Below are 144179 nucleotides of genomic sequence, written 5' to 3'. Positions count from 1 at the left end.
CCTCCTTTGTTTCCCCTTCCCATCCCTTATGAGCACATTTCTTATCAAGCATTTTTGCCTCCTCCTTTGTTTGCCCTTCCCGTCCCTTCCCATCTCCCCACCCCCACCCCCCCTCACCCCCCACGCCTGCCCCTGCCCGACCAAAGTTGTAAAGTTCGTTTTTCAACATAACGACTTGTACATCTCATTGTTTCAATGGGTCCACCTGTATCCCTATTTAAACGGTTGTTTTTGCCCTTCCCTACCACAAATTATACCAACATCAAATCAATGAAAGCAGGGGTTATACTGTGGAGGAGAGACATACATAGTAACAAAGAAATCATCTTATAAATATGTTAGAAACAATTGCAAGTAAGAAAAAAAAAAACATTTGAATGCTTATCTTGGGATTCATTTCACCTAACATCAACTTATCTGACCTTGTCTCAGACATGTACTAGTTATTGCAAATAAGGGAAACCATGGGACATACATTGATATGGCAATAAAACAAGATTGATTTATATTACAACAAAGCGAGATGAGTTTTCAGGGACTGAGGTAAGATTGGTTAGGCTGGTCAAATTTACTAGGTAATCTGAATTCCCTAATTAGCATTGTGGAAGGTTGACATCTACTCTTGCACACAGACTGGAAGGTATGAATACGATGTTGTTTAATGATTACTTTTTAAAGGAAATCTTTCTGGATTCATAGAAAACACGCTTTAAGGTGTAAATATGGCCAGAGCTGGGGGAAGATTTATATCTCAATGGAGAAGACAGAGAATATCCCACTGGAAGTAATCTGAAGTTAGTGCTGGAAGAATAACATCATTATTCTATTGTCAAGAGGAATCTATTTAAAATATTATCAATTTTAGGGGAAATGAGAGTTTGATGTATTTCAACAAAAATACATATCTATTCTTAATTTTAAATGCCTAGAATATTCATTGTAAAAGTAGAAAGCAAAAGAAAACAAGACAACAAAAATTTACTAAAAAACAAAGTTTCATAATAAAAGAAAACCACAAATCTAACAAAAAAGAAAAAAGAATTCTGCAATAAACACATAGCCAAATATGTGAGAACATTTTCCAATATGTGACCATGTTGCAAATTTAGTCATTTTCTTCAATGATTGGCAAATAATGGTAATGAAGCTCCATATAAGACCAGATAGCTATGCATCTAACAAAGATTCCTGCCTTACAATTAAAATTAAAATTTCACACAAACTAATTTTGGGATCTTAAATCTGAACCTATTGCTGTGTTAACAAACTACAAAGCCATTCAAAGATCACTCTTATTTGCCAAAATAATTTTCATTCAATATGAACAGATGGTCTCTCATTTAGATAAATGGTACTTTAAAACAAAAGACTCCTTTCTGTACTTTGTAGAGGACATATATTCTATTACTATTTTTCAAGAGAATCTGATATTAGATAAATAATAAAACTGTTTGCAATGAAATTTATCATCAATACAGAGGATTTCTTATGGACCAGATTTTCATTGATAGTCTTAGGTATCAAAATATATTTGAATATTTTCTAGATGAAATGTATTCTTAGTTGCATTGACATTCCAAATTTTATTGAATATTATTGAATTATAGAGATTTACAATGAAATTACAAGACAAAGACATATATTGCTGCTATTTTATTTTGTAAATAGCTCTATAGTACTTTATTATTCAATGCTCTATATTTTTTAAAAAATGCTAGTAATCATTTAGTAGAGGAGGAGGCAAAGAAAATAAGATTCTCTCAAGAAGTTTAAATGTTGCTTTTTAACTTAAAAAAAAACTGAAGTGTTAGCATGTGGACAGTTGCACAAACCTGCTAATCATTTTTAATTTCTGTCACCATCATCATCATCTCCATCATGTATCATATCATAATCATTGTATGTGAACCTTGAAGCAAAACCTAACAAGATAAAAACACTTCCGTTAGCTACAAATTCTCCTTCAATTACTAAGTTGTTTCCCTGCTCCTCTTGGTCAATTTAAGAGCTTTCACTCTCTGTTTCTTGTCTGTCCATTAACCTTTGCTAAAATCCTCTACAGAAACTACTCCCGTTAAAAGCATCAAACACATACTTTCATGCTGCCAAACACTTTATTACATCATCAATTTCCCCATCTCTGTAAGTGGTACCATCTTCCAAAAAAGCCATCTAATTGCTTAAACCAAGAAGTTGTGGTTATTACTTAGCTCTCTTTTCTCATTTCTCTATAAATAATGCTCAAGGGAGTTGTGCTTCTATCTAATTCTCTTCATTGCCACTAATTACCTTTCATGAGTCTGTCCATATTTTCTTGATTACTGCAGTTTTCTTTCGTTACTTGTCCCTTTCTGATCCTTTTCTACCTGAGGTACATAATCATTGTTCAAAGGATGGTATCATTCTATGTATTTTTTTCAATGATTTTTCATTATACATTGATTAAAATGGGAACACATTTAAATGACCCTTTTTGTTAGAGTGTCTTTTTATCTTCACATGCTCAACTTCAGCATTGTTGCCTGTTTAGTTTTAGCTGGTCTTGTTAACATTCATTCTCCTAAGCATAGCTACTGCCTCTCTGTCTGTAGGACATTTATACACAAAGAGTTTCCTTCTTTGTAAATTATTTCCTAAGATTTTATCTCCATCTTTCAAGAATCTGTTCCACAGTTATGCCTTCAGAAATATTTTATTTCTTTTCTCATTCTTTAATTCCCCTTTTCAATTTTTGTTTCTTAAACTTATGATTGACTTATTCATATTTTGTATCTCAAATTGTAACTAAATTTTTGCTGACTTTACTTTTCATGTTTGTAATGCTTACTGAAATTACTTACCTCACTTGGAAATGTCCTGTGTTCTACATAGGTTTCAGAGTCTATAAATAAAAGAAAATTAAATTATATTTTTAAGTAAGACAACATTTAATTTACACTTTCTAGTGACATAGTGATGGAAAAATGTAGTTTGAGGTATAGGAGACATGCATGTAATGTTACTGCATTTAAATGACCACAAGTAAGGCCAGACTAAAGCTACCAGCACAACCAGGTTTATCACAGCTTTATTTACCATAGCTAAGACATGGAATCAACCCGGATGTACTTCACTAGATGAATAGGTTAAAAAATGTGGTATATGTACACAATGGAATTCAGTACTTCCATCTGAAAGAATGACATTGCCCTATTTGTAAGAAAATGGAAAATAATTGGAAAAAAAATTGTGTTAAGCAAAGCCAGCCAGACCCAAACAAACACATGCTGCATGGTTTCCCTCATTTGTAATAACTAGAATATATCTAGGATATTCTTAGCAGAGGATCACAATAGCTAAATGCATATGACCATATGAAATGATGGTTATCAAAATGAACTCCAAGAATTGAAAGCAAGAGGCAGTTATTTTTCTTTCTTTTTTTCTCTTTAACTTTGGTTTATTTTCTGTTGTCGCTCTTTTTGATTTTTATGCCTTTTGTCTTGTACATAAGAGAAGGGGAATGAAAGGGGAATCACAAAAAGGTGGGACAAAGGGTGAACCAATGTCAAGTGATACTCACTTGACACTATGATGGAAATGAATTTTACAATTTGAGGCAGAGAGGAGTTGGGGAAAAGGAGCAGGAAAAATGGATAGGATAACACAGTTCAAAATGAAATGTACTCATTATCTTACTTATGTAACTGTAACCCCTCTGAATATCACCTTTACAATAATGTTTAAAGTAATTTTGCTATCTTATAAGATTCTAGTATGAGACTGGAATATAATAATGTTCTATATAAGGCTAGAATATAAAGCTCTATATTCTATATAAATTTATTTTTCATAATTAATTTGTAAGATTCTAAAGTAAAAACTTTCTATTTCTCCATAAGAAAAAGGTTTTGTAAATTCCCTCTGACGTGTGTGTGTGTGTATGTGTGTGTGTGTGTGCACGTGTGTGCGCGTGTCTTCTGGTCCTAGTGCTAGAACTTAGGACCCAGGCTAGAAGGCTTTATTTTAGATTTCATTTCTTAGTGTTTGGTATCATGAAACATGATATTTTAAACGGAAATGGATTTCTTTCAGACATATATAGTAAAAACACATCTAGAATTCTATGACAATTTTTATGATAAAAATCACTTGAAAAGATTATGCATTCTTTGTACCAATAGGTTCTTCAATAAAATATACTCAGCATAAGATAAGGGGAGAAATTCAAGGTACCAAGACCCTATAAGCTCCTGTATGTTTTATATGAAACTTTGTCATGATTCCATATCCACTGAATTTTCATGTGAGTTTGTAAGGAATGTGATATACATAAAGTGTATGGCTGGAAAATTTTCTGTATTACAAGTTAGACATTGTCAAGTGTTCTTTTCCTATGAGCAATCAGGTAATAAATAATAGAACTTAGAAAAAGATGCCTGCATTCTGAGTCCCCATGTGCAACAACAGCCCCTACCACTCTCAGGAACTATTAATGCTAAGAACGTTCAGTTCCCTTTCAAGTATTGGTTAATTTAGATCTTTCTGCTTCACAACCATTCAGAGATTAATTTCTACTACCTGTATTATTTAGCTAGCCATTTTCAGGAGGAAATTTGAATATAATTTGCATAAATTCTTACAAACTTACATTTACTGCTTAAAAATGAGAAGAAAAATACCATATATAAATGCCTTTGTATTTCATCTTATATTTATCAATCGTTAGTATTACCAAACACATTAGTTTTACGAATGAATAAAAGACTGAGTACATTTTTGATTAGGTATTATTTTTCTGCTCTAATTATTGTTTTCATTGTATCTTCTAGAATTTATGTTGAATGTATTAACTTTTATTAACTTAGGTTGAATGTATTAACTTTTTTGAATCTATTAACTTTTATGTAATCCTTTGGGTTTACTTGTCAAGTGACATATTTTTACCCATATCTTGTTTCCATGATGCCTAGAAGCAAAATTGACGGTCCTTTTTATTTTTTTCCACTGTGACCAGCAGCTGATGAAACACTTTAATAGAAGAAAAGGCTTTATTTTGCCTCATAATTGTACTCCAAGTTCTACTGGATCTATTGCTTTGGTCTTGGCAATTTTATATATATAACTGGTGATAAAGTGCAAGATATTATTATCTTTGCAAGGGCACACTACAATAAAAACAAAATGCTGTGGAATCTAAAGAGAAGTAATATCACATAACACTCTAAGCAACATTTAGATATTTACATGGAAAATGATGGCCTTGTCATAGGCTGCTGAGAGAGCAGCGAGTCCTGACAAATGGCCACATGTGAGGTTATGAGCGTATGGTGCTAATAATCTTACAAAGTTCAAAAATGTTCAAGAATATTATCAAATTGGGATGTGGTAAAATTAGTTTTCTCTTTTTGGATCTTCTCAGCCTTCCAAATTCTAGCCACTGGGGGGAAAAATAAAGTATGCTAAGATGTCTGTCTAATGTGATTTTGAAGTCAAAATGAGATTTTAGAAGCTTGAAAATAAAATTAGCAAGTAAAATAAGTGCATATCTAATGGAACTCTAGAGACCTAATAGTCCATAATGGAATAAGATGCTAATTGGTTTTCCTTGAATATTTTATGCTTTTATGTCTATTTTCAGTGTCCTATTAGAATCAGGCAATTTTGTTTTCATTTTTTGGGTTATTTCTACTCAGTAGTGTAGCAGTAGGAATAAACTCATTATTTTATTAGTTTGCACAAAAAATAACACCAGACCTTTTTCTGGAATGTGTGAAACTACCTGTTATTGTCCTCTCTCTCTCTGTCTCTGTCTCTGTCTCTGTCTGTCTCTCTCTCCCTTGCTCTCTCTAGCTCTCTCTTGCTCTCTCTCCCTCCCTACTTCTTTCTCTCTCTCTCTGTCTCTCGCTCTTTCCCTCTCTCTTTCAAGTTCATGTAGTAACTTAAAGTGCAAAAGTTGATTTGAAGAATTTTATTGGTCTTATTTCATCCAATTTTAGTGGTATTGACATGAAACATTGACGATGTTTAATGAGATAGAGTTTAATTATGATCACAGGAGCCTATTCTAAACTGTCTTCCCTCCTGCTGCTTACATCTGAGGACCTTGGCATTGAAGTTACTGCTGATGTGGAAGCATCAGCATTGAGTCTTCGCAACTGGATCAAAACTAGACCTATCAGTATCTGCACAAACACAAGAGAACTGAGAAAATAAATGCAACAAATCACCAGGTAGCTAGAAATAACATGAGTGCATTTTTGGGGGAACAAAATACAGACATTTCCTTTCTAATAATATTTTTAGGAAGAGTGAAAATTCTTAATATCATATTTATTTTTTGTAGTGTATATAGAACCAATACCATTTTGTATGTCTACTAGAAAATATTCAACATAAACAAAGTTTATATAAACATCAAAAATGCAAAAATATTGAACATAACAAACATTAAAATTAATTGTATGCTATAGAATCTGTCTCTTAAAAGGGCTGAGATTAATAATTAGAGACACTAGAGGAAAGTTTTAAACTGAGTTTAGAGTATAGGAACATTTTTTTGTACCAGGTTAATAGAAATCAGATCAGGAAAAATACTAATGCTTTGGAAGACAAATATATTCATGTATCTAAAGATCTAATTCTATTAAAGTTCCCCTTGTCGATTCCAATTAAAGTAAGATGTCTCAGTTCTATGCCACTACTTTATTAGTCTTATTTCAATCTATACTTCAAAATGAGAACATCTCTAACATTCCGTTAAGACATTATTTACACAAGTGTTATAAATGCAGGTTATGGAAATTTTGGTAGAATGTAATGGGAATACTGTGTTCATGGACATTTTGCATGACACTAATTAGTGCTTATTTCTGCAAGAAATAAAACAAATAATTTCTATTCAGCTAATTTTATTTTACAGATGGAAGTCATAACAGTCTTTAATATTTCTAAAAATGACAATAGTAAGCCAATTCTAAAAATAATGGTATCACAAACTCCATCTGCTAGAATCCTCTGTGAAACTGTAGTATCCATACTTTGTATTATAACTAAGTACATGTTAAATAACAAAATTTTATTGCTTTCCATAAAGAAACTATATTAATTGTCATGGCTATAGCTTCTTTAAGTGTAACCAATGCAACATTCTTTTGAAAAAACAGTACAGTGACCCATAAAAATGCTAACTATAATACATTTTGCATGACAGCATACTTTTAACAGAACTGTTCTGCCCATAAAAGTCTAAGCTTTTTGAAGTTTTGACCCAGTTTTGCTATTAAATATATTGTATTTCATGGAGAACATTCTTTGTAATGTTCAGTCAGCTTTTGACACAATAGTTCTTTGTAACAAACCATCCCAGACCATAATGGTTTGTATTGAAAGAATTTACTTTTCATTCTTATTCTCTGAAGCTCCTTTAGAGTACCTCTACTAAGGCTGTAATTTAAGCTAGGGTCCAGGTACCTGACACAAAGAAAGAGACGTAAGACATTTTCACATGTACTCAGATTTAGAAAGTCCAAGTTTCATAAAATGTGTACCTTCCATGCCAGGTCAGAGGAGTACAGCAGTGTGAGCCTAACTTCAGCTTTATTTAAGTTCTCTGTAGCATTCCAACATTCATTACTTTAGGTAATGAGAATATTTGCCTGTTGAGTGGAAAATTATACTATCAAGAAAATAAATTCTTGAGGAGAGAAACCTGGTGGTTTATTGAACAATTATACACTTTATTACAGTCCTACCTCTTATTCGCGAATATATACTCTTGTTTCCTGCTTCTACAATTCATATGCACATTTTGTCTTACTAAATGTCACATATATTTATAGCTGTAAGCTAGAATTCCACAACTTGGTTAAATTTTGTTTCTTCTTTGTTTGAACCCTGTGAATGAAAAAAGGTGCACTCACACATTGGATTAGCTGAATACAAGCTGAAAATTCAGTATTTGAGAGTAAAAAACTTTGAGTCACACAGAAAGAACTTGGTGGTCTATAACAATTCAGAAGTAGCACTAGATGAGCATTTCCATTTTTATTTTCGCTTCGTGCAGTTGATGTAAGGATGTAGGCTTCTTTTTAAAAACTTTTAAATTATAAAAATACATTTTTATTGTTCAAAGGGGTTACAGTCATATGAATAAGGTAATGAGTATATTTCCTATCAAGCACTGTTACCCCCACCATTGTTTTTCCCTTACCATCCTTTCCTTCTCCACCTGCCAACCAACTCTTGCCACCGCCCAAACCTGAAGTTGTAAAGTTCTTTTCCAACATAGTGTCTTGTACATCTCATTGCTTCAATGGGTCAACTGGTATCCTTATTGCAAATTTTTGTTATTTCCCTTCCCCTCCCCATATTAGAAAAAATGTATATACAAGATCCAGGACACTGGACTCAAATACAGTGAAAACAGGGGTCATACCATGGGGGAAGAACATACAAAAGAAAAAAAAAATCAAAACACATTGTGTAAGTACATTAAAAACAACAGCAACCAAAATAAAACTTCTTGTGTCCCTATCTTGGGATTCATTTTGCTTAGTATCAGGTTATATGGTCATATGTACATAGCTTTTGATCTTTTCTGCTTGTCCTAGACATATATTAGTTATTGCAGATAAGAGAAACCATGGGATCTATGTTTCTTTGAGGCTGGCTTACTTCACTTAAATATAATTTTTTTCCAAGTCTTTCCATTTCCTAACAAACATGGTGGTGTCATTCTTTCTGATGAAGGCACAGAATTCCAGTGTGTGTGTGTGTGTGTGTGTGTGTGTGTGTGTGTGTCCCATTTTCTTTATCCATTCAACTACTAAGGGGTATCTGGGTTGGTTCCATATCTTAGCTATGGTGAATAATGCTGTGATAAACATAGATGTTCTGGTGGTAAACATAGTTGTTCTGGTAGCTTTAGTATGGTCTTGTGATCATTTGGGATCTTGTTTTAGGGTTTAGAACCAAATCAGTGATTCAATATTATCTACAGTTTGAAGATCTACTTGCTCTCTTGTTCTATGATTATAAAGAAAGCAGTTGAAGAGTGTGTTCTCTTCTGGTAACAGAACTTTTCAGTCTAGTCACTCCCAGTGTGTGTGTGTGTGTGTGTGTGTGTGTGTGTGTATGTTGATATATATATATATATATATATATATATATATATATATATATATATATATATATATATATATTTGTTTTTGGTAATAGGAATCAAAACCAGGATCTTACACTTTCTAGGTAAGTGCTTATCTGCTTTGAGGAAGGGAAGGGGAATCACAGAAACGGTGGAACTAAGTGTGAATCAATGCAACAGTGAAACTCACTGGATGCTATGTTGAAAATGAACTTTACAACTTAGGGGAGGGAAGTTCTGGGGGAGGGAAAGTAGGAGAAAATAAGGGAGGAAGTAACACTGTTGGAAAAGAAATGCACTCATTATCTTACTTATGTAACTGTAACCCCTCTGTACATCACCTTTACAAAAAGTTTAGAAAATATTGGTGGTATGTACAATTTGGTTTCTGATCTAAAATAGTTGCTTTTATTGTGGGGATGAGTGCTTTCATTAGTACCTGTCTCAAGCAGCATGGCCAAATCTACATATGACTGATAAATGCAGTTTAAAGGACACAACCAAACTTTTTAAAATGGAGATCCTCTCCTCTCCCTGTCCCCTCCATCTCTCCCTATCCTCAAGACTTCAGATATTTTAGGTAATAAAAGTATTATAAAGCATAATACAACCCATTTTCACCACCTGGATCCTCTTACATGTCTTTGATTTTATCTTAGTCATAAACATCTTTCTCATGATAGCATGTTGTGGTTGTGTTTGATCTTTCCCTAGAGGCTGCTTTTTAATGGCCATATCTTTGATATGGTTAGAAACAATTTTAATCTCATTTAAGTCTCATTTTCCTCCACTCTTTCTCATTTTTTTTTTTTGTGTGTGAAGGAGATGTACTGAGGGGTTACAGTAGCATAAGTAAGGAAATGAGTACATTCCTTGTCAAACTTTTTACTCCTTCCTTCATTTTTCTCTTACGTTCCCTTCCCCCTAATCCTCCCCCAAGTTGTTCAAATCATTTCCAATGTACTGTCTTCTTTATATCTCTGTTGCATTGGTTCCTCTCCCCATTGTCTTTGTCTCACCATTCTGTTGTTCCGCTTGCCTTCCCCAATTCAAATAAATGTATATACCATTCTACGGTACTAAAAGTAAGTACAGTGACAACAGGGGATATACCATAGGGAAAAGAACATATAAAAGAAACAAAAAAATCACATAGAACATTAAAAACAACAGCAACAAAGAAAAACCTCTTGTGTCCATTTTTTAGAGTTCATTTCATATAGCATTACCTTATATAATCATATGTACATAGCTTTAGCATACTTCCTTATTTCCTCTTCAGAGAAGTCTCTTTTTAAAAGTCTTTATGCCACTCATTAATGGGGCAGTTGTTTCTTTGAGGATTTGTTTTTGGGGGATTTAATTTTTTGAGTTCCAGGTATATTTTAGATATGAGACCATTGTCTGTTGTATGGCTAGTGAAGATCTCCCAGCCCATGGGCTGTTGATATTGCTAGCTATGCCCTTTGCCATGCAGAAGCTCAGTAGCTTCATGCATTCCCATTTGTCCAACCTTTCTTTGATTTGTTGTGTTTCTGTGTCTCTATTAAGAAAATTTTGGCCTGTGTCAAGGAGCCTTAGAGTTTCTCCTGAATAGGAGAATGTTTTCAGGGTGTCTGCTTTGACTTCGAGGTCTTTGATCCATTTGAAGTTGATTCTGGTACAGGGTGATATATAAGGAACTAATTTTAGTTTTCTACAGATATTTAACCAATTTTGCCAGCACTATTTCCTTGGCTCCCTTATCAAATATTAGGTGGCTATACAACTGTGGGTTCATTACTGGTCTGTTCTTGTACCAGTACCAAGCTGTTATGATTACTATGGCTTTGTAATAGAGTTTGAAGTCCTCCAGTACTGTTCATTCTGCTAAGGATGGTTTTTGCTTTTAGGAGACTTTTGTTGTTCCATATGAATTTTTGGATTGCTTCTTCTATTTCATTAAAGAATGAGGTTGGGCTATTGATGGGTATTGTATTGAATTTGTAGATAACTTTTGACAGTATTGCCATTTTCATGATGTTAATCCTCCCAGTCGGGGAGCATGGGAGGTTTTTCCACTTCCTTAGTTCTGTTTTAATTTCCTTTTTCAGATTTTAAACGTTTTAATCGTAGAATTCTTTCACTTCTTTGGTTAAATTAATTCGTAGGTATTTTTTTTTGGAGAGGCTTTTACAAAGGCAGTTGTTTTCCTGATTTCAGCCATGCTCTTCTCATTATTAACATACAGAAAAACCATTGAGTTTTTAGGGTTAATTTTATATCCTGCTACATTGCCAAAGTTTTGGATCAGCTCACATATCATGGGAGTGGATTTTATAGGGTTCTTTAAATACAAGATTACAACATTCGCAAAGAGGGAGAATTTTACTTCATCTTTCCCTACTTAATCTTTCTCATTTCTTTTTTTATAAGGAAAATACTGGAAAGAGGGTTACAATTACATGAGCAAGGTAATGAGTAATTTCTTATGAAACGTTGTTGCTGCCTCTTTTGTTTTTCCCCTACCATCCTTTCCTGCCCATTTCCACAACTAAGCTCCTCCCCCACCCACACACACACACACACACACACACACACACACCCAAATTGTAAAGTTCGTTTTTCGACATAGAGTCTTGCATGTCTCATTGCTTTAATGGGTCAATTTGTATCTCTATTTAAACAATATTTTCCCTTCTGCTCTCGGAATTATACCAATATCAAAAACAGTGAAAACAGAGGTTATACTGTGGGAGAGGTACATACAAAGCAACAAAAAAATCATGTGGTGCCTTACAAATAGGTTAGAAACAATAGTGAGAAAAAAAAAACACTTATCTTCCGGTTCATTTCACTTAATATCAACTTATCTGACCTTTTCTGCTAGTCTAAGACATATACTAATTATTACAAATAAGAGAAATCATAGGACCTATGTTTCTTTGGGCCTGGCTTACTACACTTAATATGATGTTTTCCAAGCCTTTCCAGTTCATAACAAATGAGACAATGTCATTATTTCTGATGGAGGCATAGAATTCCATTGTGTATGTATACCACATTTTCTCAATCCATTCATCAGGACCAATGGAATAGAATTGCAAACCCAGAAATAAACCCACAAGCCTATACCCACCTAATCTTTGATAAGGGAGCTAAAAAAATAGAATGGATGAAAGACAGCCTCTTCAGTAAATGGTGCTGGAAAAACTGATTAATCACTTGTAGAAAACTAAAGCTAGATCCTTATATATCACCCTGCACCAGAATCAACTCCAAATGGATCAAAGACCTCGAAGTCAAACCAGACACTCTGAAAACATTACAGGATGGAATAGGAGAAACCCTTGGTCTATTTGGCACAGGCTGAAGTTTTCTTAATAGAGACCCAGAAACACAACAAATCAAAGCAAGGTTGGACAAATGGGATTGCATGAAACCGTAGAGCTTCTGCATGGCAAAGGACAAAGCTAGCAAGATCAATAGAAAGAGAAAGCCCACAGATTGGGGAAGTGGCCTTGTAGCTCAAGTGGTAGAGCGCTTGCCTTGAGCTGAAGAGCTGAGGGATAGCACCCAAGCCCAGAGTTCAAGCCCCACAACCGACAAAAAAAAAAAAAAGAAAAAAAGAAAGCCCACAGATTGGGAGAAGATCTTCACTAACCATACAAAGGACAAGTATCTCATATCTAAAATATACCTGGAATTCAAAAAATTAAATCCTCCAACAACAAATCCCCAAAGAACCAACTACCCAATAAATAAGTGGGCTAAAGACTTAGAGAGAAACTTCTCTGAAGAGGAAATAAGAATGGCCAATAAACACATGAAGAAATGCTCAACCTCTCTAGCTATAAAAGAAATGCAAATCAAAACAACACTGAGAGGGGCTGGGAAGTTGGCTCAGTGGTAGAGCGCTTTCCTTGCATGCATGAGGCCCTGGGTTCGATTCCTCAGAACCACATAAACAAAAAGTAAAAAAAGCCAGAAGTGGCGCTGTGGCTCAAGTGGTAGAGTACTAGCCATGAGCTGAAGAGCTGAGTAACAGCGCCCAGGCCCAGAGTTCAGGCCCCACGACCGGACTCCCCCCCCAAAAAAAAGCAACACTGAGCTACCACCTCACCCCAGTTAGAATGGCTGCAATCAAGAACTCTAATGACAACAGATACTGGAGGGAATGCGGACAGAAGGGAACCCTACTCATTGTTGGTGGGAGTATAAAGTTGTTCAACCACTTTGGAAAGTAATATGGAAGTTCCTCAAAAGACTCCACATAGAGCTCCCCTATGACCCAGCAATCCCACTTTTGGGCATTTATCCAAATGATCACAAACAAGACCATACTAAAGCTACCAGCACAACTATATTTATTGCAACATTATTTACCATAACTAAGATATGGAACCAACCCAGATGCCCCTCGGTAGATGAACAGATCAAGAAAATGTGGTATATATACACAATGGAATTTTATGGCTGCATCAGAAAGAATAGCATTGCCCCATTTGTTAGGAAATGGAGAGACTTGGAAAAAATTATATTAAATGAAGTAAGCCAGGCCCAAAGAACATAGGTCCCATGGTTTCCCTTATTTGCAATAACTAGTATATGTCTGAGACGAGCAGAAAAGGTCAGATAAGTTGATGTTAAGCAAAATGAACCCCAAGATAAGGACTCAAGTGGTTTTTCTTTCTTGCTATTTTTTCTAATATATTTATAAGGTGATTTTTTTGTTGCTTTTTATGTCCCTCCTCTATGGTATAACCCCTGTTTTCACTGTTTTTGATGATATAATTTGGGGAGGGGAAGGGAAAAAACAAATTGTTTACATAGGGATACAGGTGGACCCATTGCAACACTGAAATATTCAACGTGCTATGTCCAAACAAACTCTGGCGGGGAGAGGAGTGTAGTCGTGGATATGGGAGGGCAGGGATGGTAAGGGGAAAACAAAAGGAGGAGGCAACAATGCTTGATAAGAAATGTACTCATTAGCTTGATCATATAATTGTCATCCCTCTGTATGGTGTTTTCACAATAAAAACACATTAATAAAAAAAGGAAATGCAAATCAAAACAACATTGAGATACCACCTCACACCAGTTAGAATGTCTATAATCAACAACTCTAATAACAACAGATGCTAGAGGGGATGCGGACAGAAGGGAACCTTACTGCATTGTTGGTGGGAGTGTAAACTTGTTCAACAACTTTGGAATGTATTATAGAAGTTCCTCAAGAGACTCCACATAGAGCTCCCCTATGACCCAGCAATCCCACTTTTGGGCATTTACCCAAATGATCACAAACAAGACAATATTTATTGCAGCATTATTTACCATAGCTAAGATATGGAACCAACCCAGATGCCCCTCAGTAGATGAATGAATCTTTCTCATTTCTGTGCACAAAGAGGCTACTTCATTCTGAGTTCCCTTCTAGTTGTCGTTGTATTTTAGCATAAGCACCCTTCTTCCTTTAAGCTTATTTGATGAAAATAAAAATACAGAGGTGTATCAGATACATAGGTAAATTATTCCAACTTAATGAAATGCCCGCTTTCATTTTCATAATAGCTTTCATTTTCATTTTGTTTAACTTATTCTATCTGACTAGAGTCTCCTTTGGAAAAGAGGAAATTGGTCACCTTAGGTTATTAGTGAAGTTTTAAACAGTAAGTAGGTTACAGAAGTTACTATAATCTAAAAGTATATCTAATCCATGTAAATGCGTGTAAGTTTTTTTTTAAATGTTGTTCAGAATCATACTTTGTCAAACCTTAATTTTTTTTAATATTGAACCACTGTCTAATGATTGCTTTGTATTGGAATGCCACCACTTGTAATTTCACACATAAAGATGAAATGTTGATATATTAACTAGCCTGAGTGAATTTTAGCCAAGTGATATTTTGCTGTGAAATGGTCAACAATCCGATGTGTAAGTGGGAAAAAATAGGCAGAGGTGAGTTCTAACTAAGCAATTTGTCAAAAACTAACACACTCAGGAAAATAAGTACTTGTAAGAAGCACTTACTTTTCTACAATGGAATGGATACGGATGAGAGCCTAGAAATATAATTGTATCATGTTGGTCATGACTCTGCTAATAAACCAAATTTTAAATATTTTATGGTGATCTATATCTATTTTCTATAAATTCTTCAGTCAATTTATATGAACATATCACTTTCGACTGGATTTTTAGTAAAAAAGTAAAAATAAAATAAAAAACTCCTAACAGAGGTGTTTATAATGATTCAATGTGTTTGACTTAGTTATTTCTCATACGAAGAAGCATTGTGTCTGATACTCAAGAACAGGGAGATCTCAGGAGTCTATATTTCCTAAATCTTTACCATATAACCTTTCCCTTCCTATAGAAATGAAGTAACGGTAGTTGGAATAATGTAACATCTCTAATATCTATGGCTTTCATAAGGTAAAATCTAAGTTTCCATTCTTCCAAAGTCTTATGTACTACCTTAAATATAACAAGGCATGGGTAGGCAAAGCAGTTCATGAATATCATCCTAGTGTTTCTGAGAGAGGCAGAAGGATCAGGATTTTAAGGCAAGCTTGACGCAAATGACATGACCCCATCTCAAAAGCAAAACAAAGTTGCTTGCCAGTGACTCACATCTGTAATTATTTCTCATCAGAAGGCTGAAAGCTAGGTGATGGTGGTTTAAGGCAAGCTCAGGTAGACAAGTGTTCTAGACTCCATCTCTAAAATAAGTAGCAAAAAGCCAGACAGAACATGTGAGCCAAGTAATATGCTGTTAGCAAAGCAAATAGCCTATGCAAGCTCCAAACCCTGAGATCAAATCTAAAAGAGCCCAAATGAAACTAAAACAAAACAATACCTAATTTTTTCGGGGGGGGGGGGGGTCCGGTTGTGAGGCCTGAACTCTGGGCCTGGACGCTGTCCCTCAGCTCTTCAGAAGCTCAAGGCTATCGCTCTACCACTTGAGCCACAGTGCCACTTCTGGCTTTTTTTCTTTTGGCTTATGTGGTGCTGAGGAATCGAACCCACGGCCTCATGCATGCAAGGCAAGCGCTCTACCACTGAGCCACCTTCCCAGCCCAACAATACCTAATTTTATTCTCAATTAAATATTTGAGTTCTTTAAAGTATTAGATTTAGTTATTTGACTTCTTAGGTCATTATTTTATCCTAGGATCTAGAAAAACTAAAATGTTCGAGAAATAGTAATATTGTGAATATTATGGTTCCAATAAAGTCTTGTTTTTCTTCTTTATCGTAATATTAATGGTTGCCTATGCATAGTTTAAAGCGTAAGGACACTAGTAATGTGTACAATCATTTACATATATATTTATATGTCTGGATTTTTGAAATTATTTCTGAGAGAGAGGCGGAGAGAGACAAAAGGGGAAGAGAGAGAGAGACAGAAAGATGATTTTGTGTTCTCTTTAAGTAGTTGTAGAAAGAGGTTTCAATTTGGCATGTCAGTTTGTGTGTCATCATCAATGGCACCCTTTCGTCATTCTTCCCCACGTTTCTGAACCACGCCCGTCCAATCAGCTTACCTAGTTCCATTTCACATATGTATATTGAATAGTATAACTACATTTGCTTAACTTCTGAGAAGGATTTTGATCTTTAAAATTTTGAAATGAACTTCTATCTGTCTTCTAATTTATTTCAAAAAATTAAAACATAAGCATTCAGTCAGAACAGTTGTTAATTATTAATACCAAAAGCTGAATAGTAATTAACATTTTTAAAGATGTTTGCATATATTTCATATATGTGTTTATGTACCCGTGTGAGTACCTAAATGAAAAGTTCTCTTTGCAATCAATGGCAAATAACAAGGAGCAATAGTGAAGATACATCATTTTATCACTCTATCAAATTGCAAAAATTCCATGGGTTCCCAGAAATGTACTACACTGCTAAATACTTAGGTTTCTTATATGATTTTTTTCAATCATAGATGATTTTTCAATAACATGCAAATTAAATATGGTGGTAAAAGAAAATCCATATTTGGTTTATTTAATGTATCTTCAAACTATGCTTTGAAAGTACTAAAATGCATTCTTTGTCAATTAGCAGCAATCTGTACAGTGACTTATTTGTCAAGAGTTAATTAGGAAAAGTATGGGACACCGATGGACAAATATATGACATGCATCCACATTTACCAGGAGAAAGCTTCACCTCTTTATTTGTTTTTAGAGTGACCCAGGTGCCAAGAAACCCATGTTTTCCATCCCCTTGACCTTCTAACTAAAAGAGGACAGAGGAGCACCAGAGTCTGGTACTACCAGAAAGAGAAAAGCCTTAGTTCCCTGATACCCTCAGGGACAGAGCCACCGTAGAGTCCATTTCTCATACCAGTCTCCATTATTAACTTTAGATGCACAGGTTAATATCATATAGGAAGCATTTTGTAGCTTCTTCTGATCAACATGTTTCGTATTTTACTCTAGATACTACTATTTTTCTGGTTGATATTTTTCTCAATGCTCTACAAAAACACATGCCATTCATGCACTACATTTTTTATTTTTAAAAATTATCTTCTTGATTTAGACTGTAAATGCCACTAATATATATTTTGCACCATTTTATATATATGCATATACATATGATGAAATGAGATGTTTTCAGGTAGTAAGATCAGTGAACCTAGCAGTTTACCTGAGACTGTCCAATCCCAACATTCTTGCAAAAGTGATACTCTCTTCTGTGGGCAGTTATCTTCTTTTCTACTCTGTGATTTATCCCACTGTTTAGGTAAGGACTAGGAAGTTACAACTACTGAGAGGTCAGCTCAATATACTGCTATCTACTGCTCTTTTTATATGTTGTGACGTTCTACTCTGATATGATTGAGAAACTTTAGTGGAATTCAAAAAGTGATTTTTCCTCTGAAAACATTTGGAGTCACTCATGGTGGTAGTGATAACGTGAGTTATTGATATGTCATAATTTTGACATAATTTCAAAGAAATACTCTAGTTTCCCTCATTTCTTCTTCATACTCGCCAACTTTAAGTCCAAGTTATATCAATTTTCATTTGAAATGAAAGGACTATTGTGTTGTCATAATGAACTCTGCAAATGAATTCAGAATAATTGTTTAAAACCTTCAGTTTACTCCATTCTTGATTAATGTTTTAGCAATAAACAAGATTGGTATTTTCTTAACATATTCTTAATATTCCTTTAATATCTCTACTTAATTCATAAATAGAACTGTATATTTGTCCCTAGATTTTTTTTACAAGTGCTTTGTTATTTGCCCAATTAAATAAATGTTTTCAAAACTAATATAAAATACCGACATTTCCTTTCAACATACAAGAAAGAGAAGGCACATTAGAGATCACTTTGCAATAACTGTAACAAAATCATGTCATTGTGATTACCTACCAACAATGCTTGCTTGTTCTTGTATTCCTTTGCCTTTCCTTTGCTGTATTCTTTTGTTTTATTTCTCTATTTCCTCCATTTTGTGTCATGCTCATTTTCAACCATTTTGCTTTGGCATTACTAACAAACTTACTCTCATTTTCCTCCCACATCCAGGCTGTTCTTTTAACACATTTCAAAATTCTGTTATTTCTTCCTGTCCCTGGCCTTATAAAGCTGTCATTTCCTCTCTGTTCCTGAAGCCAAAAACCTCATCCTAATATTTTTATCTGCTGCAAAATGTTCTCTTCTCTGTACAATTTATTCTATGGTCAAACCACATGAATTAGCAAGGTTCCTGTTTTCTGTTTAAGGTGATTATACGTTTTACATTAAATTACTTCTGACTAAATGATGTTGAATTTATTCTTACTTAACCTGTATTTTCCTCTTTCAGAGGGTACAAATAGACCCTTCTACTATCCATTTTGTTTTTCTATATGGTAGGTTTCGTTTGTTTATGGTTGTTTACATCCGTATCTGTAGGACAGTCTCAAGATTTATACTTTTGAATCCATCTGGATAGACCATGATATGCTGTGATTATTGGTAAGCCCTGAATGTTAGCAGTTTTCAAAGAATGGAAAATTTTTCATCAGTATGAATGTCAGGATGAGGAGTGCTTGAGTAATAGAGTTTAGTGGTTTCATTTCTTTAGATCTGAGACTGACAGAGCAGAATGCAATTAGAACATTGAAAGTTTGTGACACAGGGACAAAGGAACTCTATGGTGGCACTTTCACTATGTGTTTGGAACTGATAAAGGTCACTTCTGTTCCTATATACTGAAACTAAGTCACATGGCAATGCTCAAGTTCAAAGTGTACTGCGATAGACTTCCCCCAGGTTCATTGAAAGGAAGAACACTAAACGACTTGGCCAATAACAATGTAATCTTCCACACTTTCACAGTGCCTGCCACCACCACCAAAATTTCTGTGTGTTTTGATGTTGAAAATTTTGTTGACCTGAAACATGAAAGGTATAATCTATCATCATCCCTCTGAAATGAAATTGTCAATTTCAAGCAAGGCTGTAACAGACAGGCTATAAGTCTGAGTAGCAGAGTTAGGGCAAAATATATCTTGTGCATGAGTTCCAGGACAGTTGGAGAAGATGAGAGGAAGCAACTAGTGCACCTTTTGTGTTGGTGTATAAACAGCATTATTGTCAGTCATCCATGATTCAAGTGTAAGTATGTCAGTGATTGGATCTGAAAAATTAAGACAATTAATAAGTAACTGCATTAGATGGCAGTATGTCATTGTGGAGAAAATGTTGACTAACATAGTCAACTGCTGACTGACAAGACCTGTCACTGAAGTGCAAGGCAGAAAGTTGAACCGATGAAATTCAAAGAATTCCTGCTATTGATAACTGAATTTTAACTCTATTAAGATGAAATTTCTTCTTCTAACTAAATACATAACTATATTTCTAATTGATCTTCATTCTATGAAGCTTTTTCAAAATCCATATGATCGTTTCAGATAAATTTTAAATTTAGTGTAGTATATATTTTTTAATTATTTTTTCTTGGAATATATTAAATTGTATATGGTAAGGGGATTTCTACATGATGTTTTCACACATGTATATAATGTGTTTTGATCATTACAGATTAATTGAATATGGAAGTTGATTTTTAAAGTTCAAAGCTTAGTGAGTTATAATAATTTCAATTTCTATGTTGATGCTAAATCACAGTATCAATGGATCACGATGTGTAACAATGAGAGGTGATCCCCAAAATCAATCTGGATTTATAATTAATCCCGAAATATTTCTTCAGTATTAGCAGCTATTTTTATATGCTCAAATTACTTGTAGAGAATTTTGTACAACACTTGTCAATTGTCCCGTATTTTAAATCTATTGTATTAGGGATCTTGGTAGGACTGTACTTATCAGTTTACTGTATTACAACATTCCTTTTCAGAGAAAGCTTGGGAGATATCTACATGAAATTCATCTTTCTGAGACTTTTCGTGTGTTCTATGAAATTCTACAAACTAGAAACAGAAACATATCCATTGCCTATTTTACCTGAAGTACTTACTAACATCTTAAATTGCTGTGGACTCTTAAAAACAGTTTCTTCCTTTTTCCAAAATAAATTGCTCAGTATCTCTCATGCTTTCTAATGTGGAAAAAAATATAGCTTCTCTAATAATCTGATCAAATTCCTCAGGACTCTTTTCATGCACTCCACAAATTATGAATGGCTCTGTGCTTTATATCAGGCAGAACAAATTATGATTGACCATTGAATCATCAAATGCAGTTCTTACTCTCCTGAAGCTTATAGTCATGGGGAGACATAAATGGTAACATGATGTGATGTATAATGCAGGGTACACTATCTGCAATGTGTATACCTGGAATACCAGCCCCATTGGTAAATGCTACACCAGGGAAATTCAATTTAACCTGTGCTTGAGATTTCTACAATCACATTTTTTTAAGCTACATCAGCATTGTGTGCAGCATCAAAGTTATGGCAAATTATTGAGCAAGTAACAACCAATTTTCAGTTTTTTTATTTGCTTTTATTTACAGAACTTTTAAAAACTACTTTTGTGTTTATTTTTTTTGGTGTTAGGGATCAAATTTTTTTTTAAAAGGGACCTTGTGTTTATTTGTCATATTGCGTTACCACTGAGCTACTTGCTTACTAGTAGAGAATGTTCTGTGAAGTCTTGTTTCTATTTTTATTTTTCTCCTCTGCAATGCAGAGGAGGGTCCTAGAAACTCATACCTTCTAGTAAATACTCTACTATTGAGCTAACTACTTGTTTCAGAACATTTAAGTTATTTCTTCCATTTCATTGGTTGCTACAACATAAACAAATAAACATGACCTCCAACCCCCCCCCCCCCCCCACCTCCTCCACACAAAATAACTGGTATGAACCCTGGCAGGTATTGATGAGTCTGCATATATTTGAATGGAATTATTCAGATACAGTTTTTTTTCAGATAGAATTTTGATGTCAAATTTTACACTCACCTGTGATGGATTGTTGAAAGTGGATGAGATGGCACTATATAAATTGACCTGAGATATTTCTGGAAGGTATCAGGTTAGATCACCAGAGAAAATTTCCGTTTGTACCTCATTGCTAAAGTTGAACAATAAACTATAGTGAGATGACATACTGTTTTTGTTGTGTTTTTTTATTCAGCAAAGTAAAATAAGTAAAAGCCTCTTTTTTATTCTTTGTACAATGTGGTAATCATAGAATGCTGAAGAAAGGTCTAAGGTAGGAATGTATTGAACTAGATAGAATGTAGCAATTTAAGGAGAGCTGCTGCTGTTGCTCTGTAAAAATGAAAGAGAGGATTGAAACTTAAGACATTAAGAGGGAAAAGAAATTGGATTCTCAAGATTAATTTTTTAAAGGACCTAAAGTGTTCGTTCTACTTTTTGCTCTCTCTTTTAAAGAAAAGTTATATAAAAGTTGTAATGTGGTTAAACAAAATGTAATCTGCAAATTCATAATAAATAAAGGGGAAAACAAATATCTTGCTTATGGAATTGTGTACAGCCAAGAACAGTTACAAACAGTTTCCTTGGACTAAAGGTATTGCTCAGCTGGTATATGACAATGAGGCAAGCAACTTGCGTACACACAGGTCCAGAGTTCAAGCTTCAGTACTAGCAAAATAAATGAAATAAATATAAATAATAGTTTCCATGCAAATGTTTTCTAGATTGTAGTTTCAGGTAAAAGAAATTATGAACTGAATATTTTAAAAAAATATCATGATGTTAATTTGTATTAATGGATAATGCTTGAATTAGATCAATTTTCTAACTTTAGATTTTATATATATATATATATATATATATATATATATATATATATATATATATCTGCCAATAAATTGTTGGTGGCAGTGTAAACTTGTTCAACCACTTTGGAACTTCCTGAAAAGACTCCACATAGAGCTCCCCAATGACCCAGCAATCCCACTTTTGGGCATTTACCCAAATGATCACAAACAAGACCATACCAAAGCTACCGGCATAACAATATTTATCACAGCATTATTCACCATAGCTAAGATATGGAACCAACCCAGATGCCCTTAAGTAGCTGAATGGATCAAGAAAATGTGATATATTCTATGCGTCCATCGGAAACTATGACATCGCCCAATTTGTTAGGAAATGGAAAGACCTGGAAAGAGTTATACTAAGTGAAGTAAGCCAGGCCCAAAGAAACATAGGTCCCACGGTTTCCCTTATTTGCAATAACTAATGTATGTCTAGGACAAGCAAAAAATGTTAAAAGCTATTTACATATGACCATATAAGATGATGTCAAGTGAAATGAATCGCAAGACCGGGACATAGGTGTTTTTTTTTTCTTTATTGCTATTGTTTTTAATGTACGTACAATGCACTATTTGATTCTCTTGTTTCTTTTATATGTTCTTCCCCCGTGGTATAACCCACGTTTTCACTGTATCTGATTCCAGTGTCCTGCATCTTGTGTATGCGTTTTTCTAATTTGGGGAGGGGAAGGGCCAACAAAATGCTTAAATTATGATACAGGTTGACTCATTGTAACAATGAGTTGTACAAAACACTATGTTGAAAACGAACTTTACAATTTCTGGAGGGAGGGTTGAGTAGGAGGTGGGGAGGGAAGGGTTGGTAGGAGAAAAACAAAGCAGGAGGCAACAATGCTTGATAGGAAATATTCTCATTTATCCTACTCATGTAACAGTAACCTCTCTGTTCAGTATTTTTACAATAAAATATATATGGAAAAATATTTGTCAATAGGACCCATATACAGTCGAATGAATATTTGATTTTTTTATTGTCTAGAATAAAGGTAGACATAAGCAGGTAAAACAGAGTGAAATATCTATACAAAATCAGTTTCATCCACCCTGGCTTCCTGCTCAAGCCCTCTGAACTTCAGTAAAATGTTTTTCCTTGGTTGTCTCTATGTTTCTCGAATAAGCAGACAAGTCAATATATCATCGACTTCAGTTTGTGCACCCCTAACGGGGGCTACAGTGGCTTACAAGCCAATTTTTAAAATGCTTACAGCTTTGCTTTCTTCAACAATCCTCTTGCTCAGAATGCTCTATGCTGTCTGGACCTGTCTTGCAATTGATCCTGGATTTGGGACTGACAACTGTGAACTAGCAGGAAAATGATGTGGCAAGAGTTGCCATGCCGGGAGAAAATTAGAAAAAAAAAAAAGAAGTGTGTTTGGGCAGGTTAGAGTTCATGGCTCACATCCAAACAAGAACACAGATTCTTATTGCCTGGGATCCTTTAGGCTACATGGGTTTTGAAAGGCAGTATATATGGCAATAAAATATGATGTAGAATCCATTCTGAAATACTATAGAAGATTGAATAGCTCCTGATAATATATCCCCTAATCAAATACATTAATATTTCTGCACTGAAAAGATGTAATAGACTCACAAAAAGCAATATGAAGTAATTATACACTGTAATGGAAGTTTAGGTTGTGTTTATAAAAATGAAACAGTTTTTTTTTAATATTAGATTTTTAGAGCTTATATTTTGTTACTGCATTGAAGATAATATTAGCCTGTATTTACAACATATTTGATGTGAATTGAATATCTTCCCAGTAACCTATTAGTCTTGGCAAAGTGTTCAAAAGAGTGAGTTGAGTGAATCCAGGTTTTTGTGGATTTGTCTGCAATAATAAGGTTAGAAATCAAGTCATCTTCCCACTTTGTTTCTTCCCTATGGGCTGGTGCTCTACCATTTGAGCCATGGCTGTAAATAAGACTTTTTGTTGGGATATTTTAAAAATAAGGCTCTCTCAGATTTGTCTGTGCAGGCCAACTTTGAATCAAGATTCACAAGTCTCATGTTTCCTAGAAGATTATAATAAATTTACTTCTCAAATCATTAATGAATATTTATTATGATCACTGAAATTTATTATATGCTAATGTGAATATCAAATTCAAGTCTTGATCCCAGTTTCCAGCACTCCATAAGTTTCTAGTGAGAAATATATGATGAATGCCTGGAGGAAACTTCAGTAAGTTAAAAACACAATACATTTCTCACATGGACATTTCATTAACAAAATACTGTGAGTATAATTGGAATGAATGAATGTTTTCTGAAAAAAATGACATTATTATACAAGATTTATTATGGCTGATACTTTCCACATTTATTACAGAAAAACAAAACAATGGCAATCCCTATACTCTTACACTGTAAAATACTTTTAACAGCAAAAAAAAAAAATCATGCCACATCATTATTACTTAACCAAGGAGTTCATGGAAGGAAGTAAATAATATGTGTTAAGAAAAAGATTCTTTGGGATATGTTGAAAGATGGGAAAGGCTGTTATAAGAAGAGAAACAAGGTAGTTTATCTTTTTTATTTTTATTTTATTGTCAAGGTGAAGTAAAGAGAGATTACAGTTACACAAGTAAAGTAGTGATTACATTTCTTGTCTAACTTGTTACCTTCTTCCTCAGTTTTGATAATGGGGAATGTGGTTTGAAATCAGGGCCTGTTGCTTCCTAAACTGGAACTCTTTTTTTTTTTTTTTTTTTTTTTTTGTGGGGCCTGAAATCTGGGCCTGGCGCTGTCCCTCACCTCTTCAGCTCAAGGCTAGCACATTACCACTGGAACCAAAGCACCACTTCTGGCTTTTTCTTTTTGCTTATGTGGTGCTGAGGCATCAAACCCAGGGCCTCATGCATACAAGGCAAGCACTCTACCACTGTGCCACCTTCCCAGCCCCTGGAATTCTTTTAACACTTAACTACCTCCACCCTAATTTTTGCTGACTTTTCAAAAAGAGTCTTCATTTCCTGCTTTGACACATGCCTGTCCATGACCTATGTTAGGCTTAACCACAGTTAGGGTAAAGTGCATGCTGCCACACCCAGCTCTTCCTTCAGAAAGTGTCTCAAGTTTTTTTGGCCCAGCTAGCCCCTTCAACATCTGGCCACCCTAGCTGCTCCTCTCTTTTGTTTTTATCTTCACAAGAACATTTTCTTTCATAGTGTACATGTTTCTGCGTATTTGTATAGCATTGTTCCTATGCTAGAATGAGTTTTCCTTTCCTGTTTTCTTTTTCGCATTAAATTAAATGTTTTTCTAACATGACTTTAACTTAAATTGGTTATATTTTTAAATGATGTTACATTCCAGATAATGAGAGTTATAGCTTCAAATGCACCCTCCCCCATTCTCTCTCTCTCTTTCTTTCTCTCATATGGGATAGGGAAAGGAGACACAATATGATCCACAGCTGGTTATAAACACTTAAGTAAATTTAATTTGGTGTTAGTTCATTCTAAAATAATTACAAACTAAGAGTAAACAAAAGGTGATAGATCTTGTTAAGGGTACAATAGTAAACAAGAAAAATAAGAAAAGTATTCTTACATTTGGAAGAACAACTGATATTTAGAACTGAACCTAGAAGGCAGCCATTTATCTCGGGGTATTGGAATTAAAATTCTAAGGATCTCTCTCTCTCTTAAGATGTAATCTAAAGAAATTGGAGAAATCTGTTTTATTTTTACCCATAGGCTTCATTCCAGCTTAATCTGGCCAAAAAAATAATAATATGTAATTGCATTGCATAGTCAAAAGAAATAGAAGAAAAATAAGGGGAAAGAATATCTGGAAAGAAATAGAGCAATAAGATCTAGACAAACACATTAGGAGTCAACATACTATTGTGTGGTGGCAGATGTCAGGTTAGAAATTTTGCAGAAATGTGAAAAAAGAATTAAAGAAAGATAAAAGAGAACAGAGAACTTGGTCATTATGAAGTGGTCATTAAGCTTTATTAGATAATTCCTCATGAAGTAAGAAATACAGAACGGGCCTTATAGAACAGGAGGATGTGCATGCTGTAGCTATTAAAAAAAAACCCAGAAGATTCTACTAATGATGATGGTAAAGTGAACTGTAATGGGCAGTAGGAAGTGTGTGTGTGTGTGTGTGTGTGTGTGTGTGTGTGTGTGTGTGTGTGCATGTGTATGTAAAGAAGACAATTGTACAACAATTTCTACTATTCATTAGTTTATTTGCTCTCCTTTCCTTGAGAGCATTAGAAAAAAAAAGTCAGTGTTTGTTTAAGCGAGGTTAAAAGTTTGTTAAGAAGGACTTGCTTCCCTTACAACTGCATGATGCAGTCACCCTTTACCCTAATAATTTCTCGTAACTGTAATACATACTCAAAATGTATACAGGCAGATAATATTATCAGCTAGATGAAACCATTGGAATTTCTCAAAAAAGTGCCCTAAACTTTTAATATTATTTTTCCTAGATAAACTGGTAAAATACCTGAATAAATGTAACTTTGTATAAAATATAAAATAAGCATTGAAAAAAAATCTAATCAGTATAGAAAAACTAATATGAGGATGTAGTTTAGCTAATGACTATATTTGCATTAACAATATGTTGTTTTCAAAAAATTAATTTTATTTTTTATTAATAAGATTTTATTGTGAAAATATAGTACAGAGGGGTAACAATTACATGAGCAAAGTAATGAGTACATTTCTTATCAAGCATTGTTGCCTCCTCCTTTGTTCCCCCTTACCATCCTTTCCCTACCATCCCCTCCCCAACCACCAAAGTTGTAAAGTTTGTTTTGACATACAATCTTGCACATTTCATTGTTGCAATAGGTCTACCTGTATCCCTATTTAAACAATTTATTTTTTCCCTTCCCCTCCCCAAATTATACCAACATCAAAAACAGTGAAATCCGGGGTTATACCAAGGGGGAGGGACATACAAAGCAACAACAAAATCACCTTATAAATATGTTAGAAACAATAGCAAGAAAGAAAAATCACTTGAGTCCTTATCTTGGGGTTCATTTTGCCTAACATCAACTTATCTGACCATTTCTGCTTGTCTCAGACATATACTAGTTACTGCAAATAAGAGAAACCGTGGGACCTATTTTTCTTTGGGTCTGGCTTACTTCACTTAATATAATTTTTTCCAAGTCTTTCCATTTCCTAACAAATGGGGCAATGCCATTCTTTCTGATGGAGCCATAGAATTCCATTGTGTATATATGCCACATTTTCATGATCCATCTATCTACTGAGGGGCATCTGGATTGGTTCCATATCTTAGCTATGGTAAATAATGCTGCAATAAACATAGTTGTTCTAGTAGCTTTAGTATGGTCTTGTTTGTGATCATTTGGGTAAATGCCCAAAAGTGGGATTGCTGGGTCATAGGGGAGCTCTATGTGGAATCTTTTGAGGAACCTCCATACAACTTTCCAAAGTGGTTGAACAAGTTTACACTCCCACCAACAATGCAGTAAGGTTCCCTTCTGTCCACATCCCCTCCAGCATCTGTTGTTATTAGAGCTCTTAATTATATTATATTCTAATTCTATTCTAACTGGGTAAGGTGTTATTTCAGTGTTGTTTTTATTTGCATTTCTTTTAAGGCTAGAGAGGTTGAGCATTTATTTCTTCATGTGTCTATTGGCTATCCTTCCTTCCTGTTCAGAGAAGTTTCTCTGTAAGTCTTTGGGCTACTTATTTATTGGACAGTTGTTTCTTTGAGGATTTGTTTTTTGAGATCCAGGTATATTTTAGATATGAGACCCTTGTCCGTTGTATGGCTAGTGATGATCTTCTCCCAATCGTGGGCTTTCTATTGATTTTGAATCAACTCTTTCTGCTATAAAATGTTATTTAATTTAGATGGGATGCAGATATTTATGTAATTGAACTTTAAAGCATAGCAAATACTGAAGGCTAAGATGCAACCTAATGTCTTTTTTGTTTTAGACATCCCTAACTAAATTTAGTAGAATGTGTCAGGAAGACAAACCTGCATTAGTTTCCATACTCCTTTGTAACTTTTGTGTTGTCAGTTGTCGTGGAAAAGGCAGTGCTTGCTAGGAGTTTTTAAATAGTCTATGGGTATTTCATTTGTGAGAAGATTCACGTTTGGCTACAGCATAAATAAATAAAGGAACCTTGTGTGTTTGTAAGCATATTGAGAACTAATTTAGTAAATATCATTAGTTTTAGATTAAGCATACTTTGTTTTCTACCATCACTTGGAGTCTTTATCACATATCAGTGCTTTCTCAGAATGTTCTGTTATTTCCTAATTATGGCTGAGATCAGATTTTCAAGCTCATCACCAGTAGTTGTGTTGCTCCTTATACATCACACTGTAGTCTTCCAGGAATTAGATTTTGTTGGAAATAAAAGGAAGAGAAAGCATTTTTCTCATTTATTTATTTTTTCTCCCACATGCACATTTTACTAGAGAAATGAATTCCAATATTTTTCTGTGGAAGTATGGGTTTTAATTATTTTCCTAGGGACTGACAACTCCAACTTCCCAAGTGATAAGTTAATGTGTAATGCCTGATTATATATTACATTTCATTCTATGCAACTAGAAGACACTTGTGTGAAATTTATTCCCCTCGAAACAGACCACTGAAGTGTTTTTCAATACACTGCTAATTCAGTGCACAACATGTTCCTCAATATCCAGAAATAGGTAACAAAATATCAAGCATTATGTAATTTAACTATGCTGAATATTTTAATAATCCTAAATACATCACAGCTGGTAAAAGCACTTGCTGAAATATTATCATTTTTATATTCATAATAAACTCGAGAGCTGTGTATTTCTCCTTCTATTTTACAAATGGAGACCCTGCATCTGTACAGTGTTTTCTTTGACTGAATTGTCCCCTTGGCTGGTAAGTTGGCAGAGTGGATATTTTATGTTTACCTTCTGACAACATGTCTCAGGCTTGTTCCTATAACACAACTTTCTCCAATTCCAGACATATAAAGATATTTACATCTCTTCCAAGAGAAAGAAAAAAAAATCTCCATCGAAGATATTAAATTAGCAGCTTTCACTGTATAATCTTGGAAAACCTCAGTAGAAATACTTCCACGTGTTTAAAATTTGTATTTTTAAATAAGATGGTGGTTTAAAGAAAATAAAATACATGTGTCCAAGTAGGATACAGATTATATTTTACTATGAAAAAGATGATTGTTGGTTAGCAGAACAAGGATTTCTCTAGCAGTGCAGCAGACGTTTTCTTTCTAGTGGCATACTTGAGTGGGTGGTGAGTATTTCAGATCAGAACATTGAATTCTTGTGAAGAGATAAAGAATACATAATGGATGGATTTAGGATTTTTTTCTTTCTTTTACTTTGTGCTTGACCATCACACAGGCTTTTAGAACTAAATGCCAACTCTTCTCCTAAAAGGGAAGAGAAATGGTAGGTAAACATTGGCCACAGATTACCTCTACCAAAGAACATTTCTTTCTGTTTTCTTTTCCTTGATGAATAATCAGATTGTCATTCAATTACATTTTCTCTCTGCTGAGCATAAATAAAAAGCTTGCTTGGTTACCACTGAATACATTTTTCAAGTGCTAAGGAGATATTTCTTCTCTTGAATTTTACTTACAGGGAAATGTACGGAAGATTCTGAGAACACTAACTATGGAATTAAGAAGAGGTTACATTTTACACAAGAAGATATGGGCAATGAATAAGTCAAGAATAATAGATTATTTATATTCCCAAATGAGAAACACACAATAAAACAAAAATTCACTTTTAGATTAGTGTTTGAGCAAATTAGACATACAATTTTTAAACATAGATATCCCTATCCTCAAGATATTATGGCAGTATTTTAATTCAGTTCTAGATATTTGATATGTCTTCTTGTCAGAAAAAAAATACTTGAGGGAGAGGTGCTAGAAAAAGTCTGTGTTCAGTATTTGGTAAATGTCATCCAACTACTAGAACTGTCATTTTTAACTCAATATTCATTTCCAAATTTTGTAGAAGGGATTAGAAATGTAGTAGATTTATGAAAGAGAATATGGAAAAGGATTTGTCAGAGTTCTTTCCACTATTGTTTTCCTTTGATTTCTCTGATGGTAAAGATTTTCTCTTAATTCAGCACCAGCTCATGGAATTTCAAGGGATTTGAGAAGATACAGATGAGGAGACACAGGAGACAATGCTAACATGTTCTCTCCAGCAAATGCTTTCTTAGCTAACCATCCTGGCTTACTTTGTGTTGCTATTAGAAAGACATATACTGAGAAGTGTTTTGTGACCATATGTCTCCTCCTAAATAGTTCAGTCAAGGTACAACACAAACTCAGACATTTGTCAGGAAAAGTTAACAGGCTACAGTGTGACATGGCCGTTGTTCTCTTGTCTTCACACTTGGACATAGACTTGAATTCACACAGTTGTCTCCTTTATTTGTTCAAAACAAACTGAGAAAAGAGAATCAGCAAAACTTAAAATTAGCATTGAAAATATAGAGCAGATTGTTGGAAACTTTAAAACATTTTAAATGCCAAAAACATATTTGGAAATGAATAATACAGATGATATTTTAGAAAACATATTTTCCATTAATGTAAGTGAAATATACTACCATTAACTGAATCTGTTGCCAAAAACAAAAACAAAAAAAAACCCACAAAATTTTAGCAGTAAAATCTAGACAGGTGCCATGGCTCATGCCTGTGATCCTAGCTACTCAAGAGACTGAGATCTGAGGATCACAGTTCAAAGCCAGCCAATGCAGGAACGTTGGTCAGACTGTCTCCAATTAACCACCAGAAAGCTGGAAGTGGCCCTGTGGTTCAAGTGGTAGAGTGTTAGTCTTGTGCTAAAGACTCAGAGAAAGCACCCAGGTTCAGAGTTCAAAACCTACAACTGACAAAAAAAAATCAGCAAACAAATCTAGCTCCCATAATTTGTGCAGGCTTGAATCATTATTGCAAGAAATGCCATCTGGCCATCCCTGTAATCTCATCCATTGGCACCCTATCTCAAAAATAAGTGGTGGTATGGCATGGTAAACCATTCCTGTAGCTACAACTGTGTGGAACTTGAAAACTTTATAATTCCAAGTTAGTTTGGACAAAAAATTAGCAGGACCCATTTAAAGAAATGCACAAGGTCTGTGCCTGTGATCTCAGCAATACTGCGTGTAAGTAACAGGATGTACTTCTGAGGCTAGATATTTAAAATTATGAATTTTATGCTTTGTTTATCTTGTGTTGTTGTTGGTGGTAGTGATGCTTGGTTTTCTTTAGCTGTTTTTCTTTTGAGGGAGGTACAGTAAGGTCGGAAGGAAAGGTGAACAAATGCATTCAGGTATTCATTACATGCTATGTGCAAAAGTAATTCATGAGCAGGAGGAAATACAAATTAGGGGGATGTAAAATGAGGGATGAATTTGTCCAAAAAAAAATTGTACTCTTTACCTGATTTATGAAATGCTGATTACTCTCTATAACAACTTAATAATAACAATAAACTTATATTGAACAGAAAAGTAACCAACATAAAGAGAAAAAAACACAAATAAGAGCATTCCTAAAAAATAACTAAAGTAAACATGATTGGACTACTGGCTCGAGTTTTAAGGATCTACCTTGTAAACCTCAGGATTTGAGTTCGAACCAAAGTCCTACCAAATCAAACAAGCAGAAATGTTCAAAAGATATGTACATATGACCATATAAGATGATGCTAAGCTAAATGAACCCCAATATAGGGACCTAAGAGGATTTATCTTTCTTGCTGTTCTTTTTAATGTACTTATACTGTACTATGTGGGTTTTTTGTTTCTTTTGTATGTTCTTCCCCCATGGTGTAACCCCTGTTTTCACTGTATTTGATTCTGGTGCCCTGCATCTTGTATATGCATTTTTCTAATTTGGGGAGGGGAAGGGAAATAGCAAAATGCTGAAACAAGGATACAGGTTGATCCATTGTAACAATGAGATGTACAAGACACGAGCTTAACAACTTCAGGGGGAGGCAGGTAGGAGTTGGGGAGGTGGGAAGGAAGGGATGCTAGTGGAAAAACGAAGGAGGTGGTAACAATGCTTGATAGAAGTGTACTCATTACTGTAACCCCACTGTACAGTATCTTTACAATAAAATATATATTAAAAATAAATATAATTACCTTATCAGAGAGAAAGAAGAAGAAAAAGAAATTCTAGCATATTTTAAGAAATCTATGTAACCTCACTAAGAAAGCAGAATCAAAAGAGTACCATAAAATAAAATGATAGATCATACTCATGTTTAATCAAAAATGTCAAAAGAATGAACATACTATTACAAAATTTAACTCTGTTCCTCTTTGTATAGCTAATCATCTATCTATCATCTGTTTATCCAATTATTAAAAATTTAAAAAATTTAACATATATATTTAGTTTATTCGAGAAATATAAAAAGCTTTAGATTCAGGTACTTTATGTGTACATGTATGTGTATATATACACATCTACATATATATGTATGCAAACACACATTTTAGCAAAAAGTAAGATAATGTCAATCTTGACGCTAAAATACTTGATAGAAATTTATTATCACAAGAAAATCAGAAATCATCGCTCCTCAAATCAGTAACTGAACTTCATTTAATCCTATAGAAGTATATTTTAAGGGACTATATGAAATATTAAATTCATGTTGGAACTACAAACTTAGGGCAAATGTTTAGGTGTTATTCACATTATGAAGTCCAAGTGTTCAGAATATATACACAGAGGACCATTGACTAAGCTGATTGTCAGGATGCTTAGCATTTATTTATTAACTATCTGTCTTAATCTATATAGGACTGTCCAATCCTTTAACTTGCAGGCAAGCTACATTGTGGAAGAGCAGCAGAACTGCAGACATCTTGAAGATTAATTGGCATGTGAATATTTAAGATAATAGCCAAAATTCGTTTCTGTATCCAATTGAATCCTTGGAAAAGAAAGGTCAGTGCCCCCTCATACCTTTTGTTTTCTTTTTAACTGTAAAAATGATGTACAGAGGGATTACGGTTCCATAAGTCAGGTTTTGAGTAGATTTCTTTTCTAATAGTGTCACCTCTTCTCTCATTTTCTGCCAGTTTTTTTTCCCTCTTAATCCCCCTTCCCGCCAAGTTGTATAATTCATTTTCAACACAGTTCCTAGTAAGTTTCACTGCTTACCAAGTTCACCCATTGTCCCAAAGAAGCACAGGTTGTATGGTTGTCCTCATTTACAATAATTAGAATGTGCCTACAAATCTACAAGTAAACCCAATAGATAATAAAAGACAAAAATTACCATTGGACATGAGAAATTAAACAGGACTCTAAACATTCACACAGGGAGGTCAAAGGAGGATATTCTTTATTTTACTTTATTGTCAAGGTGATGTACAGAGAGGTTACAGTTATATAAGTAAGATAGTAAGTACATTTCTTGCCTAACTTGTTACCCCTTCCCTCATTTTTCTGCCTCTTTCCTCCATATTGTCTTGTGAGTATCGCTGTTGCATTGGTTCCCCCTTTGCCCTTTGCCTCACCATTTTGTTGTCCCCTTCTCTTCCCTAGTTCAGATAAATATATATACAATTCCCAAGGTAGCAAAATTTAACGCAGTGACGGGGTAAAACATAAGAGGGAAAAACACAAGAGAAAAAAAAATCATGTGGTACATTGAGAAAAACAACAAAGAAAAACCTCTTGTATCCATGTCTGGGAGCTCATTTAGCTTAGCATCATCTTATATAGTCATATGTACATAGCTATTGAGCTATTCTGCTCATCTGTTAAGATTATCCTAGCTGTGTACTAATCATTGCAAATAATGGAGACCATGTGACCTTCTTAGGAGAGGATCACAAGGGTTCAATAACTATGTGCATATAATCACACTCTTTTTTCAGAAATATTTCTGATTGTGGCTGTTCATGTACAGGACAGATAAGGATATGTGTCCTCTCTCACAGTAATCAACACCCATTATTTTTCAACTGTCTGTCAAGCTAGTGAGTGACACAGTACATAAATAACTCCTTAAAAAGTTACAGCTCTAGATTTGAATGGGTGGAGACTTATTTCTCTCATGGAATTTCTGAGATTTAAAACTTCCTAGTTTGTCAAATCGTTTAAATAGGGATACAGGTGGACCCATTGCAACAATGAGATGTACAAGTTGTTATGTCAAAAACAAACTTTACAACTTTGGTGGGGGGGAGGAGAAGGAGAGGGGAAGGATTGGGGGGGGGCGGATGGGAAGGGATGAGAAGGGGAAACAAAGGAGGAGGCTACAATGCTTGATAAGAAATGTACTCATTATCTTGCCCATGTAATTGTAACCCCTCAGTACAGTATTTTCACAATAAAAAAAAAAAAAAAACCAAAAAACAAAAAAAACTTCCTAGTTTGTAACGATTGGGTTAGCTTCCAAATTTTCTTCATATAAGAAGAGATTTTACATAGTAGAATATGGAAAGATAATTCTTTTTGTTATCCAGTAAGTACTTCATGAACAAATAAAACTAAGAAAAGATAAAGATAAGGATAATATTTAATTACCTGTGATCTTGTCAAGCTAAAGGTCTGATATTGAAGTGCAAAATTGGATATTTTCTAGATTTTATGAGCCTTATAGTGAAAAATATCCATAAAATACATTATATGCTCACATTCAGTTACTTACCAGAGAGTTAAATAATCTGTAAATTGATTAAATAAACAAATCTAGTTCAAATTGCAATTCTATATAAGCATATCAGTGAGACAGCTTTTAGTAACATCCCATTTTTTTATAAGTAAATTATATACCATGTTCTTTTTCTTTAACTGAAGCCTATTATCTTTAAAGAGACTTAAGCTTTGGATATTATTAGAAACTGTGCATTGAACTTATATAATGTATTCAGGTTTTGTAGGTTTTTAAAAAATATGATCTTATTTTTAGTTTCTTGGGGTAAATTAGAATATCAATCAAGTATATTTCTCTTTTACCTCTCACAAGGCTCCGATAAAAACCTTTAGCTCATGTGGAAATTGATCAAAAAACAGGAATATTTTACTTTATTTGCTCAGTGCTGAGATTATGTTTTAAAAATTATATTCTGTCTCAGTTTTAGAGGATGTTAGCTCTGCTCCAGCATCAATCATGTTCTAGTTCTGTCCTCTTGTCTACCTGATCTATATGTGAAGAAGAAAACCTTGCACTTGTTTCTGTGCTGCAATTCATTGATCTTGCACTTCATCAAAATTGGCTGTGCAAATTTTTTTTTATTGAACCCCTTAGTCATTTCCTGCCTGCATCATTAGAAGAAATTACCAAGGTCATTTGATATTCTAGGCTTATAATTTAGAAACAAATTTAAGACACATTCCAATCTTACAGAATATGAAAATTGATAAGTTAACTTAACACCCCTCAATACCAAAGTTCCATAATATGTGGTATCTTCAAATTCTTTTATGTGGTGGTGGTGCTTAATCTCAGATTATGGTTTGACACTGAAAAGCATGAAGTAATTAATTGGAAAATTTTATATTTTTGTATACTGGTGGTATACTTAAGGGGAATAAGAGGAAAATATCCTATACGCCCACTAACATATACTAGCAACCTCACTGACAAAGAGGAGAGAGTTAGTATTTCTCTCATTGGACTGAAATCATATTCAGATATATATGTCTCTATCTCCTGGTGATGGCACATGATAAAGAGTGGTTTTGTACATGGATACATAGTTTTTTGGTCATTAAAAAATCTAATTCCCTAAGATTTCAGGAAAAGCATGTGATTTTCTTTTTGAGGGCAATTTTTAGAGCCAGGGCTTGGAATGCCTTCAGTACCCTGGACTATTCAGTGCCTTTATGTCTCCAATCCAGCCTGCTACTACTGTAGCTCACATCATGTTATTCTGGAATATACATTTCAGATTTGTTTATAAAGTAATGGCATGTGTGTGAGTGATACATTTCAGAAAATATATCCATGATTCAACGGAATATACTTGAAAAAAGATGCATCCAATGGTAGAGAAAGGACTTTTTAAAATCAATATTAAGAATTGAACTAAAGATTTCCCAAGCAGAAAACTGCCAAATAAAACACTCTAGTAGTAACATTGTGACAAATAATTAAGTTCCAAGGATAAAAAGAAATATATTTCCATGTAAAGAGGATAAGTTGAATTATTCAAGTTAATATTTAAATTTATTTCAAAACTGATATGGTCATAAAAAATTTTCATAAGAACATTGATCATGACATCATTGTTTTCAACTGAAAAGATGAAATTTAGCATTTGTATGCAAACACCTTATAAATAATTTAACCCATTGTTCTGGATAAAAAGAAAGAGAAGACTTCAAAGGAAGTTAAATCATCAGGAAGTTCTTGAAATTGTAGGTTCAAAATAATTTTAGAAAATGGTCTGAATTTAGATAACATGTATGAATTATAAGCCTAAGTAAAATTTTATGGTAGCTTGCTACCAGGTCTCTCCAGTGTAATAAAAACCAACTTCATGGTATGCATTAAATAACCGTCAAAAAGGTAGAAAATATAGAGTGCTTAAAAAAAACATTAAAATAAGTATAAAGTGTTCAACTTGAAAAATGAGCTAGGAAATATGACAAAAAGATATAAACTCAACCATACTAAAAAAATAACTATAAACCAGGCCTGGTTTGCCCATGCCTGTAATCCCAGCTCCTCAGAAGACTTAGAACTGGAGAATCCTTGTTCAAAGCCAAATATTTGGGCAGAAATACCTGCTCAACTCCCCATTTCTAATTAACAAGCAAAATTCTGGACTGGAGGTGTGGCTTAGGTGGTAGTGCATCAGCCGTGAGCATGAAAGATGAGCAAGGACATGAGGCCTTGACTGCAAGCACCAGTATTTGCACAAAAATATGAATCTGTAAGTGGAAATATAGTCATTAACTCAATAAGACAGTGACAAGAGATATTACCTGAAGGAGAATAAATGAATTGGAAGGAATGTGAAGACCCTGAGGTAAAGGATATTTACTTGGTTTATACTTTTCATCAATATGAAGGCAAATTTATAGTAAAGGTTTAGAACACTTCTAAAATGTGTTTCTATCAAAGTAGCCTTTATTATCAACACCATTTCAAAACTGTATGTCTGACAAATTTGAGTAGTGTGGTGGTGGCCACAAACAGTAGAGCGTAAAGGAAACTGAGATTGTCTACCTTGAAGTCACTATCAGTGAGCTAGAAATAATAGAATGCTATGAAAAAGACTTTTAAAATGGGATGAATTCGAAGTAAAAAAAAGAGCTAGAAAATGCAAGAAAAATATAAGCCCAGTTATATTAAGAAATTCTAAATGAACATGTACTCTTTGTACATACGTACATATGTACATGCCAATGTGTTTTCAGTGTTGTCATAACTTTGAGAGTTCTCTAAAGTTATTCCCTCTGTATGGAGTAACTCACCACAAAGAAAAAAACAGGAAACAGGAATTTGCGACTCAAAATATCAGGTGCCCAATATGATGCCAAGCAAGTCCTACTATTTCAGTACATTTCCTGCTTCCAGGTTCTCCTCAGAACAGAGGCTTAACTTATGAAGGGTAAAGTGTGATATGAATCCCATAAATATGATACAGAACTGTAGGGAAGCTATGAAGTTGGTATGTTTCAAGAAAAAAAAAAGAGGATTTGTATCTTGGTAGCAGTGTCCTAAACATTAGAGTTTATGGAATACAGACAAAGATATAAAACAAGCAATATTTTTATGCAAAAAGGATCTATAAAATAATGGCAAATCCGGGCGTTGGTGGCTCATGTCTGTAATCCTAGCTACTCAGAAGGCTGGATCTGAGGATGGCGGTTCAAAGCCAGCCCGGACAGGAAAGTCCATGAGACTCTTATCTCCAATTAGCCGCCAGAAAATCAGAAGTGGCTCTGTGACTCAAGTGGTAGAATGCTCACTTTGAGATGAAGAGCTCAAGGACACGACCCAGGCCCAGAGTTCAAACCCCATGACAGACAAATAAATATAAACAAACAAACAAACAAACAAATAGATAAATAATGGCCACAATTGTGAACTTTAGAGCCTTGATAGTACTATAAGAGGAAAAGTGGAGGTGTAAGGTTGAGATAATATCGAGACAGTTTGAAATATAGAGCGGAGCTTTGAAGAAGAGTGTGAAAATAGAGAATAATAATTGAACATTAACTACAGCAGAAAAAAATTAGCATAGCATATCTATCTAAAGCTTAGAAAAATAAGAATAAAATTGGCAACAAATACAAGAATTGATGTACTCTCTGATGAGTTAAAAGGAACATGACTGTATCGTTGTAGATCATTTTCCTTATCCTCAGGTATGCAGCACTAAACATAAGCTATCACCAGTAAGTGAAGAACAGAAATGAAGGGTCACATTTCTCTTCCTGGTCTTGTTCCTTTTCCTTTCCCTTCATGTAATATGACCGTATAAGATGATGCTAAGTAAAATGAACCCCAAGATATGGAAAACTAGAGGTTTTTCTTTGTTGTTGTTTTTAATGTATTATGTGAAGTTATTTATTTTTTCTTGTGCTTTTTCTTCTTTTTATCCTTCTATGGCTTATCCCTTGTTGTCACTCTATCTGATTTTCATACCCTGTGTATTGTGTATAAATTTATCTGAATTAGGGTGGGGATGGGGAACAACAAAATGATGAGACAAAGGACAAGGGGTGAACCAATGCAACAGCGATACTCCCAATGCAACATGCTGGGAATGAACTTCACAGTATGAAGGGGGGATATCATGGGAGAGGGAAACTGGGATAAAAATGAGGGAGGGGGGTAACAATGTTCAACAAGAAATGTACTCACTACCTTATGTATGTAACTGCAACCCCTATGTACATCACCTTGACAGTAAAATTAATTTTTTTACAAAAAGTAGAGTTGCAACCCCCACAGAGCTAGGAACAAAACCACCAAGGAGATGAAGGAACATAAAATGGGATTAAAAACAGTTCCCTGTAACAATCGATCAATCAATCCATCAATCAATCAATCATTGTGCATGAAAAAAAATTCAGTCTTATTTAAGCTATTGTAATGTGTTTATTTTTAACAGTTTGTCATTATCCGAATGCAACTGCACAGAAAAATATGTGCTAACTGTATACTTTTGAAGTTGAAAAATAGAATCATCATAATGAAAAGCTACTGATGTTTAGAGTGGATAAAACTGTTAAGTGATGTGGTCGTATCTGACCTGTAACATCATTGTTTTGTCACATAGTCCCTCATATGCTTAAAAGTAAGATGAATTCCATTTGGAGGAATGGTTTACTTGGTAGAATGCCAGCCAATGAGCAAAAGCCTCAGGTAATAAGCTCAAATCCCAGTTTCAGTCTCAAACTAAACAAACAAACTAACAAAAAATAAATAAAGTGAAACAAAAATGGTAAGATGGAAATTAGAAGTCTGAGAAGAGAACCAGTTGGTGATGGCTCATACTTACAAAATCCCAGCTACACTATTCAGGAGGCTGAAGACCTGGAGTGATGCAATTAAACTTTAGCTTTAGCATAAGAGTCCCTGAGACTACTTTTCCATTTACTAGCAAAAATCTAAGCTTAAGCCAAGCGCTGGTGATTTCTGCCTTAATCCTAGTTACTCAGGAGGCTGAGATCAGAGGATCACGATTCAAAGCCAGCCCAGGCAGGAAAGTCCACTAACAGAAAACTCAAATTGATTCTGTGTCAAGTGGTACAATGCTCGCCTTGAGCTGAAGTATTTAGGGACAACGCCCAGGACCAGAGTTCAAGTCCCACGACTGACCAAAAGCAAAAACAAAAAAATCCTAGCTAGGGTGTCTCAGATGGAAGACATCCAGACAAAAGCTAGCAAGTCAATCAAGTTCCAGGACCCTGAGTTTAAGCCCAAATATCAGCGAACAAGGCCGATTCATAATGTAAGGTAACCCTGTCATGGATATTTTTTTAATTACTAGAAAACTTACCATACTATATACTATATTATATAACGTGCGCGCGCACACACACACACACACACACACACACACACACACACATATGCATATGCTCATAAGGCATGCAGTATGGTACATTTTATATATATCTATATATAGATATAGATATACAGAGAACACATGAAATTCTTAGTATATATATCATAAAACATACAGGATATAGTTTATGTAATATATGTAGTACATATAGATATAAAGTAATGTTGCATATTACTGTTCATGCACCCATTAATGTATGACATGTTTATATATTTATTTCCACCAATTCTTAAAAAGCTTAGGTTTACTGAAATTGTTTAAGTTTAAATTTTTATAATAAAATATAAAGAAAGAAAAACCTACATGTTTTAAAATTGGATTGAAAATAGTACCTTATTAGAGACCCATCATTAACTCTCTGAATGTGTAAATTATTTTGACATTTTCTAGGAGCTAATGAGACACGTGCTTGCTGCCTAATTTGTCAAGCATTCCTTTTTGGAAACCTTAAACAGAGGTACCTTCTAAATATGAGGCTTTGTTATAGATCAAGTCAAAACATACCAAAATCAGAATAAGATTTCTCTCTTCTAAAGGTTTTTCACAGGGAAAAAGAGGCTTCTTTTGTGAAATAAAGATAGCTTTGAATTCTGATCCTGAAAATTATTGGTTGTCACTTTCAGCAGTTTGTATGTTCAATCATTGTTCATGGTGAAAAGTTAAGAGACAAAATGAACTACAATTTTAGTGCAACTGTTACAAATACTGATTTTCTTTCTGTATTTGCTCTATTTTGTTTTTACTCCTGTTTGTTTGATATTGCTATCTTTTTTTCAACACAATGAAATCCAGTTTTTATGTGGAACGAGGGAGGAGCTCTAGTGGAAATCCTCTGATCAGATCCAGCTTTCTAGCAGTTGCTGGCTTCTAACATCTGGTCATTATTCTAATAGACTCAACCAATGTACTTGTGTTGAATTGAACTTTGCTTAAGCCATCTCTTTACATATTTTAAGTTAGTCATAACAGACACAGTGAGGTGATACTTAACTTGATATGTAAATAGACTCTAATGCATAGTGAATATGCCTGCATTCATAAATCATATATGATTTTTCTGGACTCTGGGGTTTGAATTTAAATGCAAAGAACTGACTTGCATTTGGTTGCCTGCTGCACTAAGGTTAATCCTCACATTCAATCTGCCTCTTATGATGGTTATTTTGGAGTTGTTTCCTGGGCTTTTCTGCCTGATGTTCTCCAGATCTCAAGCTTCCTGAGAAAGTTGTATGTGAACTATTTGCACCCAGCAACTCCAGCCTCCTCTGGTAACAACACACAAGTATCAGCCAATCACAGGAACCCAACTGCTGAGACCATGTTCTTGTAAAGCAGATCTAGGAAAAAGAAAAACAAACCCAAAACAACTGCGTTCTACTTGTCAGCTTAGCCAGATCAGTTCACAAACCAACACTCAATGAAGCACTTTTGTCTTTAACTAACAACTGACTACCAGCAGTGAATAGAAGACAGCTTTAACTACATTTTGAGTTTGTGAAAGAAAATTTGAATTTTTCTGACTGAGAAAATGGTTCTAGCTTCTCTGGATATACTTGTTATTTCCAGTCCATAAAATATTAATGCAAAGTTCTTGTTTATCAATAATGTCTTTCTATCATTTCTTAAGATTTTATAATTTTCTTGGAATTAATAACAAGCAGTCAATAATCCTTGTTTCACTGTAAACAAAAGTTTCTAAATTTCTTCATGATGTACATGGTAAACGCAATTTAATTCAATTCTTCTTACAAACTTTTAAGATTAGAATTATTTTTATCCTGTTGAAAATTTTGTTCTTTTCCCAAGGTATTATAAATGTTTATAATACTTTATTGCAAAATTATTTAAAATGTTAGTAAAACTTGACCCTTCTGATTTTATTTTTTTCTTAACCTTTAAACTTTTCTATTTATTTAATCCATTTTTCTTATGGGAGTATTATTCATGGGTTTTCTCTAATAGATAATACTATTTTAATTCTTATAAGATAATATATTTTTTGGGGGGGGGTCTTGTCGTGCGGCTGAACTCTGGGCTTGAGCGCTGTCCCTCAGCTCTTCAGCTCAAGGCTAGCGCTCTACCACTTGAGCCACAGCACCACTTCCGGCTTTTTCTTTTTGCTTATGTGGTGCTGAGGAATCGAACCCAGGGCCTCATGCATGCAAGGCAAGAGCTCTACCACTGAGCCACCTTTCCAGCCCCTTATAAGATAATATTTTAAATCTTTTTTTTTTCTGGTCGTGGGGCTTGAACTCTGGACCTGGGCGATGTCCCTCAGCTCTTCAGCTCGAGGCTAGCACTCTATCATTTGAGCCACAGCACCACTTCTGGCTTCTTCTGCTTATGTGGTGCTGAGGAATAGAACCCAGGGCTTCATGCAAGCAATGCAAGCACTCTGCTACTGAGCCACCTTCCTAGTCCAATATTTTAATTTGTTTATTTGATGACTGAGAGTTTAAATACTTTAATAACAATAACATATTATGTTGTTGTATTGTTTCCGTAGCATTAGTTTTTGGTTGTTGTTCATGTGTTATTTATAATTTTTTCACTTGTATTTATATAGGACATTGTTGAAAATTTCACAAATTATAAATGTACAAATCAGTACCTCATTCATGTAATTGACTTGTATCAACATACAGTCTTATCTTTTTCCACTGAGCAATTAGAAGCTAGCCTGGGTAGGAAAGTTCATAAGTTCTTATCTCCTAAAAATTCCTAAAAAACAAAACAAAAAAAAATAGAAGTGGAGCTATGGCTCAAATGGTAGAGCATGAACCTTGAATTAAAAAAGCTCAGAGACAGCACACTGGCCTTGAGTTCAAGTCCCAGGAGTAAATATCTATATATCTATATCTCTATACATATATATATATATATATATATATATATATATATATATTTATCTCTAACCATATGAGCATCAAAGTAATTTTTAATGATTTTGGGATTGCATCTTCCTTTTAGCCTAATTTGGAAATTTATCTTGTTTTTATACTGTACCATAGTGCTGTTATAATTAAAATAATTCTAGACAATATTAGTTTATTTCATTTTGCTTACTTTTAGTGTATATCAGGACATCTTTCATTCATCTTCTTCATTAAAACTTATAGGTTTTAGTTGATTTTTGCATTGTTTGGATTTGTATTTCAATGTTAACTGAGCCATTGAGATCCTTTCCACGTTATAAATACACACACATAGATGAGTGTGCATCATTGCATGTTCTTTGGGGTTGCCATTAATGATAAATTATTACTTTGAAAATATGTCGTTTGAATTGGCATCAAGTTATCTTCAACAACATACAAATATTCTAATCTTAAAACTCAAATATCTTATGATTTTTTTTGTTATAAAAATTCCATCTCATTACATCAGTGTCTATATCTATTTATATTTATGTGCAGGTAATGATAATTATTTGGAAGTATTTCTCTTTTTAAAATTTAGGGCCAAAATTATAGATGCAGTTTTAAAAATATATGCTTTTATGTTTTCCACACATGTTTATAATTTAAAGTATTCTATAATTGTACATTTTAACAAAGTATTCTCATTTAATATTATTCTAGAGTGTCAATAATAACTAACTCATCTTATGTCTAATTCAGATTGAATTCTGTGCTGGCATGGCCTTTTAGAGCTCTTCTGATACCTTATCTCTTACATTTGATTTTAATATAGTTTGTTAGCTTAAAAGTAAAAACTGCAGCTTTTTTTTTCAAAAGCTGTGCATTAGCATACTTAATTGCTTCTCGTGTTTAAACGTGTATTTTGATGAACAAAGTAAGGCAGAATATATGGTGTGCAATTATTATAACAGACTTTCTATTTGGGCACTATCAATGGCAATCAAGGGTATGTAGTAATAAGAATGCAAATGGAAGAAGAGGGTTTAGAGAACTGTTGCGAAAACATTATTTCATTTGATTGACAAATTTAAACTTTATTTAAAAAGCAAAAGTGTTTTAGTTGCAAGTGTTTTGTATGAGCAGAAGTTTAAGGGTAAACATATATATATCTATATATTCATAAAATTACAAATTCATGGATTGGGCTGGGAATGTGGCTTAGCAGTAGAGTGCTTGCCTAGCATCCATGAAGTCCTGCATTCAATTCCTCAGTACTACATAAACAGAAAAAGCCAGAGTTAGCTCTGGGGCTAAAGTGGTAGAATGCTAGCTTTGATCAAAAAGAAGCTCACAGACATTGCTCAGGCCCTGAGTTCATCAAGTCCCAGGACTGGACAAAAAAATATGTGTGTGTGTATATGTGTGTGTGTGTGTGTGTGTGTGTGTGTGTGTGTGTGTGTGTGTGTGCGCACGCATGTGCGCATGTATCTCCAAAAGTCTTTAAGAAAATGGAAACATGATTCTACCTGAGAGTTATCATGGCTATGAACTCCCTGGCTGTGTACTTAGCAGTAATGAACTCTTTCTCTGGAGTAGTTAATAGTTTGAGCCATTCTCTAATCTATACAGATTAATATGTAGATGGGAAGTTCCATTGGCTTTACATCATTTGGAGATGTTCTTCTAAATATCAGTGCTGCTTCAATATATTTTGCTAACAAGTTCTTTACAATTTAAATTTTAGTAATGTTGAGCCACCATTTTGGTGATTACAGTTAGTTTATATGAAATCATGTTCATTGCTTCCTGTGTGTTTCATTTTGATGGATTTATTCTTAAAACATTGCCCCTCACTACTTTTACATATAGGAAGTAATTTGGGGGTAAACTATTATTTTGACCTCAACTCTTTCATTGACTGCCAGTAATAAATGGTCTATGTGATAAAGTCAAACCACATTCATGAACTTGTATAAGAGGTCTGACACATGATAGGTGAATATATCACATTTATCCACATCACATTTTTTCCCTAGTGAGCCCATTGATTTTTGAAGTCTTAATTTTACTATTTTGCTCATAAGCCTTAGCTCTTGCAAAACAAACAAAGTCCTAGGGCTTCTGAGGGAGATGATTTAGCATCTGAAATATTACTTGTGAAAAGAATCACCAAAGTATTCAAAGATCAAAAGCCTTTTGGTTATTTGCTATGGCCACAAATATTGCCCCTCTGAGATAAAAAAGTAGTCTCAGGTCAACAGGAACAAACATCAGTGTGAAGAAAGCAACCTTCTCCACAGGTTAGCTTCCAATATAGCAAAGGTCTAACTACAGGTTTAAAGCTTTCCTCTCAGAAAAGTACAGAGAATCATCATTTTTCCATTTGTAATTGTTTCTTCCAAGAAATGAAAATATGTTTCTCTGTACTGATACCTTCATTCCTGCTTGGGGGATATCTTCTTATGCAAAAAATATAAATTCCCAACTTTGCAATTCTTTGATCAAGCCATGTGATGTTTGTGGGGGATAGATAATATATATTTTAATCTTCTGTTTTCTCCCCTTTTACTTCTCTAGGCTTGATGAAAGTAATTAGAAAGATTGTACTCTAAGGATTCATCTTAGTATAAAGGCTTAAACCGATTCAGAAAAGCAAATTTTTGTTCTAGAATGGAGAAAGAACTCATTTTGTGACTAAACTGAATCAATAATAAGGATAGTCAAGGTATCTGGAGAGAGCGCATGAGCAGGAAATGTGAGGCACTGACTTGAGGGGGACACTAAAAGAAGAATCTGTAGCCCTGGGCAGCCGTTTTGTGCAAAGTGAAATTGCACTGGTCCTTAATTCAGTGTCTAGGGAAAGATAGCAAAACCTTCTAAAATGTGCTTTAAGGCTCATATATTCCAGGAATAGCACAGAAAGAGAGGCTGTGAAATAAAACATGATGCTAGTTTCCCAGTGCTGAAGCAAAGGCTGGAAATTGTGCGCCTTTGCTTCTTTCCTCCTTCATCTCTCCTTTTCTTCCTCTTCACTTTACTCTTTCTTCATTCTTCACCTCTTCTTCTCACTTCTTTTTTTTTAAATGAAACATAAAAATTAAAAAATATCGGGATTGTGGAAAGGCCCTGCGGAAAACATTATTTTTCTTAAAGTTCTTACTGTGTCCATGCACTCAAAGTTTCTAATCCAAAACAAATGATTATTGAGGAAAGAAAAATGAGGTTAATCAACTTGTTCAGATAAACAGTAATTAACTATAAAATCAAATAAACATCCATATTCCATAACCTGGCAATCTCATAAAATGTTGAACATATAAAAATGAGAATTTTAATCTGGCTTGGGAAATGCATCCAATTTTTGTTTTTTTCTTTATATCTTGAAAATGCTGTGTTGCTTCAGGTAATTTAATATAATTCAAATGGAAATACCTCTGAGAGAAGTAAATATAACTTCTTTTATCAAATGCCAATTTTTTGTTTCATGCGAAGTAAAATCGGAGGCACAGTTTTTAACTTCTCTTTTAGAAATTTTGGCATAGAAAATAATCATTTCTATTTAAGTTGTACTAGTTCACCTACCACTAAAAGTCAATTTTAAATAGACTCAGATTCTTTTTCAGTATGAAGTTAATAAATTAAGCACTGGAAATAAATGTGACAGACACTATTCTGGACGCAAAAGTATCAAATGGAATGAGGTAGAAATTTTTTTTTTTCATTTGTAGATTTAAGACTTTTTAAAAATTAATACTGTCTTTAAGTAGCTGTACAAAAGAGTTGCCATTTAACAAGACAGTTTATGAATATAATATATCAAACTACTTTTTTACTGCTGTTTCTAATCACTGTATGGAAGGTATGCCGTAATCAAGTAAAAGATTGAAAAGTAATGTAATTTCAGATTATTATGCAGTAGGAAGAAATTAGAATGCAACAAGAAGGAGGAATTATTGAAGACAAAAACATGGAGTTGGTAGGGAAGTATAAAATATCCAACTGATCTGGAAAATGGATGGCATTTTGATCATCCGATTATCAACTAGAATTAACTAAGGAGCACAAAGGACGTGAGCATAAAGGACAAGAAAGGAATGAGGAGTTGCTTGGGTAGAGAATCACCGAAGTTAAGAATGGAGTTTAGTGATGTTTTAGTTTCTTAGGGTAACTTTAATGCAAACGTGACATTTTATCCTATTTTATTTCCCTTGTAGAAATGCAATCAGGAAAAGCAGACATTTATATTTTAACATGAAAAGAAATTTTTGATTGTGTTTGTAGCTGTTTTATTATCATGATTGACTGGCTGTAATAAATATGAAAAATATTAGAAAGATGGTGGATGTGTTTGTAAAACCAAATGTAGCGGAAAATAATATTTTTAAGTCTTGATAAATTCATAAAATTTACTGGATTCATGGTTTGCAGTCTCTTCTTTGACATCTTTATACCAGGTATATTTCCTAATACATCATGTTGGAGACTTAGTGAATTAATGTTTATTTTAAATGTAACATTTCCACTAGGATCTAGAGATGGAAAAGACAATAAAAATAATCTTTTTCTGTATCTTCACCTCTTCATATTCGTGTCAAATTGAAAAATAATGACTGTAAATGAGAAGAATAAAGACAATCAGGCCACGTTATTCTAAAAAGTGAGTATTAGCATCAAACTCGCAAAAACAACACTTGCTTTTAAAACTTTAATATTGTTTGAAAAATTTGATTTTGAAGTTAAATTACCTAGATGAGCCAAAAATAACTACAGAGGATTTATAATCATGAAATACTTGAGTTAAATATTTTATAAATGCTGTGATTATGATTATCAGGCTTAAAATATGAAAATGTAATTGAGAGATAATAAACAGAAGAAAATAAATGATGAATTAGATGATGAATGACAAATTTAAATCCAGAGTTTTGGATAATTTATACAAAAAGCCATTAATATTAGGGAAAGAAGAGAGAGAAGAATAGAGTGAATAAAATTTTAAATACGAGAGTCAAAAAATGTGTCTTGGGTTTTCGTGGGTGAGGAAAAATATCTCTATTTGGGGACAATATTTCCTTTTTTATCTGTTTTAATTTATAAAATTTATTTTTTTGAGACTATTTTTATGCTATTTTCATAAAATGAATATAGTACCATCATATATTCAAAAATAAGGAAGTATATAACTCAAAAAATTATAGTTGTTTGAGGTGAGACCACACAAATCACTTAAACTCCACTTTCTTTTCCTAAGAAGAGAAGAATCATAAACTGGTAATGAAGGTTGAGATTTGTACTAAAGATATTACAATAGGTAGCTTTTATGCTCTTCATTAACGATATCACTCCTTTTCCTCTTCTCTCTTAAACAAAAAAAACAAAATAGACAACAACAAAACAATGAAACAAAGCAAAACAAAATTCCTTGGACATATCTGCCCTCCAAGTTGTATACATTCAAGTGATTTATAGGCATTTACAGAATTATACTTAGGTATAATGAGAAAATGCATAACAATCGCAAACAGATATCTAGGATTGTGCTAATTGTCAATCTTAGTAATAATCTCAAAAGTGCAAATTGCCTTGAGACAAAGATGGCAAGAGTAAACCACAATCATATATTTCCTGTCTTCTTACATTTTATGAAATATTGCGGTCCCAGGGCACATTATAAATTCTCTAGATGTAATACCCTACTATTACTAAATAATAATACGTGGCTGTTGTTGAATTTAAATCATTGTTTCTTATTAGGCAACAGTTTTATTTGACCTATGAATAGCTTTCATGATCTTTTCAAGTTAGCAATCTACAAGCTTAGGCAGAACAGTCCATAAGACTGGCCGTCAGTGAGAACTGTATGTAGTAGCCTATGTACATTATCCTAGCTATTGAAACCTAATTTAAAAATATCTTGAACAGGCCCACACCAGGAAGGGAATCCTATCTTAAAACTAGCATAAAACAAGGCTGAAGGTATGGGAAACAGTAAAGAGCCTTCCTAAGGGAACTATAAGGAACATTCTGGTGGATAATATCATCATCCATTAATTAATACTTTAAAAACATATGTTGATATTATAATTTAAGAAGATTTGATCGAAAATGAATTGTAGATTTTGGAATGTTTTTGAAATATATATTCTGACTTCTATCAATAAATAAATAAACACATATGTAGGCTGCCATCTTGTAAAAAGGTTTCTGTAATATATCACTCAGGAAAACAAAGCTTACTATTTGGATAGGACTATTTGAATTGAAATATACAACTAGAGGGATGAGAAGAAAAGGTTAAACCATTCTTCAGCAATACCATATTCTTTCTAAGCCTTTGAACTGCATATTTCCAGTTCAGTTAGCTCTTTTTATTTTTGCAGCACATAAGCATTTAAACATTTGTAAGATTTAAACAAGGGTACACCACAACCTTAAAGCAAAACTTGTTGATATGTCTAGCCTGAGAAATAGCAAATGTATTATTGAGAAACATCACATACACCCCCAGAAATAAGGCTCCCTTGTACATAAGTTTTATTTTCATTAACGCAAGATTTCATAACTCTTGTTATTTTAGACATTTATTATAACAATGAAGGTGATGTCTCTTACTCCATATGTCATTAAAATTTCAGTAGCATTCATTATTTTTGAAAGAAACAATCATTAATTATGCACAGCATATTTCTAGTGATATGTTGGAGATTTATACCTATGAAACAACTTGACTGTACTTGTTTGCGAATATAACTACTTTTTTCATTAAAGGGCGTGGAAGACACTGTCTTCTAGGTGGCATATTAGTCAATGCCAGTTTACCCCAGTAACAGAATAGCTCTGCATTTTTCTATCTGCTTACAACTAATTGCTTTAAAGAGATACCAAATTTCCTGTTTAACCTATTGTATCTATACAATTAGAAAATAAACATAGCATTACATTTCCGAAAGTGTTTTCCCCTGTGACTTAGCATAGTTTTCTTGGTATGATATCTCTTTGATTATTTGTACAACTAATTAAATCATACACTCAAATGTATTAATTTAAGGGTAGCTGTAGTTCACATAGTGAAATTGAGAAAATAAAGAGGGGGTCAAAAGATCAGAAAATTTATTTGTTCTGAAGTTTTAGCTCTATAAACCTGCAAATATCAGCCATATAGACTGGCAGAGTCTGAGATTTTATGCTGCTCATAACAAACACAATTTCATGGATACTGGTAAAAGATAAGTCATCCTGATCAGAAATAAAGGAAAGATTATAAATCTCCACAAAAGCAAAAGTCTGAGTGCCAGGAATTGTATATTGATTCTTTAAATCCCCAGTCCTTATGGGTAAAGAAGTCAGAAGATACATGTTCATGTAGAAAAGACTGTTTTTATAACAGAACTCTGATCTTATGCAATGTATTTTACTACACATGTAAATAACTTTGCCCTCTTTTCCCCAAAGAAAACATGATCTCCATTTTCTAAGCTGTAAAGAAATAGTGACTTTGTTGTTGATGGGGATACTATGTTTTCTGGAAAACATCCTCAAAAATAGTTCCCAAAACAAAATGTAGTAGGCACATGAGAAACTCATGGAGACTGGCACCAATATCATTCAATTTTTTTTGCAATATATTTTGACTTCTGAAGAATTTCCTTGGTATAAAATAATATGAAAACTCTGGTGTTCTTAAGGACAACATTTTAATCTGATAACAGTCAGAATACTAAGAAATTAATAAACTATAATGTTTATTGTTCAGAATTGGACTGGGAGTTTATAATCAAGGTTCTTTTGGAAGACTCTGTATTGGTTGTAGTCTGCTTTCTGGTTTATAAATGAGTCTCTTTTTTGGTAATGTATTCTCAAAGAACAGAAAAATATTGAAATATGCTACATGTAGAAAAACAATCCATAATTTTCTTGACGATTGCACAGGAAAGAAAATTTACATATCTGTGACTTAAACCTTTTAAATGATAAGTATAGCAATTAACGTAACTATTCTCTCCAAAATTGAAGTATACTGCAAGAATTATGATAAAAAATTTTGTGCAATCAGTACAATGTGTTTGTGGTTTACTTGTCTATAACTCCCTAGTATGCTATGTTCATTTGGATACATCCCACCCAAACTCACATATCTGAGGAATTTTCAATCTAATTTGAATCTGCTGGCATGGAAAAGCATTCTATATTAGGGTCCATTGTGATGCTACGCTGTGCTCAGAAATTTCGTATTTGTCTAGTGAAGATGCAAAATTAATCTGCAGGCTCCATTTTCAGTTGATTCATGACTATGAGACCTCCTTCTGTTCTGAAAATTCTCAGGGCTGGTATTGCACAGGCATTAGTGTGAAAGAAGTGTCGTCTTATGGGTAAAGAGATTTCTTCATGGGATCTTTTGCTGATACTTAGATCCAACCCTGACCAGGGAGAGAAACAAATCCATAATGTTCTATATGTACAATTTTGCATGTGATGTTCAGATTTAACTGTCAGATGTGTAAAATCACAAACAACTGAATAATTCCCTACTGTCTTTACAGCTGTATAGCAATAGTTGAACAGTGTGAATTGCTGCGGTGACAGTCGGTAAGAAGCCACACAACATCTCTCCATCCCTCAGTAAGGCTCTTGTTTATAGATATGGAAATGAATTCACACATGCAAAATAACTTTTAATGAAGCATTTCTTTTAAGGTATATAGTTAAGTTCAGGAAATGGTCATAAAATTTTTAGTGGCTGTGCTATGACTATTATAGAATTGAACTAACAGTATCAAATTAGCATAAATATGTTTTTCTTATTGCTTTCAGATTTTATTTGCCTAAGTGCTCATGCTTCTTTCTAAAATAATACTCTACACATTCCTTTTGAAATTAAAGAGCATGTGCATTTTGTTACAATTATGCGAAGCAATTATTTATGCCTATGTTTTAAATTCTCTGTTCATTTTTAAACTGCAAATTGACAATAATGGTCAAAATGAATTTCCAGAGCACATTTGGTTGTCAGCATTCCAAATTTTTCTTTATAACAGTGAACTTTCTAGTTATGATTGCTTATCTCTGTGTTGTGTCCTATTGTTCTCTATTGTACTGTTCCTGTGGGGAGAAATGTAGAGGAAATCATACTTTACACTTCATGAGGAAAGGTGGGATAACAAGTAGTCAGAAAAGACTTCACCCTTCTGACTGTATGTATTGATGTTTATTTGTAATTCTTGTTTTAGCAACAGTATTCTATACACATGAAGAGAAACACAATCCAATAATAATGTCATGTCACAAAGTTGTACTGACTATTTCATACAAGGAACTGCAAAGTATTTAAGGTACAAATTTTCCACTGGAAATTTCTTAAGTAGTTGGAAGGTTATAGGTCAAATAAAGGAGATGCTGAGTGGTTCCTTCAATCTCCTTTCGTGTATATTTTGTTGAAAGTAAAAACAATAATGTGTTAATTTAAATAGTGAAGTTCTAATTTTCCCTGTTCTGCCTTATTTCCTGGTAAACAGGTAAAATATGAACATCGATTGCATCTTTTCTAGATCAAACCAATGAACTTCACACTAAGGTATGTAAGCATAATAAACAAATAACTACTTCTAGTGACAGGAGCTAGGATTCTAATCTGTTATACTGACTCTTAGTCTTCGTTTATATGAGTGAGCAGCAAATCCAGATTGGTGTGTGTGTGTGTGTGCGCGTGCATGCCAGTCTTGGGGCCAGAACTTATATCCTGAGCATTGTCTCTGAGCTTCTTTGCTCAACAGTAGCACTATAACTTCTGGCTTTTTGGTAATTAATTGGAGAGGAGAATCTCATGGATATTCCTGTCCAGGTTTGCTTTGATCCTCAGCCTCCTGAGTAGCTAGGATTAGGATTATAGGTAGCCAAAGGGACCTAGCATGTTTCCTGAATAAATTTTAACCTTAAGACAAGAGAAATCTCTATTTTTTTTCTCCTACTTACCTGCAGTTCTGTATCCTGCAATAAATATGCAACCAAACCCCACCCTCCATTTCTGAGTAAAGGACCACTTTATCATTAAATAATGATGGTTTCTTATTGTCAAAGTCCCAGAATAAAACACTTCATTGTAGTTAGAAAAGACTTAGCCTTTCCTGATTATATATTGATGTTTATCTCTAATGTTTATTACTGAGATATTAATGAGGCTATATAGTTGTCATTTCTTTGGGTTGGATCTGTACTAATTGAAAATTCAAAATAATAGAGTTCTCAAATCATTTGCTATTCCACTGCAAGTTTTATTTTACCATGCTGAAGATAGTTAAATGTAATAACTAGAGTCATTGCATTCTTAACCAACTTTGAACAAACAACTCAATGAAATTTCAATTCTAAACAACAAATAAAACTGTGTAAATTATTTACCTAGGATGGTAAAGCAAGAGTAAACAAACTAAATCCTAGTACTTAAGGTTTTAAGGATTAATCTGAAACAGTTACACATTCCCATCATCTACTATTGAAGCAACTTGGATAATCAGCTATCACAATCATATAAGTTCATTTTTTAAAAAAGAGAACAAAGTATTGCAGCCTTATCTTGCCTAGAAATAACAAACATAAAAAGTCTTGATGAATAAGGTCATGATTCAAGTGACTCAATATTATCACATAATCAGATTTAAGAGTGGAAAGAGCAGGTATAGAATACAAGAAGTCAGCCACTACAAATTGAATGTCAATGAAATAAAATTTATACTTTAAAAATACTTAAGCAATTGTAGGGATTAATACTATGAGCAAAGGAAAAGAATCAAATGATTGATTAAGTCTGTGAAAGAAAATATCTACCACTCAAACACCAGCACTTGACATGCTGAAGCAGGAACAACAAAATTTCAATGTCAGAGATTGGAGGCACAGTTCAAGTGGTAGAGCATCAGTTAATGAGTGAAAGCATCATATATTGAATTTGGGTCCCCATCTCAGAAAAAATGGTTCAAAGTCAGCCTGAGATACTATGTTATACCTTGTTTGTAAAAAACATTGAAAATCCAATAAAATATTTAATAATTTGCAAATTCAAGCTAGGAGATGATGGCTCACACCTGTAATCCAAGCTACTCAAGAGGCTAAGATCTGAGGATTGGGGTTTGAAGCCAGTCCAGGAAGAAAAGTCTCAGTGAGATACTTATCTCTAACCCCTCAAAATCCAGAAGTGATGCTGTAGCTCAAAGAAAGAAAACACTAGCCTTGAGCAGAAGAGCTCAGGGACAATCCCCAGGTCCTAAGTTCAAGCCCCTCATCCACCACCACCACCAACAACAGCAACCAACAATAGTGTGTAAATTCAAGCCAGAGTTAGAAAGTAGAATGTAGGCATTAAAAAATAATCTGGAATGTGACACTGAGAAGATGTAGTAAATGAGGGAGAAGTTAAGTTTAAAAAAGAGCATGTAATTATATTCATCTCCTCTAATCCTTTGTTGTTTGCCTATAGAAATATATTTTGCTCTGATCAACTTGACCATTTTGTCCTTTTTGTTCTATATTTTTCTGTTCTATTTATTCCTTTCTTTGGCGTGTTGATAAAAAGAATAATGCATTCTGGTAAAAGCACTGAATAATTACTATAGAATAATAATCACTATTGGCTATTATAAACAAATATTAGAGAACTATGTCATTATAATGTACCTGTAATTGCTCTGCAGTGAAGAGTATGCAAAGGTGCTTTATTGTGACTGATTTTACACTATATTCTGATAATCATCTAAAAATATAACAAAAATAAACAATATATTAAGGTCACAAAGACATATTGTGAAGTAAAACATTAATGACATAAAAATCATAAATTTGCATATAAAAACAAGTGGAAAATACAAAATATTAACCATTTAAAATGACGAGGATATATATTTTGTACCTAGCCAAAATACCTGTTTTTGATACAAACACACAGAAGTCTAAATGCACTGAGATATATATTGTCTGTGAAAAAAAGTAGCCATATGCTATTGAAATCTAAAAAAAGTGGTTTGTTGTTTTTAAAATACAGTTATGCATCAGAAAATGCTATTTTGGTAAAGGATGAACTCAGGATATGGTGTTGATTTCAAAAGGTTCTAACCAGGAAAAAAGGACATATGGCAATATAAAACTCATTCATTTGTATAAATGACCATTTAAACAAAGGTATTATTCTGTCACCGGTATACATGTATAGAATATTAAATTAAATGCTTATAAATAAATTACTATATTACTGGTTTATATATCTACCATATATTTTATGAATATTTTACAGTCAATTTATTTATAAAAAATGTATTCCATAAACTGCTATTGAATGGCAGGTCCATTGTACACTACTTAAAAACAAAAAAATTTTAAAGATAAAGCTAAGAGAATTCATTGTGGAAATATTGTGCTCTTTTTTTAAAAAAAATTAAACCAGCCTAATCCATCTCAGGAATATGTTGGCTCTTGACTACATCATTAGGCCATACACTGTGATCGACTTATGCAACACAAGTCTGTGAAAACAGACAATAATGACAGAACTTCAAACGCACATTTCTCAAAACATATTTACAGTAATAGGTGATACAAGACTACATATATACAGGTCAAAAAACATGTATATATAATATGTACTTATATATTATATATGTATAAAGCATTCTCAAAGAAAATAAAATGGTATCACAATTTAATTTTGAGATAGTATTGCATTTTTAAATGAAAATATGTATCTCAACAGCATGGAATAGTTCTAAAGATACATATTAACAATAATAATGAAGAAAAACAAACATATGCACATTTTCCTTCAATGATGATACTAAGTCAGTTGCCTTTATGAAAATTTAAGAATTACCTTAGCTTAGATTCATAAATTGTGATTTACAGCCAGGGTAGAGAAGTCCATTAAACTCCATCTTCAAAATGACTAGCAAAAGTCAGTCTGGAGATCAGTCTTAGACTTGGCTAGAACATCAGCTGAGCATGAGCTAAGCAAAGAAGCCAAGCAAGTTTAAAGACTTGAGTTCAAACCCTGGTACTGTCAAAACAAATTAGCATAAAACAAACAAACCAACAACAACACAACAACAGCAAAACTACAGAGGAAAAATGAAGGACGTGGAGCAAAATTTCTTGGAAATTAATTTATATTATATAGGGTTGGAGTCAGATGAATGATAAGATATAAAATTAGCTTATTTTCAGATTAAACCTTATGCACTGTATACACAATTGTACTACCAAGAGTCTAAAAAGCTGGCATTAGAATATAAGAGTGGTTATAGTGAATTCTATTATGGATGGTTGTTTACTTCTCTAAGGTTAGCGGACATGGAGTCATTACATGGTGGCTGATGGGGAAGAAATGGTATCTGAGAAATGAAGAAAGCAAGGTAAAACTGTAACTCATAAAAGCAAACCAGAGTGTTTCTAACCATTTCTATCTGTGACACGATTGGTAATATTTAGGAGAAAATATCACTCAATTTATATATATATATATATATATATATATATATATATATACCTCTTTTCCAGGAAGCTCATACAGGAAATCTAATGATCAGTGGACGTTCAAGGCCTTTGGCTGATGTCTCCTGCTAGTCTGTTGTCATCAGCTAAGAACTACATGGCAAATAAGTTTCTATTGACCTGAGTAACACTCACAGCTTAGTGGCTGTGGCTTCACCATTTTTATCTGAGTATCATGAAATACCTACAAAAAAGCTGAGTCTGGAAAGGGTTATTAAGGGTTACTAAGAAAAAGTGATATAAATTGTTAAGTAAATGTCAATCAAATTAAGTACATAAAATGTAAGTCTTCTTTTTCTGTAGAGAAACCACAGAAATTGAAAATACATGCTACAGTCTGCATGCAGTATTTGTAGTACACACATTAATATACATCACAACCTAGAAAATAAATATTGATATATAAGTGTCACAATAAAAGTTGTCAAGTTATATGATGGAGTAATTAGTAGAAAAGGAAGAAAGTAAAGTCATCAAGTGTTTTGAAAATATATGATGATGTTAATTACTTTAAAACTCTCTGTGGTGAACTCACTGCGATTACTTGACTCAAATTAAATAGTTTTACAAAAGGGTGGGAGGGATTGGTCTGTATTTAAGGAAATAAAATCTTGCCATCACTTTTGAGCCTGAATATCCCCTGGGTGAATGCATATAAAAATAATCACATTTGTACCAAAGACTCATCTGATGGAATATATTACATCATTTGTAATTGTAAGTATTTGCAAAGAAAAATAACTTAGAGAATAGAAATTGTTCTGTATTTATACAGGTTTTTTGTTGTGGTGGTGGTGTTGTGTGTGTATGTGTGTGTGTGTGTGTGTGTGTGTGTGTGTGTGTGTGTGTGTTTGTCAGTTATGGTGCTTGAATTTTGGTGCTGGGTACTGTCCCCAGCTCTTCAGCTCAAAGTGAGTCCTCTACCACTTGAGCCACAGTGCCACTTCCAGTTTCTTGGTGGTTAACTGGAGATAAGAGTCTTAGAGACTTTCCTGCCTGGGCTGGTTTTGACCCATGATCCTCAGATCTCAGCCTCCTGAGTAGTTAGGATTACAGGCATGAGCCACATGCACCCAGTCCAGTTGTGTTTATAACATGGCAATTCATGTTGGTATAACAAGATGAATGAGTTATCAAATATAACATTGAGCAAGTAGACATAGGCCTGCAGAGTCAGTTATCCTCAAGAGAAACAACACAGTAAAACTGTTTGTCTTGTGTACACCAAAATGACATCCTATGTTAGCCTATTTCATAATTAAATGAAACAAATATTGTGACTAAAAAAGATACTGTTAAGATCAACAGTATCTTGTTATATAAGTGGGATGGAGTAATCGAACATTTAATAGCAATTTGTTTTCTATTTTTTATTAGGCACACATAAATGGTTAAATATTATTTATGCTCTCTTTTCTTTTTTAGGCCTTGTGTAGGCCAGTCTTCCTTCTGTGGTTGAACAGCATGGATGTGTGATTTAAGTAGTGATGGTGTCAGCAAACTTCATAAACATATCTTTGCTCTTGTTTTCAGTTCCAAATAAGTTAAAACAGGCAATTCATGGATGATAATTTATTACGTTCAACAGTGCAAAAGCATGCCCTTACCTACAACATTTCTCCCATTCTTACTCAGAAAGCAATAAAAAGTAAAACGAGAGTGGCTAGATGACTAGATTCAGATTTTGGAGCCTTCATATACATATATATATATATATATATATATATATATATATTAAAGATACTGTACGGAGGAGTTACAGTTACAAAATGCTGAAATAAGGATATAGGGTGACCCATTGTAACAATGAGATGTACAAGTTGTTATGTCATTTTCCCATTTTTAAGAGCTTACTTTTGTATAACATGCTTATCACTGTGACTAAACCCATGCTCTTATGCTGTTAATATCCACACCATATTCAGATATCCTTAGATGTTAGCTTATATTAGTTATTCCTCTGGAGTCCCACAAAGGATATCACATTACAACATCTCGTGATATCTTCGTAGGCTCTTACTGGCTGTGACAGTTACTTGGACTTTACTAGCTTTTGAGTACTTGCATATAGAGGAATAGCTATGTGGTATTTAGCAAATTGTCTTTGATTTCTGTTTTCTCTGACACTCGTTCCATAAGTAGACTATTGATATGACTTTGGGGAAAGAAGTCTACATAGATAAAATAACATTCTCTTCACATCCAATCAAGAAAACATATTAACAACATGACTTAATGATGATGTTAACTATAACCATCAGATTGAGATATTGTTGTTATAACCCTTGACTTTAAAGTTACTAATTTTCCTTTCTTTCTGGAGCTTAGTGTACTCTTCACAATGAAGTCATTTTATGCAGATGACATTTAAATACTACAAAATTATGATGACAGCATATCTCCATAATTTATTCATAATTATTGTGTTTTTTCAGAATTGAGAATTATAGGATTTATTTCTTGGACTAGGGAAAGGATTTCACGTTGCCTAGAAATTACTATAAATCTTATTAACAACAGCTCCAAAAATTATATGCAAGTGATGTGTACACTAGTATTCTTGAAAGCATAAGGACTCTAGCTTTGTTTGAAACAACCACAAGAACCACAACAAACAAGCAAGTCTTTTGATTGATCAGCTACTTGTTTTGAAGCAAATCATAATTGGAATTTAATGATGCCTCCTGATAATTTATTACTATAGCTGCACCTACAATATCAGCTGCAGCCTAGATAATCAGAGCTACAATTCATTCAGTTCAAAACTCATTTGCCAAGGCCCACCTGTATTGCACTTGCAAAACTAGCTGTGGATTGTTTGGTCTCACAATTCATGTCTAGATTTCCCAGGCAATGCATCATTAAGTTTGAAATTGATAGCGCCATAGCTCAACCCTACCAGTTCCCTTGTTTGTAACTGAATAATTGCATGAGATTTAAAGTATTAGAACTAATCATTTATTAAAGAATATGTGCAGATATATAGATAGTGATGTAATACTAATAAGTATGTTTTACTAATATAAATACATAGGAGATTAAGGATATTATGTAAGACTTAATAATAAATAATGAGATAAAAATAGAACTGATTATAAAGATATTTCAAAATTTGAAGGATAAATTCCTGTATCTCAACAAAATATGAAAAGATAATTTTAGAGTGAGTTTCCTACATAAACGTAATAAAATTTTAAGCTCAGTTACTTCATTCCTGTCATACAAAGAAATTTACTCATAAAATTAGGATATTTATATAATTTAACACAACTTAATGGCTGGAGATATTTCAGTTTAGAATGCTAGCTTAGCATGTAAAAGGTTATAGATTTGATTATTTATAATACCAGAATCAAAGAAGTATAGAAAAGAAGGAAGCATAGGAAAGGAAGGAAGGAAGGAAGGAGGGTGGAAAGGAAGGAAGGAAGGAAAAAAGGAAGGAAGGAAGGAAGGAAAAAGGAAGGAAGGAAAGAAAGAAGGGAAGGAGGAGTGAGGGAGGGAAAGAGAAAGAAAATTTATCAAGGATATATAGCCGAGGCATTTTATTAAAAATAATTTATGAGAATAAACAATGTATTATAATGTATATAGCCGATGAGGGAATAAAATAATTTTATCTGTGTTACTATGTAAAATTTTAAGAAAGTATTGATTCTGCCACTATAATATGAAATATGATTGATACTTTAGATACAATATAATTTAAGTTCTTTAAAATGATTATAGTCTCTATATGATATAAATTTTATCTTCAAATGTAAATTAAATATTTTCTAAGATATCATAAATTTAATGATGCTGTATACATTTTTAAGTCAATATGTACAAGGCATCTATCACATGATATGTTTACAGAATTGGAAATTTCATTTTCCATTTTATTTGTGCTCTTCTGTTCATAGAGGAAATAACATTTGGGCAATTATTAGAATCAGGAACAATAATAGAATTCAACTTACTTCACACATAACTTCATTATTAGAGTGATAATATAAAGGCTGGGCCAAAAGAGTTAAGAAGGCAACCAGCCAGCTGAAAGGAAAGAACATTCCACAATCTCATTACATTTTCGGTATAAGGATGCTTGCTTTGGGGACCATTGGATACACACATGGTCTCTACTCTCCTTTTATTATAGTCATAAAGAGCAACTGAAGCTCATAAAAAGTAGCTGGCAGATTTGTAAAAGATATAAAAGCTTGTTCAAACAGGTTTCTATAGAGCCATCTAAAGAAAATTTTCCTTCCAAAGCATAGCTGGGAGCTATTTATGTTAGGACTGTCTACTTTGTCACAGTAAACTGAATATTCTTACTATCATCAGGCTGTCAAATGGGGACCTGTTTTCTTTGGCTTTTAACTCGATATTCAGCAGTGTGGGGAGGCAGCCTGAGAATGTGATACTTGGAGAGTAACAAGATCTGTTCCTTAGGTGGAAGGGAGTTTTCACACCTAAGTCCAGGAGTGCACACAGAGACTCATGTTTGCAGGTCATTAAAGTTGGAAATTTATCAGTTTTAAGTTTTATGTCAATTCTGGATTTACACATGTGGAAAAGAGATTGTCACCTCCTAGCAGAAATAGGAGACATATTTAATTCTTTTCGCTGATAATTCACATAGTTTTAAATATTGATGCGAAGTGATTTGACCTTTACTTTTAATGAAACAGAAGGATGTTAAATTGTTATAGAATAGAAATAAGAATTGTCGAGACACGTTTACAGATTTTTTTTTTCAGATTAGTTCAACCACAGAGTCTGGGAAATAAAATTTAAGGAAAGCAGAAAGACTAAAGACAATTCTAAGTGTGGATCAGAGCAAATCACTTCTGGAATGGAAGAGAAAGAAACAAGAGATAGACTGTAGACATAGAGACAAAGAGATTTATGCTTTCTAACGGCATCCTTGGTACAAGAAAATGTATTGGGTGCCACAGTGAATCAGCAACATTATGTTGTGGCTTAATGATGATATAAATAAATAAAAATATAGATATATGTGTGTGTATAAATGCTGAAAAATCAGAATATTCAACTCCTAAGAGTCATCAGAGTTCTATTTCTCTCAACAGTTTAGTCCATCATGCGCACCGTGCAGCTCATTATGGCTTGAGTCACACTGACATTTACATTCAGAAATAGCTAAGATTATCATACATCCAACTCCAGTAAGGCCTTCTGGCTACCTGGGAAATTCTAAAGTGTAAGCATCTAAAAATAAGAAGCAGGACCATGCCATGGCTAAACACAGCAATAGCTCTATCAGTCTATCACTTGTTTCATCCCACTTTTTTTCCAGGTCCTGGGGCTTGAACTCAGGGCCTTCAGCTCTTTTGCTCAAGGTAAATGTTCTACCACTTGAGCCACAAATCCATTTCCACCTTTTTTTTTGAGTAGTTTATTAGAGATGAGTATCACAGAGTTTCCTGCCCCGGCTGGCTTTGAACTGCAATCCTCAGGTCTCAGCTTCCTGAGTAGCTAGGATTACAGGCATGAACCACTGGACCTGGCTTCATTTCACTTTTTAGAAGGTTTTTACATGGCTAGTTCTAATCATTTAAAGGTAGAAAGCAGGCTTCATATTTCTTAACTTTATTGCCTGTATTAAAAACATAATATCCTTTAGAGTATTTATTGTGTTTATTATATAACTTCAAATATGTTACTTGTTTAAGTTCAATTTTCCACTTACAATTTCCTAATGCATATTTAAATATGTTATTTTCTTTAGTGAACTATGTTTTCTGTTATGAACTAAGTAATTCAGATATTACCTAAATTGGTGTTTTGCCGATAAAGAGATTTTGATTTTTAGAGCTGCATTCAAAAGAAAAGGATGTTTTAGGAATGAATGAGCATGAATAGGTTGCTTATTCTTAACATAACAATTAAAACAAATATAGTTCTGTATTTTCATAATGCTTTCCATCAATTGTATGCATAGTAAGCTAGAATTTTGGATTCCTCAAATGTAAGAAATATGTAATGTGGAGAACTGATTACACATTTTCCCTACATCATCATGCATGATAGATATATGATAACCATAAAACTAAATATGGGCATCAGTCTCAAAGAAGGAAAATTGGGGTGACAAGTATTCACTTTCAGGACAATACGCCTAAAATACTCTGTTGCCTTTGGCAACAAGGATGGCTTTTAAGGACTATGCATCATCACAGTAGATTTAATGTGCATGCTGAGAAGTATTTGTGTCTGCTTTTGTTAGTCTCCAGCAGTATCTTCCTTAATGGGAAACTCAATACAATGCCTTGTCTAACAGACATTTATGAAAGCTGGAAGAATATTAAAACTAAATTTTAGTGCTCCTTTTGGAAGTTTGAACCTCAGCAATACATTCTATATAATGATAAAGCAATTTTGAGTGGCTGGCATGGAATGGTCAAGTTGTGTATGCCTGATGCAAGGCCAGAAACTAATAAAATATAATATTCCTAAAAGATAGAGCTCTCACTTATTTTTTTTCTGTTTCATTAGTAATAGTAGATGGAAGAGTAATGTTAGTTTAGGGCTTTATGTCAGCCAGAATAAGCATTCAAAATACCCACTATCCTTTGCTGTATTGTTTTTCCTTTTTGATTAGACACAGAACTCTAAATTTCAAATGTCAAGCACATTTGTTAGTGTAATAGTGCAATACACACTACATATATACAGCACAAAGAGACACATCCTCACACACACACAAGTGTTTTTTGTGGGCTGCGATGTAGCTAGCAAGTGCAATGAACTGGGTTTGCTCCCTAGTACTAAAAAAAAAAAGTTTTTTCTCCTCTTCTAACAAATTAAAGTTAAATAATTCACCAGAAAATGTCTTTCATCATCCTCAGTCATTCCCATTCATAATCTTCAAGGATCAGACTTATTTCCTTTATAAAAATGAAATATTTCTCTGTGTACATTTTTGCTTATGTAAGTACATAGAATTTGTCACATCTGCAGACCTCCTCAGCTAATTCTTTATGTTTTTCATCCAATAGCCCAGAAATGCACATATATTTACATATATTTATGACATAGCTAGTTATGTTTATATATTTGAGGAAACAGCTTTCTCTATCTTAATTATCTCTAACTAATTTCATATTTCTTACTTGTCACATTTTTAACTTCAATTTATTGTGACATGGGAGGTATCATTCAAAATCCTATTAAGCCTTCCTGTTATTTGTGCTCTCAGACAGATCAACACAAAAGACAATTATTGTCTACCAAAACAGAAAAAATGATAAAAAGAAGTATCAGAAAATAAATTAACAATGGCATTAATAAAATAAATTAACAAAGATATCTTTTTTAATATCCAGGAATCTTTTATTAAAAAAAAAGAAACTAAAAGCTAAGTTATAATTGTATTTACCTACCTCTCTTAAAAGAAATGAGAATAAATTTATGTAGTTTTAAATTTTCAAAACATAGGAAGAATTAAGTAAATAATTTATTGGTATGATGCCAACAATTATTTTCAGTGAATAGAATGTAACCCAATCAGGTATGTATAAAGAAATAACATAATACAACTAATATATACCCAGTTTCCTCCTATATTATGGATATAAAAATCTATGGTGAAAAGCATAGTATGGGAATATAACAATGGGCTTAAAAGACTCCATTTGGTAAATTCTAACTACAGAAAAATTGTTAAAGTTATAAAGAGAATCCATTTAATAATGCTATATTTCCTGGATTCTAAAAAGAGAATGAAGGAGAAATTTTATCCTACAACCAAGAGTTTTGATAAATTAATTCTGACCAATGAAGAAATATGAGCATTGTTCATGTCAAAGATAACATTTGGGAATGCTCTCCCCGCTTCTCTCTCTGTCTCTGTCTCTCTATGTCTCTGTCTTTCTGTCTCTCTCTCTCTGTCTCTCTCTCTCTCTGTCTCTGTCTGTCTGTCTCTCTGTCTCTCTGTCTCTCTCTCTCTTTCCTCTTTCTTTCAGAAATGAATGCTGGAAAGAGAATATGTTTTTACAAAAATCGTATATAGTGGAGTAATTTCCCTAACAATTATGGTTACCATTTTGAGTGCAGCCATGTGGTTTTTCCTAATAGTGTATAATGAATTTATAAAATTTGGTAAGAAATTGAATAATTCTTTAAAATATGAAACAGTAAAAAAAGCATTATTTAGAAATGAATCTAATTTATATGAGTTCAGATTATATTCATTAAATCTTTCCACATTTTCTTTCTCTCTCTCTCTCTCTCTCTCTCTCTCTCTCTCTCTCTCTCTCGTTTTTCCCACTAGCTACACAGTTCAAATCATTTGTTACCTTAAAGTAGAAAGCTCCAGAGACAGCTTCTTATGAATACTTCTTGAAAGATCTCTAAGGTCAAAAAAGTGATTTAACCTCGGAGATCAGCCTCAAATTCTGTAGAGTGCCAAAGAAGAAAAATATAATTTAATTTCTAGGACACTCAGCGACTAGGGATTTCAACAGCTATAGGCCAACACATGATTTGTGTTGCAATAACCATTCAGGACAGCCACATATTTTTGAAAGTGCATTTAAAAATGCTTCATACAAAACCTTCTAAATATGCTTGCTTGCTTTTTTGCAACAATTATGTTGTGTACAAACACACAAATTCACATGAATAATGACTAAACACTATAGAAAGCATATTGTAAGGATGGATACATTCCAGGAATATGCCTACAATTGGAAAAAAAATAGAAATGTAGAAAGAAATCACAGCTACACTTCCATAATTCTCAATAGTGATTAAGGTCTTGTATTGATGTTTCCTTTGCAATACATATGCATTTTATTCTAACGGAAATAGACATTTTCTTGCTGTAATTGTATTTAAGAGCAGTATCTTGATTTGTATTGATGGATTCCCCAATTCTTGATTATAATAAGGATTAAAAAGCTGCTTTTGATCAAACCAGTACTGAGTCTCCCCTTGGGACCACAAAGTAGCTAAAAACAGGATAAAAACATAAAACTTCCTTTCTCCTTTTTGAGGGGTCAGACTCCTGCCAGGAATTGAGCAGAAGCATGTCAATCACCTCAGTTGTGTGTATTTAAAATGATTGACAGAAGAATGATTAGCCGGCATTTATCTAACTAATCTCATCCTCTTTTCAAGGCTGAAGGCACACAGATAAGAAAGCCAAAAGTATTTTACTGTCAGCTTTTAAAAGCTTTATTTAAAAGCTTTATTCCAAACTCCACAAAAGGTGTGGGAAATCTATAGGTCTTTGTATAAACCTAATGTTACCTAGAATTTCAAGAACAGTGGATGATTACAAGCAGATACGAGAAGCTAAGGTTTCTCCATTTCCTGCCAGGTGTAGAAAGGATCCTGCCTTGCCTCAGGTACTGAATTGTCTCTTCTAGTGATGAGGATGTCCCTGGATTACTTTACACAACCAGGACACAAGTGAAGATAAGACCTTAGTTTGGCCCAAGATTACTTAATTCTGCCTACCTCTGCTTCATCACTCCAATTAGAAAAGTAAAGCTCATTTCAATATCATAAAGTTTGACTGAAATGAATGATCCCTTCCATCTTGCGAATATGGTCCCATTAATTTAATCATTTCTTACCTCTCTACTGTCACTTTTCTTTTCCATCAGGTTTTTGAAGCAAATAGCCAGGTGTAATTTATTGGGAACCCTTGTTCATAAAGTCTTACACTTACCATTATCATCTGTACTTGGATTTTATATGAAGAATTTTTAACTTGATTTCAAATAGAATGAAAAATATTTTTGCGTATATATATATATATTTCACTTTCAGCAATATGTACATGAATGTTTTCTTTAGATGTAGTGAGTACCCACACATACTCATTCCAAACTATGAAGGAAAAATATGCAAGATTCATGGCCAGGAGGGAAACTAATACATAAAACAATTGAAGGGCACTATCTTACTATGGAAAATCTTTAATTTCATCAGTATAAATTGGAGGCTACACTGAGAATGCCTTGCCAATCAAATATCTCTTGTTTGGAGAAACTTCCGGAATTTCTCTGTCATGAGGTCCCATGTGCTTCAAATCATTGTAAGTAATATGAAACATGTTTAAAAATGCTTAGTTTAAATATTTAAAAAATACACAATAGGTTCTTTTGTAGCATATGCATATACACTAATATATGAATTTATGGATTAATACTTATAAAAGTATGAACAAAAGATTCATAACCATGGGGCAAACTAATCCATTAAACAATAAACAACTGAATAGAGTCCACATTTATTAATTCCGTTCTATCCTCTGCAAGAGATACCTCTAGTAGCCTATTGCCAATCGCTCACGCCTATAATCCTAGCTACTCAGGAAGCTGAGATCTGAGTATCTCGGTTCAAAGCCAACTCAAGAAAGTCTGTGAGACTCTCATCTCCAATTAACCACAAGAAAACCAGAAGTGGCACTGTGGCCTAAGTGGTAGAGTACTAGCCTTGAGCTGAAGAGCTGAGGGACAATGCCCAGGCCCAGAGTTCAAGACCCAGGACCAAAAAAAAAAAAAAAAAAGATATACCTCTATTTGCTTTTGCTTATCTTCTTTCAAACTTTTATAATTCTGAGTAGCTATATTCCAAACTTCCTCAAACTGAAGAATTCATAGAAATATTCTAGTGGGTAACTATCATTTAATTTTTTAAATTTAATTTTGTCAAGATGATGTACAGTTACGTACATAAGGTATGAGTACGTTTTTTTAAAATCAAACTCATTACCCTGTCCATCATTTTTTCCCACTTTTCCTCCCCCTTTATACCCTCAAATTGTATAGTTCATTTCCAACGTATTGACTTGGAAGTATTGTTGTTGCATTAGTTCGCCCTTTGTCCTTTGTCTCACTATTTTGTTGTTCCCCTTCCTTGCCCTAATTCAGTTAAACCTACATACAATACCCAGGGTATCAAGATCAAGTACAGTAACAACAGGAGATAAACCATAGGGGAAAAAAAACACAAAAGAAAAAAGAAATCACTTAGTACATTAAAAATAAGAATAACAATGAAGAACCTCTTGTTTCAATCATTTAAATTTTAGTGTGTTATATACTTACCTAAAATGTTACCTTTAACACAAGGAGCATGTGAGGAAAAGGAAACTATTTTTAAAACATAAATTATGCTGGGCGCCAGTGGCTCACGCCTGTAATCCTAGCTAGTGAGGAGGCTGAGATCTGAGGATCGTGGTTCAAAGCCAGGGCAGGAAAGTCTGTGAGACTCGTATCTCCAATAAACCACTGGAAAACCAGAAGTGGCGCTGTGGCTCAAGCAGTAGAGACCTGGCCTTGAGCTGAAGAGCGCAGGGACAGAGCCCAGGCCCAGAGTTCAAGCCCCATGACAAACCCCAAAAAAACCCACTATTCACAAAAAAATAAATTATTAAAATACTATTCATACCGTAGATAGATGATGCAGAATGATGGAGATAGATTGATGAACACAAATATCTATACATCTGTCTATAGATCTACATTTACATATCTCTATTTACTTTTACATATCTCTCCTTTACTCCTACTTCAATAACAGAAAGTACGTTCTTCAATTTATTTGATCTTTTGGCTGATTAAAACATCTTAAGATTTAAACATGGTCTATTATAGATATTATATGAAAACAAATCACCAAATTATAAATATTTTATTTGTTTTGAGATAGTCTCACCATATAATAATAGGTTGATATCAAACTGCCAAACCTCTTGCTTCAGCCTTCTAAATGCTGCAATTACAGGCATGGGCCAACACTACCAGATTAACTAAATTTTTTATGTCAGTATTCAGAAATAGTGATAACAGTATTTTTATTCCTCTCCTCTATAAGAGAAGTATATCAGTACTATATTCTCTTTTATAATTCACCTTAACATGAAATAATTTTTCTATGAGCAAGATCACAAAGTTTTTATACAAATGATATATGTTCCCTTGAGAAAATTCTGAAAGATACATGATTTTCTCTCAGATAAGTAAAATGTGTCATCTTCAAAATCATAAAATTTCATAGGTATTTCAGGAAATGGAAGTTGGACTTGAGACTAAGTCTAAAAGTTCTTAGAAAAATACATTTTTCTTTGTGAATACTTATAAAATAAAATTCAATAGCTGTGAACAAATCTGGCTTAACTGTTAAAAAGAAGCAAAATGGTTCTTGACAAGCAAGAGGGTATTAAGAAGATAGGTAATACCTGTTTCTGGACAATGAATGCAATTTTAAAAAATATATTTTCTGTCCTTTAACATGAAAAGATTTTTAAAAATAGCAACATACTAAAGAGTATTTATGCCTCTGTGAAAATTATTTTATTGTGCAATTTGTGAATATTTTTATTGTATGTCATTCTCTTAGCACTTTTCATAGCTTCTCTTTTTTTCAGATTGTAGTTAAAAGTGTCCTATTGTTTGATAAAAAGTATATTGTGCTGACAAAATAGTACTAACAATTATTAGCTAATTTCTAATCTCATTGTGCCTTTTACATCAATGTTTGCTATGCATTTTAATTGTTTCTTATTCTTAAAAGCACATTTTCTTTTATAAGTATATTTTATTACCTTTATATTTTATGTTTATTATTTTATATTTAGTATTCAGACTGAACAAAAATGTGGTCAGATGTGAGGATTGCTGATGTCTGTAGACACCAATGGGACACAAATTTTGAAGCATGTGAGAAAACTTGAATCAGAAATCATAATGTAAGGAAAAGATAACTAACTAGAAGGTTATAACATAGACCCATATTTTTAGTGACAGTTATTTCTAGGAGGAAAATATATTTGAAAAGAGAAATGTATTTCTCAAAAGATTTAGTTTTGTATGATGAAAACAGTGTATGCTAAAAGAGTTGAACTTGTGTGTCTATGGTGTACAATGTGGATTGCTTTTATAATTCTGGATCACTTCTCTCATTTTATGAAGAATTTACCAGTCTTTCTTGTAATGAAAACCTCTATGATCTAGGCATCAAATCAGATTTATTTTTGCTGTGAGGAGAACTCTAAGATAGAGTAGAACAAGGTCAAATGATGTCTTTGTCTTAACAGTAAGGAAATTTGTTGGAATAGATTGAACCAGAGCCTAAACAATGAGAGTGAAGAGGACTGGTAATATCTGGATATACTTTGTGTTACAGTCAACTGTAATAAGCAGGCACTGCATATTAAAGACTGTGGTTAACAAAGATGGTAAACCAGACCCAGAGAAAGATAATTTCCATGGGTTCCCTCATTTGTAGTAGCTAGCTTGTGACTACAAATCTATAACTAACCACACTGGATGGTAAATAAGTGTTTACAAATGAATCAATTGCAGTAGAATAGATTCCATGAAGAACACAAACAGTATAATTTAAACAACAACCACTAACTCAAAGCCCAACAAAATAAGTAGCAGGGAATGGTGCTCACAAGAGGGTAGGGTAGGTCCAAAGGGGAGGAACAGAAGCATGGAGTGGGTATGGGGAAGTGTTAGCAAGAATCCATTGTTTCTACCACAGACTTGAGAAATAAAAGGGAAGGGTGGGTCATAAGGAGGGGGTGAAGATTTTGAAATGACACAGATAAACCATTTTGTTACTAGGCAAACAAAATTAAACTCATAACTTAAAATTAAGATAAATAAAAGAAGGGATAGGTTGGGAGGTCGTGGGTGAGGTTTCAAGGAATGACAGTGATCAAGATGCACTATATTCATACACAGCTTTAGTGCATAGCAATTCCTTTGTACAACTATTTAAAATAATAAAACATACTCAAAAATTAAAGATGATTATCAGGTGAAACTACTGGCAACAAATAACCACTGTAAGAAAGAAATTACAGTTCTTCTCACCTTTATTTTGTCAGTATATAGACAGAGTAAAGCAATGGGAGCAATGAAGGAAAATGCTAAACCCAAGAACATGCTTAATTGTGTTTCTTATAAATAGAATCGATGTTTTAAGAAACAGGCAACTTATTCTACCTAATATAAATTACCTGTGATTAGATTTAATGTTGTTAGAGAATAAGACTTATCTATCATCAACATCTTAACTTTTTTATTGATTGACAGCTCAATAAAATACATTTATCTTCTAGATAATGTTCACCCAGAATAAAAATCCTGCTATTGAATTACAATCTTTGAACTTATCGGAGAGATTATGAAAAGAAATGTGTTTTCTTCATGTGACTTCTATGCTGGGAATGGTAAAGCATGAGAGATTTGCTCTAGGATTTTTATATGCAAATTTCAGAATGCCTTATGAAATGTAGATTTGAATCTCAACACTTAAGCAGATTACATTTCTCACATCTTTCCAAGGTAACATTTAGATTCAATTCAACATTCTGTTTTAGAGGGATTTGTGCACACAAGTCAGAAAGCCTTTGTTTAGGCAACTTTCTCTGAGACAGAATATTGTACAATTTTTTAAGTAGAATAATTATAGATAGCTAACATCCATGAGTTTATTATGTGCAAATTTTAGTACTTCTTTTTTTAGCATAAATGTCTAAAACATATTTCTGTCCTTTAAAAGCTCATAGTCTTTCTGTCAAGGACAGATTAATATTTTAATAAAAAGCATGTCATTGTGATATTTTATTTTCTGTTGGTTGAAAAAAATCTAGCCTGGTAATAACAAAACACATTTCCGGTGAAAACATCTCGACATAAATGCAAGTTTTAGTTTTGAGTTTTCTTTTAAAATTTCATGTTTTACATGCAAAATTTTGAGAGTAAGCTTTCTGTTCTGTGAGACAGTGACCAAGATAATCTGCTTAAATGAGGAAGTACTTCCTTTGGTTCACAGCCTCAGCAGTGGCATTCCATCATCACGTGCCTGTTTTTTTGGACCTGTCACAAGGCTGAATATGGTGCTGAGGGGAACGTGCTAGAGCAGATCACCTCACAAGACAAGCTAGAAGTGAATGACTAGAGGAGAGACCAAGGTCACAAGTCCAATTCAAGGGCACAACCCTCATGATCTTCCTCAGGCCCAACTCCAACTGTTCTACTACTTTATGGATTGGAAGAGCTAGTGAACAGACCATGAAAGCTAGAGGCATTCAGGGACATTCTAAGTGTACATTATGAGATTGGATTATACTTTTAATCAAGGTATGTAAAATTAGACACAGGAACAATTAACAAATGTTGGCTTTGAAGGAGATAAATGATGATTTACACTGTGTATAAAGTTGGTAAAAAGATATAAAATCCAGGTACTCTTTGTTTAGACAAAGGCAATTTCTAGATCTTCATGAAACTTTGGTGATGTCACAAGGACATCAGAGGGGTCATGAGTAGCACATTTGGAGAGAATCTGTTTACCTCAAGGATTCAAATACTATAACAGCCTCCCTCAGTCTTACGGTCATTTTTTTCATTGTCATAATGCATACTCAATCCATCATTATTTCATTTTTACTGGTTTTAAAATATAAACAGATTAAGTACAATTCTTCCCAAAACTATTGACATAATCTTTATCATGTTACTATGGTAATTTCTCATTTGAATGTGTGAAATCATCTTCACTTGCTCTCTCTTCTTTTGTACTCATTCTGATTCACAGAAGCAGCACAGCATGCCTGTTACTTTATCAAGTTAATTCTCTAATATCAACCTGCCCATGGCTCTGTCACTCCTCTTATATCTCATTGTCAATGTCAATCCAGTACAATAGTCTAAAGGTGAGCAGCCCACAGCACATTCTGATGACTGCTCTACCAGAATCCTCTTTTCTTCTCGGTCCTTCCTCCTTGGGGTCTAAAATCCCTAGATGTCTACAGCCTCTTTCAGCATCCCATTCTCAGGGAAGCTTCTAGTCTGAAACAGCAAACATACTGTCTTGTTTATACTTCTCTCATTTTTATTTATGTATTTTGTTTATTCTCTTATTCTTATTTTTCTGATTCCATGAATATCTTAATTCTCTCAAACATACAACTTAATAATAGTTTTAATTCTATGATAATTATATTTTTTCTGCTGAATTCATTTGTATTCATATGAAACTCTAAACAAAAAAAGACACACTCATAAGAATTTGCAATGTAACCAGTTAAAAATAAAGGACTCTTAAACACTTATAGAGCATAAAAGAAATATATCAGTATCATAGGAAAAAACAATACACACACACACACACACACACACACACACACATACACACACACACACACATATATATATATATATATATATACACTGTTGTTTGAGTATAAGAATACTAGTCAGACAGGTGCTAGTGGCTCACAGCTGTAATCCTAGCTACTTAGGAGGCTGAGATCTGAGGATTGAGGTTCAAAGCCAGCCCGGGCAGAAAAGTCCATGTGACTCTTAACTCCAGTAAACCACCAGAAAACCAGAAGTGGTTCTGTAGCTCAAGTGGTAGAGCACTAGCCTTGAGTTGAAGAGCAGGCCCCATGACCGACAAAAAAAAATTATTCATTAGAATATTTGACTTAATCTGGAATGCCACTAGATATACACAGAATAAGCACTACTCTTAGTGTATATGGTCCAAAGACAAATAAATCCATGAACTTATAAATCAACACATAATTCTTATCTTCATTTGTAAATATCTTATGATGGTATAAATAATGAAGTTGGAGAGACATGAAGTTTAGGAAACATAAATAAATGCCACATAGGACTTAGGATTTCTTTACAAAAATATTTCCTGTGAATAGCTTATTCATGGACATTCTAGGTTATTTCGGGTATGAAATTGAAATTCTGCTTTTTTATTCTACATATTCACAATCTCAACAGAAATTGAGGACACCTGCCAGTCCTTCTTCACAATCACAGGCATTTGTTGGTTGGTATCCACACTGCACAGTGGCCCATGCCAATAATGAAAAAATGCTAAAAGATTTATTGCTTACAAGGGAGAAACAGAATTGAAGTAGAGAGCACAAGGCCCCTAGAGGCTGCACAGTTCGTTTTAAGCAGTTCTTGGGCCCTGTATTGAGAAGAACATTACCCTGACCGAGCAGAATTGGAATATATGTAGTCCACCCAAAAATAGAGCACCTTACCTTCATCTCTTTATAACACAGAACATGAGATTATAACAGATGTAGGAAACAAATCCAGAATACTTTATTTTTAAATTTTTTTTGTCGGTCCTTGCACTTGAACTCTGGGCCTGGGCACTGTTCTACGCTCTTCAGCTCCTGCACTCTGTAGCTTGAGCCACATAGCCACTTCTGGTTTTCTAGTGGTTTTGGAAATAAGAGTCTCAAGGACTTTCCTGCCCAGGCTGGCTTTGAACCGTGGTCCTCAGATCTCAGCTTCCTGAGTAAATAGGATTACAGGCATGAGCCACCAGCATGTGGCTTCCAGAGTACTCTTCTACAGAGATTCTAGGTCCTTCTAATTGATTTCCAGATGTATATCTTTTATCTTGAGAATTATGTCATTATAACTAAATGCTCTGTGACATGCCACAGGTGGTACAGGAGGTACCATTCAGGCAAAATCTCTCTCTCTCTCTGTCTCTCTTTCTCTCTCTCTCTCTCTCCCTCTCTCTCTCTCTCTCTCTCTCTCTCTCTCTCTCTCTCTCTCTCTCTCTCACACACACACACACACACACACACACACACACACACACACACACACAATCTCTATCTCCTTCCCTGAGAAACAAATTCAGCCCAGATTTTTGCACATATTATTATCCTTTAGATACATGATTGCCTCTCTAAAATTAATTGCTTGGATGATGTTCTTTCTCCATTCTCTACATGTAGTTAAAGGTGAAACCACACCATCTAAAATGCTATATGTCATATTATAGATTGATAACACCAAGGCCAAGTTAGAAAGACCTAGAACTTGGCCTAGATGTCATCAGCTAAACGTATGATGCAGCTATAGCACTAACAGCTCAATTTAAGAATTAGTAATCCCCTGAAAGTTAGGTTTCAGATAATCTACAGAATCCTTGCTTAAAGAGTACAGGTTTATATTACCTGGATAGAGGTGACATAAATCTGCTCAATAATAAAGTCTAAGATTATCTGATCAAAAAAGTCTCAGTGTGTCCCTTAAAGTGAACATCAGACACCAGGATTCAAAATTACTACCCCTTGATGAAATCTTGCCTTGGAGACTCTCCCACAGTTGGCACCACAGACAGCGAAGAAGTTTACCATAGATCACTATGGTTTTCTGTTTTGTTTTATTTGTTTTCAGTGCTAGAGATGAATCCCAGAACGTTGCACAAGCTCAGCAAGAACTGAATCTGTGAACTTCATCCCCAGAAAACAGCTCAGCTGTCTCTAGAAAATACACTCATATCCAAGGGCCAGACAAGGCAGAGCCTACCCCTGGCAGACTGCCCCTCCGTGCCTTTGATTAATGATGAGAGCTGATTCTATGAAATGTTTATGTCTATGAGCACACAATTGGAATGCTGTTGGAGAGTATGGCATGCTTGGATATTTCAGAAAAACTTAGGGTAGAGAAAAGTGAAACCAAGATTTTAGAAAAAACTACACTTCATTACCAGGTTTGATGAAGTATAGAGAAGTATTTTGTTCTGTAGGGAGCCAGGATCAGAAAATGACACTATCAGGAATGGAAATCAGAAAAGATAAAAGATAATATAAAAAGAAATTACATTTTATCTTCTAAATATTCTTGAATTTTACAAATGTGAAAACTTGAGTGCTCAACCTAGCTAGAAAGGAAATTATTGTAGCATGTAAGTAGCTGAAAATAGGTATTTTTAGAATGTCTCTTTGTACAAGAAGTGTGAATGTCCATGAACTTCTTATGATAAGTCTCATTTCTGCAGTATTTTGAACATAATCCATGATGTTCTGATAGAAATGATGAGGACATTTTCTAATTAAATTCAAAGTTCTTCCTTTAAATACGGGTTTTGGGATGGCTAAGAGTACCCATATGTATCCATCTCTATCAACTATCTAAGCATTTGATTTCCATCTAATTCTCTCATGCTAAATTGGCCTTGAATGTCTGTTTTCAGAGTCAAAAGAAAAATGCAATATAATCCAAAAGAACACAAGTGACACTATAATATGTCTCACACCAAGGCAGAGTTCAGGACACCTGACCTTCTCTTGTTGATATTACATGTAGCTCAAATTGAACACAGGTCTTGCCTCAAGGATAATATAATGTAGTCTAGCTATTTATCATCTATTTACCTTCCACAAATATTTTCCCTTATCAAATCTTTTCTTCTCTATGTGAAAGAGTTTACACCTGTGTGATTATACACACAAATATTCAGCGGAAGAGAATGTAAAATATTTATGCATAATATTGCTATGTATTTAGTTTTTAATTCCCTGGTGTTCAGATAACCTCACCAGAGCACTAGGTGAGTTTTTACCAATGTCTGTTAGCTATGAAAGTCTTCAAAACGCATTTCACCAGTTTTAAGATGGCAGATGGCAATATAGCACAACTCAGAATTATCCATTATTTTCATGCTCTAGTTGCTTGTTCTGACAAAACTCTCCTGATCCACCACAACTCACAGACCATTGGGAAGTACCTGCACCAATCAATATTCTTTCCTCAAATGTCTAGGGGCTAGATGTACATTGACAAGACTCTTTTCTCTAAAGTTGAGGATTATATCTATGTCAACATCCTTCCATTGTTTTGCATAGTTTTTGTTTACCTGCAGTTCCTTAATCTTTTTAACCAATTATTAACATTAAATTGTCTTTGTTTAAAGACCAGAATGTTTTCATTGTCTTACTTGATCCTACTTCATTTGTAATGCACACATGTGTAAAATGATAGAATAACATTTCATTTTCCCCATGAAGATGATCCTGCTGTTGGCTGAAGGGCAGCCTGCCTTCAGCAAGGTGACTCTATTCAAGAGATTATGGCTTAGAAAGAATGTAGTCTGTCCATAAAAGTCTTCCTCTTTTATCACAAATACATTTATTATATTACAGTACAATAATAAACTAATATTTTAACATACATTCTGATAACTGTAAAATTATATATAAAGTAAATTTTTAACATAATTTAGGATATCATAAACAGCATCTTTTTCTTTATCATAATTTCAGTCTCTTTCTAATGATAAATTGTCAATTGACAAATACATACTTAACTAAAATATTATCTTTAACTGGATTTTTATAATAATTTTCAGATGTGCATCTGTCTGCCAATGATTACATATTTTAAAATGTCAAAACAAGCCAGGCACAGGTGACTCACTACAGTAATCCTATTTACTCAGGAGGCTGAGATCTGAGGGTTGCAGTTCAAAGCCAGCCCAGGCAGAAAAGTCCCTGTGAGACTCTCATCTCCATTTAACCACTCAAAAACTGGAAGCGGTGCTGTGGCTAAAAGTGATAGAGTGCTAGCCTTGAGCAAAATGAGCCCAGGAACAGCATCCAAGCTCTTACTCTGAGTTTAAGCACCACTACCAACTTAAAAAAAATGTTCAAACAAACTTAAAGAGATCAAATATTTAAAAAGAAAAAGTAAGTCTTTTCAGTGTAGAAAATTGAATGTGACAAACACATTCACTGATAGAAAGTTACTTTCTTGATTATTTTATATTCTTTTAATTATGTATTTTCTGTTACAGAAACTAATTTATCTGTTTAAATACTTCTTACTGACATACTGACATAGACTATTTTTGAAGTAATCATACAAGTAGATTTGGGGAAAAGCACTTCAAGGGCAGTTATTAATACTGAACACATTCATTTGGGAAGGCCTTCTATTTTAAGATACTGTGTAAAATTCAAACTTGGCCTTTCAGCTATGATTAACCATGGTGTAAATTACAAGTAATAAAGTTTAATTATGCCATATTTATGCATAATAAGTAATTGGAACTACATATAAAATATTCACATTATGAGAAACCAAAGCCATTAGGAATATTGTGAGTTACCTCTTTTGTTTCATGAGATGTTAGAAATAAAAATGAAGATTTAAATATTTCCTTATTATGCAAGACAAATACATCAATAATTTTAAATGGTTTGTATTAAGAGCAACCTGGAAATATTTTATTACTATGGAAATAAATCTATATGGAAATTAATCCAACACATACGGGTGAATGTACAACATTCACACACTCAGATACACAAAGGAAAAAAATACATTCTTCTGATTTAGATTACATTTCCTGTCACATTATAAATCTCAGTATCTGGCAATCACCAGCACTTTTATAAGTGAGGACTACTAGAGCCTAATTTCTTGCTAAATTAGAACAAAAAGTCTAAGACACGAGCACACACCTTGAAATGCCAGCACCTCATACAGAAAAAAAGTAGGACGGGAAACTAGAGCAAAAATTTGCTGTTAGATTACAAATCCTGTTTATTCTTTGAGGTACTTATTGAGTTCTGTGTTTACTAAAACAAGTTTACTAAACTTCCTCAAAATAGGCATACCCTATTGATTGACATAGTATAATTTCAGAAAAATTCCTTTGGCACATAGACTCCTTTCCCATAGAAAATTGCCTTTAAGTAATTTTGCAAATTAGTTGCCATTCAACAAGTTAGTCTACAAATAAAATATTTCTCTTTTTTTGATAAATTTCTTCTGTTTAATATTTATTTATTTATTTATTTATATTGTGAGAATACCGTGCAGAGGGATTACAATTACATGAGCAGCAAGGTAATGAGTACATTTCTTATCAAGCATTGTTGCCTCCTCCTTTGTTTTCCTTCCCATCCCCCCAGCCCCCCAACCTGCGCCAAAGTTGTAAAATTCATTTTTCTTTTTTTAAATTTATTTTTATTTTTATTGTGAAAATACCATACAGAGGGGTTACAATTACACGGGCAAGATAATGAATACATTTTAAAGTTCATTTTTCGACATAACGTCTTGTACATCTCATTGTTGCACTGGGTCCACCTGTATCCTTATTTAAACAATTTGTTTTTTTCCTTTTGCTCCACAAATTATACCAACTTCAAATACAGTGAAAACAGGGATTATATCGTGGAGGAGGGACATACAAAGAAACAAAGAAATCATCTTATAAGTTAGAAATAATAGCAAGAAAGAAAAATAAAAATATTTGAGTCTTTATCTTGGAGTTCATTTCACCTAACATCAATTTATCTGACCATTTCTGCTTGTCTCAGACATATACTAGTTATTGCCTATAAGGGAAACCATTGGACCTATGTTTCTTTGGGCCTGGCTTACTTCACTTAATATAATTTTTTCCAAGCCTTTCCGTTTCCTAACAAATGGGGCAATGTCATTCTTTCTGATGGAGGCATAGAATTCCATTGTGTGTGTATATATATACATATATAATATGTATATATATACATATACATATACATATATATATGTATATATATACATACACACACACACACACACACACACACACACACACACACACACACACACACACACACACACACACACACACATATATATATATATATATATATATATATATATATATAGCACATTTTCTTGAGCCATTCATCTACTGAGGGGCATCTGGGTTGGCTCCATATCTTAGCTATGGTAAATAATGCTGCAATAAACATAGTTGTGCTGGTAGATTCAGTATGGTCTTGTTTGTGATCATTTGGGTAAATGCCCAAAAGTGGGATTGCTGGGTCATAGGGGAGCTCTATGTGGAGTCTTTTGAGGAACCTCCATACTACTTTCCAAAGTGGTTGAACAAGTTTACACTCCCACCAACAATGAAGTAAGGTTCCCTTCTGTCCACATCCCCTCCAGCATCTGTTGTTACTAGAGTTGTTGATTATAACCATTCTAACTGAGGTGAGGTGTATCTCAATGTTGTTTTGATTTGTATTTCTTTTATGACTAGGGAGGTTGAGCATTTCTTCATGTGTCTATTGGCCATCCTTCTTTCCTCTTCAGAGAAGTTTCTCTGTGAGTCTTTAGCCCACTTATTTATCAATGTCCTCCCTTTCAACATTCTCAATTACCTTTTCACTACTTACCACCTTCCTTATTTTCTTCATTTTGTAGGATATCTATTGAATTTAGACTATATTCTCCACCTTTCTTCTCTTTAGTTGTTTATGACACCACTCCACCCAATACAAGCACTGGTGTTCATTTTCTTAAACTCAGTTTAAGCCTTTCTAAGGAATAAACGTAAGTTCCCCTAGAATCTACCACATTTCACTATATGTGTGTGGGTATTTACATACCATCTGAATTATATACTTACATATTTATTTATTCCACATATGAGAGAAAGCAGAAAACCTTTGTGTCTCTGGCCGTGACTTACTTTACTTAACATATGTTTTTTTCTTCCATAATCGCCTAGAAATCCAAACTATTTTGAAATAAAATTAGATAATAATCTTCATCCCAACAAACCCTGTCAATAAAACAAATAATAAAAAATATGAATTTACAAGTTTATTTAGTGAACATCTCTTAGGGTAATTCATTTAAAGGATTTGGGAAAATAGAGAAATGACAATAAAAATACTAATTACATGTTCAGTGTTTCCAAAGTATTTTCTTTTGTTAAAAGCAAATCAAGGAAACTAAGAATAATTATATTTTATTTGCCCTAACACCTGTATTTGTTGGTTAATTTTATGTTAAATTTATCTTTTAAAAATAATAAAATCACCTTAAGTTTATTAAGAAATACATATTTAATTGTTCTTGCATGTCAGGTAGGTCAAATGTTATTATTAACATTATTGTAAATTTTATTGTAAAGGTGATGAGGGGTTACAGTTACATAAGTAATCAGTACAGTTGTACTCATTTCCAACATAGTGGCTAATGAGTATGACTGCTGCATCATTTCACCCTTTGTCGCACCATTTATGTGATTCCCTTTTCCTTCCCCAAATCAGATAAACTTACCTACAAGAGAATGGGTAATGAAATTAGAAACAGTGTCAACAGGGTGTAAACTAAAGAGGAAAGAAGAAAAGAAAAATAAATAACTTCAAATAGTACACACACACACACACACACACACACACACACACACACACACACACAGACACACACTAAAAAATCTCTGCTTTCTATTTTTTGGATTTCATTTCAATTAGCATCATTTTATATAATTATATTCAAATGGCTGGAACACCATGCAGCCTGTGTTTCTTTGGGTCTGGCTTACTTCACTTAATATAAGTTTTTCCAAGTCTTTCCATTTCCTTACAAATGGGGAAATACCTTTCTTTCTGATGGAGGCATAGAATTCCATTGTTATATATACCACATTTTATTGATCCATTCATCCATCTATTGAGGCACATTTGTGTTGATTTCATATTTCAGTTATGGTAACTAACATCTGCAATGAACATGGTTGTGCTGGTAGGTTTAGTGTGGCCTTGTTTGTTATCACTTGACTAAATGCCCACATATGGGATTGCTGGGTCTTAGAGGAGCTCTATTTTATCTTTTGAGGAACCTCCATCCTGCTTTCCAGAATGGTTGAACAAGTTCATATTCCCTCAGCAGTGTAATAGCATTCCTCAATTCCCCAGTCTAACTGGGGTGGGGTAAGTTTTGATGAAGTCTCCCTCTTTAGTGTACCTGAGGTTCTTTATTCTAGAAAGAATACATTTATTTTATTCTAAGTACTGGAATATATTCCAAAGAATCCCAACAGTGTCTGAAAGACATTAACAGCCTTAATCATGGGTGACTTAACCATACCTCATAACATGCCAGCATAAGAAATCTATGTCTTATCTTCTAGTCACCATTGGAATCTATTGCTGCATTGCTGATTTATCGCTTAATTCTTTAACCCATTATTTGTAGCTTTTGTTTATGTTCTTATAAACTTCAGCTTGATATGTGTGTATATACATATACATCATATGCATGCATATATATTCACAATAAATTGGAGAAATATTGTGTAAAGTTAGGCTGAGGAAAGAAAAATTATTGGAACTTGTGTTTTAAAAGGGAAAAAATATGAGTCTTGATATTGGAGAGGTCAAATTTAAAGCACAGATAAACCAAAACTGGTCAGATTCCAAAATTTTAGTTTTGTACAATGGGAAAATTTGGTGTTGAAAAACATCATTTAATCTTTGATTAAACTTAGAATGTTGAATTAAATTGAGTCAGTTCTCATAGTTAATCTGGTAGGTTTTTGCTCATTATCTGGCAGAGGGAAGTACTTTAGTATTGATCATAATTTTGCATGAGAGTTGTTTAATATTGCTTTGGAAGTAGAATCATAAGGATGTAAATAAAACCATTGGTCCTGACATCTATTTACAACATTAATTCTTGAGCACTTGGCATGATGCAATCAAAGTCATCAGTTAGTAGACTAAGTAATATGCCTTAGTTTTTACTTTGTGTATAGTACTAAATAATAGAATCATGTTCTCTGTTTTGTTGAAATATTTATCACTGTATTGTCTCTGCTCCAGAGTTTAGCTAAATAACAAGTAATAAATTTTCAGTAGGTATTTGTCACTGAGATGAACAAATGAGCAAAAGAGAACTTTGTTGTTAAAATAGGGATACAGGTTGACCCATTGCAACAATGAGATGTACAAGATGCTATGTTGAAAAACAAACTTTACAATTTAGGCAGAGGCCGGGGGTTGGAGGTGGTCTGTAGGTGAGGAGGTGGGAAGGAAGGGATGGCAGGGGAAAAACAAAGGAGGCAACAATGCTAGATAAGAAATTTACTCATTACCTTGTTCATGTAACTGTAACCCCTCTGTACAGTATTTTCACAATAAAAAACATTACAAAAAGAATTTTGTCGTGAAACATGAAATTTAATTCGGAGTTGAAAAAGAAAGATTAGTGTGTGAGAGAATCTGACAGTCAACCACAGAATGTGGGTTGTGACTGTAGTATAGGGTAGATTAGTGAAAAAGAAAGGGCCTTTTTATATTTTTCAATGTTTTTTATTATATTGGTAAGATTTAAATTTTATTGAGTAACATGTTTCCATTGCTAGTATTTATGAGATGGCACATTCTTTATGCTAAAATAGTGTACTCAAGACTATTTATTGCTGGGCACCCGATGGCTCACGTCTGTAATCCTAACTTACTTCCTTTACTTATATTGCATTGGGTTAAGATGTGAATCAGTAGCCACCACTTACTCAATAAACAATTTCTATGTCAAATTCTCTTTTATGTTCTTGGCAGTTCAGCAGTAATTAGAAGGGAAGTTGCTTTGACAATTAATTTTTAAACTGTTTTACACACATCCATTCACATATTACAGTGTTTTAAACAATCCAAATGTGATTAAGTATATATACATTTTATTCTGTTTTTCGTTATGAACTCTTTTTTTTCCTTTTATTGTCAAGGTGATTACAGAGGGGTTATAATTACATAAGTAAGGCAATGAGTACATTTCTTGGCAAACTTGTTACCCTTTCCCTCGATTTTCTTCTAATTTACCTCCCTTTCAACACTTCCACTCCAAAATTGTACCGATCATTACCAACGTATTGTCTTGTATATAGCTGTTGCATTGGTTTCCCCTTGTCCTTTGTCTTACTGTTCTGTTGTTCCCCTTCCTTTCCCTAATTCAAATAAACATATATGCAATACCAGGGTACCAAAATCAAATACAGTGACAACAGGGGATATACCATAGAGGGAAGAACACACAAAATAAACAGAAAATTGCATAGTACATTAAAAACAACAGCAACAAAGAAAAAAACCTATTGTTATGAACTCTTAATGAAATAGAATACTTGATAATCATTACTAATCTATGCATTATATTTGCCAAGCTATAAAGCTTTATTGATTAATAAGAAAGATGTAGAAAGGAAACAAATGTTTGATATTATATATAAAAGATAAAATGAAATAGAAGAGAAGTCTGTAATTGATATGAAATTTTCTAATTTTTAACAAAGATTTTAAAAGAAAATTCATTGTGATAATCAGCTCATAGTTTTGGATGGGGCATTTTATTTATTGAAACTATTTTTTTAGTTTACAGCATTAAAAAAACCATGTCAGGAACAATCTAATGTTGGTTGTTAGTCCTCTAGCAGAATGAAAAAGGGCTATACCATGCAATCTTATAGGATCATTGATTAAAGAAATTGAATTAATTAAAAAATGCTGCAGGAGTTAGGTCCTTATTATTACAGGTATATCTTTTCCCATGTTTCACATCATTCCTTAGACATCTTACACAAATTGATACAACAACATTATATTAAAACATGAAACTTCCCTTTGGGGACCAATACCATTATGACCTTAATGTGCTTTACTGAGTTTTGGGAAGATAAATTCTAGGCTCAGCAATGAGAGTATGCATAGAGATAAATGATACCAGTAGCTTCAGGAAAAGCAACATCATTCGTGATATATTGTGTTATGTGCCATGAATACGAATGTCTTTATAAAACACAGAGAATGTATCACATTAAGGTCTTTGTCTATACTAAAATCACTAAATATCAACATGATATAATGACATCTTAAATTTTCTCATAATAATGGTTTTCAGTAAAATCATCATTAATACAATCAAAAAACTTGTAGCTTATACTCAAAAAATAATATTTACTATACTTATCCCTGTATATACTTTGCATGTCAATTAATTTTGAGAAGACTCACAAAACATTGCTTAATCGTATGCTGTTATTTAATCTTATCTTGTTATTAAATACCAGAAGCTTAAAATGTATGTTCATTTGTTTACTTGCTTCAAGAGACTAAGCTCTAAAGTACTATTCTGCAGGAACTTGTCCATAAATCCAAAATTTCACCATTGTATTGTTCATCTAGCCAATTTCTTCCATTGAAAATCACTACCTAGAAATGTAATATTTCATCTTCGGTTCCCTGCATCTTGTATATACATTTTTCTAATTTGGAGAGGGGAAGGGAATAACAAAATGCTGAAATAAAGATACAGGTTGATCCATTGTAACAAGGAGATGTTCAAGACACTATGTTGAAAATAAACTTTACTTGGGGGCAAGAAGGGAGGAGTTGGGGAGGTGGGGAGTGGAGGAATGGTAGGAGAAAAACAAAAGAGGAGGTAACAATTCTCTATGGGAAATGTACTCATTACCTTACTCATGTAACTAACCCCTCTGTATAGTATTTCTACAATAAACAACATATAAAAAAAGAAATGTAATATTTCACATTCTTATTTACTAATCATTCTTATTTACTAATGTCGAAAAACATTTCCAACTTTGGATGATCCATTTTAAAATGTTTCTAGAAACATAATATATAGCATCTGATGTTTTCAAGTACAGTAAATGTTGAATCACAGCTTGGTTGGTCATATATTAACCTTCAAGATGGAGAAGTGGGAGCTGATAACATACTGCAAGTTCTGCTTTGGTGATACCACCCATCGCTACTTGCTGAAAATATAGATTGTTAGAAACTTTCAAATCTCCATTTCCCCAACTATTTAGCCCTTGAACCTTGGATAAGTCATGACCCCCACAGTTAAACTCCTACTGTCTTCTTGGAGAATAGCCCCCTTTGCCAGGGATTAAATAACATAAGGACACAGGTTTCTTCAGAGAAGTATTATCTATGGCACAAATTTCATCTCATAATTTCTATAAGGTGATTTTGTTAGTTGCTGTTTGTTGTTGCTATCTGTTTCCCCAGTTCTATGCTTGTTCATTTATTTGCCTTTCTTTTGAGGGCACCCATTTAAAGCCATTGAACAAAAGTGTTTTATTTGTCTTTTCTTCTAGGAAAACAAATCAAGGATGTGTGTTTCCACACCACTACAAGAGGAATAACTGAATAAAGAAGTTGGGCAAGTACCAATCGCAGATTTATGCTTTCTTGAGATAATTGGATTCAGTGCATATGCACATTGTTTAATCATAAGGTCTTTAAAAGTTAGTTTCCTCTCTTCTCTAACTTTATATCTCCTCCTCCTTTTACTTTTAGATCTGATTTACCAGATTAAAAATTATTTTGGTAATCACATACCTTCTACAGCCGATATTAATTGATACCCATTTGTGTAAACAAGGTACATTGTAAATGTAATAATATTATTGTAAAATTTTATATATGAGTAATATTTATTATCTCTGCATTCTGGCACTAAAATATTTTCAAGGCTTATTTTTATATTTTCTGCCTCAACCATAAAGTTAGATATTTTTCTGAAATGTCCTAGTGCCTTTCATTAGAAAATATTAAATAATTATATGATTCTATATGGCAAAATACTTAGTGTTGCTTGGCTTCCTACAAAGGAAATATACGTGTGTTTCCAAAAAGAACTTAATTGTACAAAATATTTTTATATTGAGCTACAAATATGGCTTAGAGGTAGAGTGCTTGCCTAGCACTTTAGCATGAAGCCCTGGGTTTGATTCCTCAGTACTACATAAACAGAAAAAGTCAGAAATGGCTTAAGTGGTAGAGTGTTAGTCTTGAGCACAGAGAAGCTCAGGGACAATCCGTATCTGTATCTGTGTTAACATAAATATGTACTGAACTATTTTCTAGAACCAATTCATTTCCATTTGGTCTTTCAAGCTTACATATAATTCAACAAGATGAAACATAGTTTAACTTTATAATAGACTATAAAATATGCCTTGCTCAATATGATATGTTGGACTTACATAAATATCATCATAGGTAATCTACCATTCATGGAGGGACTACTTTTATTTCCATGCTTATTTGCATTTGGAAAAAAGGATACAGGTTGATCCATTGTAACAATGAGATTTTCAAGACACTATGTTGAAAATAAACTTTACAACTTGGGGGCAAGAAGGGAGGAGTTGGGGAGGTGGGGAATGGAGGGATGGTAGGGGAAAAACAACGGAGGAGGTAACAATTCTCCATGGGAAATGTACTCATTACCTTACTCATGTACCTAACCCCTCTGTATAGTATTTCTAAATAAAAGTAGATGAATATTTAATTATTGTTAGATGTTCAATTTTAAGTCAGATGACTCATTTTCAACAATGCATTGCCTTGAGAATTTTCTAAAATAAACTTATTTTCACCTTAAATAAAGTTATGTATTTTTGAGTTTTCTACTTACTGTTTGAAGTTGTGAAGTACCAACAGAAATGTTATTTTTCTAAAAGATTTTTGATGATTTGCACATATATATAATTTATTAATGTTTAAAATTGAGGTAAAATACAATTACGTTATCAACAAAATATGCGTATTCTTTATATTAGCAACTTGGAATAAATTTTCATTTTATTGAATATAAAACATTTTGTATTATTTAATGTAATAAAATTAAATACGATTATAATTTTCTGTAATTCATCCAGGGTGTGATGCAATTATTTGTTTACATTTTAGTTCACAAAAAAATTGTATTACTGCCTTTCTGGTGAATTGAATCTGTAGGTAGTCTAAATCTGTCAAAATGATTCCAATAAAAGGTAGGTTTAGAAAGGCATATTTTTTTCCTTTCTGTTTTGTGCTTCTAAAATAATAAATACATTCCCTGGAGGAATTTTATATCAATGATATTTTAAGAATTATCTGAAAATGCAGAATATTTTATTGATTTTGAAAAACAATCTTACTTAGATTATTTCAAAATGTACCATTCCTCACACATATTTTTTCCTGATTTTTCAATATACATAAATACGGTTCTTGTGTGAGTAACATAAAATCAAAGTAGAATTTTGTTTTAATTATGCATGTATATTTACAAGTTTGTTTTTCTTTGTCGGTCATGGGGCCTGAATTCTGGGCCTGGGCGCTGTTCCTCACCTCTTCAACTCAAGGCTAACACTCTACTACTTAAGCCATAGCACCACTTCCAGCTTTTTCTGCTTTTATGGTGCTGAGGGATCAAACCCAGGGATTCATGCATGCAAGGCAAGCACTCTACCACTGAGCCACCTTCCAAGCCCTATCTACAAGATTTTTTGTTTTTGTTTTTGTGGTCAGTCGTGGGGCTTGAACTCTGGGCCTGAGAGCTGTCCCTCAGCTCTTCAGCTCAAGGCTAGCGTTCCACCACTTGAGCTACACTGCCACTTCCGGTTTTCTGCTGGTTTATTAGAGATAAGAGTTTCATGGACTTTCCTGCCTGGGCTGTCTTTGAACCTCGATCCTCAGATCTCAGCCTCCTGTGTACCTAGGATTACAGGAGTTAGCCGCCAGCACCAGGCTGTACAAGATTTTAAGAATAAAAATAGCAACTAAATCTAGAGTGTTTAAATAATAGATTTGAAGAAATTATATTAATTAAATTGTTAGTCTAATGCCTAAATAAATTGATTCTGATTGTCCACTATTCTTGATTTGTGCACATGTGCACTTGCTTGTGTGTACATGTGTGCATGCACACACACATGCAAGTGTTTGAACTCAAGGACTAACATTATTGACATTTTGACATTTTACTCACAGCTAGTGTGCTTTCATTTGAGTCATTCCTTCCCTTTCAGATTTTTTAAGCAGTTTGAAGTGTTGATAAGGTTTATATAATTGTACAGAATGAAATTACCCTACTTGAATTACTACGATATGCTAACATAAAACCTTCTTTGGGGGAGAAACAAGTATATTTTACATTTGTTTTCTTTCTATTATTACAGGCAGAGTTCATATATGATTGGACCCAAATATTTTGGAATTAAATTGAATTTGTATAACTTTCTAGACAATTATATTTAATCATTTATAAAGCAACTACAATACTTAAGTAAAAATGAATGGAAATTTGTTTTGTAATTAGTGTTCCATTATTTCTTCAACATAATTAGGAAATCATTAGATGAGCAAAATATTTTAGAATGTTTTAAAATGTAAATTCCTTACACTAAATATCTTATACTTAGCTGCAAAAAGGAATATATGGGAGATTTTATTATTTCAAAGACTTCACAATTCTTCAGTGCCTGAACTATAGCTCAACATGTGATTGAGTTTTCCAACATCTGATTGAGAATTTCTTGTACTAAACAGAATACCTCAGAGAAGCCATTACAAATGACTTATAGTGAAATATACTGGTTTTAAAATTTTGGTTCAATGAAGTACATAAATCACTTCAAATTATTATAGAGGTAGAACAGAAAATCTTTCACTGAATTTTTGTAACAATTTTATAGCAATTTATTAAACATTCTGAATTTTAGGTTAAATATAAAAACATTTTTTATTATCCCCACATTTTTTGACTACTATTCCTCTTTTCCTGTATAGATGATCTCTTGCTCCAAAATTTTAAAGATAAATTGGCTATTTTTTAAAATTCTTGTGGCATTAAAGCTTCAAACTCAGGGCCTCTGACTTGTTTTACCACTTGAGTTATGCCTCCAGGCCTTTTAGCTTTGGTTGTTTTTGTGATAATGTCTTACTTTCTACCCAGATTGGCAGGGATCACATCTCCCTGTGCCTCCCATGACAAGCAATTGACATCATGTCTACCTTCTGTCAAAATGAGGCCTCACTTTTACTTTTTTACGTACTATTTATTGACCAGGCTTCCTGCAAATGGTTGATATTCCTGATCTTGAACTCCTCCTGAGCAGGTAGAATTACAGGACATCATCATCCTTGCTTGCTTTGTTTCTCATTTTAGAAAACCTCAACTAATCCCGGTTCCATTTTCTTATCTCGTGTTTCATGTAATCCCTTCTCCAGAACTTTGAGAAGTGATGTGAGTGAAAAGTACGGCCTATTTTTTAGCTTCTTCCTTAGTTTGAGTGGAAGATATATTGTGCTTTGGGGGGCCATGTTTCCTTTTTTATCCTCAAAGAAAATGAAGAAAAATAGATAGGTAGCCTCTCCAATACCTAAAACATTGTCTATCCATTTGATTGTGAAAACATTCTTGACTCTTCCTGTTGTACTGAGGGAACGAATTCAAATCCCATTGACAAGCAGATATGATTGAATCTTAGTAAACCTTCACAAGCATCATTCTTGGATTTAAGGTAGAATCAATTTACCTCAGATTTCCCCTCATATCCAACTTAGATGGTTTTCAGTTAAATGCAATATATAAATATAAATTTATCAAAATACTAAATTCAAATAATATAATCAAGCAAAATAGCATAGAAGGACTATTTCTATAAATTAGTTTATTTCAAAAATGTAAATTTTACTTTGCAATTAATAGATCAAACTAAATATAAAATTGCTACATTGACTATAATTTAATATTTTATTGAATATAAAAAAGAAATAATTTCCAATAAAATATTTCTATACACTTTAGCTATTTAAATTTATAATACTATTTTAAGTTCAGGATTATTTATTAAATTTATCATCGAAATTTCCTTCTTAGTGACAAATTATTTCCTATTTGACAATATTCATTACGAGGATAATAAAATGAAAATTCTATCTAAATACTAACTTATGTGTAGAATTTATTTATTTTTATCATTGAAAAAATAGTGTATCAGGATCATCTTCCTAATACAATATTTTTTTCTGTTTGTATATTTAGCTACATTGTTACTGTAGGTGAGGCATATCTTCCTTTTTTTTCTCAAAATGCTTCTTATATGAAGAGGCTATTAGTTAATGTTTCACTTGAAAAGAATCTATACATGTCGTGGGTTTTTTTGGTGACTAGGCAACAATCTCAGAAGTTATTAATAATATATTTATTTTAAAGTTATTTTTAGCTAGGCACCAGTGGCTCATGACTGTAATTCTAGCTGTTCAGGAGGTGGAGATCTGAGGATCGCAGTTCAAAGCCATCCTGGGACAGAAACGTTCCCATGAGACTCTTATCTCCAATAAACTACTCAAATAAATAAATAAATAAAAAGCCATAAGTGGCACTATGGATCAAGTGGTAGAGCGCTAGCCTTGAGCACAGAGAGGCTCAGGGACAGTATCCAGGCCCTGAGTTTAAGCCCCAAGATCAGGAAAAAAAAAAAAAAAGCAATTTTAAATCAGATTGATCTTTTAGAATACTTGACCAGTTTTATCTTTACCATCTCAAATTTCTTTCTTTCTGTCTGTTTTTCTTTCTTTTTTTTGTTGGTCATAGGACTTGAACTCTGGGCGTGGGCTCTGTCCCTCAGCTCTTCAGCTCAGGTCTAGTGCTCTACCACTTGAGCCACAGAACTACTTCCGGTTTTTCTGAGTGTCTTGTTGGAGATATGAGTCTCATGGACTTTTGTGCCCGGGTTGGCTTTGTACCGCGATCCACAGATCTCAACCTACTGAGTAGCTAGGATTACAGGTATGAGCCACTGGTGCTGGGATTCCAATTTCTTTCTTTGATTATGTCTCTGTCTATCCGTTTATCCATCGAATCTATATTTCTCCTTAAATATAATTCTCTCATATAACCATAGCAACTCTTCGCCTGGAAGCACTATTTTTAAATTATCCAGAAGATTCTTGCATATTGTTCTTGTTTTCTATAATCAATATTTATACTAGACATTGTGATACTGTGAATTTAAGATTTGGCTAGCCAAAACTATATTCAAGTCTTGGTAGCATAAAAAAGCAATCTGGATTAGCCTAAATGGTGAAGTATCCTCTGTATCATTACAATACCAATCCAATGAAATTCTATACTCCATTACAATTCCATGATGCCAGTAGTCCATCCCTTCTACTCTTTGGCTTTATTTTTCAAGACAGCCATAGATAATGGAGATCCCATAACGTCTGAAATAAGTGCAAACAAACCATACGCACGTGAAATGAGGAAATGATACAATCCTTCCATATTAACTACTTATCTTGGATAATAAAGCATTACAAGATTATTTTTACCAGATTTTTTTCTATGTTATCATGTATGCTGAAGACTTGTTTTTCCTGAAAGATGTTCTTCTCTTTTCAGAAATACTTTAATGTATATTTACCAGAAAGCACTTTTTTATTTACTAAAGCAAAATATGAATTCCCTTACTTTCAAGATAAAAAATGTTTTCTTGTATTATCCAAAGACATTTAATATGCAAAGGTATTCAGAGAGCCTGCTGGCAGTACAGATTACCATAAATTAAGTAGATGAGAAAGAAGAAACACGCTGATTTGATGCTTGCAATAATGCAATAGATTTATGGAAACTGAGCAATTTGATAGTTATGCTTATATGTTCTCTGTGCCTTGTAATTCTAAACAGATAGTCTGTTAGTACTACACTGCAAGAATACAAAATTATCTTTTCTATTGTGATGATTTTTGACATTTCAATAGTGTTAAAATGCTTCAGATATATTTTTCCTGATTTTATGGTAATAGCAAAACAGTTACTAATGCAAATATGATAGAATATTTTAATTTTCATACACTGTGTGATGAATCACTACAAAAAACAGTGTATCACTAGTGCCTAACAACAAGGATATATATATACTGTGAATAAGAAAATGTGAAAAATGTAATTTTACTTATTTTCTTTTTCAACTTGCAATAGAATTACAAGCCAGGGAAACCCTAGACCAGGAACAAAGGAACCATAATTTGTTAATAATAAGTTCTATAATCTTTAGGAAGTGAATTATGTTTTCTAAGGCTAAATCAATTCAACTATAAAATGATCATTTAAGTTTGATAAACAGGGGATGTGTGGTCTTTTTACAGGAAAAGAATATTAGATAATAATTCCATGAAGTACAGGAAATGTATCCACAGCATGCTGCATATCCACAATCCTCACCCCAATTTGTCTCTTCCTGTTGACCCTTCTATACCTGTTGACTCTTCTACTGTTCATTTCATTATATAACAAAAATTTGCTTACGAAAGATGGTTTTATTTTTCTCATCAAAGAATGTACAAATTGGAGGTATTCATTAAACCTACCTTAGAGGAAAATACCATACATCAGATTCCTGAGGTAGCTGGATCTGAATAAGGAGAATTTGAGAACAGAATGTTTGTAACTCAAGAAACAGAATTTCTTGCATTCTTGACATCCACTTTCATAGGAAGTTTATTTATGGTATTCAATAATTATGATACTCAATTATATATTCAAGGAGTTTATTGTTATCTTTACATACACATATATAATGTTTTTTGGCCAAATTCATCCTTTCTATAAAACTCTTTTTTAACACTTAATTCACTATCCCTTCTTTTTAAAAGCTTTCTTGAAAGTTTGGGTTTAACTAGCATTTGTAACCTAAGAAAATAAACAGTAAATGGGATCACTTAGTCTCTCAAATTATTTCTTCTTTCAAATTTTATTCAGTTCATACATACAACATGGGGCCATGTTTTCATGGAAATTTGTTATTAGTTCCATGCCTGTCTTCCTTTTTACACCCCATTTTTAACTCCGTGTTTTCAAAGTGGCATAGTAACCAGGCAATTTGAGGTAGTTATGAGTATACTATTTGATTATTATGATCTTGTTAAAAAGTCCTCTTAGTCAGAATGCACTGCAGTTGCTTCTTTGTCTCTGTATATTCTAACTCAAGCACAGACATTGTTTGAGGGCAAATCAATTTTAATCATGGTGAATCAAGATTCCTCATAAACAGAATTTGGATTTCATTGCATAAAAAGATCAGTTTTTAATATGCCATTCAAACATTTTGGGTATAGGTATCACAATATTTTATTCAAATCTGATTATTTTAATGTAAAACTATTCTACTGATATGTGTCCACTGCATATTATTGGTTGTTATCAAGACCCTCAGACTTCTGGTTTTCACAGGCAGTTTGTTTTTAATGTAAATCACATTGGAATTCTACATCCCATTAAATTAGATATTCCATTCTGATGAAAGTCTTCCACATCCCTGGTAGGTCTCAAATATTGCCTGCTTTGATTTTAGGGAGTTGAGTGCACATAGAAATGCATTGATTTTTCTTCTTTCCTTAAGTTTCTTTTTTATATATATTTTTATTGTGAAAATACTGTACAGAGGGGTTACAATTACATGGGCAAGATAATGAGTACATTTCTTATCAAGCATTGTAGCCTCCTCCTTTGTTTACCCTTCCCATCCCTTCTCAGCCTCCCCCCACCCACCTACCCAATCCTCCCCCCCTTCAGTTTCTTAATCAGCATCTTAATTTTCAAATAGTTTCATCTTTTACAGAATGAAAATACCTCACTTCAAATATTTGTTTAGGATTAGTATTAGTGTCATTAAATATTTAAATTTCAATGGTGACAAAGTATTACAATTCATTTTACTTCCATTTTTCCACCAATTGAAATTGATAATGTCTGTTTCTGTGTTGAAAAATGTTTCTCATTTTAGGTATTCTACTTTCCTACTATTTTTGATTAATTAACTTGATTAATTAAACTATCAAATTATTTATACTATTTTTGATTAATTGTTTCACATTTTGTCGGTTGTGGGACTTGAATTCAAGGTCTAGACATTGTCCCTGGCCTGGGCAACTTTTCCTCAAGGTTAGTGCTCCATCACTTGAGCCACAGTGCCACTTGTGGCTTTTTCTATAATTCAGTTGGAGATAAGAAGTCTCACAGACTTTCTTACTTGGACTTACTTTGAACCACAGATCTCAGCCTCCTGAGTAGCTAGGATTACAAGTGTGAGCCACCAGCTCCCATAATATTATTGATTAAAAAAAACATGTCAATGTCTTATATATCTATCACATATTCTTATCTATGACTAATATATGTTATGAATGTATATATCATAATAACCTTCTGTTGCATTGAGTATTTTTGATCTATCTAGAGCATCTGGACTTTCCACCTATAAATTTTAGCATTGTCTGGCCTGTTATAGGCAATTCTGTTACATGCATCTCGAAGTAAAATTCAATACAGATTAATAAATAAATAAATAATTATAAATGTCCAGATACTGTCATTTATACATGTCAAATTCAACTTAATCTATTTTGCACACTTTCTGAAGAATAGATATTTAACATATATTTGGCACATTTTTTAACACATATAGAAATGCATGTTAAATGACAGTAGATTATAAAAATATATTTATAGAATTTTTAACACTCAAGAAATGTGATATAAAATTCTTAACCTGATTAACAGGAAACTCCAGTATGCAGCTTTCACACACTAACTGGTTTTCATCCCATTCCTCTGTTCCATGTAGTATAAGATTTTCTATTCATTGTTATTTTGCTTCCTTGAAAGAAAGTGCTATTCCTCAGCTTGGAAGTCTCCTTATAACACAGGATGAGAAAGTGCAACAATAATTGTTGGGGTAGTGGTTTAATGAGTAGAGTGCCTATCTAAGAATCAAATTCTAATATTGGAAAAGAAGAAATTGCTACAAAACTTACCAAATTTGAATTTTTGGCTACCCCATTTAATCATATTTTTATGATCAAATTCCATTTATGTATTCCATGTGTACATACGATTAAAAATGTTCTACTTAGATATTTCCCCATAAGCTAAAAGTCTAAAAGTTCAGTAAGTCAAAAGAACTGTTGGTTGAATATCAAAATTTGTGATTCAGACTTAAAAGTAGCTAAAGTTTGTGATATTGTCTGAATATATAGCTACACTACATATATATATATATATATATACATCATATATACACACATACTATCTATAGAGAGACCATATATGGTGTATATTGTCGATTAAATAACTTTAAAGATTTCCTAACAAATTTAGTCTCTTTCAGATTCAAAATAAATTGGAGAATGATTAATCAAGATAAATTTCCTCAATTTTCATTTACAAAGAAACCCTCTATAAAACATAGAATATCTATCTATCAATTGATCTACCTATCTAACATTATTCCTTTGTCAACTGATGTCCTCAATTAAACTAATTTTCTACATAAACTTGGTTGACCAGTATATATTTTTCTAGTTTTATTGTCAAATGACAATAATAATAGTATTAGTAATTCTTAATTTGATAACAGTAGTGTAACAGTCATCTTGGCTCATATTTTTTCCCATTCTGCTCATGTTATTAATTTTTACTGTAGAGTATTTTTAGATCAACTAAAATTACTGTTTCTAAGGAAGACAATTTTCAAAAAGAAAGTTTTTTTCATTCTGCTTCATGTTTTGTGTGACTGTGTGTATTAATTGTACAAGATAATAGTTTTCCTTTTTACATTTAAAAAATTTTTTCCTCCTCCTTTGTTTTTCTGTACCATCCCCTCCCTCCTCACCTCCCGACTCCTCCAACCCCCGAAGTTGTAAAGTTCATGTTCAACGTAGTGACACAGTGGTTTTATCTTTCTTCTGTTGTTTTTAAGGTACTTATAATGTACTATGTGATTTTTTTTGTTTCTTTTGTATGTTCTTCCCCCATGGTATAACCCCTGTTTTCACTGTATTTGATTCAGGTGTCTTGAATCATGTATATACATTTTTCTAATGTGGGTAGGGGAAGGGAAATAACAAAATGCTTAAAAAAGGATACAGGTTGACCCTTTTGACATTTTTAAATATATCTATAGGTTATTTGTAGTATATTCATTTTTCTTCTTTTTTTTTGGATTTTTCTTTTCTTTCTTTGTTTATTTTTTATTGTGAGAATATCATACAGAGGAGTCACAATTACATGGGCAAGATAACGAGTACATTTCTTATCAAGCATTGTTGCCTCCTCGTTGTTTCCCCTTCCCATCCCTTCCCATACTCCTCCCCTCCCCCCACTGATCCTCCTATCCCCCGCCCCCCCACCAAAGCTGTTAAGTTTGTTTTTTTGACATAACAACTTGTACATCTCATTGTTGCAATGGGTCCACCTGTATCCCTAGTTAAATGATTTCAACTAAGAATACTATACCCAGCTAAACTCTCCTTCATAACCGAAGGTCAAATAAAAACCTTCCATAGCAAAGAAAAATTGAAACAATATATCTGCACCAAACCAGCCCTACAAAAGATACTTAAAGATGTCCTACACATAGAAAACTCACAAGACCACAATAAAGGCCAAGAAACTGCACCTAAACTGAGAATCCAAGAACCATAGGAAAAACTCAGTTGCCACAGCCCCCAAGAAGGTGGATAAAATGGCAGAGACTCCTAAGTACCTCTTAGTCCTATCTCTCAACATTTACGGAATTAACTCTCCAATTAAGCGACATAAACTGTCTAGTTTGATTAAAAAGCAAATTCCTTCTATCTGTTGCCTTCAGGAGTCACACCTTGCCCATAAAAACAAACACATTTTGAATGTGAAAGGCTGGAACAAAATCTACCAAGAAAATGGCCCCCATAAACAGGTGGGAGTTGCAATACTAATATCAGATAAAGGAGACTTCAAATTAAAATAGTTAGAAGAGATAAAGAAGGTTGCTACATACTAAGGGATCTCTCCTTCAGGAGGATATTACAATTCTAAATATCTATTTGCCAAACAATGAAGCACCTAAATTTATCCAAGAAACACTACATTTCCTCAAATCTCACATAGATCCAAAGACATTAATTGTTGGGGATTTTAACACACCACTTTCCCTACTTTATAGATCAACTCAGAAAAAACTCAACAGAGAAACCGCAGACCTAAACAACTGCATAGATCAACTAGATTTAAAAGACATCTATGGAATATTTTACCCAGCAGCATCAGAATACATGTTCTTCTCAGCAGCACATGGAACATTTTCCAAAATAGAACACATTTTAGGTCACAAAGCAAACTTGTCCAAATTCAGAAACATTGAAGTTATATCTTGCATTCTCTCAGACCACAAGGGAATAAAATTAGAACTCAACACCAAAAACCACCAAAGAAAGTCCTGTAACACACGGAGGCTGAACAACACACTGTTGAACCACCAGTGGGTCATGGAAGAGATTAGAAACGAACTTCAAGTGTTCATGATATTCAACAAAAATGAACACACAAATTGCCAGTTTCTCTGGGATAAAGCAAAGGCAGTACTCAGAGGTAAGTTTATAGTTCTGAGTTCCTACATCAACAAATTGGAGAGAGCTGAAACCAACAATTTAATGAGACAGCTGAGCTTCCTTGAAAAAGAGCGGCAAGATAAACCCCAAAATTAAATCAGAATTAAATGAACTAGCATCCCAAAAAACCATAGAAAGAATCAACAATACAAAAAGTTGGTTCTTCGAAAAAATTAACAAAATAGACAGACCCTTAGCAAATCTTATAAGAAAAAGAAGAGAACACACCCAAATAAATAAACTCAGAGATGAGAATGGAAACATCACCACAGAAACCACTAAGATTCAGAACATTATAACTGAATACTTCTCAAAACTTTATGCTAATAAGTTCGAGAACTTGGCAGAAATGCACCTTTTCCTAGCAAATATCGACATGCTGAAACTAAACCAAGATGAGTTAAACCATCTTAATGGGCCCATATCAAGCACTGAAATATAAACAGCAATAAGAGACCTCTCATCTAAGAAAAGCCCAAGACCCAGATAGTTTTACAGCGGAATTCTATAAGGCCTTCAAAGAAGAATTCACACCAATACTCCTTCAACTCTTCAATGAAATTGAAAGAGAAAGTTCACTACCAAATTCATTCTATGAAGCTTTAGTAACCCTCATCCCAAAACTAGGCAGGGACTCATCAAGGAAAGAGAACTATAGACCATATCTTTGTTGAACATTGATGCAAAACTTCTCAACAAAGTTTTGGCCAATCAGTTTCAACAATTCATCCAAAAAATCATATACCACGATCAAACAGGATAGTAACATTTTTTCATTATCCTCACTTTTAGCCTCTTCACTGCTAGTTCCTCTTTAATGTCTTTCTCTGCCTGGCTTAGTTTGCTTAATGTGATGGTAATCTACAGTTCCAAATATATTTTCTTATGAAAAATGGTTTGATTCTTCTTTTAGTTGAGCAATAAACCATTGTGCATATACAGTTCAGTTTATCCCCTCATCTATGTAGGGAACTTAGGCTAATTCCACTCCTTAGATTTCTGCAAAATACTGTGATAAATATGAATGGTTCCTGGTTTCTTTGACATTCTTCTCAAACCCCATCATCTCACTAACAGGAATTGGTTCTTCATTGTTTATCATAGTAATGCCCTGATATGATTTATCATTATCTTATGTTAATCACATGAGGAGCTATTTTTCCTCTGGTTCACTTGGGCAGGATATGATATTTAGAGAAAATAATCTAAATCCTTGATTATTTTATTATCTTTATATGTCCATTGTTTTACATCCTTTCATTGAAGAAATCTAGAATATACCTGAAAAAATAAGTTAATAATTTATTCAAAAATTTTACAGGAAATTTTTTCATTCATGAAATCATTTAAATTTGTATTTATTTTTATGCAGACAAAATTTGCTTATTCTACATAAAAGACCATTTGCTTTGCTAACTCATAAAATATTTTCAAGACAGTAATTTCAATAACATAATTATCAAAGTTTTGAAAATTAAAAATTCTGCTCAGAATCTACATGTAGAGTGGTGTATAGTGATTTATAAAAATATATTTTAACGTAATTTTTGTATGATTTATATAGGTTCATGTATTTCCAATTATTTCATACATGCATGAGTAGATTTCTGTTCAAATATTTAATATAATTTAATGTCTGGCCACATAATCTTTGTGTCACATAGAATATACTATTTTATAAAGTAAAATATAATCAAGAATTTTGTATCCAAGCTTTTCCCCTTTTGGACACCCTCCTTATACTCTTTAAATTTCATTTTCACATTTTTTTCTATGTATGCTCCAGTAATTTCTGATTATAATTATATATACTGTTAGAGATATGGAAATTTTCCTATGTATTTTTTCATTCTTACTCAAATGATGGACTTTTCTTCTGTCTTTTGTTTAATATATATTGGACAACATAAGAAATTAATTCTGGGGGCTGGGAAGGTGCCTCAGTGATATAGTGTTTGCCTTGCATGTATGAGGCCCTGGGTTTGATTCCTCAGCACCACATAAGCGTAAAAAGCTGGAAGTGGTGCTGTGGCTCAAGTGGTAGAGAGCTAGCCTTGAACTGAAGAGCTGAGGGACAGGGCCCAGGCCCAGAGTTCAGGCCCCACAACCGACAAAAAAAAAAAAAAAAAAAAGAAAGAAAGAAGGGAAGGAATGAATAAATAAATAAATAAATAAATTAGTTCTGGGATAATTTTCTCTTATTTCCTTATGGTTTTATTGTATTATTTTCTTCACTTTTATTCAACCTCCTTTTTAAGGACTTACAATAAGATTGTGTCATGGTTTTGCTATTTCAAACAAAGACATAATAATTAAATTTGAATTGAAATATTATTAAAGTGGTTCTTTAGTCCTAAAATTGTTAGGTCATTTAATTTTGTCAGATTTGCCAAAACCTCTTAGAAGTTAGATTTGTTGTCCTTTTACTGACTGTGTGGCAGGACTTAAATACAAGAGTTCTAACAACAAAATATATTCAAGAAACTTATTTTTTGGTCAAAATATAAGGTAAGAGGGGACATTCACAGTTTCAGTAACATACCTTCCTTGACTGTTTTATTGAATTTATAAAATACAGTATACAAAATCATTGACCATTTGTTGTTTTTCTTGTCCCTTTTTGTGTTTATTATAATTTTATGGATTTGTATAAAGAGATTACACATCAATAGATTATTTTTCTTATTTTTAATACTAGTCATTTTTTATTTTGCTTAGTTTTTCTACTTTTATCTAAAATAATGCTTTTAAAGCTCATAGCATATTAGACTATAGTTGTCAAAGTTGCACAGTTTATGTCTTCTGTAAGTTGTTATAATACTAAGTACTATTGAATCTTGCATTAAAAACTAAAATTTTCATTAAAAACTCTTAGATTTCAGCATACAAATTTAAAAGTGTCTGCACAGATTGTGTATTTTATTATTTACCTATTTTTGAAAACAAAAATTACTTCAAATGTGAATAGCAAATTCAATAAGTTTGCGTTTCTGCTTATGTAAGTAGTGTTATCAAAGTAACTCAGTATAAATTCTTCTCTATGTAGAATATATTTAGCTATTTAGTCTCCTTTCCCTAATTTGAGGTTTATCTGTATCTATAGATCAAAAAAACTTTCTCTTAAATATAGATTTATGGTATATTTATAAAACTATGTCCACATATGCACAAATGCTTAGAAAATAGTATATGTTTCAAAACATCAAAAGTTGGTAAATGCTATTGAGTGGCTACAGTTATTCTGTAAGTTTAGAATTATTCAAAATAAAATACCATAAATGTAGAAATATGTTTTATTCTCATGTGAACTTGAAATTATAAGTAAAGGAAATAATGTTTCAAACAAGGTTTTTGTGAAGTAGGATTCAGGAGGGTTGAAACTTCATCAGCCCAAACAGAGACCAAATGTCAGGTCAGGCTTCTTACCCAAAAGACTGGAACGAGACCAGATTGTCAGTACTGTTTTGCTTCATTGGAGCTTTCCAGGACTTAGTGCAGGCAAAGGCTGGGTAACAGCAGGGCATAATCCAAAGGCATGGCTGGCAGAAGCACACAATCCCAGGCTGTGTGACCCAAATGGAAACTCCTGTGATTCAGCACTAGCCAGCTGACCAGCATCATGAACAACAGTCGGGGAACAGGTAACCGGATTTGAGCAAGGCAAAGACATCTTGTTTCAGGATGAGATGAGATCAAGAAAATGCTTACAGTTATCACATAGATCATAAACATAAATGAGTGGAAGAATTGAAGAGGTTAGCCTGTTTATTTGAATAAGCTAAGTGTATTGTCCCCAGAATACTGATGAAACAGGACAGAAAATATGAATTTCTCATTGTCAAAAATAATTTTAATAGACATATCACAAATTTCATTGTAGATAGGATTTCTAAAACAAAATGCAACACATTGATAAACACAATATTCACTATACAATTATTTCACAAAAAGCTAATAGAGGTGGGCGCAGGTGGCTCTGGCCTTTAATCAGAGCTACTCAAGAGGCTGAGATCTAAGGACTGTGGTTTAAAATCGGCTGAGGCAGGAAAGTCTGTGAGACCCTCACCTCCAGTTAATTATCAAAAACACAGAAGTGGAATTGCAGCTGAAGTGGTAGAGTGCTAGAATTGAGCAAATAAGCTTAGGGACAGCATCTGGCTTCTGAGTTCAAACCCCAAGACAGGGAAAGAGAACGAGAAGGAGAAGGAGAAGGAGAAGGAAAAGGAGGAGGAGGAGGAGGAGGAGGAGGGGAAAAGTGGAAGAAGAACAGAAGAATAGGAAAAAGTAGAAAAGTAGGAAGAGAAAGAAGAGAAAGAAGATGAAGAAGAAGAGGAGGAGGATGAAGAGGATGCAGAGGAAGAGGAGAAGGAAGAAAGAGAAAAAGAAAGAAAATAAGAGTGAACTCAAGATTTTGATTGTTTTGATGAGCATTTTATTTAAAAAATATAAAAGATGAACATATACTGAAGATCAGAGGCAAATGAAAGATGACAATGAAAGAAATCAAGATGAAGTTAGGTAACAATTGCTGCAAACTTCAAAACATCTTGTTTCCAAGAACAAATTTTATTTATTTTCCAATGTATAAGAACATTTTTTACTGTTTCTTTTTACACTACAATAGATTCATGGAACTTGCATGAATTTTATCATCAGACTTGGACAGTTCTCAAGAAAAAATGTCGAATTAACCCAGAATATTATTTAATTTTTGCAACTCTAAAGAGTTTGGGGTTCAACATGACTATTCTTGTCTGTCTACCAAATGCTTATATGAAGAACTAAGATTATACCTACATTTTAATAATGCTTATTTCCTGATAGTAAAGAGATAGCTGTTAGTATTGAATTACTAAGATATCTCAATAAGTTAAAAAGTTATGATTAGGATGAGAGTGGTGTGCCTATCTTCAGCGAGAACACAGGCAAAGTGTAGGCTTATTTCTGTGAGTAAAAGCAAAAAAGGCACCATAGAAAAGATGATAGCAATTCAATTGGAAAATATTGATAAGCTTTTAAGGTATTGAAGTTAGAGAGTGTGCAAAGAAAATGACAGGCCTGGCACATCAAAGCACACCTGGAGCATCTGTCCAAGTTCAGTGAGTATATGACAAAAGAGAAATGACAGGAGGTGTTAAAACCATTAATATGACTCACTTTGGGGATTCATCTATTGCTGAACAAAGTAGGAGCCTGTGGAAAACTGCATGCTGCAGAAGATGCAAGGAATATAAGAAGAGTAGGAAGAACATTTGGAGCAATGTAAACACTGCACCAGAGAAGAGTCTGCATTATCAGAATGTTGTCCTGACAAAGGCTTCAATGAGTTTTCATGTGTCTCCTTCCAGGGTTAGGATTACCCAAGATAACCCTTTCTTAAGTTTGAGTGATTTAAGACTAAAATTACATCTCCAGTTTCTTTGTAGTTTGAGTGTTTCAATGAATAACTGGCAAGAGATGTGCAACAGTATTTACACGTTGGAATCTTGGAGTTGTCACGGATGAAATTGTGTCCCTTCAAAATGTCTATGTTGATGTAGTCACTCCTAATACCTCAGAATGTGACCTTAGGTAAAAATGGAATCCTGGTCTAGGAGGATATCATAGTATGAGGACCATGGAAATTTACTATGACTGTTGTAATCACAAAAGAAGAAAACTGGGGTGCAGACTATTTCTGTGGTCTTTCTCTTGTTTTTTTTTTTTTTGTTGTTGTTGTTGTTGTGAAAATACTGTACAGAGGGATTACAGTTACATGGCCAAGATAATGAGTACATTGCTTATCAAGCATTGTTGCCTCCTCTGTTTCTGCTTCCCATCCCTTCCCATCTTCCCCCCTCCCAACACCCCCACCTCTTTCTCATGTTGGAAAGCAGCACTCTTGCAGACAAGACTTTATGAGGTTTCAGAAGATGTCCTGAGTCTCAGAATTTCCTGGTGTTCAGAATATGAACCTTAGCTTTCTGTGATCCCTTACTGCCTACATATAAATTACAAATCCACTTCTAGTAGTGTTTGTGTGTGTGTGTGCGTGAGCGCACATGTATGTGAGTGTTTATTCTCATTATCAGGACTTGGGAAATCACAGGCTAAGCATCGTGCAGTAGATCAAATGGCAATGATGCAATTGAAGTGTAAAGATGGCATAAAATAAATGTGCAGCCCAAGGGGACACACATGGGACAGATTCCTCATAGCCCTCAGGAAGCAACCCCACCACTTCCTTTTATCTTTACAGTTTTGTAAGAGCATTTTGTTACATAGCCCATGCTCTCTGGGAACTCACTGTGCAGCCCAGAGTGACCCTGAGTTAACAATTTTCCTGCCTCAGCCCCTCCACCCCCCAACCTGGGATTACAAGTCAGAGGCACCACTCAGCCTGCAAACACCTTGATTTCTGGCTTTGCTTCAACAATGCAGATTGACAGAACAAATATAAGTGAGTTCAGAACTTTAAGTTATTGTCATTACCATCTGTGTCTACCATAATATGTTTGTGGTCTGCCTCCTTTGCTTACACAGCTCTTCCTATAGCCATGGTCTATTTTTCTCTCATGGAAATTATGTATTGGAAAAAAATTATTTAACCTATAGAAACACAGTCTACCAAATAAGAATGGAACCACAAGTTAAGTGACCCTCTGGTAAAGCCCTCCTGCATCTTTGGTGGCCAGTTGATAGCCAGTATCCTCTGATAAACTTACAAAAGTTTCTCATAAAAAAATGACAAAGGGCTAGGCATCTATGGCTCATGTCCATAGTCCCCACTACTCATAAGGCTACTACTATCTGAAGTTTGAAGCTAGCTTGGACAGGAAAGGCCATGATTCTTCTTTTCAATTAATCACCAAAAAGCCAGAAGTGGAGCTGAGGTTCAAAGCAGTTGAGCAATAATCTTGAGACCTAAAGCTCAGGGACAGTGGCCAGGCACTGAGTTCAAGCCTGGGACTGACAAAAATGAATTAAGAGAAGATTTTTTTTTAATGATTTGAACATTACATAATATCTACATACCTCATGACATCACATGGTACCCCACTGAATATATAGACTACACATTAATTCAAAAATACAAAATTAATAATCACAGTACTAAAAGAGAGTAAAGAGGGACAATGTTATTATGCAACATCTTTCCTTTATTTCCTTTATTTCTAGTTTGGAAGTATTCATAGGTCTTTTATAAGTTCTTTTCCACATATCCCCTCTGTTCTTGAAGGTAGTATTGGGCGTTCTAGCTGTTTCTCCTGAGGATGCCATCCTTTCTTCTTTCCTGGGATAATTACATTTTCCCTGTGCATTGTGTTTGTTAGCTCCCAGAGAGCATGTAGATAGGCATATAAACTTCCAGAGTGCCCTTAAGCTTTTGCTCTAGAAACAAATGTCTTTTAGTCAAAAGAAAACTTGCCAAATCAGCAGTCTTTTTGCCAAGTATTTAAACCAGTACATCCCATGAAAGGTATGATTAATGTGTTTTCTTAGGAGAAAGTAATCACTGAATATCAATGTTTTTGTTTAGTGTTTTTCACAAAGTCATTTGGGGCATCTTGTGATTGTACAAGGTTTTGTCAGAGTGACAAAGCAGAGGGATAAAGGACAGCAACAGAATAAGCAAGCCTGTTTTTACAGTTTAGGTAGAATTCACTAACAAGGACTGATAATTTGTTATTGGACACTGATTTAGAAGAACATTAGCTTACAAAAAATCATATTAAGGACAGGAAACAAAATGTTCCTTTTGCTTGAAAAAGTTTTTTTTTAACTTGGAATACAGCCCTAAGTGTATTTTTTATCATTCTGTGAAAGCTAGCAACTTCTCCAGTCTGGATACTTGTCCTTGCACTGTAATTACAATCCATTGTTACCTTGCCTATGTAAAGTAATCATCAAGAAAAGTATGCCAATCACATTCTTTCCTATGGAGGCATAGAATTCTATTGTGTATATATACCACATCTTGTTGATCTATTCATCTACTGAGGGGCATCTGGGTTGGTTCCATATGTTAGCTATGGCAAACAATGCTGCAACAAACATAGTTGTGCTGGTAGCTTTAGTATGGTCTTGTTTGTGATCATTCAGGTAAATACCCCCATTTGTTAGGAAATGGAAAGACATGGAAAAATTTATATTAAGTGAAGTAAACCAGGTTCCCATGGTTTCCCTTATTTGCAATAACTAGTACATGTCTGAGACAAGCAGAAAGTGTCAGATACGTTGATGTTAGGTGAAATGAACCCCAAGATAAAGACTCATGATTTTTCTTTCTTGTTATTGTTTCTAACATATTTATAAGATGATTTCTTTGTTGCTTTGTATGTCCCTTCCCCATGGTATAACCCCTGTTCTCACTGTATTTGATGTTGGTATAATTTGTGGAGGGGAAGGGAAAAACAAATTGTTTAAATAGGGATACAGGTGGACCCATTGCTACAATGAAATGTACGTGATGTTATGTTGAAAATGAACCTTACAAGTTTGGCAGGTTAAGGGCAAGGGAGTAGGTGGGGGGACATGGGAAGGGATGGGAAGGGGAAACAAAAGAAGAGGCAACAATGCTTGATAAGAAATGCATTCATTACCTTGCCCGTGCTATTGTAACCCCTCTGTATGGTATTTTCACAATAAATAAAAAAAAAGAAAAATGAACTTTACAACTTTGGGAGGGGGAGGGGGAGGGCGGGGGGGGGGGAGCACAGGGGTGGTAAGGGGAACCAAAGGAGGAGGCAACAATGCTTCTTGCTCATGTAATGGTAACCCTTTTGTATGGTATGTTCACAGTAAAAAATTATTAATTAAAAGTAAAAATAAATAAAAAATAAAAGTATTCCACTTTTGATTTTCTAAACAAAGAATATTTTGTAAAAGAAATTCAAACTACATATATATATATATATATATATATATATAATACTTTTTTTCCTTTTTTGGGGGGGTGTTCCAGACATGGGGCCTGAACTCTGAGCCTGGGCACTGTCCCTCAGCTCCTCAGCTCAAGGCTAGTGTTCTACCACTTGAGCCATTGCACCACTTCCAGCTTTTTTCTTTTTACTTATGTGCTATCTGAGGAATCGAACCCAGGGCCTCATGCATTCAAGGCAAGCACTCTACCACTGAGCCACCTTCCCAGCCCCTATATAATACTATTTTTCTTTCATATGTATTTTATATTTTACTTACATTTCCAAACCAGACTGCTCATGTCTGTAAACCCAACTACTTTAGAAGCAATGATAGAATTGTGGTTCAAAGTCAACCCAGGGAAAAAATGTTAGCAAGAATCTATGTCAAGGAAAAATCCAGAGGTCGTGATTTATGCCTGTAATTCTAGGTAACAGGAGGAGAATTACACTTCCAAGGCATCCTAGGCAAAAGTGAATCCCTGTATGAAATATAATCAAGGTAAACAAAAGAGCTAGGAGCCTCGCTTAAGTATCAGTGTACTTATCTAGCCAGTATGAGCGCCTAAATTCAAATCCTAATATTATGAAATTCATTAATTAATCAAATTTACAACTTAGTTTACAGTTAATAGATTAACTTGTTCATAGCATCTAAAATGAAGTGTATATTATTTTTTTTTTATTTTTTGTGGGTCATGGGGCCTGAACTCTGAGCCTGGACGCTGTCTCTCAGCTCTTCAGCTCAAGGCTGGCACTCTACCACTTGAGCCACAGCGCCACTTTCTGCTTATGTGATGCTGAGGAATCAAACCCAGGGCCCCATGCATGCAAGTCAAGCACTCTACCACTGAACCACCTTCTCAACCCCAAGTGTATATTAATTTATTGAATAAAATGGAGTACTTATTTTTTCTAGGCATATGATAGTCAGATTACTCTTTTGTCAAGATTCTGTAAATAGTTCAACTTTAACTACATAAACAAATCCAAAAACTGATTAGTTAAGCTGGGTGTAATGGTGTATGCTTTTAGTTATTAGACACTTGGGTGGCTGAAGCAGGAAAATTTCTTAAAGAACTAGGATGCAGGTCACAGGAATGTAGTGACACTTTCCTTACAATGAATGCCTTTTTATGTACGTCAAAAAGAAAGAAAATACTGATTAAATTAATTTATAGAATATATTCCAGTGTTTGGATATACAACTGATTTTCATAATTTTTAAAGTAGTCATTTTACTATTTAATGGGGATTTTTATAAGTATTCCATTCATAGCTATTGTATTTACTAATATTTTGGTTTTACTTTTATCACATTATTTTTATACAGAATTTCACTAATTTGCTAAGATTTTTCTGTCACATTTTTGCATAAATTAAAATAGTAATTTTTGGTTTTCCCTTTTTTATGTCTTGTTTTTAAAATTTTGGTAGTTTTCCTAGAATTTTTAATACTTCCACATAGCTTGATTTTGCCTAAAATAGAATTAAAATTGTTTCAAAATGCAAAGTAACCATGCCACACTTTGGCTTTGAGGTTTATAGTTTATGATTAGTTGTGATGATTTTTCTTTCAGAATGAGTGGTCACTTTTTCACTCACAAATTATATTGATCTCTTCAGGTTATTAATTTCAATAGTTAGACTGCCTACGTGTGCCTATTTGACAGCACTGCTCTACAAATAATTATTTCTAGCATCTCATGCCTTCCATTTGGTCTGCTGTAATAAAGTTAGCATAAATTCTAAAGATCTTTCTTATAATAGATTCTTTTGGTATCCAACTCCTTTCCCTTCTATCTCTTTTTCTCTGTACTCTCAAAATATTTTAATCTTGCTCTTACTCTTTGATAAATATGTTTTAACTTAGATGTCAATTACAAGCTGATATTTTATTTCTCTTTTCATGTGGCAATAATTCCTGTCCTCTCTGGTTTTCATTTCTCTACTGATAAGTCATTGGCCTTATAATTATTTCCTTGTAGTTTTATCCCTAGATGCTTTTAAATTTGTCTTTTTTTTCTTTATATTTGCTGTTTTATTTCACAAAAAGGCAGATTTGTTACTTGAAGAACCTGTCGATGCACAGTTTTCATTAGAAACATTTCAGCTAACATCTCTGAAAATGTTGCTGTCATCATGGGTCTCCATTTAAGTTAATGATATTTATAACTTCAGAGGCTCCCTTTTGAGTATTTTAAGTTTCTGTTTATGCTCTCCATCTGGCTCTGCTTGTCTTCCTGTGTAATTTCTTCTAACCTAAGATTTAACTCACAAATCATGTATCACTGATGTCAATTCAGTCTCTGTTTACAGAAGTTTGAGTATAAACTTTCTAGTTGTAAGTTCTTTTTCATATAAGAACTTTATATGTCTTTAAGTCTGCTTTGTTCTAGTACTGCCAACATTTGGATTCTATCCCTCAGTTCTGCTGTTTTCCCCAATTACTTGGTCTAGTTTTAAAAAGATTCCTATTTTCTGAACGGTGTGTTTTATCTTCAATTATTTCAATATGATGTACAACAGACAAAGAGTTGAAGTTACTCAGTCCATAATGTTAAATCACACTATATTTATTAGTGAATGTTTTACAGAGAAATAGCTCCAACATAACATAGATATTAGAATGGTTCTGAGTGAAAGTAATGGACAGATTGCTGTCTACATAGCCAATACCCAAAGGTGTTAATTTGCTGCAGCTGTGAAGCTACATCTGGCAAAACTCCAACTAGAATCTCTACATTGTTAAATTTACCAGAATCCTCTATCATTTATCAGGTTCCACCTGCCTTCTGCACATGCCAAATATGTACTGAATGGAGCGTAAGGGGAATTACCACCCTCACAATGCCCAGCTCCTTCATCCTGTGCTTCCAATCTCTGAGGTCTCTCCAAGAAGTCAGATGACTCTTGGGTTAGTATTTTCCAAATCCTTCTATAGAGAGGCCTTCACTCTCTCAATGATAAATTTTGTTTTATAAATCAGAGAACACAGTGGGAATTCTGCCATTTACTGAACATAGTTGTTCCTAGTATTTATTTCAGAATTGAGGAACTTATCATAGGATTGGGTTGGAACTACATCTCTACTGATCACTTGATCTCCAGCTGCTGGTGTGTCAACCTACTCTGATCAGAGGGCTGATCAGCAATATTGCTTCTTCTGGAAATAAAGTCAGACAATAGGAGACAGTATCCACAGTTCCTTGATTATTTCTATTTTTCTCTTGCACAGTTACTCAGTAAAAGTTCACATACCTCCTTGGGAAGGCTAGGACTCAAGGTAAAAGCACATATTTTTAGCAAAGCACTTTTGTCCTTTTACTAGGAGAGTGGGCGCCAGTAGTACTAGGTCTATAAACTGGATCAAGGGGGGAGATTGACTGAGGAACTGCAACTTTGTTTTTATGATTAATTGAAGTATTTTGTTTTGTTCACCTGGTCCAAGTTTTCTACTTACACAGATAAAGTAAAAATGTAGTAGATTCCCTTGTACTTTTGCTTTTAGATTTTTCATTTCAAGGTGTGCTATAACTAACAAAATATCTATTTCAAGGGATTTTGTGCTTCTTCTATCCCTATACTATGTCATTTAGTTTCCATTTTTAAAACACATTCTCCGGATTTTTGCTTGTATATACAAAAAGCTCAAAAAATACTGTGGAGTAATAATTCATCTTGTCATTGATCACACATTCCTCCTTTTCTTTAGGGTTCCTTTGGTCTGGGAAGCTGGTTATAGGTCAAAATGCAAAGAAAATTTTTGGAAACGGTACTGTAGAGAATTAGAATTTTGTACAACAACTTCCACTAAGGGTTTTTTTCTTTTTCTTTTCAAAAGGGCAAACTGGTCACTTCTGGAGGTATTGCTGCCTTCTCGGCTGGAGGATCTTCTTACATTCTGTGTAAAGAAGCTATTTTCATTAGTAATAAAGATAGATGAAATCTAGGTGCCAGGGTCTGCTATTTCAGCTTGGTTTTTGCTCACATATCCCATGGCATCGTTTAGGATCCATGTCTTTAGAATGGAGGCCCTTGTCTTAAAATTGAACACCAGGGAATTCAATTGGACATGGGAGATAATGGGAGTTCAACTTACATAAGATGAAACTGGGATTTCATGTTTATAGCAGTGAGGTGAGATTCAATCTTTTCCAATCACTGGATTATTGCTTATATGATAGAACAATGTGTTTTACTCAGTTTATAGATTAAAATGTTTTTCATATCATAGAACATATTCAGAGCAACATAGGTAATTCTATTTGTCTAAAAGAGAAGCACTCCTTGGTGATGTTGAGGAATATATAAAGGACTCTACTAGTACTACTACTACTATAACTACTACTACTACTACTACTACTACTACACACACACACACACACACACACACACACACACACACACCATATATTTATGTATATGTGGTTTCCCTTATTTGCGATAACTAGTATATGTCTGGGACAAGCAGAAAAGATCAGATAAGACAATGTTAAGCGAATGAACCCCAAGATAGGGACACAAGTGATTTTTTTTCTTTCTTGCTATTGTTTCTAACGTATTTATAAGGTACCATGTGATTTTTTTGTTGTTTTGTATGCCCCTCTCCCACAGTATTACACCTGTTTTCATTGTATTTGATGTTGGTATAATTTGGGGAGGGGAAGGGAAAAAACAAAATGTTTAAATAGTGATATAGATTGACCCATTACAACAATGAGCTGTACAAGATGCTATGTTGAAAAACAAACTTTACAATTTCGTCGGGGGTGGGGGTTGGGGGGAGAGGAGTATAGTTAAGAAGGTGGGAGGGAAGGGATAGTAGGGGAAAAACAAAGAGGAAGAAACAATGCTTGATAAGAAATGTACTCATTACCTTGCTTATGTAACTGTAACCCCTCTGTACAGTATTTTCACAATAAAAAAATTAAAAAACATGCTCAAGCACTATGTTATTTATATTTTATATATTATTTGGAACACACATATATGGACAGTATACAGAGTATTGCATGTTAGAGATGATGCACACAAAAAATGTTTTCTGGAATCTTTTTCCAAAATAACCAGCAAAAGGCAGGAATGCATGTATGGCTCAAGTGGTAGAAAGCAGTTTTGAATGTATGAGATCTTGATTTCAACCTCAATATCATTAAATAGTTATTAATTAATTTAAAAAAAGAAGTTTCATTACTGGTGTGGCTAGCTCAAAAGTGTTTTTATTATTCCATCCTCCATTCACACATGTCTGTCACTTTATTATTCCCCAAATGGTAGAACTCTGTTTGACAAAGAAGAAAACACTTTTGGAGGCAAATAAGCATCAAAGCATTTTTTGTGTGAACTGTGAGAGTGTTGGAGGGCAAAGGAATATTTTGATTTCTCATGTAATCATGTTGGAAGTTAAATCAGTTTAGAAAATTCAGGCTTTCCAGCCTGATATATCTTTCACAAACCATAAATACTTATCCCAAGGCTTTTGCTGAGCACAATTAACCTACAAATGGTTCAAGCCTCAAAGATCTTTGAATGGGGAGAAATCAAAGTTTCTACCATTAGTTACTAAATTTCTTAGATATTCAATAGTTTGTGATGTGTTTGTATTCTCTGGAGAAAGTATCAATATCAGATACACACTCACACACACCCACAGGAAAAACTCAGAGTTTAAGGAATTAGCTCTTGCAATTGATTATGGTAGCAAGCAAGTACAAAACCTATAAATCAATCAATAATGTACAAATTTTGAGAAGAGTTGATGGTAGCATTAAATCTAAACTTTTAGTTTGGAGACAGTCTCCATGAGTCAATTTCTCAAAAAAAAAATAGGTATTACTCCTAAGATCATGGACCAACTAGGGGAGATTCATTTAAACTGTGGAAAATAATCTTTTTTTTCACTTAAAAATCTACTTATTTAAATATATATGGATATATACATATATATATTCAAGGGACTTAAGAAATTTCCTTAAGTAAATAGACAAAAGTAATTGTAATGTATCATTATGGTACATATCTTCAGGAACTACCTTTAGAATAGAGATAAATGCTATATTAATATGCTATAAAAGGAAACAGTTTCTTCCTATAATCATAGTTCTAATGGATGACGACTATTCATGATATTGAATTTATAAATTTTATGAAGAAACTCATCTTTAATTTTTTGTTGTTCAATATTACTCAATAGTTTTAATTTTCTGTTCATTTCAATATGATTTCTTTATATCTAAACATTCATAATCTTGACTTTTTCTATTAAATATTTTAGTTTTTTTCTGATATTGCCATGTATATTTTACTGTTATGGTTACATTTGGTTTTATGTTAGGCATATAATTTTCTTTAAGAAGTTTCAGTCATTTTCTATTTAATGTTATTGTAATTAAAATCAAATATCCTTTTCATGTGGATTTCATCTAATTTACAGTAAAAGTATAGTTTGTTTGAAAGTCTAACTGCCTCCTGCTGTTAGATAAAATTATTCTGGAACATTAAAGCCATACACATTTTTAAAAAAAGAAAAAGCTCTTCAATCATTCAAGCACAATAAATGCTTTGAGACAGTTTTGCAGTTGTTTATTTGTTCTGGAAGTCAGCCAAATTAACTCGTAATAATAAATAACCACAGATGCCAATGCAAAGTAATGAAAAGTGACAATGTATCAGTTTCAAGTGCAGCCATAGCACTAGGTCTTGACTTTTGCATACATAAAGTTTAACCAGGGCATTTCATTTTGAGAGCTACTGATCTTCAGTATGAGCAGAAACACTTACAAGGCAAATTATTCCACCAAGTAGACTAACATGAAAAACATACTTGGTTTAGAAATAAAGCAAATAAATTTTTATTCAGTCTTATTATTAACTGTCTACCAATTGTAAAAGTGAGGTTTTTCCATGAGTATTTATTTCTAAAAATTAGGATGTATGGGGCAAGATTCTGTTTCTTCTGAGGTTCTGTTAATAAATGGCTGCTTTTACACATACCACTAAGTCTTAAGTAATTTAAAGTTTATACATTTCCTTCTGATGTATTTCAACTTGAAATTTTTAGCAAAATAATATGTTGACTATGAAATATTTCCACAAAAATATGTGAAGCTAGTATTTGTAATCTAATTATCTAAAAATCATCCATTTAAATGTATTATTATATTTTAAAAAGTTCTACACAAGAGTTGACATTTAATAGTTTATGAATACAATGTATCAATGTTCTCACTCATCCTTTTCAACGTTCTCACTCATCCTTTCCAACCTGCTCCTTCCCACACTCTGTAATTTTGTAGGATGTACACTGGATTCTTTGTGTGTGTGTGTGTGTGTGTGTGTGTGTGTGTGTGTGTGTGTGTGTGTGTGTGTGTGTGTGGTGTGTATGTGTTTGGTTCTTCACGGGCCTTGAACTCTGGGCCTCAGTGGTATCCCTCAGCTCTTCAGTTCAAGGCTAGCACATTACCACTTGAGCCACAGTGACACTTCTGAATTTCTGGTTGCTTATTGTAGAAAAGAGTTTCACAGGTTTTCTTGTCCACGCTGGTTTTGAACTGTGATCCTCAGATCTCAGCCTCCTGAGTAGCTAGGATTACAGGCATGAGCCACCAGCACCCAGCATAGTTACATTTGATTCTTTACTGTATTTTCTCTTCTTCTCTTCATTCATTTACTTCTTTTCCCTTGACCCTACACCACCCCAGAGCACACATTTCCTGGTGTTATATTTGGCTGAACTTTGATTTTTACCTTTCTAAGGAATTACAGTATTTGATACTAGCCCTGAATTTACCATATTTCACTTATGCATTTGTGTATCATCCAATGTATTTACTTATACATGCATATGTTATCTTAAGAGCATCCATTTTAATGTGTGAGAAATTTGATCCTACAGATCTATATAGTCATAAGTAGTTTCTGTTTTGATTTTTTTGTCATCCAATTGGGTCTGATTTCAATGCAATATGGTTTTATCTCCAATGATACCAAGTGGTGTGATCTGATAATAAAAACATTGAAAAATATCATTGAATACACCTAATTCAACACTGCAAATAATTTTGTAAATATTGCATGCACATATTTTGGCAAATTAGTGATTATAACAAAATTAGCTGGCTGGTGTCATTGTTAGTGTACATAGAGGAGAAAGAAAGGTTGAATGCAGAGATACAAAATCCCAGTAAAACACTTCATACACCTGAAAGTCTTATGTCCTGTGGGAATCCTTATATGTTACAGTCACAGGACTAAAAAGGCTATAAATAATACATAATCTCATCCTAAGCTGGCTGAATTAAAATATGATCTAGATTTTCATCCTCTGATGATGCATATTGTTCAAAGTGAGGTCACTAAGAATGACTATAAACTGGGAGGTTGGAATGGAACATGGGGAAAATATTTTGATTAAGCTTGGCTAATTACATTGACTCTATGAAATGTGTGTGAGTGTGTGTGTGTTAGTGTTTTATTTTATTTTCTGACAGTGGAGAGTGGTCATTACCTCCAGTGGACACTGTTTACATATTTCTTTCAGATAATTATGTCGGAAGTCATTAGCCATACTTTGATTGAGGGAAATATCTGATGAGTCTTCTGAGGATCCATCTCCATTTTTTTTTGCTACAATTCAACTTACAATGGACTTCTGAAGACAGGTAGGTACAAAATGTACCCATGTAAGGATACATCACACTGCAAAGAAATACGTGATTTAACACAAGAATAAAGGCAAAAAAATGGTGTATGAGAAAGTTGAAAGAAACAATTGGTATCAGAGTTGAGTTTATTGTCTTGGATGTACAAAGAAGAAATTTTGCTTATGATGTTGACATTTGAGAGTTCAAAAGGGCTCTGGCCTGCACTGGCTAGAATGGAGGTATTGACCAAAAGGTTACATGGTGTGATTGAACTATAATGTTGAACTCTTCTTTGATCAAAAGCTGAAGGAAATTGTAATGTTAGTATGGATCAGACATTTACAATATACACTGAAAGGATAAGTAGTATACGCTGTTCAATATAACTGTAAAATTATCAAGATTAGTCTTAGGTACTCAAAGAGCTGTATGAATATTCTATAGATAAGAGTTGTATTGGTGTGTGAAGTTACTGCATTACAAAAGCTAAATTCAGGAAGCATAATTAGATTTTAGGCTTACTGGGGTCAAGTGAATGGCATAAACAAAAATGGTAGGCAACATGAATTAAAAAAAAAAACAATGAAGTGAAAATAGCAGTAAGAATAATTTGACTCACATAGACTTATGGTAGGAGATCTCAGTGTCCTTGCATGTGAATCTCTTACTTGATCTATATAGGCAGAAGACATCTAGACTAAATGGAAAGAAATATAGCTTAGTCTTTCCATGAGAGATCATAGAATTAAGTTGATATCCATACCAGAGATATTTTCTTGACCCAGAATACTTTGAATGGAGCTATAGTGCCATGTCAGGAAGGATGCTAATACATTGTCACACATTTAGATTGCTAATTGCTTTTACTATTCCCAGTAAAATTAAAAAAGGTCCAACTTCTTAGCAGGGAAATATCAAATTATTAAAATAAATAGAAAATTATCAAATATTTCTGGGAATAGTAAATGCAGGCTCAAACTGACACTAATATTAAGAGATGCAAACTCTACTATAAACTCATATTCACAATAGATACTTAGAGTAAGAATATACTTCTCTTGTCAACAATTTTAGCTCTGTTTCATCTCAAGTGGTAACCGGAGTATTCTTCAATCCATCCAGTGGTAATTTCCCCAAATCAGAATACATAATTGATATAGATACAACCATTCCTGGCAGCCATGTTTCCCTCACTATGAATGAGGGCCAGGAGTGGAGAAAGACCAAAAAGATGGCAGTAGATCTACATCTACTTTAAAAAAATGTAATAACAAGATGTACTCACTTCTGAAAATATTGTGATTTAATGTCACCATCAAGGATTTGAAAGGAGCAGAATCAATAATTCCACCACATCCCAATTTGACCTCAGCAGAGAGAGATGCATCTTAGAGAATATCTGAATTATCATAATAATCACCGAGTGATTATTTGAAGTTATTGTGCCAGATAGAATTTTACTGACCAGTAAATTCTCATATCCTCTGGCATTGGATGTCCTTTTTTCTCTATCACTTTCAGTAATCACCACCAGAAGTAGTTTTATGTTAGCAGGGCAGGGTAGCAATTTGCCTGTACTATTTTACTGAAGGGTGTGTGGTGTCTCCCCTATGCCATAAAATATGTTGACAATGGCCTTTAGTGAGTTTTCACTTCATATGATGCTAACAGTACTGATCTGTTAGATTAAAGAAATTATGACAATTAGATCAAATAAGCAAGAAATAATAGTGCTTGGCTGATTTATTGATAAAGTATTTGCAATTCAGAAGTTAGCAGCATTAAACCAATAAAAATTCCTAGGCCGCTTCAATGAAATAAATGTCTTCAAGTTCAATAGCCTGGAACATGCTACGTTATTGTTTCTCGAGTGAAAAAGATAACTTGTTATATCCAACTTCTCCTACATCTTCAAACTCAAGAAGATTTTTGACATGACTCCCTACATAATGGGAAGCTTACATTAAGACATCTTTAAAGTCAGTGATGATTTCCTCTGCTCCATGTGGTGTACTGGTGTACATAACAAAGACATTCTCTAATTGTTATGGTGGTTTTGATTTCCAGTGTTTTCTTTGATCCTTTCTTAGAATTTCCAACTCTGCTTATATTACCCATCGTTTGTATATTGCCTTCTTTTCCCATCAGTATCCCTAATATTCCCCATCACTATTTTAAATTTGTATTCTCATAACTCCGAGATCAAATTCAAATTTATGCTTGGTTATTTTGCTTGCTGTGTCTGTTGAGAATCCATTTTGCTCTTTCAGCATGTATGGTAATGTTTCCTTGATTGATGGCTATTTTAATAGGGTAAGAGGAAAAATGGTAAATAATCCTTTAGTGGGATGGATTGTGTTTAGCAGGAGAAGATGTACATATATTTACTGTTGAGTGTACCTGCTGATGTTAGAATTCAGGCCTGTCATAACATCTTGCTTTTGTCAGCCCTATTGCCTTTGTTTGCCCCTAGAAGCTCAATAAGTAGTGGAATTATAGTTGGAGTTTTATCAGCTATAATCCTGTTACTATATGGCACCTGTGCTAGTGTGACTTATAAGATAAATGTCTGAAGGGAAAGGAAAATATTCTTCATTCCTATGTTTCAATCTCATTATTTCGGCAAGGCTATGTTCTTCACAGGTGTCTGGCATAAGCTCTTCTGTGACATTAGTATCTGTTGCCCCTAGGATAGGAATGAAAGATGAGATGTTATCATAAGTGGGCTATTTTCTGTCCTGCACAAGACTTAGGCATTGCTGAAGTACTTTTCCTTGAAGGCCTTTGAAGAACCGAATGCTTTGGGCATATTTCAGAAGTTACTTTGCCCTTCAGCTTCTATAAATAATTATTATTTCATTTATTTTCCCCCATATTCCTGCTTCTGCAGGAGAAGATCTTTCCTTCTTACAGTTATCATTGTGACAACCTGAAAGTAAAAATTTGATTTATAATTCATGAAGTGTGAGGCCTTCTTCAAATACGGCCCCCAGAGTTTCAAGGTACTGTGCACTCAGCCAATAGCAAATTGACTTTAAAGCTTATATTTTCCTAGTCCAGTGACTTCAGCATGTCATAAACATGGATTTTGAGTTTGCCTGTCTATTTTAGAACATCAGGGAGGGCTATGACTGACATCATTTCAATGACAGACCTAAAAACACTTGCTGATATTCACATTGTGCTTTGATTCTTTGGGAACAGAAATAAAACCACAAATGCCCAAATTCCCTTCCCATATGTCTCCAATGTTCCCTTATAATGCTCTTCTTTAAAAGAAATTTTCTTCTGATACTGTGTTTTGTATGATTAAATTGGAGAATAAAACTTCTGATGTACATTAAAACATTTCAAAGGGATTGTTAAAAAATAACTGAATAAAACAATTATTTCCAATGAAACATATATCTGGTATAGAGAATATCATAGAATATATGTATGGCAATCAAGTAACTGACATTGAAAACTATGTGGAACAGGAACAGGAAAATTCCAGAAGCTGAGAAATTAACAATGTTTTTGAAAACTAAATATGTTAGGCAAGTAGTTATTGAGAGAAGACGAATTCCTCAAATAAATTATTATGAAAGTTTCCCTTAAATTTTGGAAGGCACTTATATTTATAAGCATTAAAGTAGACTGGGTAGATTGGGAAGAGATGGCAAAGGACTGCATCCTCAGGGGTGAAGTTCATAGAGTTAACAGGAAACCCTCTTAGGAAGGGTCAACCTCTTAAGACAAGCACTTTGAATTTGAGTCAAAATGGGAACAAGTCCAGAATTATAAGCGGAATAATTACTAACCTGACCTAGGTTAAAAGGAACACTTTGGCAGAGCTCAGAGTAGAGGATGCCACAAAATATATAATTCATTCAAGAGGAGAAAGCAGCAGCATTCCGGTTGTTGTTAGGTGTATCAATCAGGGTTAATTAGAGAAGCAGAAGGACTATGAATCACAGCGCAGAGACTCATTTTAGTGTGGTTCATTCTTATGCAATTATTGCAGGAAGTCAAGAAATAAAGTTCTACAGGACATTTGAGCAATTAGGAGGAGTTACCAACAGATTAATTTGAGGATAAAGCAGATCTAGAGGTTACAGTGAGGTCTTAACATGACGAGTGCTGTAAGGTTTCATAGATATTTTCAGCTGTCTCCAACCTTAAGTGGCTTCTGTCAGCTTGTGATGCAGTGTAGAAATTTGGAAAATTTGTAAACACAGTACTGGGGAGGAGAGCAGGGCACACCAGGTCCTATACCTTAACCATATATTCACAGAGTGATGGCTATAATATAATTTTACTGTAATCTATTTCATGATAAAATAATCACCAGCTGAGCACTGGTGACTCACGCCTGTAATCCTAGCTACTCAGGAGGCTGAGATCTGAGGATCATGGTTCAAAGCCAGCCTGGGCAGAAAAATCCAGGAGATTCTTATCTCCAATCAATCACTGAGAAAACCGGAAATGGTACTGTGGCTCAAGTGGTAGAGTGCTAGCCTTGATCTGAAGAGCTGAGGGACAGTGCCGAGGCCCAAAGTTCAAGCCCCACAACAACAACAACAACAACAAAAGATGACACAAAGCAAAATAATGATATATACACCTACATAAATATGTAATTGCAAAGAGAAAAGCAATGGGGTCTTGATAGTTTATAATTCAGTAAGGAGGAAAACAGGTGAAAATAAGTTTTAAAAAAAGACAATTCTTGAAAGAAAAAAAAAAAACAATAAAAGAAAACCTGTGCTTCCATCAAATGATCTGTCAGATTTTCTTTGAAAATGTTTGAGGATGAAAAGTTTAATTTGCATACTTCATCTATTAGAAATCTTTTATCTATTCGATTGCAGAAGCAACATTAACATTGGGGTAAATGAATTTGAGAGAAATTTGCATTTTGAAAGATTAAATCTAGCACTTTTGAGCATTTTAAGATGTAAAAAGTTCAGAATATAAATGGGATGATTAATGCTAAAAACTTATATAAGAAAAGCCTGATTGTGGGGCCAACAATTCAAGGATTAAGGAATGAGAGAATCAAGCTAAGAACAAATAAAGAGAACAAGTCAGATTTTCCTGTCCTAGTAGGTGAATGAAAAATGAATGACATAGAACATAATATACTGTGTCCATAAAAGACAGGTGTAAAAGAATTTGGAGTAATAAAATATTTTCAGATTTGAATATGACCTTTTTAGCATCTTAAATTCTAAATTTTGTAAATTAATATTATGATCGAGCTGTCAAGAATGAGTTTTGCATATTATTATAGATGTACAACAAAATAATTGGAGATAAAGTGACAGTGTCATTGACTTCATTTTCTTTCCAATGTGGAGTCAAATAAGGCAAAAATAATGCCACTTGTAATATATACAAGGTGAAAGATGTGAACAGAAACAGAAAAAGAAGTAGCAATTAACCCTAGAATGCGCTTTAGATTATCCAGGGAAATGTAACTAAGTTTTCTTGTTGATTTAAGAAGAGGAAGGAAAGGAGTGGATAGGAGAGAGATGGGTTAGAATGTTGGAAGGGGTGATATTCGTCAAGATATCTGTTATTCTTAAACTGCTTTATTAAATGGCAACTCCTTTGTACAACTACATAAAGATAATTTAGAGCCAAACTTAAAAAAGCAAATGCATTAAAGTCACCAATGACTCTAACAGAGTTTTCTTTTTTCTTATGTGGATATTTTCCTTTTATTTTTTTTTTTGTTTTCATTTTTTATTGTGAAAGTACTGTACAGAGGGGTTACAATTACATGAGCAAGGCAATGAGTACATTTCTTATCAAGCATTGTTGCCTCCTCTTTAGTTTCCCCTTACTATCCCTTGATGAGTATTTTAATCAGTTACATTCAAGGTTATTATTGTAAGTTATTCTCAGTGTAAACTCAGCAATTCTCCACAGAATCTTTCTAGTAAGATATGGCATTTTAACCATGTGGATTAGGAATTCTGGAAGTTATGGCAGAGGTGACAATCTCTTCATGGCCAACCTTTGAAGTGTAGGATGTCATTTAATATAGCTTTTCCAAGAATGTCATGTAAGCCACCTCAAACAGAACGATAATTCAACTCCATCTCTAATTAGATGGATCAGGAAAGAATTCATGGGCTTTAAAATCTACCACAGTACTCTTACACTTACCTTTTGTTCCCATTGTCTGTAAGCACTTACATTAATTTTTAAAACACTTTACTTATCCACATCATAACCCTCTTGAACGCCTTCCTTTAACTTTAGTTCTGATCTATTATTTACTTGTTTTATTTGTTGTTTTTGAGACAATTTTTTCCTGTACTAGAGATCTATGTTTCAAATCAGTATCATAGTATCATACTATTATATGGAATTCCTATAAATATGCCTAGCCTTTAATCTAGTGGACATCTTCATTTAATGACATGTATGTTCTTCATTCTAAAGAACATTGGTATAGCATTCTCATCTTAGTGAGTAGAAATATCATTCAATTAATTGCCCCAGGAGAAGACTGAACTTCCCTCTCAATTTGTTTAACTCCTTCTTAATTCTGAATTTTCTTATTTATGTTTTTAGAATCTCCACAGTTTTCTGTTTGTAGGGTCACTTTCTAGTTTAAGTGAACATTAGTTCTTGTTTGCATTTCTGCAGTCTCTTCCTAATTAATTTTTTATAACTGGGTCTTAATTCTATCTAATCCATTTTCCAAATAACACACAAAGAGAATCATTTAAAATGCAAATTATATCATTTTACTTTTAAAAAATCTTCAAGAGCTCTCCTTGCCTTTTAAAATGAAGTCTTAAGACCTTAACTATGCTTACACTTCTCTAACTTAATTTCCTGCCTTTTGCAAATTAACTCTATAAGTAAATTCTTATTCACTAAAATTTAATATCTTTTATTTCCTAAATGACTCCATATATGCTTTTATTGCACATTTTCACAAAATGTTCTCTTTTTTAGCAGCTTCTATTTTTATTCATGATTCATTCACCTTGCAAGTTTTCATTCATTTGGGGGAAATAATTACCTTTCATAAACCCTCTGTATTGCCTCTAGGTTAAGATTTTCTACATTTTCATGCACTTATTTAACATGCTCTATTACTCAAACACTTTATCACAGAGCATGTAAAATATGTTGTTTATCTTCTGAAAACATAATTTCTCTTACCTTGTCCTACTGTTTGCTAGAGTTGAGTTATTCACTGGTAGCATACCAAACATATTTGGTGAGCAGGTAAATGGATGCACCCTTGAATTGTAGACTTTCTAAATGAAGTTTATTTGTCCAGATGATTATGTCTTCCACCTTAGATCTATCCATTTTCAGCTAAAATACAGGATAAATAATGTCATAAATAATGTGACATCATTATTTATCTGATGCTAAGTAAAAGGAAAGAAATGTACACATCACCCAATTTGTAAGAAATAGTTTTATTATTAAAGTTCATAGAGCTCATATATGTTATAGATTAAGATAATGATGCATTATCATTGTAAAGGTTAAAATGTGTTTGTGACTTTAGCTAAGTATAACTATGCCATAGTATTTTTAGACTTATGTTGTCAATCTCTATAAATAACATTAAAATAATAATAATTTCCCTTTTTAAAAAAAAGATGGTAGCCTGAGTGCAGAAGATAACTCTCCTTTGTCATCTCCTCTGAAGAAGGAATATTCATGGTTCTTGTAAGCTTTCTCTGCTCCTTCTTTGAGTCTTTATATTTTTCTCTCATCCATTTGGATTCTTCAGGTTCTATCCATTTCTATCTGGTCACATAAGAAATTGGCTTAGACCAGGAGACAATGGTTCAAGATTGAAGCCTCATTTATTCAAAAAAACTGAAATCTGAGGGTCACAAAGTGCAAAGTTGTAGAATGCTATACTTGATCACAAAATCTCAGGGACAGGGTACATGCCCTGAAAACACACACACACACACACACACACACACACACACACACACATACACACACACACACACACACACACACACACACACACGTGTGTGCCGGGAGCGGGGAGAGAGAAAGAGCGGGAGAGAGAGAAAACAGAGGGGAAAAAAAAGAAAAAAAAAAGATAAGATAAGATATAGGCTTATCTTTTAGAGTCTATAACGTTTGAAACCTCTTCGTTCCCAAATGACAAGAACATTATGGTACCCCAAACTAACCATAATCTTTGTTTTATTTTGTGTTTTGTTTTTGTATTCAAAAAATTTGATTTTTCTATTCACATATTGATTTATTTTTCATAAAACAGTGAAAAGAAAAAAAAGCTAGTTTAATATTCTGCAATTTCAAGACTGGCCCCAGTGGTTCATGCCTGTAATCCTAGCTACTCAGGAGGCTGAGATCTGAGGATCATGGTTCAAAGCCAGCCTGGGCAACAAAGTTCATGAGACTCTGATCTCCAATAAACCACTTAGAAAACCAGAAGTAGCAGTGTGGCTTATGTGGTACAACAGTAGCCTTGAGCTGAAGATCTGAGGGACAACACTCAGGCTCAGAGTTCAAGCCCCACTATCGAAAAAAAAATCTGCAATTTCAGTGGAAATATATCTACCAGAAGTACTCTAACCATACCCATGTGGTATCACCATATTAGTAACAGTCAAGCAGATGACAGGGTCCTACTTTATATCTGTGGATTCAAACAATCATAATGTAAAAATATTCAAATAATTCAGGATGGTGAGGAAATTGTTAAGTAGTATTTCACGCCTGTAATAATCCAATGTGGGAAATATAAGTAGAAGAATTACAGTCCAGACAAGTGCAGTGTGATTAAAATGGCAGACAACATGCATAGCAAGAGTGAGGTCCTCAGACCCAGCCCCAGTACATTTTTCTTTTTAAAAAGGATAGAGGAAGAATTACATATGTGTATAATTCATGTACAAACACTGTCATGTGTTATAAGGGACATGAGAATCTGCAGATTTTATTAGTGACAAGATTCAGGAATCATGTCCTCATGGACACTGAAGATGACTGTAGAGACATATTTTACTGTGGTAAAGTGTCAGTTTCCTCAATATCTTGTTTTAAATCACAGCAATATGTACAAAATGCTTTTGATTCTTATATGCAACTGAAAAAGCTTTAAAGTGCATTTAAAAGACTTTAAAATGCTTATGAAGAAAGAAAAGATTTACAGAACTGACTACAGCACAGAAGAGACCCCCATTGCTGCAGTTTTCCTAATTGTGAATAAAAGTTAAGGAGAGCTGGTATCTAAGACATGGAGAGGACTATAAAACAACTCTTAATCTCATGTGTCCTAAAACTGTAGTTCTAATCTAATCTAATGATTAATGTGGTAATTTATTGCTAAATAGCAGAGCCTAATCTTTCCCGTGATTTTTGCCTAACTCAAAGTTGTCATCTGGGGATTAAATAGATTATGAATATAAAAACATGAGTGCTTAATTATGTAAGGGCTACCACAGAGAAATGGGCACAGAAATAAAAGACACAGGCACTTTAGGGTGGCTTTACACAGAATTTATGTCTGCATCACCAAGGAAGTCTGAGCTGCTACATATACTACAGCTGTCTTATTTCAGTCTTTCATTTTTTGCTTTAACTTTAAAATACTTTTGGTGGTTATCAGTTTTACGACCTTAAATAAGACGCTTCTTGCTCCATACATCTTAGCATATAGTTTTAGATATTTATTTAGAATTGTAATTTAAATTGTATTCTCATTCACATCTAGAGTCCCAGGAATTCAAGAGGTTTACGTAGGAGGTTCTCAATTTTAAGGCCAGCCAAACACTATCTCTAAACCATAACGGAGGACTAGGTTCCTAACTAAAGTGATAGAGCAATTGTCTACCAAGCATGAAGCCTTAGGTTTGATCTCCAATATTGTCAAGAAAGATGTTTTACATGAAAAACATTTTCTTTAGCATGACAGAAATTCTTTGCAAATTATAATTTTTAGGTGGTCCCTATTGGCTAGATGAATCCTTTTGATTTCTGTGCATTGACTTTGTATACTGATAAAAAACCCCACATATTATACTTGGTGATCTCTTCTATTTCTTCTTCTTTTTCCTTCTTATTTTACTTCTTTATAAAGATATATATGTATTTGTAGGTAAATTTAACAGATATTGTTAATTTATTTGGTTATATTTTCTCTGTAACATTTTCAACAATGCAGGGTGGCACACATTATAGTATACATTTTTGTTCTTTCATTTTAATATGCCAATATGACTTAATAAAAATAAGTTAGATTATCATTCCTCTTTTTCTAATGACAAAACAATTTAAATAGCCCATAATTATTTTATGAACACATCTGTGAGACATATATGACAATTATACATCTAGACATGAGATTCACTTCATAGCAGAGAGAAAAATAAAGGTTTAATTATAATTCAAATTTCAGTGTTTTAAGACTTCAGTATCTTTGGTGAATAATTTAAGAAAATAGTTTAACAATTTGATGTTCTTATGAGCTTTCAAAAGTGTTTGAATTAGGAGAGGAACCCAAAGATGAATACCTATGTTCATCCGATCAAATATAAAACATTTATTGAAATGAACTCCAGGAAATGGAAACAAAAGAGTATTTTTTCTTTGTTAAAAAAGTATTTCAACATATTTAAAAACTCACCATATCTGTATTTATATTGCCTTTAAGCCTTTATGCTTTTTAGTCTGTTCTTACTTTCATCTTTCCCTCTCCTATCCCTTCCTTTCTTTGTGCTTCTTTTCCTCCCCTCCTTCCTTTCTTCTTCCCTAGATTGTTTTCTTCATTGCTTTTCTTTTTTTATTTTATTTTATTTTTGTGAACATACTGTACAGAGGGGTTACAATTTCATGCAGACGACATGATCTTGTATTTAAAGAATCCCATAGACTCCTCTCCCAAATTACTCAAGCTGATTCAAAACTTTGGCAAAGTAGCAGGGTATAAAATTAACCCCCCAAAATCAATGGCTTTTCTGTATGCCAACAATGAGAAAAGTGTGGCTGAAATTAGGAAAGCAACTCCATTTGTAATAACCCCACAAAAAATAAAATACCTAGGAATTAACTTAACCAAAGAAGTGAAGGACCTCTATGATGAAAACTTTAAAATCTTGAAAAAGGAAATCAAAACAGAACTTAGAAAATGGCAAAACCTCCCATGCTCCTGGATTGGAAAGATTAACATCTTCATTGCTTTTCTAGAGGTGGTTGAAAGTGAAAGACATGTTTGTGCTCTCAATTTCTAGAAACTGCCTGTGCAGAGCATAGGATCAGTTAATAGGTCAGGAGTTTTCTGCAATTGACTAATGTTAAGGCAAACAGCTGAAAATTACTTCTGGAAAGATTTTTAGAAGTGCAAAAATAGGGACTGAACTGGAAAAAATAAACATTGCTAAAGCATTTATCAATCTGTGTAGCTGCCTATTCCATAACTTTGTTATCAAGTCATATATTCTGTTCTTGGAAATTTCCAGTCCAATCAAAAAATAAAATAAAATAAAGGTCATTTCCAAGGTTAAACTGTACTAATCCATGAGGATTAGAATTTATATTAAAATAACTAGCTTTAAGGATAAGGAATTATAAAAAATAAAACATTTTAAAATCCTTAGAAAGAACGTTTATGATACCATCCATCTTTTGGCTATAGGTACTCCATATGCAAAAGCATTTATTTTGTTTGCAGAAGAGTCGTGCTCAGTGTTTGATGCTGACCAACTCCTTACTCAGAGCTATTGCCTCAAGAGTAAGATTTTGGATGATTATCAAGACTCCTTAGATACTGCGAAGATTTAAGAAGTGTGTGCCTTGACCCTCTTGCCATACCATAGCTAAAATTGAAATGCTGATGTATAATTTGAGTTATGCTTTTTTCTTATGCCCTGGATTCAGGAGGAAGAAAACAACAGATAGTCCCTAGATGTACCATAAAGACTCCAAGGATATGTAAACTCTATTTAAAAGAAAACTCATAGACACAATTTTCATCTTCTGAGCCTATTTGGAGGAATTTATCACTGCATACCCTTGAATATTTTGTATATTTCTGGCCTTTCCCCTTTACAAAGTTTTAGTTTTGTAGATTATACCTAGGGAATATGTACTAACTAGCTCACGACAGATATCCCTGATTTTAAATGCTGTTACTTATGTAAATGAAGAAGTAAATGATGTGACAGAAATAATATTATGATTTACAGAATTATAACATCATAATGAGAAGAAAAAGATGGTAAACCTGTCTCAGGTATATGCAGATTTAGAGTTATATTATTAAAGAGAGAATAAATGGTTCTCAGGCAAGTCCACTTCAATGAGGCTCTGTACTACAAGCCACTGGAATATATTCATACTTGGCAAAGCATATTCCTCAGATGGTTGATATGATGTGGAAACCAGAGATTTTGATAGGATGATGGGAACTACTGTTATTTTTCTGATTCTTTTCTTCCTAGTTCATAAAATCAGGAAGTTTGCATTATATGGAATCCAGTCAGTGGGTTTCAGCAGAATAATGAAATATTAATCAATCCTTACATCTAACTTGACCCTCTTGAGTGAAAATCTTGCTGAGTGAAAATCTTACTGATTTTACATTGCTTTCTGGGTAGTCTTTAGAGTTGACCTCAGTATTTATTTTTAAATGTTTCCTTGAGAAAACTAGTCAAAATAATAGGCTTTATTTGAGGATAATTTTCTCAGCATATATGGATTTTAACACAATGTTGTCTAAAATCCTATGGACATTAATTGAAAATTTCAAGTTTTTCTTTCCGTGTTTGCCAATACCAGTTCCCTGCAATAAATTGCACACAGACAGAAAATAAGCCTCACTTATTCCTGAAAATTCAGCTCCCGTAGATCATATTGCATTCCTTATTACTCTGCTTTCAAATTTTCTTAGAATAAATATCTATAGGTTTCTATTTCCTGAAAGGCTCAACTATGTTTGCTCAATGGACTGATTGGAAGAGTTATATGCAGGAAAAGGCTTGTAATGTCTGAAAAATTTCCCAAGCCTATCTATTGTTTTATTCTTTGTGCTGATTAGGTGAAACATGACTTTTTTTTTCTCTTAGTAGGAAAAGGGATAAGGCTGGAAGTCTCCATAAAGAACTCAGAAGATAGCCAGGCGCCGGTGGCTCACGCCTGCAATCCTAGCTATTCAGGAGGCTGAAATCTGCGGATTGCGGTTCAAACCCAGCCCGGACAGGAACATCCGAGAAACTCTTATTTCCAATAAACCACTAGAAAACCGGAAGTGGTGCTGTGGCTCAAGTGGTAGAATGCTTGCCTTGAGCTGAAGAGCTGAGGTACAGCGTTTAGGCCCAGAGTTCAAACCCCACGACTGACAAAAAAACAACAACAAAACAAACAACAACAACAAAAAAACTCAGAAGTTCTCAAAGAGAACTATAACCAGTATGTGCTGAATTTTCTAAATGTTAAAGAAAAGATTGAGTCATGAACTTTTGAAAGGAAGAAGCAATTAGAAATAGAGGTTACTACATTTAGTTTCTGATTTAGGTTCCCAAAGAAAATCCAAGAAAAGTAAAAAAAATATTGTGTATGAATTATGACATCCAATATTAAAGGATTTAATCACAACTTCTGCATATAATACATTTTCCAATGAATATAAATTAGGTGGTTATAATCAGTTCATATTACAATGAGTGAAAAATAATGAATAAGATGCCTTTTTAGAAGGTGAGATTGAACTTATTACTGAATTCTACCAAAAGGTGTATATATTTTAAAATATTATTTTCTTTGGTACAGTTATCTCCAAGGAAGAATGTTTGGATAAGCATAAAGATTTTTCAGAGTCTACAAGTGTTTTATTTTCAAGAGAAGGTAACTGATTGTCCAGGCTGGAACATCTTAAGCTCAGATTTTTCTGTGTATGGAAATATACAAGATCCCTGAAATATTCTGGACTTTCTCCCTGTAGAAATGGTGTAAACAGAGGTAAACATGTAGCTAATGCTTGTCATACAGCAAAGCCTCTGACTTCAAGGTTCTTCAATTTATTTTTTGTATTAACCGGAAGCTTATCCTTTTTGAAAACAACCGAGGAATTTAATAGAAAACAATCTACGTGTTTATTTTCTACCAGCAAGATTACTGATACTGTTTAAAGGAGTGGGTGAGATTCATTGAGAAAATACCTGTTAATTTTTTATAGATAATATTTTGAATGCACTGTCTATCCCTCTGCTGTGTTATTTCTTTTTATATATTACTGAAAAGATACTGTACATAAGAATTTATGTGTTATTTCTATCTATATAAAAATTTGGTAAAACAATTATCTATTCCAGAATATCACTAGATTTGTTTAATAAGGGTATTGCTATTCGACTGCAAAGTAAAATGTTTTTGCTCCATAAAACAAGTGCAGATTTAGAATCAAACTCATTAAACATTTCAAGAGTGTATTGTAGTAACAAACTATAGAAGGGTAAATTGCCAGCTTTTACTCTTTGGAAAATGAAGAAGAAGTAAGAATGATTGATGTAAATCCCTGTGGTCTTTAAAGATAAAATCAAGTTTTCATAAATCTAGGGTTATGCTTGTGGTTAGAAAAATAGAGTGCCATTATCCAAACAGGTAAATAGACAAGGGTATACAGTTTTGTATCATGATGCTATAACACGAATTCTGAAAGCACTTAGCCATCATGTGGAAAAAGCACTCATTTTCAAGAGCAACATGAGAGAATTTGTAGAACATTTTGTTCTATAAAACTACAGAACATATGGAAGTAAATGACTTCTGAGTGGTATGATTTCAGTCATGCCTGTGTACATCCAAGAAATGTACGCCATCAAAATAACAGGATGATGATTTATATGCTAACTTTGCATTCATTGTGTACAAAACCAGTTCTAGGCATTATGCTAGGCACAGATAGCACAGAGGTTTCGAGGCATATCTCATTCTGAAAATTGAATGCAGAATAGACCAAGGATTGGAGCTTATGAATAAGAACTTGGAATTAAATCTACTAAAAACTAGACACATGTTTATACACTGTAATCAGATTGGTCCTCTCACTCACTCTCACTTTCTCTATTCCCATTACCTCTCATTCAATGATTTCTAGTAAGCTTTATGAAAAATTACCTCTCTAAATGTTTGTCCTAGCTGACCTTAAACCATGATGCTCCCACCTATGTGTTCAATTTAATTAGAATTATAAGAATTCTGTTTCTCTTACATTATATTTACTTAAAAAAAATCTTAAGATGTCAGATTATTTCTATAGTCGTGTTTGTGAGTTTGTTATTGTTTTCTATTCCATTAAAATATACAAAGAAATATATTTTAAAAGTACTTTGTATAATTTAAAGTTTTTTCTTAGATGTATATATATTCATCATTTTTAATTTTATGTTTTATGATTAAAGTTTTCTTTTTCATTTTACATATATGTCTTGTGAACAGTTTGTCTTTTATTGTCCTCAGATTAGTTCTGATAGTAGAATTTTTTTCTCAAATGGTATCAATATATTATTTTGTTTATGATATCAATTTGCTTTTACTAAAAATATTTTCAGAAGATATATTCATTAAAGCATAAAGTATCCATAAGGATAATTATTAACTAGATGGGTTTTGGAACATGTGCACATTTATTTGACATTACTTTGGTTTATTTTTGGTGGCATAATACACAGGATTCTTACAGTTTACTAACTCAATAGTTTGCTCTAAGTAGAAATGATCATTTTTGTAAATATGGGAACTCTATTCTAATTTCACTTCAATGCATTTAACTTATCTTTTTTTATTGGACTTTTTATGGTCTTCATTTTTAATTACATTTCTTTGTAATTAGGATATATTTTAGGAGATACATTTTAATAGCTTCCAAACTAAATTCCTAAAAGTAGAAATACATTGTATAAAGACTTTGATCTTTATGTAAAATTGGTCTCAGGTAAAGTACTTGTAATTCTACTTTTTCCTACATTGTGTTAACTTCAAAGATGATTTATCTTAAAATTATGTTATTATGTTTTTATGTTATTATGTTTTACTACTCAGAAAAAAATGTAGTAAAATCATTTTCTCTATTCTTTCATTTAGTTTGAAGATTCAAACCGAGAGTGTTGTACACTTTAGGCAAACACTATACTGCCAAACTGTACTCCCAGATCGTAAATTAAAAATCTGAGAGATCTTATGAATCAGAACAAGAAACTGTGAAAACAGGCCTGAAATTCAGTTTTGTTTGTTTTCTTTATTTCAGCTACTGTAAATAGGATCCAAAATATTCCATTTTGGTTTTTGAGAAAACAGTGTGTGAGAATCGGAAAATCCTAGACAATGTGAGAGAGCTGCTGTTTCCTAGTCCCACCCAATACAGGCAACTGAAGGAGAACAACCACCCAGGGCCTAGAAGCTGACTCCCAGCCTTGCGTCTGTGGGAAAGCACACTGTGCATGTGAGCTAGGATATGCAAGCCAGTGCTTTCAAAGCTGAGCAAAATATTTAATGACTATGTGTCCTTGTAAGAAATAAAGAAATAATCTTTATTTCCAATTATGTCTTGTAGGGTATTAGAATTGTACTTGGTTTTGCACAGCAACCACTCCCCCTAATTATTTCTGTATAGGAATGTCAGCAATGCCATATGGTATATCAGAAAACTTCCATTTATATCTCCAGAATTGGTTTTATACTAGTGTGAAGAATACATACCACGGTTTTCACTTGCAGAATTGTGGAGATAATTAAGGAAAGATAATTTGATTCTTAAGCGAAGAAATAATATGAGTTTTTAGGACTGGAGATGGTACCAGACTGTCCTGCTGTAGGATCAGCTTGTACAGATGGAAAGGAATAGAAGAGATAAAAGGTTAATTAAAATATTATTTGCTACTATATCTGAGTTTCGTTTATTGAAATCCTAACAGCCAAGGAGACAGTGTAAGCAGGTTTCAACTTTGGAAGTTGATTGGATCATGCAGGCAGAGCCTTACCAGGTAGGTTAATACATTTGTAAAGGAAACTGAAGGGACTCTTTGTCTCTTTCCATACTATTTTAGAAAACAGCAGGCAGGGAGTATGAGGTCTGTGGGGAAGTGGCTGGATCCATCAACAACTTGATTTAAACTATCCAAGCCTGGCACTAGTAACTCATTCCTGTAATTCTACCTACTCAGGAGGCTGAGTACTGAGGATCGTGGTTTAAAGCCTGCACAGACAGGGAAGTGTGTGAAACTCTTATCTCCAATTAATCACAGAAAATGCTGGAAGTAATGCTGTGGCTCAAGAGGTAGAGTGCTAGTCTTGAGCAAAAGGAGCTCAGGAATGGAGCCTAGGCCCAGAGTTGAATCCCAAGGACAGGTAAAAAACAAAACAATCCCCCTCCCCAAACACACAGACACAGACACAGACACACACACACACACACACACACACACACACAGATATCCAAGATCCAAAAGAGAAGTAAGTTGTCATTGCTATCAATTTTTTTATCCTAAGGTATTTTTGTGATACTAATCTTAATAAACTAAGACATTAAAGTTCTGGGGAGTACAACTGTAGAACTTCAGTGATTTAGGCATGTCTAAACTTCTATTTTATATTCTGTATATTCTGTGGTCTAATTATTTGAATATTTAATGTACTATGGCTTATTGCCCCAACTTACAAGAATAAAACTTTTTATAACTTCTTTGATTATCCCAAATATCACACAAGGAAGGAAATATACGTTTAGTTATTAACTTGTTTTATAAATCAAGATAAAATTAGAATAATTTATGAACTAATAGTAAACCTACATAAATAATTGATCCTAATTAAAACAACTATTATAAGCACAATATGTACATTTTTAACTATCATATAGGTAGGATAAATTTATTATCTAGAAAACAACAAATTGAAGCATTAAAAATACTTTTTCTATCTATGATAAGGTTTGTGTATATATGTTATTATCAAACATAACCCTTTTTTTTTTTTGTCTGTCTGTTGTGGGGCTTGAATCTGGGCCTGGGCGCTGTCCCCCAGCTCTTCAGCTCTAGAGGAGTGCTCTACAACTTGAGCCACAGTGCCACTTCTGGCTTTCTGGTGGTTAATTGGAGATGAGTCTCATGGGCTTTCCTGTCTGGGCTGGCTTAGAACTGCGATCCAGATCTCAGCCTCCTTAGTAGCTAGGATTACAGGAGTGAGTCATAGGTGTCATACATAACTTTTAAACAAGCAAATTGCTCTTATAAGATTGTTCATAATATCTACACTTACGGTGACTCTTATGTACCAAGAACTGATGAAGACATGCTAGGTATACACTATTGCAGAGGTCCTGGGCTCATTCCACAACTTTACTATGGTGGAAACTGCCATGAAAACATACAGCCATCTCTATAATAATCTTATTATACTTTTGGGTATATGCCCAAAAGTGATCTTTGCCCAGATCATAAGAAAATTATATTGTTAATTTTAAATTATATAATGAATATGGTAGAAATATACTATTCACAATTCTCATACTAATACAGTCCTGTGAATTAGCATCTAACCCAGAGCCTCAGTATTGTAAATCAACCAGGCATTGTTGTTGTTTTAAGAAAAGCAGAGTATATACATGTGTGTGTGTGTGTGTGTGTGTGTGTGTGTGTGTGTATACAGTGAGGTATACATGTTCCTAAAGCTGAGTTGTATACCTAGGATTGAGAATACACAAATTTTATCTAATTTCATCTAATGCTAATATGATCCACATTCTTGAGGACAATTAAAATATATAGCACTTCAGAGAATTCAGTAGTAATCAGTACTTGAGAATCTGACATGAAAATTCTGTGCATGAGAAAACAGAATTTTCAGTATATTTTGACAAAGAAAGAAATGATGGCAGAAGTCCATTAGGTAAAAAAAAATATTTCATATATGAGACAAGTTAATGTTCCCTAGTAACCTGATGAACAGGGTTCAAGAAAGAATAGATGAAAACTTTATAATTTTGTAAGTTTGTATTGAAGATTCATATTCAATTTATTGCAATATGTTAAGTGTAATGCTCTGTAAGACAAGCAATGTAATTTTAGATAACTCTGGAATAAGAAGGCTGCTATTAAACATATGAAAGCTGACATCAGGAGTGATATGAATCTAAACACTCCTCAAGTGTAGGGTTGGGAATTCAATCTGAATGTTTTGACCTCTAGTCTAATTATTCCTTCACCATACCATGCCGCCTCTCTCAGATAGGTTTAACATTTGGTTACTATGCTCTGTTATTAAAGCAGCTCACAACCCATCTTTTATATGGGGTAGAAAATAGGTTTAAGCATCTCCAAGGGAGTTCTTAACCTGCAAAGGAAGGAAATGCATCACAGGTGGAAGACAGAAGAACAAAGTGACCTGCTGCTAATTTGTGATGGAATTCATTTGGGTGGGATTTGACATTTATGAGTAGATGTATATTTGTGATTGATATTTCATTCTTTAAAGCACAGCCTTTGAGACAGCTGTGAAATGTCAAGTTATTAATTTACTCATTACAAAATGTAGTGTTAGGAAGCCAATTTACATCTTTCCAAATTCAACCCTAGGGACAGCAGGCATTTGAGTTTATCACATCATTTAAGAACATTATCCCAATCAGCATAATTCTTAGAATTCCTGTGCAACTTTCAGCTCTGTGTATGGGCAAAAAGGGATGAGAAAACTGGCTTTTCCAGGTTGTATTTTTTCTGTTATTTTATGTCAATTTGGGTGGCATTTGGGGCTGACAAATGTATGAATTTCTGCTTAAAATGGTACATATTTCCAGAAAGAAGAGCTCATTTAAAAATTTTAAAGCTTATTTTTACAGGTTGTATCTCTGAAATGTAGCTATTGATTCCTTTTTCTCTTTTTTTCTATCATATAGATGCTCACATATAACCTTGAAAAGGAGTAGTATTATCAACCTTGCCTCAGGCACAATTTTCATAATAAAGCTTTTGAGAGAGAAAAAACTATCATTGATACACATTATACTTGAAATAGTACTTGGAAATGCACTTGAATTTAACTATCCATTTCCTTTTAACTACTCCTTTTCCTTTTCATTTACTTTTTGGAGGTATATAATGTTTAGGACTGTAATTACCTATTAAATATTTTAAAAACTCAGTTATTATATTAGAATAAATAGTATAAATATATTATAGTAGACTAAATAAAGGTATTTCTGTACTGCTTAAAGTTATCACTTTATTATAGTATATATGATATCATTTATTAAGTAGAATGTTTTATTATTAATTAAGATGAATAACTTTATTATAGTAGAATGAATTTATTGCGGTAGCATAAATAAATGTATTTCTGCACTGCATAAAGTTATCACTGTACATTGGTAACTGTACATTGTTGTGGTTTGGGGGTTTAACCTTAGTGTCTTGTGCTTGTTACACAGATGTTCTAGATGTCTCTAGGAAACTTAAATTACCAAGTATTTTTTTTCAAAATTAGAATTAATGTCTTTTTCCCTTGTCATGCCCTAGAAAATTTAAATTTAGCAAGTGAAAATTTTCTTTTCAAAATCAGAATTTAGAGTTATATTCTCTTCTCACCCCTAGACTCAGCTCCCTGATTGAATCCCAACAGAAATAAATCAAGTATATGTGTCCTCATGGCTCTCATTGCTTCTCAGACCACTTGTAATCTTAAAAAGCTGTATGACATCAATATTGGCAATAGTGTGGGAAACTAGTGTGGGAAACTAGTGTGGGCAAAACTAGTAAAACAAATAGATAAGTTAGCTAACAAATCTGTACTTTATAGGGTAATTATCAATTATTAAAATCATAAAATAATTAGAAAAAAATCTATACAAATGACAGCTTTAAAATATTTCTTGTTTTTATTTGAAAAATCTTAATAAAATTTGCCTTAATAAATGAAATTTACTTAACAAAATATGTTCTTCCATTACCATGCAACAGATTCTTTACTTGCTCTTAAGTTTTCATCTGTTTAGATTTTTAATTGTTCTCTTATTACCTTCACAGAAATAAGTACCCAGGTATAAGCTCTTTACAATTCAGAGATTACAAAAAAATCCACCCAGGATAAAATCCATCCTTGGTGACTCTGTTGTATTTAGAATCTCTAAACCATGATGACCCATCATTCAAATCTTCAGGAAATAATTTTCCCTGTCATTGAGGAGTAAAATGTTCATTGTGCATCATACACAATGTTTTTATTTAGCTCAGTTGTAATTTCTTCAATTCTGGCTCAAAAATTAAAAAAAAACTACAAGTGTGATTCCATTTAGTGTATTCTTTATTCTATTTCCTTGTATGTGTTGAAATAATGTAAACAATCTATCACCAAGTACTCACATCAGCAACTTAGGAAACCGCACAGCTACTGCTCAGATGCTGGACACTGCGTTCACACTATTGGAGTACTGTGCTATAAGATTTATAGCTGAAAAAGAATGAATCAAAATACACTAGGAAAAATCTATCTTTGTATTTACAGTTCTGGCCTGCAGTAAGTAAAATAATATTTCCAACTTTCTCACACAACCTTTGAAAAATTAAGACCTTTTTAAACCTATGATAACTCTATAAATATTTATAGAAAAAATTATGGGCAAAGTACAATGATAAAAGTCAATTTATAAATGGTAATCACTTCAAATATTACTATAGTCTGTTTTTCATTTTCAGCAAAATAGGATACACTTAATGATATAAACATAAACAAAATTCACAAACAATATATTTGAAAAAATGTAGGTTTTGCTATGGTTTAACAGGTTTGCATATCATAAGTAATTTAATATTTAAAGTGATATAATTGGTTTTGTATAGATACTTTTTCATATAATAGACACAGGAAATAAAGAACAAGTTCTATTTCCATACAAATTAATTTCTGTAAGTTCTTTAATTAGATAAATCTGATTTTAGCATTAACTCTAGTCAAATAAAGTAATACGATAACAAGTAATGATTTTCCCTCTGACTTTTGAAAATCAATACAAGTAATACCTGCATAATGAACAATAAGAAGTATGAAAATGTATAATGCATACGCTTATGTAATATGAATTTAAATCACATTCAAGTGAGTATAGCAAGCTTAAAATTATTCAATTTTAAATGGTTCCTTCCTGGTTGCAACAAGTTAAAGAATATTTGTCACCTTTTGAGGGATGAATACATTATAAAATCATAAAAATACATGGTAGAAAGTTAACATATGTAGATCATTATTTTATGCAATATTTATTCCTAAAATTACAATTTAAAGTAGGTCTCAGAGCAAATTGGCATTAATAAAGCCAACTTCAATATAAAAACTTTGATTCTCAAAAGACATACACCATTTACATACCTCAAATTTGAACTGTTTAAGTAAGGAGAATGCTATTTCATTACAGGACCCTAGTAATCTAATTAAAATTAAACTTTACATGAAAAACAGAATCCATAGAATGAAATATCATAGTAGTTAATTTGTGTATTCCAATATTTAAAAATTTATCTTGTAAGGCACTGTATTACAAAACAGGTTAAGTTTGAGATACATGATGCAATCAGCTGCAATAAATTATAATATTTTATAGATAACATTTTATCTATAAAATTAAATTTTAAGTGCTTATTGCAGTACTTACAAAATTTCTAAAGAGCTTCTGTCACACGCACTGGGACAAGATGAACTCATGGGAAGAAATCATTTACCCACAGCTTGTTAGATCTTAAATATATGTATTTATATGAAAGAACTCAAGTCTAGGATACATGCTATGTAATCCCAATTATGTGGTATGCTGGTGGAGTTACATCTAGATATATTAAACCCAGCTCTGGTTGCAAGGGTTTAGATATTCATTTTTGTTTGTTTGTTTGTTTATTGGGTGATAGTAAATGGGAATTTTAAGAAATACACTACATTTTAATATATAAAATTATATGAAAACAGTACGTCAGATATTCCAATCTTATTCATTTGGCAAAATCTATAAAACTTATATTTCAAAAAATGAGCCACAATGTGTACAACCAAAATGAAAATCATTTGTGAAATAAAGAGTTCTTACTGTGGAAAGCAAAGTGTGACAAACAAATCTAACCATGTTACAAATGAATGGAGCACTGTGAAGTACATGAAGTCCAGAGAAAAGTTTCTGACCTAAAACACTTTATACCAGTGCATGTTTATAAAGATGCTTGGTCAATTCTAGAAGTGGTTAGTGTTAGTAAAGAAAATAATCATAGATGATGCAATCAAGACAATTTTTTCTAGAATAGAGAATTACACAATTACCTCATCACTCCTTCATTTTCTAAGCATTATGAGTATATTCTCAATTAAGTAGTACATTTCTTTAAGAAATAATTGCCAGTGTAAAGCTGAGCTTAAAACAAATCCTGAAGTATCATCATGTCTTACTCAGAGAAACTGAACTCTTCATAAATATCAAGCAGCTCTTTCCCCAAAGAAACAAGAATCATAATATTGCTATTGAAAATGTTCATTAAACGAAACGAGACTGCAATTACATTCCAAAAATTCTTCACTATTATAATTTGCTGTCAAGACAAAATTATACATCCAAAATATGTTTATTCGCTGTGGTGGGTTTAAACTTCTGAATTCAGGAATGTTTCCTACTATATTTTGAGAAAAAAATCTTGAACTTCAAATAAACTTTCTAGTATAACATCACATAATCACTTAGAAATATATAAAATTATTCTCCTATATTTTGCCTTTGTTTCTTTGTTAATGTTACACATTTTATTCTTTAGCTTAGCAAATCCATTAGGACTAGAATGAGATGTGATCAACCAAAGTAAGTTTGTATAACAATTTTACCACATCTTTGAAATACATCTACATTTTTGTGATCTACATTTTCCATCCTGATATTTTAGTATCATATGCATATGCATGTACATGTGTGCAAGCACTCTCATCCATACATATGTACACACATATACATGATACAAGCTACAGAGAAAAAAGAGTGAGGAAGTTATATGTAGTAAAGAATTCATAATATTAATGAACATAAAAATAAGAAGCTTGCCCCATTTGTTAGGAAATGGAACACTAGGAAAATATTATATTAAGGCCCAAAGAAACATAGGTCCCATGGTTTCCCTTATTTGGAATAACAACTATAAGTTTAAGACAAGCAGAAAAGGTCAAAAGCTATGTACATATGACCATATAAGATGATGTTAAGTGAAATGAACGCCAAAATAGGGACACAACTTGTTTTTTTTCTTTCTTGCTATTGGGTTTGACATAGCTAAAACGTACTATGTGATTTTTTTGGTTCTCTTGTATGTTCTTCCCCCACGGTATAACCCCCTGTTTTCACTGTACTTGAAGTGGGGTGCCCTGCATCTTGTATATACATTTTTCTAATTTGGGGAGGGGAGGGGAAATAACAAAATGCTGAAACAAGGATACAGGTTGACCCAATTTAACAATGAGATGTACAAGACACTCTGTTGAAATAACTTTACAACTTGGGGTATGTGTGTGGGGGGGGAGAGTTGGGGAGCTAGGGAGGGGAGAGATGATAGGAGAGAAACAAAGGAGGAGGTAACAATGCTTGATACGAAACGTACTCATTATCTTACTCATGTAACTGTAACCCGTGTGTATACTATTTTTACAATAAAAAAAACAAAAAAAGAAGCTCATCAACTCATCAACTTAAATGCATTTTTGTAGCTAAGTTGAAAGCACTGAGCCTTACTTAGATCTATGAAAGAAATCCTTGAGGGCATAGCTCTTCCGTAGCTGTCATTCTTGTGCCACATGAGAGCTTGTGGCCTGCTGCATCCTCACCCAGCTGAGCAGGGTATAGAGACACAGCTGCCCAGGAAGGATGGCTCGTAGAGCAGGAATTGCAGCAGTTGTCTCTGGTCCATAGTTCTGTCTATGGAAGCTGATACCCAGGTAAATAAGGGCTTTGAGAGGGGATGTGGGTAGACACATCAGGAAGCTATCACAGGAAACACTGATGAGGAGAGATGGAGAACATCAGCTACATGGATAGATCCCAGCAGCCTGTACTCTTCTCAACCAGAAAGAAGTATTAATTTTTACTTTTACAATTGTTCCTTTTTTATTTTTATGGTTTTATGCATCAATAACATTAAAAATACTAGAAATTGTTTTGCCCATAAATTGCATACATTTTCTTGGTCTTTTCATGGTTTTCTAATGGTTGGTTTAAAACAAATATATTGTAAAGGCGAGGTAGGGAAGGGTTACAGTTACATAAGTAAGGTAACAAGTAGATTTCTTTTTGAAGTGTCACCCCTCCGTCACTTTCTCCAGCTTTCCCTTACCCTTCTCCCCTCTCTGCCAAGTTGTAAAGTTCATTTCCAACATAGTGTCTAGTGAGTATCACTGTTGAATTGGTTCACTCTTTGTGCCACAGTTTCAAATCATTTAAACTGATATATAAGACAATGGATACAGAAATATAAAAGTGTCAACAGGGAATAAACCAGAAGGAGAAAAATAAAAGAGAAAAGAAATAGTTGCAAACAGTAAACTAAGAAACCTCTTGTTTCCATTGTTTCATTTCCATAGGCAACATTTTGTATAGTCATGCATACATGGTGATCGAGCTATTTTTCATTCAAAGCTTTTATTACTTTTAAATTTCATTATTGCACACATATCTGTGGATGGTTTATTCAAGCTCCTATATTTAGAATCCTTACCGTAATACTAACTGCAATCCTTGGTTATAGTCTCGTTCCCCACAATAATTGGACCTTGACCCTGCCCACTGTTCACTCTTCAGCTCATATATGCCACGCCCCTTCCACCATCTTCCTATGTGCTTATTTCTTCATCCACCTTACTTCTACTATCAATTTTTAACTCATTCACAAATAATCTTTTTTATATTCTCTTACTGAACCATGTAAGAACACAACACTTTTACTTATACATAATGGTAGGTGGTATAGATAATACTGTTGATGGTTTATAGTTTTAGTTAAGTATCTGGTTTACAACTTTTCATATATACTTCATTAGTGTGTTCCTTATAGGTAAGCTATACATGCCAGTTGGTAGTTAGATATAGCACATCAATTGTACCACTATGCAGTCATCACATAGCACAGAGACTACTTTTAACAGAAATGTTTTAGATAACTAAATGCTCTCATCTATTACTTGACACCAGATGGGAAAATATCAGTGATGTGATACAAGAATTATGACAAATTGAGTCAATGTGACCTCACAAAAGGGCAAGAATCATATGACAAAGGATAAGAATTGTGTGAAAGTAAATGTACTTTCAAATATTGAGTTCAAAGGAGAAATGATAAGAATGGTCAGTGAGATGAAAGAGGACAAGTAAAACAGTTCAATAAAATGAAGCTGGGATGCTATAGAAGAAAAAAATCTACCAATGAAATAAAAATGTAGTTTAAGGATTATCTACCTATGTAGATCAGATGAAGATAAGGAAAAACAAATGAAGAACTTTGCACAGACCTTTTGGATACCATTAGCAGACCAAAGCTATGAATGATTTTCATAGAAAAATATTCTAAAATGAAATGCCAGGGATGGGAAGGTGGCTCAGTGGTAGAGTGCTTGCCTTGAATACATGAGGCCCTGGGTTTGGTTCCTCAATACCACATAAACAGAAAAGGCTGGAAGTAGCACTGTTGCTCAAGTGGTAGAGTGCTAGCCTTGAGCTGAAGAGCTGAGGGACAGGGCCCAGGCCCAGAGTTCAAGCCCCATAACTGACAAAATAAAAAAAAAAGAAATAGCAGTACATATATATGCATACACATGTATATAGATAGATACATACATACATATACATTTAGTGACACCAAATGCCACTCTGCCACCTTGAGCTGGTACCTGCACTTGAATTCAAATTCTTGCTCTCATTTGGCTATTTTGCTCAGGGCTTAAATATTACCCTTTGTACCTCTTGAGTCAGACTTGAAGTTTTTCATTTTATTGGTTAGTTACTCTCGGAAATAAATCAGTAGTGGTCCAATTTCAAGTCAAAGCATCCGATCCTGTGTGAAAAAATTCCCATAATGATTTGTATGGCTTAATGATATGTCAGTTGCAAAGATCATGCACTTTGAAGGTCCTAGAGAAATGGAATGCAACAAACAGGTCATAGGAAAGCGGTCCACTAGCATGGGGAAGGGTGGACCACAATGAAAGGAGAAAATAAAACTGTGAATATGTCAGAAAGTACATACCCAATAAAGTCTTCCCAGCACAAGAGAACAAACAAGTGTGGACACAACCAATATATTCTTCAAAATACAGCCAATCCTAAGGGTATATTGTAATTTTTTTTAAAAAAGAAAGAATAACCAATATAGCCAGGTGCCAGTGGCTCATGCCTATAATCCTAGCTACTTAGAAGGCTGAGATCTGAGGATCCCAGTTCAAAGCACACATGGGCAGGAAAATTCATGAGACCCATCTCCAATTAATCACAGATCAAGCCAGAAATGGCACTGTGACTCAAGTGGTAGAACTCTAGCCTTTAGCAAAGACAAGCTCAGGGACAGAGCCCAGTCCAGATTCCTAGTCCTAGGACTGGCAGAAATAAGATAATAAACATAGGTGATGGCCAGGGATGTTCTTCTTCCTATGGGACTCAAATCCAGGGTTGATCTTATGCATTAGGGAATAATTTGCTTGCTGTAATCCCTGTGGGTGTGCCTGCTTCCTGGACACCTGATCTTCCAAGACCACCATTGAAATCTTGATCCTGCTTCACGTGGAGCTTGGTCAAGTGAGTGTATTTCTCCCAGTTAATTGGAGATAAGAATCTTATTGCCTTTTACTGTCCAGGCTGGATTCAAATTCTATTCCTCAAACTTCAGCTCCTCAGTAGGTAGGATTACAAGTCACTGGTGCCCAGCTTCAAACATATTTTTAACTCTTTGACAAAGTCATTTAATATTATAATATTTTAAGAAAATTCATCCTCTGAGGTTTATAGAATTTATTCAGAAAATCATAGACTCACAGAAGACTCAGTTTTAGTCCTCATTTTCTTAGCAAAGCTCTTAAGTTCTCAAACAAGAGGACATAAAGTGAATTCAGTAGTGAAAATTCCCTGTTGCTACTTAACATATTGACAACTTTTGAGGTGGTTGAATGAACTATTGGAAAGTTAAACAGCCTGAAAGAAGAAAGCATGAAAATTAAGTGATCAGGTTTCTATTTGTATATTTTAAGTACTCTTGGCTGCTTTCATAAGCAAATACATGCAGAAAGGATCCTGAGCATGAGTATTTCTTATATTTAAAATGGAAAATAATATTAATTACTGATAAAAAAGTTAATACCAATGATATAACACAGTAATTTATATATGCAAAAATATTTAAATATTTTAAGTAACATACATTTAAAATATATACTATATATTGCTATATACAATATAATTCATGATAGGGAAATAATCTATGCTAACATAAATAATACATAGTCACTTGTGGTAACAGTGCCTATTTGACAGTCTTAGTAAGTAGATACAGATTTTGAGATATATTTAAAGGGTGTAAAATATGATTTGAAAATTACTTTAATATTCTCTATGCTTTTCATTGAGTGTAATTACTGATGATTATTGGATTTTTAGCATACATTCACAAAGAATGCAGGAGAAATTTTCCTTAGGATAACTTATGAGATTCAATTTTATAGCTAATTTGGAGTTCTGATTTTTTTTTTTGTAAGTGGTAGGGCTAATTTTATAAGGAAATATCAATGGACCAAAATTTATTTTTCAAAAAGAAAAGAAGGTATAAACAAGATATAATAAGGCAGTGACTACTTACTTGAACAGATAACAGTCAATTAACTATATCAGAACTGATTTCAAATAAAATGACAAGTATCTTTCGTTTTGTTATTACTGAGGGA

Source organism: Dipodomys spectabilis, unplaced genomic scaffold (genome assembly GCF_019054845.1).
Source record: "Dipodomys spectabilis isolate Male_0828 unplaced genomic scaffold, ASM1905484v1 ptg000075l, whole genome shotgun sequence".
Taxonomy (NCBI): Eukaryota; Metazoa; Chordata; class Mammalia; order Rodentia; family Heteromyidae; genus Dipodomys; species Dipodomys spectabilis.
The sequence above is the reverse complement of the archived record's forward strand: the minus strand, read 5'-3'. Positions refer to the sequence as shown.